The 142,261-nt window shown below is 48.3% G+C and overlaps 3 protein-coding genes and 1 long non-coding RNA gene across 6 annotated transcripts; 1 reads left to right on the top strand and 3 right to left on the bottom strand.

Moving 5' to 3' along the window:
• Positions 1 to 18,701: 18,701 nt before the first annotated feature.
• Positions 18,702 to 21,169, bottom strand: LOC135986516 (cystatin-like). Its single transcript, XM_065630517.1, has 3 exons — positions 20,866 to 21,169; positions 20,200 to 20,313; positions 18,702 to 19,079 (listed from the first exon to the last, which is right to left on the bottom strand). The coding sequence occupies exons 1-3, from the start codon at positions 21,136 to 21,138 to the stop codon at positions 19,002 to 19,004; spliced, it is 465 nt and encodes a 154-aa protein (XP_065486589.1). The 5' UTR covers positions 21,139 to 21,169; the 3' UTR covers positions 18,702 to 19,001.
• Positions 21,170 to 36,198: 15,029 nt separating this feature from the next.
• Positions 36,199 to 61,311, bottom strand: LOC135987465 (uncharacterized). Its single transcript, XR_010606015.1, has 3 exons — positions 61,249 to 61,311; positions 38,258 to 38,815; positions 36,199 to 37,971 (listed from the first exon to the last, which is right to left on the bottom strand). It is a non-coding gene; the product is annotated as an uncharacterized LOC135987465 (long non-coding RNA).
• A 172-nt stretch (positions 61,312 to 61,483) lies between these two features.
• On the top strand, positions 61,484 to 92,961 carry DSTN (destrin, actin depolymerizing factor). 2 transcript variants are annotated; one of them, XM_065631929.1, is made up of 4 exons: positions 61,484 to 61,666; positions 70,352 to 70,659; positions 70,900 to 70,976; positions 90,651 to 92,961. In XM_065631929.1, the coding sequence occupies exons 1-4, from the start codon at positions 61,664 to 61,666 to the stop codon at positions 90,719 to 90,721; spliced, it is 459 nt and encodes a 152-aa protein (XP_065488001.1). In that variant the 5' UTR covers positions 61,484 to 61,663; the 3' UTR covers positions 90,722 to 92,961. The 2 variants fall into 2 exon arrangements, with proteins under 2 accessions (XP_065488001.1, XP_065488000.1); XM_065631928.1 differs by lacking the exon at positions 90,651 to 92,961 and adding an exon at positions 72,266 to 72,556 and having other exon boundaries at positions 61,488 to 61,666.
• Positions 78,919 to 112,654, bottom strand: RRBP1 (ribosome binding protein 1). Of its 2 annotated transcripts, XM_065631926.1 has the most exons (23): positions 112,569 to 112,654; positions 105,053 to 105,754; positions 100,365 to 100,513; positions 99,243 to 99,365; positions 97,379 to 97,531; positions 96,936 to 97,054; positions 95,973 to 96,126; positions 93,496 to 93,634; positions 92,956 to 93,143; positions 92,742 to 92,779; positions 89,830 to 89,920; positions 89,019 to 89,111; positions 88,551 to 88,643; positions 88,365 to 88,445; positions 88,179 to 88,268; positions 87,645 to 87,737; positions 85,444 to 85,515; positions 85,153 to 85,248; positions 84,203 to 84,286; positions 80,984 to 81,067; positions 80,411 to 80,509; positions 79,753 to 79,896; positions 78,919 to 79,473 (listed from the first exon to the last, which is right to left on the bottom strand). In XM_065631926.1, exons 2-23 carry the CDS (start codon positions 105,732 to 105,734, stop codon positions 79,435 to 79,437), a joined length of 2,904 nt encoding a protein of 967 aa, XP_065487998.1. In that variant the 5' UTR covers positions 105,735 to 105,754; positions 112,569 to 112,654; the 3' UTR covers positions 78,919 to 79,434. The 2 variants fall into 2 exon arrangements, with proteins under 2 accessions (XP_065487998.1, XP_065487999.1); XM_065631927.1 differs by lacking the exons at positions 78,919 to 79,473; positions 79,753 to 79,896; positions 80,411 to 80,509; positions 80,984 to 81,067 and adding an exon at positions 81,955 to 82,032.
• Positions 112,655 to 142,261: the final 29,607 nt, after the last annotated feature.

Genomic DNA, 142,261 nt, shown 5'->3' with positions numbered 1-142,261 from the left:
ATTCCGCCTGCGTGAGGTGTGAGCAGGTGCAAGATCTGCTCGGCATGGTGGTGAAACTTCAGGAGGAGGTCGAGAGACTGAGGACCATCAGAGAGTGTGAGAAGGAGATGGACTGGTGGAGTGACTCCCTGGCATGCCAGTCAGAAAGGTTCCAGGGAGATACTCCCCAAAAGGTGATGGACCCCCTGCCCTGTTGGGCAGAGGGGGAGACCTGGGACAGCCCCTGCCCTGTCCCTGTTGGGCAGAGGTAGGGGACCAAAAAGAGGAGGAGGGGTAGAAGCAAGTTCCAGTTAGGCGGTGTGGGCAACCCCCCTCCATACCTGCTTTGCTTCCCCAGGTGCCCCTCTCTAATAGGCTTGAGGCCCTGGATCTTGAAGAAGAGGTAGGTGGGATGTGGTGCAAGGGCCACCTATGAGGTCACAGGAAGAGGCGATCAACTCCACACCTCAAGACTGCCTCCGATAGAAAAGAAAGAAGGGTAATTGTGGTAGGCAGTTCCCTTCTGAGAGGGACAGAGGGCCCGATATGCAGAGCTGACCCTCAGCATCGGGAAGTTTGTAGCCTACCTGGAGCTCGGATCAGGGACATCGCCAGGGCACTCCCCAAACTGGTGCGCCCAACGGACTGCTACCGCCTACTGATCTTCCAGACAGGTGGGGAGGAAGCGGCATCCCGTAGTCTGAGGGAAATGAAGAGAGATTTCAGGGCCTTGGGATGAATGGTGAAAAGAGTCTGGGGCTCAAGTTATCTTCTCTTCCCTCTTTCCATTTTTGGGTGATGATGTGGGATGGAATAGAAAAATTAGGTCCGTAAATGATTGGCTTTGGGACTGGTGCTACAGGCAGGGCTTTGGGTTCTTTGATAACGGCTGGTTTTATAAGACACCAGTCCAGTCAGTGATATGTGGGAAAGGTTTATCCCACAGGGGTAAAAGGATGCTGGGACAGGAATTAGCAGGGCTCATTTGGAGGGCTTTAAACTAGATTTGAAGGGGGATGGGGTTGTAGCTGGGCTTGCATCAGTGGGGCAGCATGCTGGAATACATAAAGACCGGGAGGCCCCTCAGGCCCCTAGGGTGAAATCGGTGTACTCGGCTCGCTCCCTGAAGTGCCTGTACACCAATGCGCGCAGCATGGGGAATAAGCAGGAGGAGTTAGAAACCTGCGTTCGGTCAGGAGATTATGATCTGGTGGCATTAACAGAGACATGGTGGGACAGCTCACATGACTGGAATGTGGTCATGGATGGCTATGTCCTTCTCAGGAAAGACAGGCCAGCCACGCGTGGTGGGGGAGTTGCTCTTTACGTGAGAGAGCAACTACAATGTATAGAGTACTGTCCAGGTGCGGTTGAGGAGCGAGTTGAGAGTCTGTGGGTGAGAATTAAGGGGCTGGCTGGCAGGGGTGATACTGTCATGGGAGTCTGTTACAGGCCACCAGAGCAGAGTGAGGATGTTGATGAGGCCTTCTACGGGCAGCTGAGAGTGGCCTCACAGTCACAGGCTCTCGTTGTCATGGGGGATTTTAACTACCCTGATGTTTGCTGGAAGGACTACTCAGCCAGCCAGCCTCAGTCTAGGAGGTTCCTCCAGTGCATTGACGATAACTTTCTGATGCAAATGGTGGAGGAGCCGACTAGGAGAGGTGCGCTGCTGGATCTCGTCCTCGCTAACAAGGAGGGTCTGGTTGAAGCAGTAAAGGTGGAGGGCTATCTTGGTTGCAGCGACCATGAAATGGTGGAGTTCAGGATCTCATATGGCAGGAGCAGAATACCGAGCAGAATTGCAACCCTGGACTTCAGCAGGGCCGACTTTGGCCTGTTCAAACTATTGCTGGGGGAAATCCCGTGGGCAAGGCTGCTGGTAGGTAAAGGGGCCCAAGATAGTTGTTTAGCATTCAGGGACTGCTTCTACCAAGCTCAAGATCAGTGCATCCTGACACGTAGGAAGTCAAGGAAGGGAGCCAGGAGACCTGCGTGGTTAAACAGGGAACTGCTGGGCAAACTCAAGTGGAAGAGGAGAGTTTACAAATCATGGAAGGAGGGGCTGGCCACTTGGGAAGAATATAAGGCTGTTTTCAGAGGATGTAGGGAGGCAACTAGGAAAGCTAAGGCCTCCTTAGAGTTAAACCTGGCGAGATGGGTCAAGGACAACAGAAAGAGCTTCTTCAAATACATGGCAGATAAAACTAACACCAGAGGCAATGTAGGCCCACTGATGAATGAAGTAGGTGCCCTGGTGACAGAAGGTACAGAGAAGGCAGAGTTACTGAATGCCTTCTTTGTCTCTGTCTACTCTGACAGAGGCTGTCCTGAGGAACCCTGTACCCCTGAGGCCCCAGAGGAAGGCAGGGCAATGGAGGAGTTTGCCTCAGTTGATGAGGACTGGGTTAGGGAGCATTTAAGCAATCTGGACATCCATAAATCCATGGGTCCAGATGGGATGCACCCACGGGTGCTGAGGGAGCTGGCTGAAGTCATTGCTGGACCGCTCTCCATCATCTTTGCCATGTCTTGGGAAACGGGAGAGGTGCCTGAGGACTGGAGGAAAGCAAATATCACTCCGGTCTTCAAAAAGGGCAAGAAGGAGGACCCGGGCAACTATAGACCGGTCAGCCTCACCTCCATCCCTGGGAAAGTGATGGAACACCTTATCCTTGGTGCCATCTCAAGGCATATTAAGGATAAGAGGGTCATTAGGGGCATTCAGCATGGCTTCACCAAGGGGAAGTCCTGCTTGACCAACCTCATAGCCTTTTATGAAGACATAACAAGGTGGATTGATGGTGGCAGAGCAGTGGATGTGGTCTACCTTGACTTCAGCAAAGCATTTGACACCGTCTCCCACAGCATCCTCACGGCTAAACTGAAGAAGTGTGGACTGGACGATCGGGTAGTGAGGTGGACCGCGAACTGGCTGAAGGAAAGAAGCCAGAGAGTCGTGGTCAATGGGGCGGAGTCTGGTTGGAGGCCTGTATCTAGTGGAGTCCCTCTAGGGTCGGTACTGGGACCAGTATTATTCAATATATTCATCAATGACATGGATGAGGGAATTGAGTGTACTATCAGCAAGTTTGCTGATGACACCAAGCTGGGAGGAGTGGCTGACACGCCAGAGGGCTGTGCTGCCATCCAGCAAGATCTGGACAGGCTGGAGAGTTGGGTGGGGAAAAATTTAATTAAATATAAGGGCAAATGTAGAGTCTCACATCTGGGCAGGAACAACCCCTGGTTCCAGTATAGGTTGGGGAATGACCTATTAGAGAGCAGTGTAGGGGAAAGGGAGCTGGGGGTCCTGGTGGACAGCAGGATGACCATGAGCCAGCACTGTGCCCTTGTGGCCAAGAAGGCCAATGGCATCCTGGGGTGTGTTAGAAGGGGGGTGGTTAGTGTCGGAGTGGAATCCTTTGGACGAGCCTTGTTGGATGGAAAGAGTTGGCCAGAGTAACAACAGCGTCCCAATATGGGTTAAATCGTTCTTCATTTTATTTTAATGTGCGCAACAGCAGAGTGTATATATATGAAACTTTATCTTAAGCACGCGCTAAACATACAATAATGATTGGTTACAATGCACTGATCACGCACCCCACCCCCAATTACTATTGGCGACCAGCTGCTGTCCACGTGCCGTGACATTCCATGCCCCCTTCTTGTGCCTCCATTTAACTTTGTCCTCTACCAGCAGAAAAGCCAACAAGCAGCAGGTCCAGGCCTGAACTGTGGTTATGTCAAGCCCTGGATTGTTTACCACATATACATTGTGCCCTCTCTCTTCTAAAAAGCCATCCACAATTCCCCCTTTTTCTTTTTGAACAATCCAGGCATGATGAGCTATGCGTTCTAAACCCCTCCTAATACAGGTTAGTACTATACAAAAGCAAATCACAATTAAAATCAAAATAATCAGAAAGTGCAAACCTTCAACTAACAAACCCTTTATCCATCCTGTAATTCCCCAACTATTCAACCATGTACTTAAACCCCAATCATCATAAACTAGCTTTTGAGTCAGATTATCTAGTCTCTTAATTGCCTTATGAATTGATTCCGAGTGATCAGATAGGTTCATGCAACACATTCCATCAAAATCTTCACACCCATGACCATGAGCTAGTAATAAAAAATCAACTGCGGCCCTATTTTGCAGTGTAGTATGCCTTATACTACCAACATCAGTGACTAATTCATCTAACATTTCAGATGTAAGATTAAATTGCTTTTCCCCCCAGAAGAGGTTTCAGGGAATATATATAAAAATAAATGCCATTTATGAATGCCTACTTGTTTATCTAATTTGTATTTCAAAGGTTCACAAAATATGCTTTCTCACTTTGGCCAGTGGCTCCCTTTACCTACTATGTAATTATTACTTATTGGCAATATTCCAAAAATTCCACTTGCTTTTGTTCTTTCTCTAGCTTCATTATGAATTCAGCTGAAGCCGCTTATAACTTGTTACAATACTCCTTAAGTATCTTTTTGCTCTGTCCACACGCTTTCAGGCTGTAATTGGTTAATAGCTACTGTTCATGCGCCGCAAACTAACGAGGGATTGGATCTTAACAGTTAGCACGAGCTCTAACATTCAGCATTACTTCAATACAAAATTGTTGATTTGCTGACTCTTGATTTCTTCACTGGACACACTTTATCTTGTTCTCGCTCAAGGCTGCGGAGGAGTCACATAAGGCACGTAGGCTGTTTTGCTCTTGTTCACATAGGCCTCACAGGCCTGTTCGGTTCAGTTCCATATAATGTCCATTCTTTTCAAGAAAATCCCTCAAATATCCCAGAATTCCCCCCTTTTCTTTTTGCGCGAACAAAGCACACAATTAACAATATAGCAACGATCACAGACATTATTAATCCATGTAAAAGTAGATTTCTCAGCCATCCTAATTCCCACAAAAACCCATATGTGCAGATTGAGGCCTGAAAACCAAGTTTTTGGGTCTAATCATTTTATGCTATTAGATAATGATAACCATTATATCTTACAGTGCTAATTCCTAAATTATGCACTTGTTTTTCAGGGCACTGGCTAAAACCTAAATCAAGCCTTGTACATTAACTGAGACTGTTCTTTGGAAGTGTTGTTTTACTTGATTTTGCTCATAAGCATTATAATTCAATTTCAATGGTATTACATATATTTAGTACTCTGATAACATAAAGTACAGGTTTAGATATCAGCTAAGGAGATTATTTGAATACAATAACATAAGAATAATGAGGATCCACAACGTACATGTAGTCACTCACAAGAAACAAAACTAGAGGCCTCTCACTTCAGGGTACTCACAATAAATAATCACTTGCCAACATTACGCAAGGGCTCATTCAAGGATATATCTAGTAAATAATCGCTCACCCAAATGAGGTGGTAAGGCGCTCTCAATCTCAGGAAGTCTCCTTAGACAGTGTTCCTGTCTAAGGAAAGGACTCTAGTTCACAGACCCGCAGCTCCGAGAAGATCACTCAAAGGGCGTCTTTGGCGGGAACCCCATTTTCTAGTCTAGTCAGATGTGGCTGTGGGCATTACAACATAGCTCTGGGCACGTCTTGTTGAGGACCCTGTCAATTGACCGAGGATCCCACCCCTTCTGTCCCATTAGCTGGTAGAGGTGAAGTCACCCTGCCCTGAGACCGGGGAGGATGTGACCTGGGGACAGGTAATAAAGAGCCATCAACGGCCCCATTGAAGGCTCTAAATCTTAGGGGAATGTGCAACTGCCACACCAGCCACCCTGCGACCACAGTCATGATCTGACAGGCTACTTTGGAGTGGTAGTGCAGTCACCTCTTGCCTCCAAAGTCAAAAGGGGGCATTCTGTTGGTGAGTTTGAATGTCCATTGTGGATCATCATACCCTATGTGCCATTTTCCTGTTATAAATTATCATTACAAACCAACTTACAATAAAATAGAATAATACAAATTACAACAATTAAGGAAAAAAATGCACTGAAAGTTTTTTCACCAGTTAATTCCTAATCCAAATAATTTAAATCTGTATCATTCTGATATGATAGTGCCTCTAATTTACAGGGGATCCAGTACAAATTCAAAACATCTTCTGTGGTTATTTCAGATACCTTGCATATTAAGACCCAGAATGGAAACAAAATCTAAATTACTCTGAACCACTCCTCCATTCCTCATCACTGATAAAACAGGTGAAACTTCCCTGACAAACAATTGTCAATTAATTTCTTATAAATACATACAGGGGGGATCTCAACAAAATACTGCTGCATTTGATTAAGTTTAATCCAATCCTTGTTTTCCAGCAATTGACCTTCTGGTGGTATCCATGCACCATCTACCCAATGCATGTCATTGCTACTGCACTGTTGCAAGAGATAATACCCGAATAGGCTAAGAAAATATTAATTGGAGTGAGGGGCCTGCTGCTGTCATCACAGTACTTGCATTTTGTTGTAACTTCTTTAGCTGCCCTGGGGTAACATCACTGGCCTCTTCCTTTGGTCTCTTCTGTTGCTTTCTGCTGCAGGGACAGACATTGGGTTCTTGCACTGTTTTTCCAGCTCATAGTGAGATTTAACATATTTCGCAGGAAGTCAATTTGGTCCTGTTGGAATAAGAACACACACATATCCCCTTCCCCAGGTGATTAATTCTGCAGGCCCTTGCTATCGACCAAAATTAGGCTCATTAAGACTTACATCAATTCCCTGCATTTTTTTTATTAGTAACAATCAGTATATCAGTCTGTTAGCATTCTCATCATACTGTTGTACAATAGCCACAGGTTGGTTTTGTGTTGTAACTATAAATAGACAAATATGCAAGTCCAATCGAATGCAGTTAGCTTGTAAGGTTGTCATAAATTTGTTCATCAAAATCTCTAACTCCATTTTGGCTTTCATATTTATTGGATATTGTTTTTCCTTACCAGATTGAAGTCCTATTTAAGTTTTATCAGTGTAGTGTTGGCTTTACCGATACTTCAGCTGCGGATACTAGTGGAAATACAGCATCTAGAATTTCCTTGGAGATTTCTCACTTGCAGCAAGCAGATCTGCACCATCCAAACATCTTCTTATGGGACATGCAACTGAACAGAATTCTCAGAAAACATTATTTGAGTTTACTTAACAAATCTTGACCCAAGAAAGGTATAGGACTTTCTGGCAAATACGAGAATTCATCTGTTAAACCTTTTTTCCAAATTTGGCATCCTATTGGTTTCAAAAAATGGCCTTTTTTCTTTCTCAAGATTTCAAAAACTATCACGGTGAATTTAATAAGAAGTCTCTTATAACTAGTTACCACAGAGAAAGTCTATTAAAAACGTTTTTGCTTTAATTTCCCAGCTTCATTAGAACTAGGGATCTGCTGGAGATGCTTTTAAATTTCACCCTCAGACTGCTTCATTCAGTATTACAGTTCTCAAACAGTAACATTGCTGTAGGGGGGTGGAATGCGAGGGGGAATAAAGCCCCACTTCCTCTGCCTAGCAGCGTAGTCAAGGCCATGCAGGTGGTGTAATCACTGGTGCTAAGGAGGAGTTGCCGGACTGCTGGGTTACAATGAGCTGAGCTTATCTTGCAGCTTGACACAGCACAGGCCTGGGATATTTTGCTCTATTTACTTATTTCTCAAAGTTATGCAGAACAACATTAACTGCCATATAGCACTAAAACCCAGAATTCCACATTCAAACTACATTTTCCTTTTATCAGAGCATTTCCCAAAAAGTTATTCTAATGTGTAAGGATGCATCCTAAAGGGGATCAAGGTTGTATTTTAGTAGCGGAACCAGTTCCCATTTTGTAATTATCTCCCCAAACAAAATTATTTTTGTACCAAATATATATATACAAACTAAAATACTGAGCTCAGATATGAAAACCAAACACTAAGTTCAAATATGCAGATGGATCACAGTTACACTTATTCACGACAATATCTCAATTTTAGCATTGCACCTTTGTACTGCTTGCAGCTCAGCAAGGAGGAGATTGTCGCTGGATCTCCCTGACAAAACAGATCAGTGCACGCTGGAGCCCAAGCGGCACCTGCCCCCCCGCTGCCCTAGCAAGCTGAACTGGGCAAGGCTTTTATATGCGTCTCATCTGAAGTGCTACAACTGTTATCCCAAAACAGGATTCTTTACTTGGTGTGCATACAAAAGAGCCAAATTTAGTACACCGAGATGAGACACAGCCTATCACAGAGTTGCGCAAGTCTGGATGTTGGAATAAAGCTAGCATGGTAGAAAGAAAACTAACAACTGTTACACACAAAATCTTATCATCACATTCACACAGTAAAAAACTGAATTACGTTCTTCTGTAAAATCACAAAATGCATATTTTGAGTCAACGGATTCTCATGATTCTGTGAACTTGCTATATTATACAACAGGCAAAGACTTATTAAACTGTAATATGCTTAAACAGATACCTACAAAGAAAACAGGTTAATAAAGCAAACATCTTGCAGACCTCAGTAAGTTTTCTATGACTTGTGTGTTATCAGTTAATTCTCAGCTTGTTGAAGTTCAAAGCATTCCACTTGTAAAACTGTCTGAAATGATTTAATGATCTCTTGTAGAGTTTTATTTTTGTCCTGCTCTTCTTGCTTTAAAACCAACATTAATTGCAACAAAGTGTTATACTTCAAGGTTCTATTCTCTGGCCACTTTTCCCATACATCTGACTTACACAGCAACCACCACTGATTATAATAATTCACAAGATCTTCCTTCCTCATATTTCCAAGTGCTTTCCTATGTTCTAAAACACCTCCCAGTACCGATTTCTTAGGAACACGACTAAAAACAGCCATTTCTGACCCCATCTCATAAGTAAAAAAAAACCATGACAAGAGGAAGGGAGGGCGGGAAGCACAGGGCTGCTTGCAGCACGAGTGGGAAAAGTGGGGAGAAGGTCAGTATCCAAATCAGGATGGTCATAGATAGCTTTATGTAAGCGATCAACAAATTCAGAAAATGGTTCATTAGGTTTCCAGACAGCACCAGAACCATTTTGTTGTAACGATACTGGAAATGCCTGCGGTAACATTGTCCCTTCAATTAAAGCTTCCTTAATAACTCCTTTCCACCGATTAGAAGACATATTTGATTCAGGAGCAGCCTTTGCTGGCTTCTCCAAAGTCTCAATTACAGGCACTGAGGACACCGCAGGGGAAGTTATAGACAGCTGCAGTCTTAATTGTGGTGGTTCAAATGAGTACAATTTAGCGATTTGTTTCCCAGTACCACCTAAAGCCCTCAAAGTCATATTTTGTAAAGTATACACTAATTGTCTCAGCAATTCATCTGATACTCCTTTCGAATTCTTTTCTGTCTCTGACACAAACTTTGCCTTTCGTGCAACTGCAACAGGCATGTCTTTACTTTTTACAGACTCAACATTCTCATTCTCCCCCCCCGCCGCCCCAGCCTCTATCTCCGGCGGCGCAGATGGTATCACTGTTTCAGGCAGCGGGCATTTCTCACCTCCTTGCGAATCACCCTCTTTTTTAACTTTCGATAGAGGGACTGGCCCGAGCGGAGGGAGATTTAAATCAGTCGCAAAAATGGATGTAGTAACAGGACATGCTAAAGGAGGTTTTTGCTCAGGATTAAGAGCAGCGCACATAGCTGAAGCAGCTTTCTGTTCCTCTTTCATAGTTTTTAAAGTCTCTAATATCGACCGCCACAACATTCTTAACGGCTTAATCTCTTTCTCCTCCTCTCCTTCAATTGTCTTTTCCCACATAGTATCCCCCACCGCTCTCCATTCCATGGGTGAGAAAAGCAAAGAAATATCCTTAAAATGTCCCCATTTTTGAGCCAAAGTAATCAATATGATTAACTGTTTCTGCGACGACTCAACTCCTCTCTTAGAGAGTATACTCGCCAGCAGTGCCGCTGCTGCTTCAACCTCCATTATAGCAAGCGCGGTCTTCCCCCTTATTATTTTTCTTTTCTTTTGTGTGGAAGGCAAGGCGCGACCTTGACTGGTGTCTGCCCTGGGCTATTTTCCGCTCTCCGGCAGCACACTCTTCCACCCCCCCGACTCAGTCCCAGCCTCTCGCTGCTTACCACAGTCACGGCTCACGATGCCCCCAGAGTTACTCAGTCCCGGGAAACCATCCTCTGCTGCCAGATGTCAGAGTGGAATCCTTTGGACGAGCCTCTTTGGACAGAAAGAGTCAGCCAGAGTAACGACAGCGTCCCAATATGGGTTAAATCATTCTCCATTTTATTTTAATGTGCGCAACAACAGAGTGTATATATATGAAACTTTATCTTAAGCACGCGCTAAACATACAATAATGATTGGTTACAATGCACTGATCACGCACCCCACCCCCAATTACTATTGGCGACCAGCTGCTGTCCACGCGCCGTGACATTCCATGCCCCCTTCTTGTGCCTCCGTTTAACTTCTGCTTTTCTGCTGGTAGAGGACAACAAGCAGCAGGTCCAGGCCTAAACTGTGGTTATGTCAAGCCCTGGATTGTTTACCGCATATACATTATGCCCTCTCTCTTCTAAAAAGCCATCCACAGGTTAGTAGGTCGAGAGAGGTTCTCCTTCCCCTCTACTCTGCCCTGGTGAGACCTCATCTGGAATATTGTGTCCAGTTCTGGGCCCCTCAGTTCAGGAAGGACAGGGGACTGCTGGAGAGAGTCCAGCGCAGGGCAACGAAGATGATTAAGGGAGTGGAGCATCTCCCTTATGAGGAGAGGCTGACGGAGCTGGGTCTCTTTAGCTTGGAGAAGAGGAGACGGAGGGGTGACCTCATTAATGTTTATAAATATATAAAGGGTGGGTGTCACGAGGATGGAGCCAGGCTCTTCTCGGTGACAACCAACAGTAAGACAAGGGGTAACGGGTTCAAGCTGGAACACAAGAGGTTCCACTTAAATGTGAGAAGAAACTTCTTCTCAGTGAGGGTGACGGAACACTGGAACAGGCTGCCCAGGGAGGCTGTGGAGTCTCCTTCTCTGGAAACATTCAAAACCCTCCTGGGCACCTTCCTGTGTAACCTCATCTGGGTGTTCCTGCTCTGGCAGGGGGATTGGACTAGATGATCTTTTGAGGTCCCTTCCAATCCCTAACTTTCTGTGATTCTGTGAATCAATCCCTCAAGTCCTGAGTCTATGTCATTTATGAAGATATTGAAGAGTGCTGGCGCTAAGATGGATCCCTGCGGAACCCTGCTAGTGATGGAAACTGCTCGGGGTGGCAGGTGAACACACCCTCAGCCTGCCCCACCTTCCCAGGTGCCTGTACACAACAGGTATGAGGCCCTGGAATTGGATGGGCAGGCAGATGATGCTGCTGATGAAGACCCTTCTGGGAAGGAGGGGTCCTCTAGGCAACCTATGCCACACATGAAACCAAACAAACCCATTAAAACCACACATGTAAAGAGAAAAAAAAGGGTAATTGTCATAGGCGACTCCCTTCTTAAGGGAACAGAGGGCCCAATATGCCGACCTGACCCAACCCAAAGGGAAGTCTGCTGCCTCCCTGGGGCCAGGGTAAGAGATGTGGCTCAACAACTCCCCAGGCTGGTAAGGTCCTCTGACTATTACCCGCTATTGGTCCTTCATGTTGGCAGATAGGAAAAAGTAACATTAAGCAAATCAAAAAGGATTTCAGAGCTTTGGAGCGGTTGGTCAATGGCTCAGGTGCTCAAGTGGTTTTCTCCATCCTTTCAGTAGCAGGCAGGAATACAAAATGGAACAGGCAGGCCCAACCAATCAACACGTGGCTACGTGACTGGTGTCATCGATGAAACTTCGGGTTTTTCAACCATGGGATGGTCAGTTCTCCACCAGGTCTCCTGACACCTGACAGAATGCACCTCTCACAGAAGGGGAAAAGGGTGTTTGCTCAGGGGCTTGCAAGGCTGATTGATGGGGCTTTAAACTAGATTGGAAGGGGGAAGGGGGCGGTAGCAGGTAGGTCAGTGATGAGCAGCGGGATGGGACACCAAAGCTTGAGGAGATGCTTGGCAGCGAGATTCCTCAGACTGTGCCATGAGGTGAAGCGCACAATCAGCCACACTTGAAGTGCTTCTACACTAATGCGCGCAGCATGAGGAAAAAGCAAGATGAACTAGAAGCCTTGGCCCGTCCCAGGGGTATGATACAATTGGCATTAGTGAAACCTGGTGGGATGAATCCTGTGACTGGTGCACCATGATGGACGGCTACAGGCCATTCAGAAGGGATAGACAGGATAGGAGAGGTGGGGGTGTGGCACTGAATGTAGCAGAGGGGCTGGATTGCATGGAGCTGGCAGTTGGTGATGGCAAAGGTGAGAGCCTCTGGGTAAGGATTAAGGGTCAGACAAATAAAGCAGATGTCGTCGTGGGTGTCTGCTATAGGCCACCCAGCCAGGATGATGGCACAGATGAGTTATTCTTTAAGGAACTAAGTGAAGCCTCCAAGTCATCTGCCCTTGTCCTTATGGGGGACTTCAACTTGCCAGATGTCAGCTGGGAATATCACACAGCTGGCACCAACAGGTCCAGAAGATTCCTGAAGCATTTGGACGATAACTTCTTGGTGCAGGTATTAAGAGAACCAACCAGGAAAGGTGCCTTCTTAGATTTGATTCCCACTAACAGAGAGGGTCTCGTTGGAGAGGTGGCGACTGGTGGCTTCCTTGGCCACAGCAACCACGAAACAGTCAGGTTCAAAATCTGTGCTAATGGGAGGAAAACTGCCAGCAAGACCTTAACACTAGACATAAGGAGAACAGACTTCAAGCTGCTCAGAGAACTAGTCAGTAAGATCCCTTGGGAAGAAGCTTTTGAAGGCATTGGGGTCCATCAGTGTTGGTCATCTCTTCTGGGACCAGTCCTGTTACCCTCGAGTTCACCAAACTGCACCTCTGCTCTGGCGTTCGGTACATCCAGCTTCACCTGGACAAGCTGCAAAATGACGTGTGAAGAGCATATTTTCGAATGGCTCTGGTGCCCCCTCTCCTCCAGAGAAGATGTGCTCAGAACTAGCGTGGCTGCATTTGCAAAATGAAGTCACCTAGAAAGCCCAGACAAACTTTTCTCCGGCCTCTTCTTCATCAGCATAGATGGCTTCATCCAGCTCAGCTGGCCATCAACAAGCTAACACCAGGTTCACTAACCACAAAAGTCTCCTGGGCAGTTGCTTAGGACAGCTCCTGGCACAGCTTATCTTGCACCTTGGTCAACTAAGGACTACAGCAGCGATGGAGCAAACAATGGGTGAAGAGAGATGCACACCAGCCCTGCAGCCATCAACAGCTGCCATATGATGAAGGGTGGTGTTTCATTTTCCTCTCTATCATGTATCAATCCACAGCCTGGCAGAACGTGTCATTGCAGCAATTCAATCAGAAGATAATAGAGAGTTGAAGATGTTGAGCAAGAAGTGGTCCATGCTTCCCTTACCACTAGTGAGGGCAGGATGTCTCTGCACAGGAAGCCTTTGAGGATGACAGCACTAACCTGACCTCCCACTCCACGGTCAAGGGTGGGCAGTGTTACTGCGAATGAGGAGAATTCAGGCTTCACTGATGTTAATGCCACAGGTTTTAAGCTGCTTTTAGCCACTTAGGGCACTTGGAGATGGTACTTTTCTCCAGGGATGTCAGGGGATAAAAAGCAGCTTTACCACAAAGAAGTAAAGAGCCCAAACAGTGCTGAGAAACAGGGTGCAGGTTGCCTTTAGCTTTTTTACCTTATTTGGGACCCCCACCCACACACCTTCCTTGGCCCCATAAGAAGGGGAGAAAACCACTGCTCACCTGTACAGATTGGAGGACTTAACCAGGGACAAGGGAGAGGGGGGATGCTTAGTGTAAACATCACTACTTCACCTGAAACCACTCTTTTCTTGCTAACTTTTATATTCAAGATATAAAGTCAATTCCCTGGCCAGGCCTGAGCCCCAGTTTCTTCTCCAGCTGGGGGTGTGCCCTTTGTGATACCTATACTCCATAGGAGGACAGAGAGGATCCTGCTGGGTTTGGCTTGTCTATGGGAGCATCTTGCAGCTGACTACATGCACGCATTGACTTCATAACAGTCCTTTAGGGAGAAAGTTTCACTTTTCAGCACTCAATATTGGTTCCTATCCGCTCACATGATTACTTTTTTAATTGACATAATGTTTACACACTTAGGTTTTATTGCAATCTTCTTTTATCTTTTTCCCCTGTCATTCTCCAGGTTAAGGCGGGGAGAGGGGTGTGGATGAAGTGATATTGCCACACTGTCCCCTACAGGCTGTTGCTGTGAACAGGCAGGACGCCTGTTTGCAAGGTAAGCGGCAAGAGCCACCGCCAGCACTAGCCACCTGTAGACACGGGCCAGAAGACAAGAACAGGGAGGAGATGCCTTCGCTTGCTGATGATGGCCTCACCCCAGCTAGAGCCAGATCGCCCCGGGGTGCTTAAAAGTAAAGGGGTGGAGATGGCACAACACGCGGTATGATGCTTCTCAGCTGGTGGGGAAGAGGGGACAGCACCTGCCCGCAAGGCACTGTACAAGGGCATTGTGAGTCACTGGTAGTTTTTCTCCAGCGGAAGCAGAGAAATGTTTCTCCATGGTCAGTCCTGTGCATGCACATACCCACACCCACCTCCAGCAAGGTCAGAAATAGCACCCGGCACACACCCCAACACTCATGCACCAGCTTATCATAGAGACAAGCAGCTGAGCTTCTCCTTTTCTGCCCTTTTGCAAAATCCTACAGTAGGAGCTTACCAGCTCACAGAGTTTGAGCAATGCCATCCCAATGACAAGGAAGAGAGGCTTTAGCAAGTGTGACCTCTCAAGCCCTGGGTCCTGCCCCAGGGCCCACCACCACACTGAGCCATACCCCATGTCAGAGGGGGACTCCAGGGAGAGGCTTGCAAGGGATTTGTACTGCAGGGCCTGCAGGTTGGCTCCTCTCTCAAGCCAGGTAGGCACCAAGGGTCTTCTTCACTCCTCCTTGCCAAGCCTGGGACCATGCTGCCTGGAGAGAACCAGGAATCTGCCCTTCTACCTTCTCACCAGTGTGTTACCACCAAAGCTGGCTGACAAGGCTTGTGAAGGGTCCCATCCTCGTCAGCAGTGACCAACTTACAACACTTTCCTGCTCAACCCAGTGGACGTGATCTCCAGATCACCACTGAGTCTGGCAAGGAAAGGGATCTGAATGTCATCATCAGGAGATAAAAGCACCAAGATTCAAAATGGGGTGTGGGTTTGTCAGCAAATTTGATCTCCCGAAGGATCCACACTACAGTGATTCTAAGGCTTTCCATGTTAACAATGAATGCAAACAACTTGGCATCTCCAGACACTCACTAAGAGGCCTCCATGCCTTAGGTTAAGCGACATTGTACAACCTGAGCACATGCACATTGACAACAGCACTGGGTGGCCCAGCCCTAGGGCTGCAGGGTGACCTGGATCCCCACATGATCATTTGCTTTCATAATTGCAGGAAATCGCAATTTTATGCTATGTGCAGAGGGAAATGTCCATACCTGACAGGAATGTTGATAGCTTCAAGGATCTCAGAAAGACCCTGCAGGGATACATCCCAGGGAGCAGCATTGGGAGGGGATGAGCCAGGAGCCAACAGGGCCCCAGAATTGGCATTGCCCTTACCAACAGGACACAGTCCCACGGGAACTCAGCATGGCTGGTAGAGTCAGGTGGAACTGGGTCCATCAACAGCCCCAGACACAGCGAGGGATGAACCAGGACAAGGGGCTGGAGACAAAACACAGCAATGCCAGCATAACAAGAGACAACATGAAATAAGCATTTCCCTGGTCACCCACTCACGCCTGCCACTGACATTTGAAAAATTCAGGCAGCGAATGCAGCTAAAAAAGAGGGCTCAGTGTTCAGCTGACCAAACTACTGCCTGCTAGTCAAGCAGAAAGATCTGCCAAGCAGAATGCTACTGGCAGGGGAACTTCCACTAATGCTCTTAGCCTGTTGCAAATGCAAAATAACACAGCTAACAGTGGAAAGTACTTAAATTAGGTCAGCCGTTTTTTGGCATTAGCTCTGAGCAGACAGCGTGTAGCAACAATCACCAAGTCTGACACTCAGCAGCTTGTGAGTATGGGGTAATTTGTGCCATTCATTTGTGCTCTTAATCATTGGCATTTCAACATGGAAATGCAATATCTTGGAAACAAGGAGCTCATAACACCCAAACTCTCATCTTCTCTAGCACAGCCACTCTTTTTCCCACATGCTATTCAGAGCTGCTAGGTAATAAATACAGCTAAAGAGGTGAAAATGCTGGTTGCATCCATCTGCATCATCATTTCTTGCCTATTCTCCTTACTAAGGAGACTAGTACTATTACCCATCCAGACCTCAAGCCAAGATGACAAAAGGGAAACATGGGCAAACCCACCATAAGCATGATGGAGCCCCTTCACCACCGCCTAGTGCTTATATATATAGGCTGGAAAGCAGACAACCACATATAAAGGAAGAGAGTAGTTAGAAAAATGACAAGTGAGGACACCTGAGCAGCTTGGCACCAGGATTTCCTTGGTCAGCAGGGCCATGTACCCAGCGGTGCAGCAGATGGACACCTGCACAGTCACTGACCTGGCTGGCAAGAGAAGTGCGCCACCTTTGTGCACAACACACAGCAAGAATGGGGGCAATGACAGTGGGGTAGCAGGCGGGATAATTCCTATTGGATCTGAGCACACCCTGGGTGTCTTTGCTGTCAAGCGACCAGCTCATGTCCCTGACAGTATGAATCAGGATCTGGCCTTGCACTCGTCGCAAGCTCATCAAACCCTGGCAATGATGGGAGGTGGCACTTCCCTTGGCAGAAAGAACAGCCAACAGAAGATGCACTCCTAAGCAGCTGTATTTCTCATTATAATCTTGTTTTCTGGTTACTCGCTCTTGTTTTGCCTTTCTTCATTAGATATGAGCCCGCTCCCTGCCCAAAGATATGGTTGTGTTAGCTCTCATCAATATATCTTAGAGGGTTCCTTCTGAAGAACATCCACAGAACAAAGTCAGGGTTTGTGGACAAGACCCATTTGCTAAAAAAAGAACACTAGCTGATAATGTTTGTCTCTTATCAGTTATCCACTTAACATCAATTACTAACTGTCCCATTGGTTTTGCACTAGGCTGTTCTTGGGCTAAGTAGGTTACAGGTATCAGTGTCATCTTTCCTTTCCATACAGATACAGCATCCCCAGTTTCCCTACAATACAACTTGATCACATAAAATCATAGAATCATTTCAGTTGGAAGAGACCCTCAGGATCCTTGAGTCCAACCCAACAATAACCTAACCTAACCCAACTCTAGCACTAAACCATATCCCCAAGAACCTCGTGTAAACACCTTTTAAATACCTCCAGGGATGGTGACTCCACTACTTCCCTGGGCAGCCTGTTCCAATGCTTCACAACCCTTTCCATTAAGAAATTTTTCCTAATGTCCAATCTAAAACTCCTCTGCTGCAAGTTGAGGCCATTTCCTCTTGTCCTGTCACTTGCTGCTTGGGAGAAGAGACCAACACTCTCCATGCTACAACTTCCTTTCAGGTAGTTGTAGACAGCGATAAGGTCTCCCCTCAACCTCCTTTTCTCCAGGCTAAACAGCTCCAGCTCCCTCAGCTGCTCCTCATCAGACTTGTGTTCCAGGCCCCTCACCAGCTTCATTGCCCTTCTCTGCACTTTCTCCAGCACCTCAATGTCTTTCTTATGATGAGAGGCCCAAAACTGAACACAAGATGCAGCCTCACCAGCACCAAATACAGTGGCACAATCACATCCCTAGTCCTGCTGGCCACACTTTTCCTGATACAAGCCAGGATGCTGTTGGCCTTTTTGGCCACCTGGGCACACTGCTGGCTCATGTTCAGCTGCTGTCAATCAACACCCCCAGATCCTTTTCCTCCCAGCAGCTTTCCAGCCACTCTTCTCCAAGCCTGTAGCATTGCATGGGGTTGTTGCGACCCAAGTGCAGGACTCAGCACTGGGCCTTGTTAAACCTCATACAGTTGGCCTCAGCCCAACAATCCAGATCTCTCTGTATGGCCTTCCAACCCTCCAGATCAACACTCCCACCCAATTTGGTGTCATCTGCAAACTTACTAAGAGTGCACTCAATCCCCTCATCCAGACCATTGATAAAGAGATTAAATAGAACTGGCCCCAATACTGAGTCCTAGGCAACACCACTCCTGACTAGTTTCCAACTTTTTGGGCCCAGCCCTCCAGCCAGTTCCTTATCCATTGCAGAGTACACACATCCAGGCCATGAGCTGCCAGCTTCTCTAGGAGAACGTTGTGGGATATGGTGTCAAAGGCTTTACTGAAGTCTAAATACACAATATGCACAGCCTTTCCCTCATGTATATCAGCCTTGTTCTCTTAAGAGTTCTCAGTCCCAGATGCTGATCCTCTCTGTTTGCTGATTTAAAGGTATTTGCCCAGATCAGACATCATTCAAACTCCCCACAATTGAACCACAGCCAGAGTAAAGTTTAGCCTCCCCCTCAGGCAGGGTTGTCACTGATCCACTGCAGGTACTTCTACACCCATCTCTGCTTGTAAAGGGAACCTGTAATGGGTCGGGCGCGTGTGCTCAAGAAACCTCTTCTTTGGGCATAATAGACTAGGTCACACATAAAAGCAAACCCTCCCTCCAAGACCGAAGAAGCTCAAAGAGAACGACGCATCACAGCAATTATTAATTTTTATGTTTACAATAGTCACTTAGCAGGGATGTCAAGAGTTTTTTTTAATCAGAATTCTGATGTTGGAGTTACTTTATTGGGAAAGCTGTAGGAAGACCAAAACAGCTGCTCTAAAATGTAATTACAAAGAAAGGAAAGTTACATAGTTTAACTTGCATAGCACAAGCATACGTAAGTAATTAACAGACATAGATAAAACTCATTTCAGTTTGTGTTATTGCTTTTCTTTTTTTTAGATCTGAGCAACTGGTTGCTGGCCTCTGTTGGAACCAAGGGTAGGCTTACTGGCAGCTACTGTGCAGAAGTTTGATTTGGTTTAGCCAAGGAACAGTGTAAACTACGAAGTCGCAAATGGTGTGCTGAGGAGAAAAGGAAAAAAAGCAGTTATCAGATTAAAAGCATAAAACAATGTTATTGACCATTGTTCTACACTGATTTATGACCCCATATGATCCACAATGAATGCCACTTTCATGGCTCTCTAGATTTGCACTCTCCTGACAAAGATTCTGGAACACCACTTGTTAGCACTTGTTCAGGATGAATCATTTCCACTGACAGAAAAGCTGAGCAGTCAGCACTTCTGAAGACCAGGTTACCTCCTTTACCCATTCACACACAGAAAAGCTTTCAGCATGGGTAATACTCCAACTTAAGCTCTCTGACACAGGTGAGCACACCTGCACAGCTAATCTGTATGTGCACATGTCAAATCATTTCAGTTGTCATAATGGTACACAGCAGCTAGGTGCTTAATGGACCACTTGTGTGCAATTACACTTCTCATACATGCAGGCAGAAACATCATGTACACAGAGAAGTTAAGCCTACCACTGTAATCAACAGAATTAAGTACTATGGAAGAATGATTCAGGCCAGATCAAAGCAGACATATTTGGTGCTCTCATCTGAAAAGCTGAAGTACTCCTTAAAGAGCATTGCTATTAGACAAAACTCCTTTAACAGCTTGGTAGGTACAGCAAACAGCAGTAATCTTGACTCTTGTGATCAGTGTTTAGCCCAAAGCACTATTCTCAGCCATATAAATCTCTCAGGAAAGCATGTCAAGTCAAGCATATTTTTACATCACCATGGGACAAGAGGAGCTGAGAATGCTATGGGGACTCAGGACACTAGACAGAGTCAGGAGACCTGTAGGTTTGGCAGAGTTTCCTCCATATATATTTGTGATCCAGACCATAAGGCACCTTTTAAGAGGACTGAGGCACACTGAGTCCTCAATGCACTACAGCCTCACATCCCCACTTACAAAACAGGGTAAAAGGCCCTGCCCTCTCTGTCACCATCATCTGGCAAGACAAGTTCTGCAAGGGCAGTATTTTGCAAGTGTAGACTTATGAGGTCTCTGCTCTTGGCTGGTGCAGTCAGGGAACACTGCCCACACCTCTCTGTGCTAAGCCAGCCAAAAGGGCAGGGACTGGAAGTCCAAGGGCCAGCACACCATGCTGTGGAGCCTACCTTAGCCATCTGCGGGCTGTCGTGGAAAGCACAGCTCTGGAGATCAGTTGCAGGCTTTGGACAAGTTGTCCGGCCAATCTCAACTTTCATTATGTACTTGATTCCAGACACAATCTGCAATGAGACAAGTGGGCAGAAGCAGCTTTATTTGTAGCACATACAGAATGGCTCTCTGATGAGAGAAGTCTAGCAGAAAGGCAGTTTTCTGGTTATATGATGGAAACCAGGCTCCAGAAGTACAGAGGGGATTGCGCACAGCAACCGCCACAGAAGAGGCACTTGGCACCCTTTCAAAATCAGGAAACAAACCCCAAGTAAACAAGTGTCACTGTGCAACTTCCTTAGTAAACAGGGACATGTTAACTCAGCAGCAGCATCAGAAGTCGCTGGCTTCTTCAATAACACATCACACTCAAACGCATTCAAACTGACAACACCCAAGCTATAAAAAAAGGCTTTTATTCACCTTCTGTGGAAAAAAAGGACAGCTTGAACAACTCGTCAAGCTTGAGGCCTGTTCTTTCTCCAAAGAAACCCCACAGGCCTCATTTCCAGCTGCTCCCCGCAGTGTGCCCGGGGCGATCCAACCCAGCCCAGCCGCGGCCCGCCCGGCACTCGCCGCCTACAAGCGCGTCCCGACGGGGCTCGGGCCGGCTCGGCACCCACCTGCCTCTTGGCGCTTATGATCCGCACCACCCTGCTGGAGTACATGTCGTTGCTGGCCTTGTTGTACTCCGCCATGGCGAAACGCAGAGCCCGCTGGAGGCCCTCGTCGTTGTCGGCGTTCTCGATATCCACCGGGGCCCCCAGGAGCCGCGGTCGGTTCTCGGCGCCCAGCACAGCGCCGGCGAGCAGCAGCGCCGCGGCCAGCAGCGCCAGGCTCCCCCGCACTACCGCCATGGCTGCGCTCTCTGCCGCGCCTCCTCCCGCCGCCGCCATTTTAAAGCCGGCGGGGCGAGGCGGGCCGCGGCCTCCGCCGAAACACACCGCCCCGTCCCGCCTCCTCCCGCCGGTACAGAGCCTTCCGCCAGCGGCCGGGCTCTGGGGTGTCCCCAACTCGGCAGGGCGGGGGGCCGTGGGGATGGGCGGAGGAGCCCAAGCGCCGGGCTCGGCTGCTTCATACAGGGCTTCGGTGTGAGGGGAATCGGGGTGTCCCGGGACAGGCCTCACAGCCGGCCAGGGTACCCTCCAGAGTCCCTCTTGGCGCTGCTCTCTTTTCAGAAAAGCAGGTGCTGAGAGGAGAGGGTTTCGGTAACCCTGAAAACTCTCTGTGCTGAGGAAGGGCGTGTGCCCAGAAACCATCTTTGCTCGTGGAAACACACCCGTGTGCCCTGTCCCTTGTGGAGGGGCCAGGAGGTCGGTGAGGATGAGGCACTGGCATTGCGCTGCCCCACACGGGGGGGTGCGGGGAGCAGGATGTTTTCCTGCACAGGTCTGGGAAGTTGGAGACTTTTCCCAGGCTCTGCCTCCTCATGGGTTATTTTAGTGCTTATTTCCCTCTGCTGCAGAGGGAAGATAAAAACCACAGAGCATTTTAAGCTACAGATGTGGCTCCCTGCAGAAAACACCATGTGTCATTTCCTAGATCTGCCTCCACAGCCCTGGCTGTACCTCATCCACGCTAATTGCTCTGCTTAAGGTCATAGTGGCATCTGTGGCAGGGGTGGCTTCCCAGACAGGTTGCTTAACTTCCAGTCACCTCTCGTAACCACAAGCCTATCTCTCCCATCCTGTCTGGAACTCTAAATTTGGAAAAACAGGACCACAAACAGCATGAGAGAGTTAGCTCAAGCGAGACTTAGGGCCTTGTGGAGTTGTTAGATTCAGAGAGGGTGATGTTTTGCACCTGAATATCTGCAGCACGTCTCATAATGAAAAGTAAAGGGCTTATTTGGAAAGGCTGCCTGCACGCTAGCAATATCCAGCATGAGAGTTATCGCTGGAAAAATCCACACGGTTGGAATCGAGCTGTGCGACTAATTCAACAGCAATGGGGCATTGTGGTAGTTTTTACAGCTAGAGAAAGGTATGAGCACCACTGAAAAAACCTGAGAGGGGACTGAGACGTCTGTACTGGGACATGAGCCAGAGCTGCTAGTGGCTGTGGGGGTCTGCCTATTTTTCTTTTCCCTAACTGGCCTTAGATCCAGACTGGATCAGTTCAAAACTCAAGGTTAGAGCTTGCCTAAGTGTCTTTAGAGGTGAAAGCTCTCTTTTGCGCTGTCAGTGACTGCTGTCCATGGGAACAGCTGGCTCTGGCCTAAATCAGTCACCGCACCTCCAATGTACCTGCCAGGTCTCTTCCTACCGCCTTGTGCTGACCCTGCCAGCTCAAGCCTCCGCCAAGCAGTGCGCTGGTTTCCAGCCGCTGGAGATGCTCCACCAGCCCCACGCAGCACATACAGGGTTCTGTGCCTCACGCAACTGCGCCAGGGAAGCACCATGAGAGGAAAAACAGTGCCTTTGGGATGCAAGGAGCTTTGTCCTTGCAGGCAAACAAGCAACCAAAGTCTTAGCCCTGCTTGGGTCATCTAGTTGGACTATCCAGTGTGGCTTAAACAAACAGCAGCAGGCAGTAAGTCAGCTCTCAGTGCAGTCCTGGTGATCTCATGGTTATTTCTGCAAATAGACATCATGTGAGGTACAAGACGACACAGCTGCATTCCCTCTTGCCTCTGCTTTGATGCCACGGCATGCCCATTCTGACTGCAGCCCTCACCCAGGGTTTCAGTTTCTTCTCATGTGCCAGGCTGTCACTGGCCCAATGAATAACTGATGCCACAAAGCCACTCCAGCGGGAGATCAGAGGAGACGTGCTTCAGTAACGTGAGGGGTGGTGACACCTTTTGCAAGGAAAAGTTCATTTCCTTCCTTAGGCTGATAATCATTCACACAGTATGGAAGAAGCTCAACACAGAGAGGGACCAACCTCCCCAAGGCAGGCAACATTTAGCCTCCAGAGAGGTGTCAGCCTGGGCACAGATGTGGAAAAGTTTCTGGCTTGAGTTTTATGAAGCAGAGTCTTCAGCCTTGGTTTCTTCTTTCCCTGGGTAGTGCCCTACGTACTGGCTCCTCACAGGTGGGGAACATCTTTAAGGAGTTTCAACCAAAACTTTCCTCCTCATCAGACCACTGCCCACAGCTTCCCCAAGCTGCAGCTGAGGCAAAGGAACATTTGCCAAGGAATAATTCCCAACTCTTTCCCGCACACTGCAGCCAGGCTTTCCAGAAACGCTCTCTGCCCTCCTGCCCACACCACCAACTTTTGAACCTAGCGACAAAGCTTGCTTTCAGTCTGAGAGAGGAGGAGAGGTCTCAAAGACCGCAGCTTGCTGGCCACAAGCACCACATGGCAGGGGAGAGCCATCCCATTGCCAGTAGAAGCAGCAGTGTCCAGTCTGCCACACCCTGCTTTTTTACCCCCAAAAAAGTGCACTGAGCGCTTTGATATTATATCACTGTGATACTTAAGGTCACTGATGATCTCCACTTAGAGTTTTCTCCCCAGGTACAAGTCAACCCAAGCAAAGGAGAATGCTGGGTTTGCATCTCAGAAGTCAGCTTGGCCCCTTTCTACCAAATGACTTAGCCAGGTGCTAGAAGTCCAGAGCACTGATGATCCTTGAGCAACAATATCAAAATTCCCTGTTCTCTCCCCTGGTTCTTCTGCATCCCCGCTCCCTCCCACAGAAAACAGACATATCTGGAGACCTGGTGGATGCCTGACAGCTTTTTAAAATGTCTGAAACAAGTTGCACTTTGATCAGTCATGCTGTCCTCTCCTTGGTCATCAGCACTTCACTCAGTTGAACACATATAATGACAGAAAGTGGAGCTGGTCTTTTGCTCAGCAGTGTCAGACTCTGGAGTTTCTTTGGTGTCAGGATTTCTCTTTGTATTTCCTAACAGATGCACCAACATTTATTCTGCAAAAGGGTAGAGTCCCTCTTTGACACGGTTCATGCCTCGCTCCGCTGTGCACAATGGCTGCAGAGGGAAACTTGCCCTTTGGAGTTTCTGGTTCTCCAGCTTGGGCAGTGCCAGGTGGACCCTGAAGACCCACTACAAAAACAGAGGCAAGCTGCATTTGTTGACTATTGCCAATGTAAACCTCACAAAATCAGGACTTCAATTAAAGCTTGGCAAAAAATTACACTCCACAATCAATGAATAAAGGGGACCTGGTTCATAAAATAAAATTGCATTTTGTCATTTTATTTCTGAAGGGCACTACCATTTTTCTCTATCAGAGGTGCTTTTTAAAAAATATAAATAAAACAGAATAACTGGTGACCAAAGGAACTGGTAATTTAAGGAATATACCAAGCAGCAGGAGACTCATGATAACATTGTAAAAGTTTGTAACACTGTGTTCTATCAGTATACCAGAAAAACAGAGTTGTAGTATATTCTTACACAGTTGGTTCAAGAGCATTTGTGCAATTTCAGTATATTTTCATCTACCTTTTTGTCAATGTTTCAATTTCATTCAGGACCGGTGGACTTTGTATGTAATTACCAGACATACTCATTTCTCCAGATAACTCTGCATTCCTTGCCTTTGCTGTTGACATCCCCTATCTCTCTTTTAACATCCAAAGGAACAATTATAGATGTCTCCACTCAGTAGCTACCTGAAAAAGCTCTGGAATACTATGACGTGTCTTTCAAAGTACAATTAGATATGGATGTTTGAAAAAGCGGTTGCTGGTCCTTTAATCAAGAATAACCGTTCCTCCACAGAGCTGAAATCTGAATGACCCTCAAGAGAGAGTAATTACTGTGATAGAGGCAGAAACAAAGGGAAAAGTATGATCCAACGCTAAACATGTGGTTTCAGTTTCTCTTAACAGAGGGGCAGCAGGCCAGGGCTATGCTGGGGTTGGTGCATTGCATCCCGCTATGTGAATCTGGAGCAGCAAAGGGTAGGGTGCTGACACAGTTCCCCTTTCACCTCCAACCACGCTGCATCACTAACACAAAGTGATGGAAGGGAGGCGTTTTGTAAAAGGATCGCTTTTGGGGGCTGAAATCCTCTTGAGCAAGACAGTCAGCAGTTTATGAGATAGGGCTGAGAGTGATTCAATACCAAAAGCACAGCTGTTTCACTGCTGTCGAAGAGTGCCCTCTGCTTACAGAAATAAAGCCATCCTATACCAGCTGATATTCAGGGATGGTGGGAGAAGTAGGGAGCCTCTGCCCCACTTAGAGAGCCATGGCCACCTCTGCCTTCCTTTGAGACCCATGGCTACCTCTGTCCACTCCCTGCTCTGGCATGCAGAGGCTTTTTTTTTCAGGAGAGGAATGGAGGCAATGCCATGACTTGTCCACACAGGGAAAATCCAGGCCCTGTCTTCACTCTCAGCTTCAAAAGGGGGGTCTCTGAAATCTAGGCAGCTGATTTGAAAGTCCCCAGGGAACCAGGACCAGAGCCACATCTCTCCTGCACGTAGACACACCTTCACATGCTGGCAAGCTCTCACTACAAGCAGCCAGGAGTGACTTTTCTGGATAGACTGCAAGGCAATTCAGCTGAAAAACACCATGTGCCAAGACAGCTTTCAAAAACACCAAAGGGCTGCTCTGAACATATTTCAGTCCTGGCAGTACAACTAGATTAGTAAACACTGTCCCTCCAGTCCCTCTAAGTCACAACCATGCTTCTTGCACTCTTCACAGTAGCCTGGAAGGAGCTAATGACCGTCTACTTTAAATATGCTTAACACTTGGCACTGAGTGCACTTCAGTGGCAATTCCATGGTATTGGAACAAATACAGAACAAAGCTATTGGGAAACATAGTCCCTCAGTCTAGGTGTTGAGCTTGCTCGAAAGCACAGCCCTAGATTTCATAGAATCATAGAACAGTTTGGGTTGTAAGGGACCTTCAAAGGTCATCTAGTCCAACCCCCCTGCCATGAGCAGGGACATCTTCAACTAGATCAGGTTGCTCAGAGCCCCGTCCAGCCTGGCCCTGAATGTCTCCACAGATGGGGCATCTACCACCATTCTGGCAACTTGTGCCAGTATTTTACCACCCTCATTGTAAAAAATTTCTTCCTCATATCTAGCCTGAATTTCTTGGGAAAATAAAATAAAATACAACAGGAAGCAAGTGCAAGTAGTACTTAGCCCTGTTCCGGCAGTCACTTTTAAGAATTAAATGCCAAACGACTCTCAGGACTGATCTCGATACGGTCAACGATTACCACCCTACAGAGAGCAATTCCTAGGAGTGAGGTGAGGGGAGCTACCCAGCTCTCTGCTGAGTCCCACACTGCTCACATTGCTTGTGAGATGACAGCATTGCCCACTTTGAATCCCTTTCCCTTATGCCAATGCAGAAGATAATCTGCCTCTAAGAAATGGGTATCCGCATACAAACATCTGCTTTAGTAATTACTGATGTTAATCTGCCTTTGTGCCCACAAGGGAAGGCATTGTTGTTATACAGGCAAGCAGTAAATAAAGTAATTGCCAGCAGAAAAGCTGCATTTCTAATAATAGCAAGCAATCAGTTATGGTCAGATTGTGCAACTCAAGTAATGAAGGCACAGCATTGATAGTGAGTGCTGATTTAAGTGAAATAGTGGTGCCCTTGGGATGTTAGCAAAAAAAAACCCTACACCAATATCCCTTTTTATTCTGAGAAACATAAATGCTGGCACAACAATAGCACATATTCAAAATTATCACCAGAGATTGTATGCAATCTGGTGCATTTGACTGCTGCATTTGCTTGTATTTACCAAGAATAATTCATCCATTCCCTTTTCTTCTTACATATTTGTTTGCCTCAGCCTGCAGGAGAAATAGCTTTACAGCTTAAGATTTGTATTCATTAGTTCTTACTAGATGTTTTTTTCCCCAGGAATTATCTGGTTCAGAGCTGACAAGAAAATGAGTTCTGTCCTCAGTCTCCAACCCCATCAGAAGCATAAAGCGCTTGTTTAAGCTTAGCTTCTGAAGAATACCAATGACTTCACAAAGCTAAAAATAAGCATAAAATTAAGTGTATGTCTGTGTGCTGTGCTGAAACTGGCCCTTCAGCAGCCTGCTGGGGTTACTGTCTGTTCCTGTCTCTTCCAGCAGCAAGCTCTAAAGTTGGAGTGAAATGGTCAGATGTTTCAACAGAAGTTTGCTTAGTGGAGAAGAAAAGCTAGGCCATAAAGAAGGAGTATTTCTTCAAGATTGGGCCACAGTATGCACACAGCAGAGAAACGAAGTATAGCAGAGAAGTCTCCAAAGACTGGCGCTCATGCTCTGAGGCTTCACAGGTCCCAGGAAGCCCAGAGGGAAAAGAGTTTCCTCTACAGTAGCATGATGTCTGTGCGGAGTTCCCCCAAGCTCCCCAGCAGAATGTGGTTCACTAGCCACACTTTGGTCCTCTCTACAAATCAAATCACTCCTGTCCTCCTTTGACAGCAGCTCATAGCCATAACTTCACTACTGCTAAATCCAAGGGCTTTAGGACATAGCACAAATTTGGGCGTTCACTAAGCTTGTTATCACCCCTTAACTATACATGTACATATTTATGATGAAGGCCCTTTGTGGGGAGCAAGACTACAAATCCCTAAGGTTTGCAAAAACCCACACTTAAAGGGCCATCCAGAACCTCAAGTTTTTGTCAGCTGACAGACTGCTTTGGGTTGCATGGCACTGCACAGACAAACAGCCACAAATGGCTTTGGTTTTTTGTTTGTTTGTTTGAAGAGACAACTGTTGTGCTGTTGTGAAGTAATTGCATTGATTTCTTGTTATAAGACAAACCAATGGTGCACAGCCTGGATGTATTGACAATCCTCATATATATACCACCTCCATGCTAGGTTTTGAAGTGGTTACAGTTCGTGTCTGCTCAGCATTTCAGAGCAGCAAATTCTGCCTGGTTAAGGCTTTTTTTGGTCTGGGGAAGCAAAACTCTGGTCTACGAAATATCTGAGTGCAGAGAACAGCCTGTTCTCAAGAGACTGACTTGCCAACATGATTCCTGGCTGCTTCTCATTAGAAAGGACTTAAGCTCTTCTCTGCATTGTACTTGTTGGATTTGAAGCATTGGGAAGCAGCAGAGATATTTATTAGGTTTAACAACTGCAAGAGAGAAATCCTTAGAAAGTCAAGGTAGCTTGCAAACAAGACCAGACAGTCACCCATACCAGACAAACTGGGACACTTGGCTGCTGAGATTTTTGCCTCAAGAGGGAACTGAAATTGTGAAAAACCCCAGAATTCACCTGCCAGCTGTTCACACACTGCTCAACACGTGTAAATTCAGCAAAAAAGAATAGCCCACTCCAAAACATCAAAGGGGCTTTCAGAAGAGTACGTATTGTTATACATAAATAAGAGCACCACATCTACTACCCTTAATTAAACTAATACACAGAATGTCCCCATGGTTAATCCTTAGGCCATGCTGCATCCCACATTTATAGCAAGCCATCCTTCAGGATTCTGTAAGCTCAAGTGCAGAAGCAAAGACTGAGAGTAGTATTTTCACTCAAACAAGAATATGGTTATTTGTGAGGGAGCAAGACTGCTTCATATCCCATGGCCGGCAGCTGGTTTGCTCCAGTTCAGAAGTTTCAGTCATCCAAGCAGGGATAAAGAAAGCCAGATCGCAACATGCAATGCAGCTGATAGCACAAAGCTGTGAAACACCACCAGCAAAAACCTTAAAGAGGAACCTTAGAAGGGTGCAGGAAATAGCAAAGAATTGGTCTCAGCACCCAGGAAGCCAACACCTCCCTGTGAAGCTCTTCACAAACAAAAACTTGCACAACCTTTTTCCAGTAATCTGTGTAGCGCATACTTAGTAAAAAAAGGGACCAAACACACTGGGTGGATTAATGAATCCTTGAGCAGGAAGAATTAAACTGTGTGACCATATCCCTTCTCAGATTGCCAGCTGGATAATTAGGCTTTTATCAACATGACAGCAGAGCAAGGACAAGGAAGCTTTAGTTTCATTGCAATTTATTGGGGGGTCAAGTGCCCAGCTCCTGTAGGAAGAGCTGCATGGATCAGGTGTTGGTAGAGCCCAGTTCCACTCTGGCTGGGCGTTTTGGCCTCCTCACAAAACTCAGTACACAGACTTGACACAGTCGCAGTTCTATGTTCAGCACATAGAATCATAGAATCATTTAACATTAATCATTAAACGGCCCCAGCTCCCTCAGCCACTCCTCATAAGGATTGTGCTCCAGGCCCCTCACCAGCTTTGTCACTTTCTTTGAACTCTCTCCAGCACCTCAATGTCTTTCTTACCATGAGAGGCCCAAAACTAAACACAGTATTCAAGGTGGGGCCTCACCAGCGTCGAATACAAGGTGACAATCACTTCCCTAGTCCTGCTGGCCACACTATTCCTGATACAAGCCAGGATGCTGTTGGCCTTTTTGGCCACCTGGGCACACTGCTCGCTCATGTTCAGCCGCTGTCAATCAACACCCCCAGATCCCTTTCCTCCAGGCAGCTTTCCAGCCACTCTTCCCCGAGCCTGTAATGCTGCCTGGGGTTGTTGTGACCCAAGTGCAGGACTCAGCACTTGGCCTTGTTAAACCTCATACAGTTGGCCTCAGCCCAACAATCCAGCCGGTCCAGATCCCTCTGTATGGCCTTCCTACCCTCCAGCAAATCAACATTCCCACTCAATTTGGTGTCGTCTGCAGACTTACTAAGGATGGACTCAATCTCCTCATCCAGATAATTGATAAAGATATTAAATATAACCGGCCCCCATACTGAACCCTGAGGAACACCACTCGTGACCTGCCAACTGGATTTGGCTCTGTTCACCACAATTCTATGGGCCCAGCATTTAGTACCTCAGCCTTTCCCTCATGCTCTGTCACTATGTTTCCCCCCACATCCACCAGATCATGGAGATTCTCCTTAGCCCTCCTTTTATTGCTGATGTATTTATAGAAGCATTTTTTGTTCCCTTTTACAGCAGTAGCCAGGCTCAGCTCTAGTTGGGCTTTGGACCTTCTAATTTTCTCCCTGCATAACCTCACAGCATCCTTGTAGTCCTCTTGAGTAGCCTGCCCCTTCTTCTAAAGGTTATAAATTCTGCTTTCGCTCCCGAGTTCCAGCCGCAGCTCTCTATTCAGATAGGCTGGTCTTCTTCCCCACGAACTCGTATTCCAGCACATGGGGACAGCCTGCTTCTGCATCTCTAAGATTTCCTTCTTGAAAGAGTGACCAGCCTTCTTGGACTCCTTTGCCCTTCAGGGCTGCCTCCCAAGGGACTCTGCCAACTTGCTTCCTAAACAGGTTGAAGTCTGCCCTTCGGAAATCCAAGGTAGCAGCTCTGCTAACCACCCTCCTTACTTCTCCAAGAATAAAAAAGTCTATGATTTCATGATTGCTATGCCCAAGGCAACCTCCAGCTGACACATTTCCCACGAGTCCTTCTCTGTTCACGGAAAACAAGTCCAGTTGGGTGCCTTCTCTAGTAGGTTTACCAACCAGCTCTGTCAGGCAGTTATCTTCTGTACACTCCCAGACCCTCCTCGACTGCTTTCTCTCTGCTGTGTTGTATTTCCAGCAGACATCTGGTAAGTTGAAGTCCCCTATGAGAACAAGGGCTAGTGATCGTGACACTTCTCCCAGTTGCCTGCAGCATATTTCATCTGGCTCTTCATCCTGGTTGGGTGGTCTGTAACAGACTCCCACCAGGATGTCCATGTTATTGCCCTTCCCCAAACACTCGACCCTATCATCACCTTCATCAAGCTCCAGACAATCAAAACACTCCCTAACATACATGGCTAACCCACCTCCTCTTCTTCCTCTCCTATCCCTTCTAAAGAGTTTATAGCCATCTAATGCAGCAGTCCAGTTGTGGGAGTCATCCCGCCATGTTTCTGTGATGGCAATTGCATCGCAGCTTTTCTGTTGCACAATGGCTTCCATCTCCTCCTGTTTGTTGCCCACGTTGTGTGCATTCGTACAGATGCACTTCAGCTGGGCCATCGATCCCACCACCTTTTCGCAGTGAGAAACCCTGATTCGTTTGTGACCATTCTCAGGTGCTTCTGTGGTTTCTAATAGATTTATAACATCTATAACCCTTGTGTCTTTTCTACTGCACAGCTCTCCATCCCCTACCTCCACTGTGGCAGCAGACCAAGGGGCCTCGCTAGCACCCCATCCCTCATTGGCATGTTGCCCTTCAGTTTGTCTTTGCTGTGCCTGGTTTTCTCCCCTTCCCTCTTCAAATCTAGTTTAAAGCTCTTTCAATGAGCCCTGCTAACTCCTGCCCCAGGATCCTTTTCCCCCTTTGAGACAGGCGCGTCCCATTTGTTGCTAGCACACCAGGTGTCATGTAATCTGACCTTTCCACTGAAATATAATAATAAAGATCAGGATTAAGGAGCTTTGGTGTAGCTTTGCAAAGAAATGTGCACAGATTTATAGAATGTGCACAGACCCGCTGTAGGATCCCCTCCATTGTCTCTGGCATGCTGCTGGTTTTATGAGTAGGAAGTCTTTCACAAGCATAAATTAGGTACCTGTTCTCTACCAATAAAAAATATATTTCTCAAACATGAAAGCTTTGCTTTTATAAGTCTAGCTATTAGAATACGTTCATATTTGCAGAAAATCCTTTGAAGAAACATTCTTTAGCCTCCAGTCAAAGCCTCTTGCCATCTGTATAGCCATGCAGAATCTTACAAAATACAGTCAGCCAGACCATATTCCAGTTAGACAGTTATACAGACAGCTCTGTCTCCATGGGACTGAAAGATAAAATCCCCAGTTTAATAGAAGGGTAAGATTCATAGGATCAAGCTCATAAAGACATGGACCACAGAAATGGCAGGTGAAAGTATGATGGCACACATCAATAGGTAGTGCTGCTATAGGCTGTGTTCCCAAGTTTGCTTTAAGTGTATGAAAATAAACACGGGGGCATGTATTCTTTTGGCAAATAATATATTTAAGTATGGGAAATTTTGTCATCTGCTCTTAGCTTTGGTGATTCCTAACATATACGTGGAGCTATTCTCTGGGCACAGATTTTCATAGTTTGGCTGCACTTCCCAGAAAAATTGCCATTATTTCAGTCCTTTGCATGTTATCTAAGTACCTCCACTCCAGGCCTGCTATCTGCATTTGTCTAAAGATAATTGCATTTAGCACAGCCCCACACTGCTTCCTGCAGGGTTGGAAAGCCAGCCTGCAAAGCTCTAATCTCTGCTTGGCACTCAGGATGGAAAACTGGGCCTGCAAGAGGGACAACAGTTTTTGCCGTCACTAGGCAACAAGATAGCAAACCTCAGATACTGAAAAATAAGTAAACATGCTTCTTAAAGCTAGATTACCTTTGAAATATCTCAAAACCAACACAATCTAAATGCTTTCTTAAAAATCTTCTTTTTGATTACTTTTTTAAATGTATCAATCATTAATCAGGGTTAGATTTCCCAGTTTTCCTCTGCCAAACTGGCAGCCAGAACTAAATGCACTATAATGAATAACAGGGTTTGCGTATGTTCACGTGAGTCCAGGGGCTGAAACTTGAAAAAATCCCTGCAAATTATTGTCAGATCTCTGAGAGGAAACCAAATCCACAAGGGTTAGGAAGGCTGTGATGATACATCAGTGCACCAGTCCAGCAGCAACATGTATTACTCAGAGATATTTATTAGGGAAAAGATGTTTCTCACTAAACTAAGAATAAACCAATAAAACCATGCATATATCAACACACACAGACACCTATCCAATAAACAAATAGCCGAATAACTGAGAGTAGCAAGGGGAATAAAAATGATGCATGAGCCTATATTCTTGAGAGATCACTATTTTTAAAAGCTGAATTGCCACTCAGATGTTTGAACAGTTACTTCCCGATCAGACAGGCAGTCTCATTTGGAGAATGCACTGATGTTATGCACTCAACCCTTCCTCTTTTCAAATGCCATGGACCTCTAAAATCAGCGGGGACCGAATAAAGAGAAGTTAGGCAACTGGATGTGGAATTAATTAACCACAATGACATTTGATATTTTCTTTCCAGTTATTCTGAACAATTTCATGTCAGGTCAAAGTATTCCACCAGGCACTTAGATACGGGCTGTTCAACTTTGGGACTGCAGCAGAACAGTTTTTTACCTAGTAGGAAATCAGTCAACAACAAAAAGGCCTTATTTACCATGGCTGCACTTCACTATGAAAATAGAGAGCAACTGAGCATGACTTGAGGCAGTCATTACAAGTATGCCATGGCCACTTGAGCATCAAGCAGCATTATCTACCTAGAAGTCCCACTGTGCTGAGCAAAGCAAGCAGAGTCCCACAGTGTTGAGTCTGTACAAAGCAAGAAGCCTGGAGGGTTTGCAGCCCAGCACTCCAATTCTGGGCTTGAAAACACACAGGCAACCAAATAATGTCACTCTGCCAGGTGGGGTAATGCTTTCTTGATGCAAACAACAGAAGCAGGACTAACACCTTAAGTATCTCTAACTCAAAGATGAGGACATGTCTCCTGAACCCTTTGTTGACTTCCCAAGGAAAAAAATTAATTCTCCTCCTAAACTATTCATCAAAACTACTTCCAAAGCCACCTTCTCTTTTTCCTTCAAATTCCAGAATAAAACTTTACTTTGATGAGAAAAGAAATTAAGCAGTGGACAGGAAGGTAGTGCAATAAAGCCCTGTCTGTGTGTTGTTTGCCACTGCATCTCTCTGCCTATATCTCGCTGTTCACGTTACATGATGATTTGAAGCTCTGAGTGGTAAGAGCTGCTTCTTTCTCCTGGGCTGGTACAGCATCTGCAGACACAAGCACCACAATACCATAAATCATCTGGAGTTCATTGGACTAAAGTCAGCTTGCACCAGGTGAAGACCTGTCCTGTATGATCTTTCTGCATCTTTCTTGAAGATCAGATCTCTCCTGGAGACGGAAACCGTGAATTTGGGGAGCTGTCAATATGGCTGTTAATTGAACTTCTAGTACAACTGATGGCTCGCAAAACCAGCACAAGCAAGGTTATTGCTCAAGAACACGTAACATAGCTGAGTACATTGAATGAGATTTGAGTCAAGGTCCAGAATCAGGAGAGGGAGATCAAAAACATGCCTTAATACCTCTCATTTAATTGCATTATTATTTCTTTCTTTCTTCCCTCAGCATACTTCCTTTCAAACACAGGGGAAAAGTCCCTCCAGGAGGTCATTGTTAATAAAGAAAAAGGCATATTCCTTGTACTTCTGATTGATTAACATTAATGACCTATTGCATGCCATGCAGTAATCCACCCTCACACATAATTAACAATGTCCACTTTAATAATGTCAGATATGCAGGCTCTCTTCCCCCCACCCCAAAGGATTTTGGCTGTAAAAGGGTCCAGCATTTCAAGGTGACCCCAGCAGTCTCAGTTTTGGACTTAATTCATCCCTTTGCTTACACAGACTTGCGCAAGGAAAATTGGTGATTCCAGCTTAGGTCAAAACCAGGGCATCCTCTCCCCACTGCCAGATGAACACATCAGCTAGTTTCCAGAATCACAAGAGAAACTAAATCAGTCTCACCTTCCCTATAATGAACGGTAGTTTGCAGGCTGCTTTAGGAGAGATAAAGAAGGTTGCAGATCTCTTACCATGATATAGATTATAGCAGAGAAGATGCAGAGAACATCTGCACAGTATCTCAGCTGCCTGAAACCCAGGGGCTCCCACATCTGCTTCTACAAGTCCTTTAAGAGACAATTTAGGCTGCTTAGAAACCCCATCTGCTGCATCATGAGAAACACTGAGGCCCTTCTAAGGGGGTTTCTGTAGACACCATGGATGAAGGAGCATCATGTCAAGGGCAGGTGGAACAATGTGGATGAACAGTGAATTAAGCCAAGAGGCTGTCCTTAAGACACAGTGTCTGTGTAACTGGACATCCCCTAGCAGAGGGTATGGGGAAGAAAGGGCACAGAGGGTTCTCGCTATGAGAGGAGTGGTACCAGGGGAAGCACAGCCCTTTGCACGAGCCAGAAGCTGGGGTTTGCATGGAATCCACAGAACAGAGGAGGCTGACACAGTGGCCATGGGAAAAAGGAAACATGAGGGACCTCCAAGCTGCCTCTGTTCTGCTCCCCTCCTGACTCCAGCCTGGGTATCAGGCAGGGTCTGGAGATGCCTCCAGCTCTGATCCCTTGTGTTCTTCCTTCTCTGCCTGGGCCTAACCAGCTCAGTCACAACATGTGACTCACTGCTGGGGTGAGACAAGGTTAATCCTGTGGCAAGCGGGGTCGATCCCACTGAAGATAGAGTAACTGCCCTGCAGTCTTCTCTGACCCTGACCCCACATGATAGCTGCTTTCTCCAAAACCCTCTCACCCATGCTCAAGAGAACAACAGCCCAGCCAGTCCCCACAAGAAGCCATCCTCTGTTCTCAAGCCTGTGCTGTGGGATTTAAATAGTGAAAGTGTCCTGGCACTCTAGGAGTCATTCAGTGGCCAAAGAGTTGAGAGAAAGAAGGAAATGGGAGAGCGGAGGAGAGCAGAGGAGAGAGGAGAGAGGAGAAAGAAAAGAAAAGAAAGAAAAGAAAAGAAAAGAAAAGAAAAGAAAGAAAAGAAAAGAAAAGAAAAGAAAAGAAAAGAAAAGAAAAGAAAAGAAAAGAAAAGAAAAGAAAAGAAAAGAAAAGAAAAGAAAAGAAAAGAAAAGAAGAGAAACGAAAAGAAGAGAAAAACGAAAAGAAGAGAAAAACGAAAAGAGAAACGGAAAGAAAACGGAAAGAAAACGGAAAGAAAACGGAAAGAAAAGAAAAACGGAAAGAAAAGAAAAACGGAAAGAAAAGAAAAACGGAAAGAAAAGAAAAACGGAAAGAAAAGAAAAACGGAAAGAAAAGAAAAACGGAAAGAAAAGAAAAACGGAAAGAAAAGAAAAACGGAAAGAAAAGAAAAGAAAAACAAACCCAAACAAAAACAAGCAGAAGTAAACCAACAGCTGGTCTCCAAATCTGAGAGGAGTCTCGGGCCATGTGGGCATTTGGGGACATGGCCGATAAGGTGAGGGTGGATGGCTAGCTCTCAACTTCATGAGACGATCCTTGGCTCGGAGCTCCCAGTATAAGTGAATGGAGAGAATGTGAACAAAGAATTGAGTTTATTTACCTAGGGCTCTCAGGCAACCATTAGCAGGGCTGAGGCCCGAGACTCAGCTACTGAATCGCAGCTTCATTCATTTTCTTCTTCTTTGTCATGCCATGATCTTGATAAACGCTTGTTTCTGCAGCTGCTCCTTCTAGTCTGGAAGCACTTTTCATGTCTCCCTCCCAATGTGTCTATTCCCATTAATATCAATTTTAAAAGAACATCACTGCTTTTTCATTGACATCCTAATTGCCAGCTAAATGCAATTAAACAGAAGAAATAAGAGGCTCTAGCTGTAATTACAGTTTTGCCTATTTTGTAGAGAAGTCATCCTGTGAAGACTGACACAGCTGAATACCTGCCCTGGTCATCAATCACACCAATTCTCTCAGTAGGAGTTTTAAGAGGGGAAAAAATAAACTGCATCTGTATAATATATTGAGCACTCACAGACAGGCAATGCCAGTGATTACCCAGCAAAATGACATCAAATAGCACAGGCACCAACAGTGATAACTTCCAAGGAGGCATGAAGTATTCTAAAGAGTTACCCTGCAAAAGACAACAAGGCCCTCCAAGAATATAATCCAAATCTAACCACTGCCCTTATAGCAGTCAGGAAAACCTGCCAAGCCACTGAAGCAAAGCAGAATATACCATAGGCTCTCTGCTTCATATGTAGAAGTACTGCACTTTCACTGGACAAAAAGAAGGGGCTGGATTGTGTACAGGACCACACATATATTTCATCATCTTTACTCTTTGGCTTGTCTTTGAGATCTATAGGACTAGACCAATCTTATAAAACTTTGCAGACACCTCACATTTGCTTGCAGGCACATATACTTGAATCAAGCTGACAAGTCCCTCCTTTTCCTCTCTTTCCCAAGCCATGAAAACACACTGGCCAACTTCCCAGTTCAATCCCTGCCTTAACTCTGTTCACCCCATTGCTCAGGCACCAATCCTTTCCTCCCTCTGGCTGCATGACAAGGGAGCACACCTTTGAACTCCCCTGCCCAAGTGTCTTATTGAATGGAAGCCTGTCATCCCTGCTTCCCAAAAACCCACAGGTGTATCTTTTCTCTAAAGCTCACAGCATGGGCAGGAAATTGCCTTCTTTCCCTTCCTGCCTACCTTGGCATTCAGGCAACCCTCTTAACTGCTGCAAGCGGCCAGGTATGGTATGATAGGTAAGCCCTGTGGCTCAGCCAAGCTCAGCTTACCTCCTCAGCTGGGATCAAGCTCAGCAAGCCCACCTGACAGGCAGTGCCAGGGAGGTTTGGTATTTATGTGAGGCTGCAAGCCCATGGTGAAGATTGTCACATGGAGCAATGCTAGAAAGCAGCTACGGATCTACAGCAACAAACACAAACCAGGAAACGTGGAGCTGGTCTGGTAACCAGCCACAACTTGACTTGGGGCATGCCTGTGAGGAAGTGCAGAAATGTTTTCCAGCAAGATATCTTTGCAACACAACATCTCTAACACCAAATACAGAGGAGTCAAGATGAACCAAGCACAGAAGGAGTGGTAGTTCAGGGAGATGACAGATTCTGTAAAGGCATCTGGAGTCACAGGTGGGATCACAACGCTCGCAAACCCCTGCAGCCACAGTCCTGTCCAGGGCTGTGCCAAGGCCAACATTTTCTCAGTCCTTCCTTGACACCTGTGGAAAAACAAGGAAACATAAGACCCACATGGTGACCCTATGACAGAAGTCCAGGCATGAGCATGCTTCAACAGCATGTCCCATGGCAAGTAATGCAGCCAATGTGGATGCCAGAGCACTACTCAACTAACCTCCATTGCAAGAACCCACTGCCTGTTTAATCAAAGGCCTTGGCTTATAAAAGAAGGGTCTTCTCCACCACCACCCCCACACACACACCCTTAAATAGTATGCTTTTATCATCCACATGCCATATACATTTTGCCAAAGGCAGAAGCCTCACCTGGAAGTTCCCCAGATGCCAACAGGTCATATCCAGCTGGTGTCTGAGACAGAGCTGAAGAAGGAAGCAGAGCCAATTCTCATTCATCTGAGGAGTATCTCCTGGATGCTTCTGGAGTATCCTCTGGATGCTTCAGGGATATACGTCCAAAAATACATGTGCACTGGGGGCTACCAGGAGATGTAAAAGCTAGGGAGCCATCTGCTTTCCAAGCTTCCTTCCCATCTGGCCTAACAAATCTCCTGGCCCAAAGTTCAGCCCTGTTCCTGTGTTCCTACTTGGCTCCATCCACTTCAGCTATCAAGTCCACAAGGGTCCCACGATGCATGCAAACATACAGTCCCTTCCTTCCAAACCTACACCTTTGCAAATTACCCTAAAGATTTTTATTGGAGGTGAGGGGTGGAAATAGATTTCTGATAGTTACGTTTTCCTCACTTTTTTCTTTCCTGCTACAACTGTAGCCATCTGGCTGTTTTTCTCAGGCTCCTCAGACTTCAGAAGATTCAGAGCAATCTTCATATCCACTGATACAAATTGAAAGAGAACAGAAATGCCCTAGAATGCAAAAATCATTGCATTACATCTCATTTAGCAGAGGACAAAAAGCCTCCCTCTCTTACTTTCTGCCTGTGCCCAGGGCCACTGGGCCTGCGCACCAGCTCTTCACACCAGGTGACATCAGTCTTCAGGTCTATATGAAAGATTGTTGGCCTTCTGATGTTGCAGTGTCAAAGTTAGCTCCACACCTGCTGTTCCTAGGACAAAGTCAGCACCCACCCACCTCCAAAAGCCTTGAACTTCCAATGCACATCAGTAAGTAAGCCTGCTGGTTACAACTCATTTCTTAGGCCCAGAGCACACTGCAAACAAAGTACATGTGCTACCTCTAAGCTTAACAAACTGAAGAGGGCCTTGCATAGATAGCAGAGGGGAGTGCAGGGGACAGGTGGTAGACACATTGTGAAGAACATGGCAATACCTTAGCCATGTGTGTATTTGGTAGGAGAGGAAGACATTTCCTAGCCTTAGGAAGGAGAGCACCTTCTCTCCTTTTGCACAGCACACAACTTGCAAAGACTATGGCTTACAAAAACAATCCAGATAAGGAATGGAGACATAAACGTAAGTTTTCCCAGTATTATTCAGTCTGTAGTGAACTTGGCAGCAGGTCACAGCAGGGCTATACACCTCAGTCTCATCATGACTTTGACCCAAATATCTTTGCAGTAAAAACACCCTGCCAAACCATTCAATAACTCTCAAAAAATATTCTGCAGCTCTTACTGCATTCCCAGGTCAGAAAAACTTTCCCCCAGCTCAGGACAGAGATGTAGTGCCCTAAAGAACAATTGCTTACAGACCCAAAAATTCTGGGAATGCAGAGAGAAAAATGCAGCACCATGAGGCAATCACTCAAGTGAGGGTTTGAAGCACAAACATGCAGACAAATAAATTAGATGCATTCTCAGTTTATTCTAGAATGAATTAATGCCTTTCAGCAGTCCCCAGAAGCCTAGATGCAATGAAACAACAGATCCAGATTCCTTACAAACACCGCAGGAATGGGCACACCTAGTTTATCCTGTTGAGTTGTGGAGCAGTTTGCCACAAGAGGTGATGGACTTCATGCCACTGGACAGACAAACATCCATCAGGAAGTTTTACTTAGGTTAACCCTGCATACAGATCAGGAAATGGACAAAATAGCCATCTCTGATTTCCAGGAGTTGTATTTTATCTTTTCTGTCCTACACATATTCTAACAAGAAACTAGACATTTTAGTAGATCCCTTAAGCCTCAATACTGAGTAAGTTTCTTACAATACCATATGACAGATCTTTGCTCTCTCTGTTGATACTCCCAAGTTTATTGGCAAGAATATTTAAAGGACCAGCCAATTTCAAGCAAATTTTACAGAACATAGCCAAAATGCAGGTATTCTGCATGCTCTTACACGGCAAATCTGGTTTTAAAATCAAAGGAAAAGCCAAACTCCTCACAGACAACAAATATCCCACAGGCAACATTTCTCAGATATGAGTATTCCAGCAAGCTACTCCCAAACAAACCCATCAACGAGGCACAGGGCATTACTGGCAAATACTGCTGAGAAACATCACAGACACCTTGCAACAACACCGCTGCTGGGCAAGGAGAAGGAAGGAGAAATAAGTACTGAAAGCATTTGATCTGTCAGAAACCATTTCTCTCTGATCTACCACATTCAGATCTGTCACAGCTCACGGATTTGGGCTCTGATGGTCAAAACTCTTACATGCTTTGGAGTTTGAGGATAAGCTGAGAAAGCCTATAAAGAAAAATACAAATTGGGGTTTTTCACTTGTTCTGCTACTGAGTTTTCCTCCACCAAGTATACCAAGCCCCACTAGCCCCATTCTAAGGTCATGCTTTCCCCAAAGTCCTCACTTAGGAATTTTAAGTAGCAGTTCAGAAATTATGTTTTGAGAAGTGAGTAATCGATTGCTCTGGAGACCAGCAGTGCCACAGTATCTTCATAGATCTGGCCCTGCCACCTGTAACTTTCTATATCTCTCCCTGACTGCTCAAATGCTTCTCTGAATGTGTGTACACACCACTTATTAGAGGCTGGCATACACAGATAAGTCAGTCTGTGCAATGAGGCATGACTTGATGTGTGGCTCAAAGGAATCCCTCTCCTCACTCTTCTCTCTCCCCAGCTATGCCACTCTTGCTTTTATTTATTTGAGCTGGGATAGCTCAGCCCACCTTAGGGCCTGTGGCCGCCTCACTTGGCAATGGGATACAGGGTCTGTTACCAGAAGCACTCATTCTGTTACAGGTTTCCTACGTGGTCTCTAGCAAGTCCCCTGCAACATAACAATGCTGAATTTATCACAGAGTACTATAGGTTCAAAGAGATTTGTGAAGGTCATCAAGTTCAGCTCCCTGCTCAAAGCAGATCCAGCTTGATCAAGTTATTCAGGGTCTTGTCCAGCCTATGGCAGTTAAACCTTGGAGGCACCTCTTTTTGTTGGTTTAAAATGGGAGTGAAGCTACCCCTGCCCCCACCTTCGGGCAGCTTGTTGTATACATTGCTTAATGCATGGATTGACCTTGCACCTAGCACATATGGGGCCATTGGAGGATAATAACACTGGGAAATCCCTGAATTAGATGGAATAGAAAAGCTTGACTGGTAATCATCCATATGGCCTTGCAGTCCTGGACAGCTGCTACACGATGACAGATACAAACACTTAAGCCCTGAAGACAAGGACTCTGACAAATAATCTCTAGCAAGCCTGTTTATGGTTAAGACTTTTCTATCTCACATACATGATGCTCAGAGCCGCAGATCTGTGGATTTCTAGCCTTAACAAAATAACAAAAGACATCTGGAAAAGAAAAATCACACTAGAGAGAGTACTTTGTCTCTTCCTAACCACTGGACGGTCCAGATCTAAAACCATCGTTTCACCTAGGTGAAATTTGCCCAGGAAATGGTCCTCAATGCTGGGAGCCTGACTGCGGGAGAAGTTGAGCGATGGCAGTCAGCACGGGTTGTTGCAGAGTTCTATACTGTGTGGAAGCACTAATGTCTGCCCATGGTTTCTCCCCTAAATGCAGACACATGGGAATCACTCTGCCTCTCACAATCTAGGAAAGAAACCATACCCTTTCCAAAACAGTCCAGGACAGTTTTAGAGCAGGATGACAGGGTCTAGACAAGAACAAGTAGGTGTTCTGCTTCAAAGAAACTATTAATATTTTATATGTAGCTGGGTGATACTAACTTCACACCATCATGCCTTTCATTCGTGCACCCACAGCTATCACATGTGCCTCGAGATCCTCTTCAGATGGGCTGTCAGCCTTGGACTGTGCCATATTCTGGTGCCTCACCTTCCCTGGACCAGGACTTCCCCAACACATATTCCTGCCATGAGCTTCTCATGTAGGTCATACTCATCTTGCTCCTGTTCCTTGGAACTCCAACAACCAAGGCTTTGCAAATCCTTTATCTTCATTCTGTAAATAGGGAATACAGTTCACGACAGAAAACCTGGAGACAGTCAGATAAGAAGAGGGACCTCTTCTGCGAGACAAAGGGCAGGATTAAGGCCTGGGATACAACAGGATTTCTGTTCTCATTGCTGGCTGCTAGGATGACTGTAGCTTGAGGTCTAAATATTCATGCTGGAAGGACTCAGTTCAGGCTAGCTGCTGTGGATGGGGCTATGCCAAATCCAGCCAGACCTCAAGCCCACAGCAAGTGTGTTTAGACCTCCATCTTCCAGCTTTCAGAAAGCACCACAGTTTGGGCCAAGGCAGCATCTGACCTTGAATGTGCCTGTTAGCTCCAGAAGTAGCATGCAAGAACAACAATATCTGTGTGGATACCGGTAACAAGTGGTGTCCCTCAGGGGTGCAGAGCACAGATCAAGGAGGCCAGAGAGGCAGTCCCAGAGTCAGGCAAATCCATGGACAGGCAGAGAGACTGCCCAGAAACTGGCTGATCTCATGAGAGAGGCTGATGCAGCAGGAACATTGCCAGGAGATTTAAACATACCCTAGGGAGCGCAGCGAACAAGGCCAGCAAGCAGGCTGAGGCAGTTACCGTGGCAGTTCATGCGGAAGGGCAAGTGGGAAGAGCGAGCGAGGAGGACCCTGCCACTTCAAACAGAGGCTACAACCTGCTAGCAAGGAACTAAGTACAGCAGGATGCATGGTATCCACCCGGTGAAGAGCTGTGCCTTCAGCGTCCTTCACGGTCTCTCCGGCTGCAAGAAATTATGCAGCCACCCAAACTGACCTTGTGAGGGAAGATGCAGCTGTCCAGGTCCTGGGCTGAAGAGTGTGCCCAAGTTTCTGCTCAGGGACTGATGGCAGCAGCGAGATCCCCTGTGGGTGATATACCCAAGTGAAGGAGCTGCTCAGGCTGCTGACAGAGCTTCAAGAGGAGGTGTCCAGGCTGAGGAGCATCAGGGAGTCAGAAAAGGAGATTGACTGGTGGACTCACACTCTACTGTCCCTGAGGCAGGAGTAGAATCCAACCATGGGAACAGATACAAAGGTCCCCCTACCCTCTCACCACCAGGCTAGAAGGGGAGACCCAGAAGATGAGGGAGAATGGATGCTCAGGGCAGCAGGTGAACACACCCTCAGCCTGCCCCACCTTCCCAGGTGCCTGTACACAACAGGTATGAGGCCCTGGAATTGGATGGGCAGGCAGATGATGCTGCTGATGAAGACCCTTCTGGGAAGGAGGGGTCCTCTAGGCAACCTATGCTACACATGAAACCAAACAAACCCATTAAAACCACACATGTAAAGAGAAAAAAAAGGGTAATTGTCATAGGCGACTCCCTTCTTAAGGGAACAGAGGGCCCAATATGCCGACCTGACCCAACCCAAAGGGAAGTCTGCTGCCTCCCTGGGGCCAGGGTAAGAGATGTGGCTCAACAACTCCCCAGGCTGGTAAGGTCCTCTGACTATTACCCGCTATTGGTCCTTCATGTTGGCAGATAGGAAAAAGTAACATTAAGCAAATCAAAAAGGATTTCAGAGCTTTGGAGCGGTTGGTCAATGGCTCAGGTGCTCAAGTGGTTTTCTCCATCCTTTCAGTAGCAGGCAGGAATACAAAATGGAACAGGCAGGCCCAACCAATCAACACGTGGCTACGTGACTGGTGTCATCGATGGAACTTCGGGTTTTTCAACCATGGGATGGTCAGTTCTCCACCAGGTCTCCTGACACCTGACAGAATGCACCTCTCACAGAAGGGGAAAAGGGTGTTTGCTCAGGGGCTTGCAAGGCTGATTGATGGGGCTTTAAACTAGATTGGAAGGGGGAAGGGGGCGGTAGCAGGTAGGTCAGTGATGAGCAGCGGGATGGGACACCAAAGCTTGAGGAGATGCTTGGCAGCGAGATTCCTCAGACTGTGCCATGAGGTGAAGCGCACAATCAGCCACACTTGAAGTGCTTCTACACTAATGCGTGCAGCATGAGGAAAAAGCAAGATGAACTAGAAGCCTTGGCCCGGTCCCAGGGGTATGATACAATTGGCATTAGTGAAACCTGGTGGGATGAATCCTGTGACTGGTGCACCATGATGGACGGCTACAGGCCATTCAGAAGGGATAGGCAGGATAGGAGAGGTGGGGGTGTGGCACTGAATGTAGCAGAGGGGCTGGATTGCATGGAGCTGGCAGTTGGTGATGGCAAAGGTGAGAGCCTCTGGGTAAGGATTAAGGGTCAGACAAATAAAGCAGATGTCGTCATGGGTGTCTGCTATAGGCCACCCAGCCAGGATGATGGCACAGATGAGTTATTCTTTAAGGAACTAAGTGAAGCCTCCAAGTCATCTGCCCTTGTCCTGGACAATCTGGATGATAACTTCTTGGTGCAGGTACTAAGGGAACCAACCAGGAAAGGTGCCTTCCTAGATTTGATACTCAGTAACAGAGAGGGTCTCCTGGGAGAAGTGGTGACTGGTGGCTGCCTGGCCACAGCGACCACAAAGCAGTCAGGTTCTAGATATGAGGAGAGCAGACTTCAGGCTGCTCAGAGAACTACTTAATAAGATTCCCTGGGAAGAAGCTTTTGAGGGTGCTGGGGTCCATCAGTGTTGGTTGCTTTTTAAGTACCACCTACTAAAAGCACAGGACCAGGCAATTCCAAAATGCAAAAAATCTAGCAGGAGAGGCAAAAAGCGAGCTTGGTTGAGCAGGGATCTTCTTGAAATACGGCAAAAAAAGGAATTGTATGGTCAGTGGAAGCAACGTCAGGCGTCATGGGAGGCCTACAGAGATGCTGCTCGCCACTGTAGGGAGAAAATTAGTGCGGCCAAAGCTCAATCAGAATTGAAGCTGGCCAGTACTGTGAAGGACAATAAAAAAGGTTTTCTAAAATATGCTAATAGCAAAAGGCAAACTAGAAATAACATTGGCCCATTACTTGATGAGCATGGTCACCTTATTAACAAGGACGTAGACAAAGCCAAGACGTTTAATGCTTTCTTCACCTCAGTCTACAACACCGAACATGGACTCAGGGGCCTCATGACCCTGGGTTAGAGAACCATGGCCGCAAGAACAATAAACTCCTAATCAATCCAGGACTTGTATGGGACTTGCTACTCCAGCTAGATCCCCGCAAGCCAATGGGGCCTGATGAGATTCATCCAAGGGTGCTTAAAGAGCTGGCTGACGTCATAGCAAGATCTCTCTCTGTGATTTTTCAATGCTCTTGGGAATCTGGAGAGGTCCCAGTTGACTGGAAGCTGGCAAACGTTGTCCCAATCTACAAGAAGGGCAACAGGGGATGACCCTGGCAACTACAGGCCTGTCACCCTCAGGCCTGTCAACCTCACTTCTGTGCCTGGCAAAATCATGGAGAAGATTATTCTGGGAGTTACTAAAGAACATCTGAAAGACAACAAAGTCATTGGTCCAAGCCAGCATGGGTTCGTGAGGGGAAAGTCCTGCTTAACCAATCTAATTTCTTTCTACGACAAGGTTACCCGCCTAGTTGACCAAGGGAAGCCTGTCGACGTGATCTTTTTGGATTTCAGTAAAGCCTTTGATACAGTCTCTCACAACATCCTCCTGGATAAGATGTCCAGCACACAGCTGGGTAAACACACAGTGCAGTGGGTGAGCAATTGGCTGACGGGCCAGGCTCAAAGGGTTCTAGTAAATGGGGTTGTGTTGGGCTGGTGACCAGTCACTAGCGGGGTTCTGCAGGGATCCATCTTAGGGCCAGCACTCTTCAGTGTCTTCATAAATGACTTGGACACAGGACTTGAGGGAATACTTAGTAAGTTCACTGATGACACAAAACTGGGAGGAGCTGTTGACACTCTCAAGGGTAGAGAGGCCCTGCAGAGGGATCTGGACAAAGTGGAGAACTGGGCAATCACCAACCGCATGAAGTTCAACACGGGCAAGTGCTGGATTTTGCACCTGGGACACGGCAACCCTGGCTGTACATACAGACTGGGGGACGAGATGTTGGAAAGCAGCTCTGCGGAGAGGGATCTGGGGGTTCTGGTCAACACCAAGTTGAACGTGAGCCAACAGTGTCCCTGGCAGCCAAGAGGGCCAATCGTGTCCTGGGTGCATCAAGCACAGCATCGCCAGCCGGGCAGGGAGGTGACTGTCCCGCTCTGCTCTGCACTGGTGCGGCCTCACCTGGAGCACTGTGTGCAGTTCTGGGCGCCACAGGATAAAAAGGATATAAAGCTACTGGAGAGTGTCCAGAAGAGGGCTACGAAGTTGGTGAGGGGTTTGGAGAGGAAGACAAGTGGCTAAAGTAACTTGGTTTGTTCAGCCTGGAGGAGACTAAGAGGAGACCTCATGGCAGCTACAGCTTCCTCACAAGGGGAGAAGGAGGGGCAGGCGCTGATCTCTTATCTTTAGTGACCAATGACAGAACCCAAGGGAATGGCAGGAAGATGTGCCAGGGAAGGGTCAGTTGGACATGAGGAAAAGGTTCTTCACCTAGAGGTGCTGGAGCACTGGAACAGGCTCCCCAGGGAGGTGTCACGGCCCCAAGCCTGACAGTGTTCAAGAAGAGACTGGACAACACCCTCAGACACATGGTGTGAACTGTGGGGTTGTCCTGTACAGGGACAGGAGTTGGACTCGATGATCCTTGTGGGTCCCTTCCAACTCAGGACATTCTATGATTCTACCCAATGGCTTCACCAGCAGCATGGCCACAAACTTTGATACCCCAGAACCTCAGGGCCAGTTCTGCTTGAAAAATTGAAATTCTGTCTCCATGAATTCCTGCATTGTTTGTGTCACCAAAAAAAAAAAAAACCACACCACCAAAAAAACCCCCCAGTCATTTCCTCTGGAAAAACAAATCAAGCCAACAACTTCCCCAGTCACGAGCAGATGAGCTCAAATGTGACTTTGAGTGGCTGCACTGAGCCACTTGGAAACATCACACGCTCCGCTGATAAAAGGCAATATCCAGGTACAACATCACCCACCACCCAAGGTGGGATTTTCCAGCATCAGCTCAAAACAAAGCTGGAAAGCAAAGAAGAGGATGAAGAAGCCAAAATAAGGAAAGGAAGAAAACACCAAATCTGAAGTCAACATCAAAACCAAACCAAGTGGAAATCTCCAGACAGAAACATTAAAGTCAAGAGGGAAAGAATGAACCAAAGAGATTCAGGATGAAATTCTTAACTCAGAACAAAACAAAATTATTTGGGAAACAAAACAAGAGACTAAATGAGACTCAAGAAATGCTAAAGAAATTTTTGAAAAGACGTGTTCTTATGAGAGAAATGTTTAAAAAAATATTGTATTTTACAAAAATATTTACTTTTGTAAAAATCAGTATTGCCTAACCAAAAAGAGACTAAACTCTGATTCCAAAATCACATGTGCCCTCATGCCAGCAGTCAGGTCTCAAAAATCAAATATTGATACATTTCCAAGCTGCAGAATTTCCAAGCCAATCTAAAGCTGTTTATTCGCTGACTGGATCTTAAAGCTATGAACCAACTTTTCCATTGTGTTTGGTTTTGATTTCAACATCCTATCTGGAACACTGAGCTCATGTTTTCATGTTTTTCCAAGTAACCACAAGGGTTAGAAACTTACTTTTTAAAAATGAGAAAATGGAGATTCTTATGCAATATCTTCCTTCCAGCAGCTGGGATAGAAGAAAAAAAAAGTATAAAATAAAATATAAAAGTATAAAATATCCTGAGACTGCCGACAAAACCGTAAGGCTTGGTAACCACTGCAATATGCCATTAAAAAAAATGCTGTCCATTTCCCCTCCACACATAACCGTCTTCCAAAGAGTTTACTGAGCCACTGTACTAAAATGAACTATGTGTAACTTCTTTAAATAAGTTCCATTAAAGCATGACTTGGCTAGCTCAACAAGCAAATATCATTGATACTATACCTGGCACAGACAAACAAACAGCTGTGCTTGGATGTGATCAAGACATTTTTTTATGGAGAAGCAATGCTCCCAAGACCATCACAAATCCACATGGTACCTGTGAGTGCCAGATTTTATGTTCAGATCTTGAAGTAAACTCGAAGAAGTGGAAAATCACAAGTAGACACTGAGCCCCTTAATGATTTCATCAACAGCTTAGAAGAGTCCCATGCTGTGTTTGTTCTGGCAAATACGTGAAATATCTAAGCCTCATGAAAATGCAAGTGTTGAGGCATGTAAATAAATGATGAAGCAAGTTCTCCCACACTAGAAGAGCCCTGGCTCTTTTTTGCCTGTGGATATTCACACATAGACGCATGCTAGCATATGCTGATCTTCGAATACATATGCCCCCAAACTCACCCTAACTTTTGAAACATTTCCCCTGATCTGCACCAGGTTTACAACTACAGGAGTCTTGCTGCTTTGAAGCACCCTTACGGATCAGACAGCCTTCCAGGATGTGTATCTCCGTCCAGGATTTTGGTGCTGTGATGCAGTTGCATTGCAGCTCTGTTGCAAAAGAAGTATTCCTCCAGGCTAAGAAGCCATTCTGATGATCACTGAAGATATACATTCTTTAGATGTAAGTTTCTAGTGAAAATCTGGATAGCAAAAATTCTTCAGTCAAAATGCAACCCATTTCAGCTAAAAGTGGAACTCATTTCATGGCTGCTGCAGCATTGGAGCCAATTCTCTTTCATGCCAAAGATCCTTTATGCTGCTCAGGAGAAAGACAGGACACTTCATATGGCACAAGCATTAATTTACACCCCATTCAAAATCCCTGCATGCTGGAGTGAGAATTAGGCTCTGCGTCCAGAACAGGGAATTCACCAGGAGGGAGAGCATTTTGCAGATGCAATCTCTGTCTCTGAGCTGGCTGTTCAGTTCTGCTGGTTTGCTTCTCAATGAAATGGAGTTCACTACATTTGTCAGAGAGCCACGAGCAGAGCTTCTGGCTTGCCTTGGCAATTCTGCCTCACCCAGCACTCCCAAGAACTAAACCAACGCCCTAGGGGCCTCTTGCAAACTACCTAGAGCTGCTGCAGTCTCTTGTTGTGAACAGGGACATACATGGCCAATTTGTACATTGGATTGCTACAAGTGTCTGTTTCTAGCTTGAGGCCATCTTGTTTGATGTGACGCTACTGCCCAGTGCACCCCAAGCTGGTCATGACCAAAGAAGGGATAATGTTGCAGAACACACTTGTCTCCCCAGGTTAGAATAGTGTTTCTGGACCGCTAATTCCAGCCAGGGTCAGAAGGAAGCTACGTCAGACTGAAAAGTGCCAGAACTGCGTCCTTGGTTTCCTGAGGTAAAATTATTCTCCTGGTAACCACTTGGATTTTGAAGGACTTACTTCTCTTCCCTGGCACTATGTGACTCAGTTTCCAACAGACACTGCACACAACCTTTGTGGATCCATCACAGTAAAGATCCTCAGCCAAGATAAGGGGATTTGCCAGGCAGGTCTCTGAAGGTGTGCTTCCACTTCCCTTTCTCTCTACCACAGAAACTTTTGCTGAGGACATCCTTTGCTCTGACAGACCAGCTGAAGACATGGATGGAAGTTACGCTGTTCTTGGTGCTGCTTTTTAAGAACCTTGAAGAAAGGATATTAATTTATTTCCCAAGTAACCTAAGTCCACTAGTTTGCTTGTCCTTACCCTTGGAAACATTTTTCTGATCCCAAATGCTGATGTCCCTTGCCATGATCTAAGGCTAATACAGCTTGTCTTCAGCTAGCAGGAACACAAAGAACACATTACTCTTCCACCATTGACTTCACATATGTTTGGAGATTTCTATAAGCTCTTAAGTCCTCTCTTCCTTAGACTAAGCAACCTTCCAGTTCCCTCTGTCTTCTCTTGAAGGTCATGCTTTCTAGACTAGGACCCAAGCGAATGGCAGGAAGATGTGCCAGGGGAGGTTTAGGTTGGATTTTAGCATATGATTCTTCATCCAGAGAGTGGTGGAGCACTGGAACATGGCACCAATCCTGAAAGTATTCAAGAAGTATTTGGAAAACGCCCTCAGACACATGGTGTGAATTTTGGGGTTGTCCTATGCAGGGACAGGAGTTGGACTCAATGATCCTTATGGGTCTCTTCCAACTCAGGACATTCTAGGATTCTATTAGCTTTCACCTTTACCTATGGTCCCCATTTCCCATATCTTGTGACTGCATGTCAGTGCTCAGCATAACGAAACCTGCAGGGAACCTACCTCCCAAGCAAACCTACATGACTCCAAGCAAGAAGCAAGATGAGCAGTGAAAAACAAGCACAATGCACTGCCCCAGGAAGCCTGATGATTCTGCACCATCTTCCCCAAGAGAGCACCCTGGCTTTGAACAGGATTGCCTCTTGTCACAGTTACTGCCAAGTGTGGCCCTCACTCATCATCTCTAGAGAACAAGATGAGGAGTGGAAGGAGCCAGTTTTGGGGTACAGTCACACAGCTAGCACCCACTGGTCTGAGGCTTTAGAGGTGGGGGCTTCTTTAAATACCAGCCTAATGCTGCCTTTTTGAGGTATGGACTTCAGGTGCTATTGGCAGATAGGTCCTTTGTTGAAGTGGCTGTAAAGCAGGACAAGAGAGACTAGATGTGATAAGATGTGACTGTTTTGACCTCTATTGCCTTATGCTCCTCAACCGTCAGTTCCTTTGGGTTTTCTGTCAGGTATAAGGCACTGCAGAAAAGGCGTGTCTAAACAAAAACGGAGGAGACTGAGCAAATTGACAGCAATTGCAAGGATGGGCCCTTCAATCTCTGCTGAAGCAGGGAGCCGAGACTATTAGTTTGCAGATTCATCTCCACCAAGATGCCACTGGGGTGGCCACAAAGGGAAGAATAGCTCCTTGGCTGATGTCTCACAGGCTCCATGTGAGCCAGGGCTTCCTCAGGTTCTCAGTATGGATAAGGGGCAGGGAGGAGAGGCACCAAATGAAGGCAAGACATCACGTTGGCCCCCAAAGAAAGGAGCACAGTCATTTTTCCAAACTCACTGTGGCATTCAGACTGCTCATCCAGGACTAATCTTCCAGTTATCAGTTTAATATATTCAATGAACTAAATCAATTGTCCATCGTTTCCTCCAAGTGTGAAGCCTCATCTCCTCAGCAAAGCAGTGGGAGGATGAAATATGTGTTTGTGAAGTGCCAGGTAAGAGCAGGGAAAGGAGACAGGCATTGGAAGGGAGGAGGGTGGATGGAGAAAGCCAGAATTGCATTGTCTGGGGAAGTTAATGTTTCAATGCTGTAATTAAACAGGAAAAGGGATATCACTGGTTATTACAAACTCAGACTAGTACAAAACTAAACCTACTGCATGTGGCAACAGTTTTGAGAAGCAAATGTCACACATACAAGCAGGAAGGCCACATACTTCTGTAGGACTACTAGCAACGAGGCTAGTGCTTCAGGCAGACACTCTCAAGCCCTGCTGTTCCATCAACGAGACTGTCCAAAGCCACCAGAGAGAAGAAAACTGCATTGCTGCCACCAGACTTCCACCCATTCACTGTGGTTTCTCTCACTAGCCAGCCTCAATATTCCTAGCCTCAGTATTCCCCCTTTCATAAGAAGCCTGCAATGAAGGGGCAAAACTCATCCAAGCACTGAAAGAATAATATTTTTTTTTAAGGCAGAGCAAGCACCACAGAATCCAGCCCTTACTACGAGAGCTGGGATGTGGTGGAGACTGAGGGACTGTTTTGCCGTGTTGGCCACTCTTTCCTCACCATTGGACTGGCGTGAAGGATGGGAGCTCTCTGGTGGCAAAATGTGAATTTGCAATGATGGACTTTCAGTGGCCCCATTGCTTTTCCCTGCTCACATGGAAGGCACAAGAGCACAACAGAAAACCGGTCCTGAGCTGCTCTCTCCTAGAGGAGATCCAACCAAAGCACTGCTCTCCAGAGAGCAGTCAGTCCTAAACACTGACAAGATGCTTCTTTGTGCAGGAGTGCCTGTTTCAGAGCCTGGCGCAACTCCGAGCTCACAGGCTGCTCCTCACCACCCTGCAGCCCTTTATTCAGCCCACGCGCACGAGCTGTGCTGGGACACATATTCACAGGCCAGGAGGTACCTGCATTTTGTTACATGACAAAAGCAAAAGTGCACCAGCCAGATGAGTGTTTTTAAGGGCTGCTGTGGCTCCAGTCCAAAGAAAAAAGGGGACAGCACTGGTCTGAGAACTTGAGACACCAGTGAGAGAACAGGAAAGCTGATGGGAAGCCAACAGCAAAATGAAAGGGAAGTGCATGAAATTGGTCTGCTTGGAGAAACACTAGGAGCAGTGTAACCTGCCAACCGAGGGGAGAAACACCTCAATCCTCACCATCTAGGTTTCACAAGACCCCAAAACAGAAGCAAGACCCAGCCAAAAACCAGGAGAATTTGGTGAGAAGGAGCTTGGACTGCCATGATTTTCACAAAACAACAGGCCGTCACTTTTATGTACCTGATTTTTGGCACTGCCTTCTTAGCGAACAGTCAAGCTCAAGCATCCAGTAGCCCTCAAACAGTTGGGATCTCAGGGGATCTGGAAGAGACAAACCACCCCATCTCATACAGACAGCTCACATACCCAGCTTACTCCTTAAGGCCCACCTTTGACACCTGGTTCTCAGCTGTGTGCCACTGCTCCTCACTGCCTGGAGATTGGCATACTTGCAATCTGGACACATCTGGCATATCTGTCTGGTCCCTTCAAGGGACCTGGAAAAGAGACAGCAGTGACATGCCACCAGTCGTTGCTGGCATGTGCTCTGAGCAACAAGCCCCAGTACACAGATGAACGATGCCCATGTAACCTCGTACAGTTGTTCCCACCTCCTGGCCCAGGGCAAAAGCCTTCTGTCAGCCCGTCCCTCCACAGGGTATAGTGAACACTAGAACTCTTCATGGGTTCAAATAGTGATGAGTCAAAATCAGGAAGGATGAAATCCACAGAAAGTTATTCAAAACAGAGGCATGACATCAAACTCAAGTTGTTCCTGACTGCACATTAGAGGCTGGCAGACTACCTAGCTGATCTCCTGCTGCCAGCTCACTGCTTTCATCCATCCTTCCCCAGGCATCTGCTGTCAGGAAGAGGACACTAGGCTAGACAGACCTCTGACCTGACCTAGGACAGCTCTAAGGGGAGCAGAGCCTGTCCTTGGCCAGTTCTCCCTGCAACTCTGTTACGCTCCTTCCCAGATTGAGAGACTGCACTGTGCTCCAGGAACCACCCAGAGCTGGCCAAGTTTGTCAGCTTAAGCCTCTACAAGACGTGGCTGCAGCTGCTGGGCAGAAACAAGAACATCAGGCAGAGAGGGAAAGCCACAGAGGGGCTTAATGCTGCGGAGAAGGAAAAAAAAAAAAAAAAAGTGGGAAACCACTACCTTGTACCTAGCTGAGAAAGTCCAGACTGCTCTCCTACGGATGTGCGGACAAACTCCTTCCATGCCACCAGATGGTGCCCTGCCTTCAGTCACCAGCAAGCAGCTGGCCTGGCAGGGGACAGCAGCTCTCACTCTCCCACTCCGCCTGCATTTGATGGGCACTGTCCTCAAAACTGCAGGCAGAGGGAAGCACCAGCCCTGCTTTGCCCCCGGGCCCGGTCTCCCCAGCAGGACATCTCACGGCTGCCCAGCCACCTGCCCCCTGAACCAGGGTGAGGCTGAGCTTGAATTTGGGACCCAGAGATTCGGGAACCAGGAGAGAAGGGTAAATCAACTGCCTGCCCAGAGGTGAGGCCCCTGGAGCTGGAGCCAAGGTCAGAAGTACCCTTCTGGCATTGTGAGAGCAAAGCATCATAGGTTGGGAGAAAGATTACCGTGAAGGGGGAAGCACTGTCCAGGAGTTATGTTTTGGTTACATTCAAGTCTTTTTGATCTAGTGGAAGCAGCAGAGACCTGGAGAAGGATTGCAGGGTACCTGCACGAGGGAAAAGTTGCTCTGGCAACCTGGCCAGATTCAGCCCATATACCATCACCTCGCAACCCGTGCTTCCTGGCCTCCTTCAGAAACACAGCTGCAGTCATGCTCCTTGCCAGCACCCACGTAGGGCTTGTTGGGTGACTAGCTATGAGGAGATCTGAGCTATGCTACTCAGGCAATGCAGTGGCTCAGAAAGACACCATTGGTTGCTGAAGGCTAGAAACACACAGGCTTGCCAAGCTGGTTCATCTCCCCAGACCAGCTAGCCTTCCACCAGCTAGTGTGCCAGAGGAGAGCCAGCACACCAAGGACAGGCCACCATCATAGATCCAGGTGCAGAACAGATAGATCTAAAGAGGGTGGCGGGAAACGGCTGCTCCACTCACACTACTCTGTTTGTCAGTGGAGACCTTCCCACAGCCACTTCCTTGAACAAAACCAACCACAACAGGAATATATAGCTCACCATGGCCCAGCTATCAGCCCAGCTGGCTAGCAGAGCTACAGCTATGAAGCCACTCTTGACCCACACATGAATACCACATCCTGAAGGCCAAAGCCACCCACGACATAGAAAGAAGAGAGATGAGGGGTACTGCCAGAGGTTCCCATCTATGGCTGTGTGCTGTCTGCCTGCACACTTGCAGAAAATGCAGCTAGACCCCCTTCTTTTCCAGTTTGCATCTCTGCAATATCCTCCTACTTGTCTGACAAACACCACCTCACCTCACAGAGTCCACATGGCAGAAGTGGTAGGAGTGTTGTCTAAATACACGTGAGGCAGGTTCATCAGGAAAGCAAGACCCTTTTTCAGACTATCTGATATATTGACAAGCAAAATAATAAGCGACCACATCCTGGCATGGTTGCTCTCCCTAGGACCCACCCAGGCTATGGGCAGATTTGTCCTGCTGCTCACCCCAGTTGTGTTCCACAGGCACTGGCAGTGCTGTGGCTTCTCACCACTATCATAGTAGCTAGGGCTGTGCTTTGGAAAAAAGTGTTTACTTCTCCATACCTGCATCTGCAACTCAGGCCTCCAGTAACCTCCCTAAATTCTCAGAGCACCCCCATCGTACAACACCACATTTCCAGAAATCACATTTAATGCCACTTTATTATTTTTGGACAGTTTTAAAGGTGCTTTCACTACCCTATAGCAAATCCTTCCCAGCTATCAGGCTGCTGTTGATGAACACGTATCATGCTGACTAATATGGTCTCACTGCTTCCTTTTTCATTATCCCATGCATTTCTTATCTTATGGTTAGACAGTATGCAGATTAGGGTGGGGATTTTCCAGTCTATGCCTGTATAGCACCTTGCATGATTGGTAATACATGCGTTAAGGCTAATTCACATGTCATCTAATCTTACCATCAGAAGCCTTCCTTACAATGAATTCCCAATTTTTAGCACCCGAGTAACAAGAGGCAAGCTCCCTCCATTTCTTAGAGCTAAACTTAGACATGTTTAACAAGTGGTCACAGCCCCAACAAACACAAACAGGCCTGGACTTTGCAAGCTAGAAAAAACAGCTGTCCTGCATAAGCAACTCACCACCAAAAGGTTTCTTCATTATTCTGATGCAGCTAGGTGCAAATCCTATACTGAAAAAAACAACCTGCTACTCTAACATTCTGTCTGGGTTGCAGTGTGAGAGGAGTGTGGTTTAATTTAGCCAGGAAATACAAAATTATTAATGGCATTGCAGATGGATCTCAGCAGCAACCACCTCCACACCTGGAACAAAGCCCACTTAAGCCACAAATGCTTATTCTCTAAGAAATTCATGCAGCCATGCCACATTTGATGTAGCAGCATTATCATCTTCCATGCGCAGAGAAGAGATGGCCTGAAGGTTAGGGTGTTACCCTGTAAAGACAGCGAAGACTTACCACAGATTTCCTGCCTGAGGCTGGGAGAGTCATGCAGCCTCTCTCAGCCCAGCCCCTTCCCCTCTATAAAACAGGTTGCACACACAGCCCTGTCTCACAGCAAAAGCTCAGGAGTGTAACCACGCTTAACACTGCAAAGCATTTGGGTAACACAGCCAGAGATGCTGCTTAAAGCTTTACCCACTGGTTAAGAGAAGTTAAAGGCCTCAACATGAGCCTCCCTTCTCAGACCAAGGGGGATTTCAGATCCAATTCACATCTATGCAGGGAAACCAGCACATCATTGTTAAGTTTTGCTTGTTGCCTATTTTGAGGATTTAAGTGAGAATTGAGTGGCTAGTCCTTACGCTGATTCTGGGGCAGGTGAGGCTGGATGCGTTTCATTCTCATCATACAAAGTACTTCAGACAGACGCTTTACTGACAACAAAAGCGAAGGAAAAAAAAAGAAAAAATTAAACAAGGCAGGTAGGAGAGTTGCTTGATGACATTCTTGCATATTTAAATTATCATGGGGCTGTTCCATTCCTAAGCTACCTTGTGTTATTCGCTCCTTCCTCCTTCTAGTGGTGAAAATGCCCCAGGGCATCAGGCTACCTTCCCAGTCATACTCAATCCAGAATGGTTCTGATGAGGCTGATAAAATTAGCCAGATTTTACAGCAGTAAGCAGAGTCGGATTTTGGTCCAGTTGGTCTTAGCCTGCAGAATTTTTACCGTACAAAAATTAAAGGACTGCAACCTGCAGCAATTGTGGGAGTTGAGAGCAAATTAAAAATGAGTTCTGGCATTCATCCTTAGCAATTTAGGACAGACTTTTCAGTACTGTAAAAATAGCACGTGTTTATAAGCAACATCCAGCTCTGATCTCCACTAAATCTCAAATTGCATTATAGAAAAGACAGTAACAATGTCAGCACTTCACAAATTGAAAACTAAGGCAAAGGGGGAAAACAGCTTTCCCAGCCTCACCCCACAGGTTAGGGCAGGGGTCTGGGCCCAACTCCGGGCTCTTGGTTCCTGCATGCTGCCTGCTGGCCATACTGCCTCCTCAGAAAAGGAATGGAGCATCATGGCAGTTTCTGGGAATCACCTTTAGGTTCTCCTCCTCCTCCAAAATTTCCCTTTAAATTTTTACTCCAGTGCATCTATTAAGCAGAATGTTTCAGCAATGCACAGCAATGGGCTTCTCATGGCTTTGTTTCTGACGGTGAAATAGCTATGACTGTAAGGTTTACAGAGACTTTCTGTTCCTGTCTAAAATTATCTTTGCTGAGCCTTGCGATGCCAAGAGCACAGAGCCAATATTGCATAAGCCCTGAGAAAAACAGACTACATTTCAGGCACATTCAGATAGCGAGGTTACAGGAACATCCATCAGCCACAACCAAAGCTCAGGACCACCATCACATCAGGCTGTGCACAAGGGAACGCAGCCTGTTTCTTTGCTACATGAGAGAGCACAAAGTCAGGGCCTGATCCTTCCATCTGGGTGTTCTGCAGTCATGTAGTGTTTGTCCAGCCAAAGAGGAGTCTCTACAATCCCTGCTCAAACTGCAAGATCAGGGCAAAAGGATGTGAAAAGACAGCAGGTGGATGCAGACAGATGGGGGAAGTGGAAGCTAACAGGGAGACAACAGCAACTAGAATAAGAAGCGGCAGGCTAAGCTCACCAGCTGCTTTGCCAATTGTCTGCCTCCGTGATTCCCAACAGCAAAGCAGCAATTTGCCTAAGAGCACAGTCAGTAGCTAAAACTGCCCCTCAGAACTGAAAGTATTGGAAAAAAAAATATAGATTTCCATGGTACAAAGCAAGGCTTGCTGTGCTGTCATGTAGGAGTTTGCCTAAGTAAGGCATGGAGCAGACGGCTCAAAACAGCCACCAAATACTTCAGAGCGAAAGGCTAAAAAAGGAAGGTTTTAGAGGAGGAAATGAGTCAGTAGCTTGGAGGACGGGAGGGGGAGTTGAAATAGCTGAGGCATATAAAGTAAGCAAGTGGTCATCATCTCAAACGCTAGAAAGTCAGTGAGTTACATGTATTGATCTTTGGTTTCTGTTGATGCAGGGTCTCATTCACAAACAAGAACCTATGGGTGACTTTTTCTATCGACCCTGCTGGGGTTTGAAGTGGTCCTTCACTGGGAAGAAGCTTGTTGGCTGCAATTCACAACGGTGTTTCAGACTGGAGCCAAAGAGGTCACCAGCACCTACAGGATTGCTGAAATTTCTTGGGCTTCCCCATGGCTGGTGGATGGATTTTTTGGGGGGGAAGTCTCAAGTTAATTGTAAATGCCATTTGCCTTAAGAGAAGGAGGGGAATTCACCTTTCGAGGTGGTTCATCCAGACATCCAGCTTGAGCTTTCAGTGTAGCTTATTTATAGCACTAATGCTAGGAAAAAAGGACAAGGCTTATTCAGCACTGACAAGCAGCAAAGCTAGTAGAAAAATCTTCCATCTCCACAATGCTGTAGCAATCTAGAGTTTTAATTTCTTTCTTTACAACAACCTTGTACTGGGGGCAAAGGGGAGAGAGAGTCTCAGCTCCTAGAAGCCTTAACCTTGCTCATTCGTACCCCACCACAGCAGCTGGTATAACAGGGGTACATTGGTGGAGCAGTAAGCCACGAGGGGGTTAGTGTCAGTGTGGTGACATGCCACAAGGCACAATGTCCTCACCTCTGCCCAAGGTCCCTGTCCTGTCAAAATGGCAGGACTGATGGAAAGGGAGCTTGTAAAAAGAAGCACCAGAATTCCCTCCCACCCTCCCCAAAACAGGGAGCGTCCCCTTGGTTCAGGCACCAAGATGACAGCTATGTAGCTGCCTCACGAGGGCCCTGGTGCGAGCCCTCTCTGAGGGAAACCACAGCACTGCAAACTGTTGGGGCGATGTTTAAGGTCACAGGCACGTGAGGAACAGGCTGCCAAGTCAGGGAGCAGCATAGGACTTGAAAAACAGCCTCCTTTTCCCCTACACAAAAAGCAGCATGGGACTTCCATACAGTAGGGGTTCCCAGACCATCCCATACATATTGCTAATAACTGGCATGCAGCTCCTGGTGCAGAGCTGGAGCTCCCAGTGCCTGTGCAGGTACAGCACAAGCCCATGGAGCCCTAGGCTCAGGCAGGCTGGTACCACCATAAGCCACGCACGTGTCAGCACATCTTGGGGCACAGCTCCTGCCTCCAGCTTCCTCAAAGCACCACAGCCACTGTGCTTATGCCTCACTGGGCTATGTTGTTTTGTCTTTTGGGGGATAAAACATTTCAAAAAGCCATCATGGTTCTTGGTAAGTGCCCTTCCCCGAGCAAGCACATCTTTCCCATGAGACAGGAAGAAGTCAGAGAGATCTCCCTTACTCTGCTGCTGAAGAAGTTCCTGTCCTTGCTGAGGTTCCTTTAACTAGTTAGATACCTTCTCAACCCACTGCAGCATTTCCAAAAACACAAGACCTCTTGAAACAGACTGAGCCAACAGGCCAGTTCTAACTCATTTTCCATTGTAAGTATAAGACACGAAACAGCCACAGCCCTGTTCTCATGGCCTTACATCATCCCTTCTCCTCCTCCCCAGGATGTCTTGTTTGTGTACCCCTCTTTCATAGCGAAACTCATCTATGAGAAGCAAGCTTGGAACAGTAACAGATAAATTACCAACATCAATTAACACTAAAAAGCACAGCTGTCTCAGGTCTCTGTTAGGTGCCACCAGGGATGGAGGTCTGTTACATCACTGTCCCCCACAGCCAAACAGCACCTGCCTTGATTTCTCTCCCAGCCACACAGCACACGCTGCCACCAGGCAGCAGTCCCAGCAGAAAGACAGGACCAGAACAAGTTGTCCAGAGAAACTTACTTGTAAACAAAAACCAAACATGTCCCTACTCAATTCTTGTTATTACTTCCAAAGTAAGTTAAGACTTGGGTCCAAATTTCAGCATTCCTTAATTAAATATATCAGGAAAGAGCCTAGGGAGGAACTACTCACCCACCCCAGTTCAAGTCTAAGTCATACTGCTAGGTCTTTTGCTAGTTTCACCACAAATCTGAGGCAAATGCTCTTTCAAAAGGGACCTCTGGCCAGCATAAGCCACCCGACACAAGAGCCTAACACAATAGGACTGCTTTTTCAATACATGCATTGTCAATATGGAGTCTTTCAGTAACTTCTAATGTGAATGGGCGTAACAGTATCTAGAAAGTGCGTATACTCAGGTGTGCTGCAAGGAGGGGGGGGGAAAATCAAAATGCAATACCACTAATTAGAACAGCAATACAGGAATAGGGATGCAAACTGTAAGGTATGGCTAGCTCACAGCTTTAGTATTGAAGCTTCATAATAGCTGTAACCTAGTATGAAGTATTGCTGCCTCATATCCCAGCCTTGAAAACATGCAATTGAGTCTTGATTTTCTTTTCTGCTTACAAGCAAGCACAGAGACTCAATAAATAAGCGTGATGCCAGAGGCTTTTTGCTCATCAGTTCAAGCCAGGAACATCACTGCAGTAAGGATCCAGTAATAAAACCTATTTGTCTAAACATTTTTTAACATTAGCAGGTGCTTCTGTAATCTGATGACAAAAAGCCCAAGCTTCACCGCCCAGAAACATTAAGGAAATATTTTCAGAACATTTGAGAGTGAGCAGCACTGCAACAGACACAGAACAGCAGCTCCTCGAGGGCCCGGCCTCAGCAGCAGCGTTTGCCCAGCGGCCAGCTTTGTCGGAGCACAGGCCGCCCATTGTTCAGCCACCTGAACCAGCCGCCGCTCTGACTCAGGCGGGGACGCGGCCGCCGGCGCCGCTCAGAAATGCACAGGGTTTCCCGCAGCGCGGCGGGCCCGGGCCAATCAGGAGTGCCTGACTGAGATCGCACCAAAGTAGGTATTAAAAAAACCCTCAAAAAAAAAAAAAAAAAAAAAGAGAAAAGCCTCACACTTCCTCCTCGGCAGTTCGTCTGACCCCCCGCCCCCATCTGCTCTCTGCTGGGCCGCCTCCCCCCGGGGCCGGGGCCGACCCACAGCCGCCCCCGCCGCCCCCCAAACGGGTCCCCCTGCCCGTCCTGGATTGCCGCCCCCCAACCGCTCCCCTGCCCCCTCTCGACTGGCTCAGTCCCCCTCACGCCCCCCCTAGCAACCCGAACCCTTTTGGCCGCCCCTTCCCTCACGGCTCCCCCAGCGCCTCCCTGCCCCCCGCGGCGCACCTCGGGGCAGGTAATCCCGCCCCGCCTCGCAGAGAGGCCGTCGCCATTGGCCGGCCAGCTGGTGGCCGCCGTCAATCACCCGGCTGCTCCCCCTGTGATTGGTCAGCCCACCCCCTCGGCGAGGCGGGAGGGGGGCTGTGGGTGCGTGGGTTGCCCTCCCCCCACGGGTGCGGGCGGACACGCGCGTGCGCGCGGAGCCGGGTGGGGTGGGAGGAGGGGTCCGGGGCGTTGCCACGCAGGGCTCCCACCATAGCAACCGCTTCCTCCTCCGGGCACGGCGGCCGTGACGTCGGCAGCGTTTCCGCCCGGCTCGCGCCTTCGCCGCTTCCCTTCCTGCTGCCGGAGCCCGCGCCGCGCCCAGCATCCGAGGGAGCAGCCGCCGCCGCACCGCGCTCCGCCGCCCGCCGCCGACACCATGGTAGGGAGCCGGGCGCCGCCGGGGGAGCGGGATGTTACGCTTCTCGCCCTCCTCCGTCTTCATGCCCGAGGAATGGGGGGTGGGGGGTGGTTGGTACTGCCCGCCACATCCTGGCCTGCGCTCTGGCTGGCGCCGCCGCTGCGCCCGGCGGCACGATGGTATCGCGCCCCCCTTTCCTTTTCCTTCCCTCCGCTGTGTCCTCTCCGTTCGCCTTTGAACTTGAGGCGGTGTGTCCGTTTTCCTCCCTTCCCCCCACTCCATCTCGCCATGAGGCGGCGGAAGGCTACTTCCCCCCGCAATTTGGTGCGATGGAACTGTCCTATCCCCTTCGTCCTCCTCCCTTAAAGCGGTGGTACGTTCCGCGCCGCACACAGGCGCTAGGGGCGGGCGCGTCCATTTCGCCCAGGAGAGGGGGAGCGGTGAGCGGGAAGAATCGGAGTGGGGGGGACGGCGGCGGCTGCCGCGCGGGGCGATGCGTGGCCCCTCCCTGTGCCGCAGGGCGCGACCGTGGGGGTGGGAGGGGCGGCGGCTCCCCCACGCGTGGGGCTGCGCGGGGAGGAGGTCGCAGCCTGGCAGAAAGGCCACAGGGAGGGCTGGGAGTTCCCCCCGAGGGGCCGGGGTCTGCCGGGTTCGGGAGGAAACGCGGTCTCAGCCGCATCCGCCCTGACGGCCGGGCCCGGGCGGAAGCCATCTTACCAAAGGCTGGGGCTTGGGGCCTGGCCTAGAAAACGGCGGCGGCTCCTCGGCGGAGCGGGGACCCGGCCAGCGGGACGACGAGTGCTCGTGTCGGCTGCCCCGCTCCGCCGTGCCCGGTGCGCAGCCTCTCGGGGCTGGGCCGCCCTCAATCAGGCCCGGCTGGAGTCAGCAGTCCTGCTCGCAGACAAAAGGAGGGTAGTAAACCCGGCAGAAGGAGAACGCTGGTTATAACAAACACGTTTTTGCCACGACTGCTCAAAGAAGCTTAAATTTTAAGGTACTTGCTGTAAGCCCTTGAGAGGTTGTCTTGATTCTCTGCGCAGAGAAGATACAATGCTGGAAACATAGCTAAGATATAATGCTGGAAACAGGAAATATAGAAATGTATTAAACATAAACAGTGACGTGCCTGTTTTCTCTGGCTTCCTTAAAGTAACAGGGGACCCCTTCATAAATGAGGCAGAATAGACCAAATGACCATTATGCTCCATGGTGGTTCATTTTCTGTTGGTTTGCCAACACTGCAAGTTTGCATCCCCGTTTAGCTTAGGCTACTGAGTCTGACAAATTCACTTGAATTATTTGCTCATACAGTTTTTAACTACTGTCCTGTATGTACGTGAGTCATACACAAACATTTGTCCAGCAACAAACATTTGTGTGTTCTGACACACTTGCATAGGTTATTTGCCTTTAGTAGAGGGGTTACATATTTAGCCCTTCCCATGGTGTTTACTGTTAGTTTCTTGAACATGTGGTATAGCCAGTAAATAAACTTTTATTCTGTGTAGACTCAGCAGACAGGATGTGCTACTAATCTCCCTGCTTCCTATAACACCTAAGTTGGAGCATCTATGGCTGGCCTGCAGTATGGAACAGGGCTAATGGGAGCTGCAGATGAAGGTGCTGAAAGTCTGACAAGACTTGCAGCTTTTGTGTAAAATAGACTTGTCTGAACAAGCTAGCTCTTCCACCTCTGCAGTACGCAAACCTAGTTTAGAATGACTGCTCAGTGTGTCAGGCTTCATCTTGCTTCAGAACTGGAGAATTCCCCTGTCAGACAAAACTAGTATTTCTCATAGTGATCTCCTTTTTGGAACAGGGTCTGGGTTGGCTTTCTTAACACGCTTTCCACTTGCTGCAGATGAACTTGCTTTTGGGCAAAGAGTGTAGGCATTCTGGCAAAGTACAGTAATGCCAGCGGGAGGGCATCATTTGGTATCAAAAGAGCATTGGATTTTCTGCTTTTGTGTCTTGCCACAAGGTTCAGTTTCTTTGCTCTTGGTTTAAATGAGTCCATGGTCTTTGGAGGACCATGCAAATTGTTTTTCTTGGTTGTTAGTCAATACTATTCCCAAATCTGTGTAATTACAAGTTACATATGCCTCATATACAAGATGACAGTCTCATGACAATTGGTAGTGGGGGTGTCTGGCGTGCTTCTACTTGCTTTGTCAGAATATCACTATCAAGAGGCTCCTGCTGGGAGCAAGGGCTGACCTAAGCAATCTTGTGCGGGAGAGCATGCAGACAGCCAGAACTTGCATATAAAGCTGTTCAGAGCCTTTCGCTTGCCTGACTGTTCAGTATTCACAGCAGTCTTCAGGAAGAATACCTCAGTAACAAGTATCTGGGATGCCCAGAACAGGCATTCAGAGCCTGTTTTTAAGGGTGAGGTTTAAGCGTTAGGTTGCTGTGGGTGCCTGGAGGGCCACAAGAAAATTCTTAAAGACACTTGGTCTCATAATAGCCAATTTCTGTGCTGAATGTGTTTCTAAGAAGCTTTGCTTTCCTGCAAGAGTCTTGTTGCGTACCAGCTTACACCCGCATTACCTTAAAACCACGCATTTCAGCATAGGAATGGGTTCTACTCAAAACTCTGCCCTGCTACTGGCTACCACAGTTCTTGTTTTTCAGCACTGTTGCTGTGATTGCCTTTAGGTGGTATTGCTTGTTCTGCCTGCCTTGATAATTATGTTGGGAGCAAACTTCGTGGTAGCTTGGAGAAGGTGATGATTTCCTGTTTGACTGAAAGCTGAGGAGATGACCTCCAGGAATTCAGGAGAGACTTTTTCCTGCTTTTTTTAATAATTGCTTTCTTCCTCATCTCTCCTTGTCTGGTCGATTACCTTTCTTATTGGCAGGGTTTGGAAAAAAAAAAAAAAAGCTGAATAGAGTTTTAATTCCTTCTCCACAAAAACAAACAAACAAAAAACCAACCAACAAACAAAACCAAACCCAAATAATGCAAAATAAAAAACTTGAGTCTAACTGGCAAAATCTGCCTACAAGCGATATGCAAATACCTCTGTGCTTCCTGCCTGTTTATGGTGTGCAAATAATGGCCTCTTACACAGCAGCAGTAAAAAGGCAGTTAGTTATCTTTGCTATCATGCTTCAGATCTGAACTGAAGCTTTGGACTTTCAGATGCACAGGCTGCCTGGCATAAAGGAAGGTGTCTGTCAGCCTGTAGGTAGCAGAGGACCTACTGAGACTTGAGAAGTCACTGATATTTCCACACTGGTGCTGGTCTTTGGGTTGAAGTTAAAGTAGCCACTCCATGCATTGCCTCCTTTCCTACTCAATAAAGTGGGGGTGGTAATATCGGATGGGTTTTCTTGAGTGCTCAAATAACAGATTAAAAGCAAAGCAGTATTTCAGATCCTCATATTTTTAACTACTTACATTTTCAGTTGGCTTGTTGGCCATAGTTGGCACCTTTTCAGAGGTCTGATTTTGCAGTCCGTTAGCTGCAGTCAGGCTGTGTGACCCTCCCTTTCTGCCAGATGCTCTCACAACTAACTTGGCTTAGCTTTCCCTTCAAGGTCTCCGTGCTGATCATGTCCCAGGGTATTGTGTGGTAATGTAAGGGATGGCTTTTATGAAGGCTTCTCCCAGAACAATCGGGTGGTAATAGGTTTAATTGAAAAAATATTTGTCATAGAGATGTGCTATGACACATAACTGAGTCAGATGGAAATTCCACATGGTTACACAGGCAGTTCTGGCAGTGGCAGGGGATTTTGAAGGTAGATGGGACGAATAGTATGCCAAGCATAGGGGACAGAAGGTGTCCGCTGAAGAAACTGAGACATAAATATATGGCACTAATGTGACTAGTAAACATGGGAGCACAGTGTTCTTGAATCTGCCTTTGCAATTAAACAAGGCATACTTCAATAAGTTCTTGGTGTCAAATTCTGGAAAAATTGATGCTTTTCCAAGAAGCAAAAGTTTCCACTTGAGTAGCTGTGGATAGTCCACGCTGGTGTATACGTGTGTGCATGGTTCCTAAATAAGTAAAGAACTGGTTCTTTAAATGTCTGTAGATAACACATGCACCACTATGGAGGGCTCTTAGGTTCTGATCACAGGAGAGAAAACACCTACTGTAAAATTTTCAATACTTAAATATAGTCCCTCAAACTCGTCTTGAGGCAAACTAAGTCATTAACTTAAAGTCTTCTTGGCTGTCTTACAGTTGAGAAGGGAAAAAATACTTTTCTTAGGTAAAATATTTTAAATATTCAAGGCAAATTTCTTTGTGTCAAAGTTGCGTTTTGATGCAGGCTTGCTACAAATCCAGTTTATCAGGCGTCTGGCATGTTTCTTACTCATGAAATGGCTTTCTGTATATTGGGATTTTCTTGAGAAAGCTTTGGATTATTCTTCTGTCTTCCCCCATTTAGATTTAATTTCTGTTGTAGAGTATTTGGTGACGGAGGCAAAATGTTGGAAGCTATTAGCGGAGGCAGCTGGGGATGGCTCTTGCAGTTGGAAGCTTGCTAGACAGAAGGCTCTCTCTTTGTGTTGCCCTGTGTAGGACCAGCATTCTGCTCTCTCAAGTCTTCTGCAGTGCTTTGCACTTAAGGCGGGAACGATGGCTTTGTGTAGGGAAATAAGAGCCACTGTGTTACTGCAGTGCATGCTGACAAGGCATTTAATGCAACCATTACCTCATGTGCCTACAGCAGTCTGAAAATAAAATGGCGATACTGGTGTAAGTGTTCCAGCATAATGAACAAGGCAGTGCTGCCTGCAAGACACACTGCCTTTGCCATAGTTGCATGGAGTTATTGGGAGAGAACTCATTTTCACTGATTCCCTCAGAGAAACTTTGTCCATTCTTGCTTGAATGTCTCCTTGAATAAGCTGTACTGGCTTTGTTTTCCCATCTGAGAATTAGGTGGCTTGCCTCCTTGCTGCTGCCTTGTTCTAGTGAGGTTAACAGGCCCTGCAGTTAGGGTCCTCAACGTCTATAGAAACAACCCAGCTACTTAACTGCAGAGAAAAGACTACATTCGTCTTCTGAAATGGTTTTAAGTTGGTGTTGCCTATGTTACAGAGTTGATCTGTTCCCTACAACACAACATCACCAGCTGATGGTCATGTATCCCACAAGTACTTGCAACATGTGCTGCTCAATGAACAGCCATCCATGTACCAGTCCAGAGCTGGATAACTGCTTTCATACTGAAAAAGGAGCAGAACAAGGCAAGCGGTTGCAGCTCTACAGCATTCAAGCCAGAATGCACAAAATAATAATGAATGTGCTGTATTGAACCCTCTGAGCAGAGCGATATTGGGCCAAAGAGAGAAAATCCAGACTAACAAATAAACATTTATTCTGTCATTACTGGTGGGATGGAGGCCTCTCACCAGCTATTCTTCTGGATAAATCATCAGAGACATGGTTAAAATGTCGATTGAGCACATGTATTTACAAGTGTGGCATTTCTCCTTGTTCCAGTGCTCTTGACAGTCATCCTGTTGCTGCCCTACACAGAGTGGTTGCAACCAGCTTACAACAAAAGCTGTCTAGGATTTGGTTTTTTTTCCTTTTTAAGTATGTTTGTGAAGGCAGTCCTGCCTAGTACAAGCACAGGCTCGAAGAGGGAGTCCTACAGTTACAAAAGTAGATCCTCTTTTTGGAAGCAGTTAGATGCACCAGGAGTTTATGGGTTCATTTCAACCCATACTGTGGTACAGGTATAGGATTTTATCAAATTGAACAAATCTGCTTTGTCTCTAGCAATATGATGGCTGCTGATGTCAGCCTGCATGATGAATCCAGGGGTTGTACAGCTATGAAAAGGAGTAGCACCAGCTACTAGCAGCTTTTTGCTTTGGAAAGCTAAAAAAATGCAGTTCTTAGTGTTGTCTGTTCAGCTTCTGGTCAGTCCCAGTTATCAGCTGCAGTTTGTGAATTTGCAGTTTCCAGACTAAATACTCTCAACATTTTTGGAATCTGAACTGACTTGCCAGCATTGCTCAGTTTCTTTTTAAGGAAACAACTTGTCTCCTGACTTGAAGACATGTTTCTGACTGCGCAGAAGCACAAGTATATGCTCTTGACTGCACAGTTTGATCAACCTGCAGCTCTCTTGCTGCTGCTTGCTTCTGGTTTGCTCTTGAGCATTAACCTCTTCTTTCAAAGTTAACTTACTGGCAACAGGAATTGGTACAGGAGAATTAGTTGTTGTGGTCTTGGAACAAAGATCAAGGATTGACAAAGGTAGAGCTAGGTGACGTGAACCACTTTAATGCAATTACTAGACTTATTCCCATGCTAGCTCAGGCTTTCTAAGCATTTTCTACTGAGAATCTTGAGTTTCTTATAACTAAAAACTGCGTCTAAACACCTATTGTCAGCTACTGAGGTGCCATTAGTTATCAGACAAACCTCGAGGGGGGAAAAAACAATTGTCTTTAGTTCACTGGACTTGACCTTAGTGAATGATGCAATAGTTCTAGTCGCTGCACTGTTTGCTTTATTAGGGCAACTTTGTATTATCTAGAGTCTTCCCAGAGAGCTCTTGCCCACACAAACCACAGAGACAGGAGGAGAAAGGCCTTTATTTCTCATTAGTTCTCAGTTACTCTGACGAAGTGTGGTCTCTGTATGGAGGAGGTGACATAGGAGTGAGTCACTTGGAGTTGATGTTTGCACTTTTGCTCAAATTTATCATGGAATAGGCTTTCTCTGCTTACTTCCCATGCCATATTGGAGATATGCAGAAGGGTGTCTGCCTGCCAGACAGCTGAGGCACAGTGACTTACTCCTTGTTCTCCTGTCCCAAAGTAAGTAGAATGGATTCTGGATAGATTACCCCTAATAGACAAGCCATGCATTATAAGTCTCAAAGGAGGTCCCCTTGTATTTAAATAAACCCCTAAAAAGCACTGTTCTCCATGCTAGAGAAGAGCTTCTGTCTCAGATTCACTGCTTTATGAGGTTGCCCTGGTTTTGCATGACCAGCACTTGGATGATTTAGATCCCAAGCTCCAATGGTGATAGATTCTGCCAGCTGTGCTTCCACTCTTCACTGGGTTAAGCAAAGCAATGCCAGCCTCTAGAAGTTACAGGAGAGATGTTGGTAGAAAAAGGAGAATCCAGGCTCATCTGAGGTCCTACGTGGTAGGCACTGGTCAAGGCTTTAAAACAAATAAATGTTAAGCAATTCTCCAGTCAATAACCATCTCTCAAGGACAGCCTGTTTGAAAGCTAGCACTAAACAGTTCCTCTTCACCACTCATCTCCCAAGTTTTGCAGCTGAACTCTGCTGTTTCTTTAGAACACTTCCAGTCTGACAAGGTACAGTGTTCCCCACAAAATGGATCCATCAAGCACACGTTTTGGGGCTGAGCTTAAGGAAAAGCAAAATGAAGAACAATCTTTAGTCTTTTTCAACCTTTAGCCCTTTTCAGTTGCTATATCTCACATGATGCTTTACCTGACTGTTTAGTACTGCTGACTGTGCTTGTAACAGTGACGTTTGGCAGTTTACACAGAGGGAGGAGGGCAATTTTTCCTTCTGAGATATGAATTCTCATATCCGAGGATAATGTCATTTGAATTTGGAAGACTGAAAGCCAGCAGGGGAAGAAACAGTATTAGAAAGGAATCTGGCTGTTTACATTGCGTGCAGCATTTTGAACGGATAGATGAGTGTTGGACAGGCTTCAATTTGGTCTTTACTGCTCTGGCCATGATGTCCTTCCAACAGTGTCCACTGGCTAGTATGGGTTCTCATATTTGCACTATTGCACAGCTGCTTTTAAGCTCTCCAACATTGCTGCACTCTCAGAACAAAAACTCAGATACAAATGGTTCTGCCCTGCCTTTTTTTTAAGTTATTTGTCTCATTCCCAAAACATAAAGCAGCAGACTGAAAATGCAGTTCAGCTTCTTGTAGTTCTTGCTAGGTCTTGTCCCCTTTATTCTGCGCAGCTGCCTTTAACATTAGATTGGTAATGCTCCATCTGCTAGTGCAGGGGGATACTACATAACTAAAATTTCTCATCAAACTTCAGAGGGGAGGGGAAGTTGAAAAGGTAGGCAGGTTGCTTTAAAAACTGGTGGAGGAACTGGTGGTGGAAGTAGACACTTTAACTGTTAGACTTGCAAGTTCTCCCTTTAAAACACTGAATTCAGAGCAACTTCTGGAAGTTGACTTGTTCAGCTAAAAACTGTACCACCACAGTCCTAGTACCCTACTACATCTCTCTTGATCACTAAACGAAATTTCATGTGACAAGTTTTATCTCTGTTCCTGAATCTGCTAGCAAGCATGCTAGAAATGGCAAGGAAGCTTTGAACAGAAGATGCTTGTGGACTTACTTGTCTAGGCAGCCTGAAGTGGGTAACAAAATTAAGCTGCTGTAATGCCAAAGGATCTGCCACAACTGAGTCTTGGAGGACAAGGGGTGGACATGCATGTGAAACTACCTCAAAACAGTGTTATAATGTAAGTAGGATTGTGCCTTCTTTGGAATAGTTTTGGTTTGGCAGCTGGCTGTGGGCAGCATCAAGACTCCTGATTCTTTACTTGGTCTGGAAAAAGAGGGCGGGCAGCCTTCTCTGATGAGACTCTCAGGCCACTGGTAGCTATTGCCAGTATTGATTGTCTTCTAGCCTTGGATTTAAGGCAGTGCAGTAATGTAGTTGCGAAAATTTGTGGTGGTAGCCTTTGCTCTTGTCTTTGCAGGCATCTGGAGTACAAGTTGCCGATGAGGTATGCCGTATCTTCTATGACATGAAAGTGCGGAAGTGCTCTACACCTGAGGAAATTAAGAAGAGGAAGAAGGCTGTCATCTTCTGCCTCAGCCCAGACAAAAAGTGCATTATTGTGGAAGAAGGCAAAGAGATTCTTGTGGGAGATGTCGGTGTGACAGTTACCGACCCTTTCAAGCACTTTGTGCAGATGCTTCCTGAGAAGGATTGCCGTTATGCCTTGTATGATGCAAGCTTTGAGACCAAGGAATCCAAAAAAGAAGAGCTGATGTTTTTCTTGTGGTAAGCCGTCTTCCCAGCTTGCTCATTCCTAACATGTACTCCAAGCACTGTGGGTGAGGTTTCTGAGCATTTGTATTGCCCAGGCTGGCAAGATGGCAGGCTTAAAGTGAGCAGGACAGCCAGATGCCTGTATTCTGAGCTGTATGATATTTCACTTGTTCATAATCAGTAGGACAGTGCTTCTGTCTATGTTGGATAATATGTCACTAATTGCACTCTTTTTTTGGTGTATCCCACTAGGGCACCAGAACAGGCGCCTCTCAAAAGTAAGATGATCTACGCAAGCTCCAAGGATGCAATCAAAAAGAAGTTTCAAGGTACGTAATACAGCTCATGCTTCTAGCTGTGCCATGCCCCTAGAATGCTTACACAGCAAGGCTTAACTGTTGCTGAATTGGGTTTTTGTTTTGGTTTGGTTTTTTGAGGTACTGCTGAAAGATGAGAACTTCACAGGTGAAATGCCCTGTGACAGAGTTAAAACGAGCTCTGGCTAAATGTTATACTGTCTGACTCTGAATTTTAGAGGTGCTAGAACTGTGCTCAGGACAACAGCAGGTTTTGCAGTGTGTGGCACTATAGCTATAATGTACACAGCAGCACATCTGCACTGTACAGGCTAGAAACATTAGATTCATAACACACAGCTGGATTTTGTGTAGAGCTGCCTCTGTGGCAGAGGACTTTCAGCCCTGTGTCTGTCGAAGTACATAATTTCAAACTTACTGTGGTGTAGTAATTACCAGTTCACTTGATTTAGAGATGCAGTTCTGATTACTCATTTCAAAAGGCATTGCATCTCCAAGTGGAGAAGCAAAGTTCTTTTCATCCTGTCAGGCACCATTAACCAAGGAGTTAACCTTGCTGCAGCATTCAGAAATTTCATGTAAAGTCAGTCATTACAATGGCTCATAGCCAGATATCACTGCTCCTCCCTTCAGTTCCTCATGCTGTGCTGGACCAAAATCTTGCAGTGTGCAGGACTGACAGGATCATTGTGCAGCAGTGCCAGCCGTCACTGAACAACTTGCCAGTGGACTGGAGCTACCCAGAGAGACTGTGTGCTGCACGTGTGGAAGCAGGAAAAAAGAAAAAAAGAAATTCTGCCTTTTAGCACATAAGGACAGGCTTGGGTTGGGCTCCCCATCCTCCAAAAAAAAGAAAACACTTGATTTCTCAGACCAGCAAAGTCTTCCTGGTCTTTGCATCTTGGGTTCTTGTTCTGATTCTTTCACCCACCTCTCCAGTGCCAACAGGAGCTGAGTCAGCCATCTTAGTGTGCTTGCGTGTAGCTTCCTCACCTGCCACATCCAGGGTAGCACTAGAAATAAGGGATTTGTTCATAAGATAGCCTACAATGAAAAGGACAACAGTCTGAGCGCTGACCTAGTGAAAACTTTCTTCCTGGTATTTCTGCTTTGGTATTTGGTGTGTAGCCAGATGTTTCCTGTGCCATATCAGGGGAAAACTGTCCAAATTCCTAAGCTAAGGCAGGACTTGCCTGCTTGAGTGACCAGTTTGCCTCTTCTAATATTACTACCAAGTATGTGTCTTTGATTGCTAGCATGTTGAAATACTGCATTATTGAGTGTTTTGCCTCTTTTTTTAGGCATAAAGCATGAATGCCAAGCAAATGGGCCAGAGGACCTCAACCGAGCTTGCATTGCTGAGAAGCTAGGAGGCTCCCTAGTTGTAGCTTTTGAAGGAAGTCCTGTGTAGACGTCATACAGTGCCACAACTCTACAAGCATTCCATGTTTTAATATATCAATTATGTAAAGCAACCATTCTAGGCAAGGGTTTCACTAACTGTAGGGAAGCTGTCTTGTAGAATAAAGTAGATTTTGGAGATGTAGCTCGTATGTACAAATGACCCTAAATAAATCAAATCTAAGGATTTATCTTGGTGTATCAATATTTGCATTGGTTGTCCAGCCCAATACTGTCCCCAATGGATTAACACTAAAGGTCTCAAAAAATTTCGGTCCAATGCAGCAGTGTATCATGGGTTGAAAGGGGGTGGAGGTGAGAACAATCTGGTTCCTGTTCTTTTCTAAATTCTAACAAGCAAAATTCAGTCAGTCTCTTTGAGGCTGCTGGCCAAATTGCCAAACTCAAACTTTTCCCCTGTAACAAAACTTAAAACCTGTAGTTAAAGTTAGGCTAAAGCAACTGGTTGGCACCAAAACTCATTTAAATTCGTAGTGCTTGCAGTTGCAGAGCATTGCTAATAAAGGCTAATTCTGAAGTTAAATGAGAGAAAGTAGACACACTTTTCTGGAGAAATAGTCCTAATCTGCTCTCTTGTAAACTCACGGTGCAGTAATAATATTTAAAGGTTCACTCGTTCTGTAGGTTCAATTTTCTTGTTTTAAAGTGTCTTGAGGTCTCTTCCAGCCTGATTCTATAAAAATTGCTTTTCTGTTGACATAGTTTAACTTAGAACTACCTTAGTTTCTCTAACACAAACTTACTAGTGGATCAGATGCTTCTGAGGCTTTTACAAATGAAGATTCTTGTATTGGAGCTCTCTAATTATGGGTAGTACAATGAGAAGGAACCACATCTTAAAAAGTGATATTCTCAGCCCCAGTCTTTGGTCACTTGGTCCATTTGTCCATAGTTACTATTGATTTAACTTAGTAGAACCACTCAGCCTGACTAATACAGCTTGATCTGGGCTTTTTGTCTGTTAGCTTCTTTAATTCTGTAGAAATGCATGGAAATATCACCTACTAGAAAGTTTGACCTGAAATGCCTTTTGTATGGGGGTTAGAGAACATTCCTGTGCCAGCTACAGAGATCTTAAAAGCTTCCATGTTTCACCAGTGGTTGATTAAAGCTGTTTCCTTTGTGTAATGTGTACATGGGAGTTGCATAGAGTTTTCCTGTATGTCTGTAGAGAAAAAAGAAAAAAAAAAAAAAAAAAAAAAAGAACAAAACCCGTAGCCTCCAGTGCGTTACTGTGATATGTTCTGTGCGTGCCAAATTTGAATAGCCTAAATAAATGGGGTTTCCCTCCCCTGGGTCAGTGACTGATTCCTCTCCAGCCTCTGGATCAGCTGTCCTGCAGCAGGGCTGGTGCTGCTGGCTGAGCATGCCAGTGTCCTGCATAAGTTGGGTGCTCAGGGAGCTGATATGTCTTCCACAGCTGCTCTTCCCCCTGTGCTGCTCATGGGGGAGAAGGAGAGGGGGGAAACAGGCTGGAAGTGCTGGTAGAGGGAGTTGGGCAGAAAGCAGGTTCCTCTGCCTGCCAGGTGTGCTGCCCTCCTCAGCCCTGCACCCCTCTCACAGGTAGGTGATGCCAGCCCCCTGCACCTGGGCTCTGCCTTTGAAGATTCAGGCCCAAATTTCCATAGACTGGAGAGCTTCCTGGAAAAAAAACATCTCATATTTGCAGTCTGAGCAGGAGCAACCCAGCATGTGTTAGTTATTTTCCCTGTAAGAACTGAGGGAGCTTTCTCTGGCCAGCCCCATGAAAGCGAGGCAGTCCCAGCCTGCTCCTTCCTCTGTGAGCTGTTGCCAGATGTGCAGGGACAGAGTGCTGCACTGTCCCCGCAGTTCCTTGGCAGAGCAGCATGCTGTGCTGGTTTATCTGTGGGGCCAGGGAAATAATGGTCCATAACCTAACTCAGCATGTGCTTTCTCTGGCCATGCTGCCTGGCTAAAACCTTTAATTCAAGGCAGGGATTGACTGCATGCTCGAACTTGGCACCAATGTGTGTTTCAGGGTTTGGAGCACAAGGTTTTCAGATTGAAAGAGATCCATGAGAGTGAAGCTTTCTGATTTTTGAGAAAGGCAAACCAGTCTCGTTTCTCGCTGGTGCTTTTAGCCTTTGTTTCAGTCAGCTCTGAGCTCACCCAAGTGGGTAATCATCCTCATAAAGAGCTCCTTGCCTTGGTGCCTGCAGTACTGGTCTCTGTCCAAAGTCCAGGTGGAGATAAGGAAACCAGAGTGACAGAGCGGGAGTGGTGCTGTTTGACAAAGGGAACTCCCAGCCAAGATCCAGCTGATAACTAGTGCCTCAGGGCTGCAGGCATCTTTGAAGACATCCAGCCTGGATGACACCAGAGTGGACTTCTGCCTCAGGTTTCCTTCCTTGGTTAGAACATGGAGCAGGAGACCCTGCAAAGGTGGAAAGATGTCTGACCTGGAAGGTAGGAGGGTACTTTCCACAATGGATCATATAATCCTAGAATCACAGGATAGTTTGGGTTGGAAGGGACCTTCAAAGGTCATCTAGTCCAACCCCCCTGCAATGAGCAGGGACATCTTCAACAGATCAGGTGGCTCAGACCCCTGTCCAGCCTGGCCTGGAATGTCTCCAGCGATGGGGCGTCTACGACCTCTCTGGGCAACCTGTGCCAGTGTTTCACCACTCTCATTGTAAAAAATTTCTTCCTCGTGTCTAGCTTGAACCTCCTCTCCTTTAATTTAAAACTGTTACTCCTTGTCCTATTGTAACAGGCACTGCTAAAAAGTCTGTCTTCATCTTTTTTATAGGCTCCTTTTAAGTACTGAAAGGCAACCATAATGTTTCCCTGGAGCCTTCTCCAGGCTAAACAACCCCAACTCTCTCAGCCTGTCCTCACAGCAGAGCTGTTCCAGCCTCTGATCATTTTTGTGGCCTCCTCTGGCCTCTCTCCAACAGGTCCATGTCTTTCCTGTACTGAGGGCTCCGGAGCTGGACACAGGACTCCAGGTGGGGTCTCACCAGAGCAGAGCAGAGGGGCAGAATCACCTCCCTTGACCTGCCGGCCACGCTCCTTTTGATGCAGCCCAAGATACAATTGGCCTTCTGGGCTGCAAGCGCACATTGCTGGCTCATGTCCAGTCTTGGACATGAGCCAATCAGGGACTTGGGTACCGAAGTGTGTTAGTCCCCCCACTTTGATGGATGAGAGGTCTGAGGTGGCACTTTGGGCCTTGGCTAGGTGTGGTCCCACAGTTTAAGCTGATCCAAGAGGCTTTGGCTGCTTTTAGGACCCTCACAGCAAGTCCCGAGGTACTATACTGGCATCTCTGGAAGAGTACTGCTCTCCAGCACTGGCAGTAACTCTTAACCTTCAGAACTATAATGCTTCAGGCTTGTCCATGTCATGGTTAGTGGGCCAAACTTCACCATCTCTCAAGGTTGTTTGATCTGTGGTTGGAGGGGATAAAAATCATGTGAAGATGTTTCCTCTTGTGACTGTTTCAAATCCTTTCAGTTAAGGTTTCTCCCAAATCACTCAGACCTTCTGAAAAGGCAAGGCGAGCAGGAAGGACAACATGAAGAATGCTTCCTATAGCTTGGCCGGTTGATGAGGAGAGAAATTACTTTCTAACAGAACTACAGGAAGAAGAAAAAGTTGAAGGGGTTCAGGTGATGAGCACAAGCTCAGCAGGACTGCAGCCCAGATAGCGCAGCTTGGCTGCAGCAAGAGCAGAACTGCTAGAAACCTTTTCAAGTCTACCTGCAGGCAAGGGTTTCCCAAAAGCCGTTTCTGTCCATTAGACTTGGGAGAAGATGAGGATGGGAGGAGGAGACTGGTAATTCAGGCCTGACCTTGAACAGCAGATGGTGTAAATGTAACTGAGCTGCTCCAGCAAAGGTGAACTTGAGTTTCTAAGCTATGGCTTGATAAGCCAAACACCCAGCCTGAAAGGTAACTCCAGCCATGGCTGAAATCAGCAGAAGGATCCAGTATTCCCATCCAAAATCACCTGAGCTGGGTGATAGCATGACATTTATCAATAAAGTACCCACCTGCAGCAGCCTGGTGCCAGCTGCTGATTGCATCTGCCCTGCATCACAGACTGACGGGTAACAAGCCGGCAGCATGGCTTGTCTGGAGGAAAGGAGATAACGCTTGGCAAACCTATGCAACCCAATAGGCGGGCATGTTGTGAAATCCCACCAGCTTCTGGGAAAGCAGGGGCTGGCCAGTCCCCAGCCCTGTGTGCTGGTGGACAAGGCTTGGGTTTCTCCGAGCCCCTCGGGATGTCTGTCACCTTCTACCAAAGAGATGTTCCCCAAAGAGATTTTTTTTCAGCTTTGCTTAACAGATCAGCTCTTCTCTTTCTTTCTAAAACAAGAAAGCTTTGTGATGTGTCCTGGAAGGGCACCTTGTTCCCCCATGATGGAGTCATCAAAAGTGTTCTTATGTGGCTTTTGGAGCCTCATCAGAGCCCACCTGCCCTGTAGCATACTCAGGACACCAGCTGCCTACTTTGTGTTGGTTTTTTTGGGGTCTTCGTTACTTCTCATGTGTGAATGCCTGGGTATCTGCTCAATTTTGCACAAGTGCTTACAGTAAAGGAAATCCTTGTTGCAAAAGCAAAAAAACTGAAAACCCAAAGGATTGCATCACTTCAGTACGCCTGCTGCTCTGAGGCCCTTCCGACCCATGGCTCTCTAGAGGTGACAGCCACCCCGATACACTCAACGGCTCACTCCAGCCTATGGGTTGGGTTTTATTGCAATCCTGGTGAACTTCAGGCATTCCATTGCTTTTGGGGAACTTTTAAAAGCCAAAAGGTAACAGGCAAGGCATACTGCTCTGCAGTGAGAGGCGATGCTGGCAGCATTGAGGTCACCAACAGTCCTTGGTTCATGAGGTCCTCCCCATGTGCTGGAAGAACAACCGAAGACTACTCATGGCTGCAGGCAAAGGTCTGTTGACCAAGTTTGTCCTTCCCTTGTGGGGAGATGGACCTGCCAGAACCTGGGGCACTTGCAGGGTGTGCTGCCTATATGCATGCAACAGCCCTCATAGAACACGGCTGCAGGGGGTTTGGGGGGGCAGCGGCAGAGTTCGTAATGAGCGTGTGTGGTCTCAGCTGCCATGCAAGGGGCTGGGGCCATCATGCCACAGGGAAACAGCCCCCACCTGGCATGTGAGCTCCATCACTTCCCATCCTGCAAGGAACTGCAGGCCAGTGCAGGCACTGAGCAATGGAAGGGTATCACTGAACCACTCACCAAACCAAGGGAGGATGGTGGCCCTCCTTTTGGCTCAGCACAGCCTCGCCAAGGTGCTCAGCCCATTTCTGCAAGGAGAGTTGGTGGGCTCAGCACTGATGTGTACCCCCCGACTTCTGCGTGTAGCAGCCTCTTGTTCAGCTTCAGCCAGCAAAGCCCCAGCAAGCACCAGATAAAAGGGTGTCTTTGGACAGGGGTGAGAGGTAGGTTTTTGGGGGAGTGGTGATCTGGGGCGGGGGTGGGGGGCAGTGGCTCTCAGCTTACCACTGCCTCAGCCAGAAGTCAGTAGGAACCCCTTTTTCTTGCCTGGTCAAAGATGGGTCACATCCCTCCTCCCCTCACGCGCCCCCCCCGAGGTGTGATTTGCGCATCCCTTCTCCATCATAGCCCCAAAGCCACATTGCTGGGGCGGGGGGCGGGGAGCGCATCGAGGGGGCAGAGGAGACAACACACATCCAACCTGCCTACATGGATTTTCTGGTGTCTAATATAAAGGTTGAGCGCACACTGCCTTCCTTGGGGACAAAATGGAGGCAGGTCTGCCCCTCATCCCCTTTCCTGGCCTTGAGACCGAGCACTTCAGGGACCTTTTTCCTTCCCCTGTCTCAAATCCTGCTGATGTCAGTGCCGGGCTCAGCAGCTTTATTGTGGGGAGACAGGCACCAAGGTGTCATGTGGCCTTTGACATTTCCTGAAAAAACAGCTTAAAAAAAAAAGAGAGAAAAAGGAAAAAAAAAGAGAAAAAAGATGTAAAGGAAAGCCACAAGAAGGGGAGAGCAGAGGAGCAGAGAGCTGGAGAACCCAGCAGCAACTGAAGACCACCAACTTGCTGCACCTGTGGGGTCAAAATTATAGTGCAGCACAGAGACTTATGCAAGCGGGCGGATGGCCCCCCAGGGCTCAGGTTACTGGGTGGCTCACCCCACCATGCACCATCCCCACATGCAGCATGACCCCACGGTAGGGGAGGAGCTGGTCCTGCTGCAACACCCTGCCTGGGCTGCCACTGTGTCCCCTGGTGCCACAGCACGGGTGACATTCCTGGTGCCAGGCCCATGAGGGCAGCTCAGCGTGCAACCCAGCATGATCACCCCAGCAGCTGGAGGAAAAAGTTTCTTTCCTTTGCTTATATTGGAAAAACAACAGAGGGGAATCATTTGCAGCACAGCAAGGAGCTGGGAGAATAAAGGATCTGCTCCTGGCCAAAGCAGGGTCCTTCTTCAGTCACCCCCACAGCCCCACCTGGCCTGCAGACATAAAAAAAAAAAAGTATACAGAAAAATAAAGCAAGGGTGAGCTCTTTTCACTACATCATTTTAATTGCATTGACACCCAGAAATACACAAAATGATACGTGCCAAGAGCCAACCATCAAAGAGAGGTTTCCTTCCATAGTGGGTCTCTTTCACTCAAAAAAAATATATATAAAGATATATATATATAATTATAATTGCACTGTTTGGTGTACAAACACAGCCTTCCCTTTTCACACATTCATGGGTTCTGTCATGACAGGATGGTGAAGCCCTGGTGCCCGCCCTGATGCGAACGGAGTGCCTCCCCGGGGAACGAACAGTTGTACAAAACAGTATGAAGATTTTCTTAGAAACGTACACCTGCAGTGTTTACTGGCTGGGGTTTTTTGGTTTTTGTTTGTTTGTTTGTTTTTTGGGGTTTTTTAAAGTTTCAAAACAGTTTTGGGTCACTAATGGCTTGTATCTTTTATCTACAGTAAATTCAGCATATATTTTTATTTTTAGGAATGTGTAAGGCATTTTGGTAAGTTGAATGGTAAGGTCTAGGTCACAGACTTGTCAAACTGAAGTCCCTTCCTTCAAACTGTCCTCTTCCCCCTGAAGAAGGAAAACCAAGAGGTGGGTTAATCAGCGAAGTCTCAAATCTTATTCTCATGTTGGCTAAAGCAGCAAAGCATTTTAGAGATGGGCCAGGTCTTCCCTTCTAGGCAGGGAGAATGGTGACCACCATCCTGCGTGGTCCCAGGGCTTACCAAAAACCACTGAGGTGGTTTCTGGCAGCAGGTGCCACCTCCCGTTTTAAACCACCACCTGATGCGCTTCCCCACAGCCTCCAACAGCATCAAGGGGAGGGATGGCCGTGGCCACCACAAGTACCGTTTCCTGAAGCTGTTCTTTCAACTTCTTCACCGTTTCTTTCTCTTTGGCCAGTTGGTCCTGGGTAACCTTCAGTAGCTCTTGTAGTTTGGTTGCTGCCTGGCCCAGGTCCCTTGTTAATTTTTTTTCTTTTTCAAGTCTTTCCTACATGAGAGTCAAAAGAAGGCACCTGCCTGAGCCTCCCTTTGCCATCTGATAACCTCCCACCCTCCAAAACACCTCTGGTCGCCTTGGGTCTGCATCAAGCCACCTTGATGGCCACAAGCCAGAAGAGCACCCAGCTCCCTCCTCACTGGAGGGGCCACCCCACCAGCTACAGCTCACTCTGGTTCCACAGAGATGCCACAGGCAAAGACAACCTTACAGAAGCCAGAACAATTTGCCAATACATGAAGTGCCCAGCCTGCGAGAGCATTTGCTCAGTGCATCACCCATATCTTGGCCAACACAGATGAAGGGGCTGCAACTTGCACCCTGCTGTCCTTCAGCCACGTCAGAGCTCACAGGCAGCCCGAGGCAGGGAGCTACCTGCAGGGGAACCATCTACCTTGGACGACCATCCCTAAGAATGATCAAACCATGCCCCTAGTCTTGCTTGGACACGGCTTTTGTTGTCTTGCTCAACACCAAGCATGAGAGAGCAGGGCAGCCCAATCACCTTGAGATGCTGGGCCTCCTCCACATCTGAAGCTGCTGCATTCTCAGCCAGTCTCAGCTTTTCCAGCTCTGCTTGCAAACTGCATGCTGAGCTCTGGGCCTGGAAGGGCGATACATACTCAGTTAGCACACGAGCTAATGACGGCAGGCACCTCCTGCATCCTGCCCCATACAGCCCCTTGTCCCCAGTGGGTCTGCCCCTGGTGAAGATTCAGGTTATACGGCCAGCATCAGACAGCTGGACGCTAAAAGCAATGCATTGCTTTTGCTGATCCAGCTTCTACCAGGAAGACGGCACTTCTAGCCAGGGAAGAGGGAAAGGGAAAGAGTGGCCAAAAACCACAGAGGGACTGGGAGAGCTGCAATTTGAGGGGCCAGCGATGCCATGTGGCTTCAGCACAGCTGCTGCAAGAGGTTCTTCAGATGTGTGAGGGAAGGTGGCAATGTCTGAGGTGTGGATGGGGATGGGGAAAAACCTTCAAATTAATCCTTCAAATTAATTATTGGGCTTCATTAGCAACTGAGAACCCATAAAGGCTTTGCAAACCCTTGTGCCTTCCTTGCCCATGCCTACCTCCTCCAGCTCCAGTGCCAGCTTTTGCCGCAGCACTTGCTCCTTCTCCACCAGTGTTTCATTTTGCTCCAGCTGGGTTTTCAACTGCGTTGAGAAAAGGACACAACACCAAAAAATAAAATCTAAAAAAATACCCAAGAGATGAGCTAATGGGGACATGGCAAAGAAAGCTAGGCTAGACAAAAAAAATTAAAACTGAAGCTTTCCCCAGAACACCAATGGACAATAGGTACCGGCATGCCCTCTCTGCACTAAAGCTGGGAAGATGCCCATGGCCAGCTTGGGGCTTGGCTTTGTGTTGCCAAATTTTGCCTGCTCCTCAGGCAGGTCCAGCTGGGACCTGGGACGAGAGTCACCTCATAGTGGAGGACATGCCAGGCAGGTCCCTGTGCCCGAGAGAAAGCTCCACACTTAATGGGATTAATGGAGAGAGACAGAGCCTGGCTCGTGGCAGCACGGTCACCGGTGAGATGTGTTGGCCTGGAATGGAACAGCCACTGCTAATGCCTTAGCCCAGCACCAGCAAGACTTACAGAGCCTCTGTAATCCTAATCACTGCCAGCTGGGAAGGGATCCCAGTACAGCTCTTTCAGGGTGCCCTCTTCCTACCAGGAGACCCAAGCCCGGAACTCAACAGGGCATTATTGCATGGCAATGTTGGCCCAAGGGCTTGCAGCATCCCCCGTGTGCCTCTCTCAAAATCCTGCCAGCCTGATACTGTGACGGAGGGATCCCAAGGGGAACAGCCTGGCAAGAGCCGGCTGGTGACGCATTCCCAGCAGGAACAGAATGAATGGTTGACAGGACAGGGGGCTGGCCTCCCCCAGCACACAGGACAGGAGACAACACAGCTGCAACAGCCCTGAGCAAAGCCACGTGGTTAGAGATGGTGAGGCAGGACAAGGGACACAGTTAAGGGTCAGCACCTCCACAGACAGCCGTCTCACCACCCTAACCTTGAGGGGCACAGGCTTGCTTCGGTCAGCTTGTAACCCCACCACTTCTCCATCCTGTACACAGCTCTTCATCTCACTTGACTACTGCCTGACCTGGAACGAGGACCAGCAAGCCTGGCTCAGTTACACATTCTTGCACCCCAGCCATTACAAGGCCCACAAGGACCTACGGATAACATTTGCTGGCTTTTCCACTTGCACATGAGCTGAAATGTTTGGAAAACCACCTCAGGTTCTGCTAGAGGCAGGGTGGTAGTATCTGATCTGGGCAGCTCCTGGGGGTGCAGAGCACACACTCACACCTTCTCTGCTCTTGTTTGATCACTCACCTGGGTTAAAAGCCACTGCTGAAGGCTGGTACTAATACAGAATCAGAATCATCCTAAGAACCTTGTCTAAACGCCTTTTAAACACCTCCAGGGGCAGTGAATTCCACCAGTTCCCTGAGGTGCCTGTTGCACTGCTTCACAACCCTCTCTGTGAAGAATTTTTTCCTAATATCCAATCTAAACCTCCTCTGCTGCAACTGGAGGCCATTTCCTCTTGTCCTGTCACTTGCTACTTGGGAGAAGAGACCAACACCCTCCACGCTACAGCCCCCTTTCAGGTAGTTGCAGACAGCGATCAGGTCTCCCCTCAGCTTCCTTTTCTCCAGGCTAAACAGCCCCAGTTCCCTCAGCTGCTCCTCATCAGACTTGTGCTCCAGGGCCCTCACCAGCTTTGTTGCCCTTCTCTGAACTCTCTCCAGCACCTCAATGTCTTTGTTATGTTGAGAGGCCCAAAACTGAACACAGGATTCAAGGTGCGGCCTCACCAGTGCCAAGTACAGGGGAACAATCACTCCTCTAGTCCTGCTGGCCACACTATTCCTGATACAAGCCAGGATGATTCTATGATTCTGTGCTGTTGGATTTTTTGGCCACCTGGGCACACTGCTGGCTCATGTTCAGCCATCTGTCAATCATCACCTCCAGGTCCTTTTCTGCCAGGCAGCTTTCCAGCCACTCTTCCCCGAGCATGTAGTGTTGCCTGGGGTGTTAAATAAAGCAACCAAGGCAGGGTGGCAGGTCCTATTTTGATCACAACAGTCAGCTGAACTCCCTCAATTAAATCTCCCCCCGACTCCATCTACCAGAGCTCCATCCTGCATCGCAGCAGCATCTGCAGTCAAGCTGCAAGGTAACAGCGTGCCTTGGCCAGAGGAAAGGGAATGTCGCTGGATGAACACAAATGTGTTCGACACTTAAAACCACCTGCCCATCTAGAGATTAAGGCTAATGATGGCTCATTGGATGGCTAAGGGAGCCGGACAGTAGTGGCTACAAGGCTGGGTAGTGTCATGGCACCACAGGGAAACCATATTCCTGGCTCGCTCTGCTCTGAGTAGCTCTACAAACCAGTGATGCCACCCAAGATTAAAAAAAAAAATCTTCTGAGCCTCTCACAGTTGAAGTATGGATTTAAAAAACAAAAGCCCTCATGGTTTTGGCAGGTCTCTTAGCTCTCCTGCCCCATTTCCCAGTCCTCTCCCTCAATTACTTGCAGAAACCCAGCCCCATCCTGCAGCCCCCTGAGCGACCTCCACACACACAGGCTGCACAGCCTCAGTCTTCCCATTCAGAGGTGGATGGACAGATGTTCTAAGACACCCAAACCCCTGTCCAAGGGTAGTGCTGGGGTAACCAGTCACAGAATCATAGAATGTCCTGAGTTGGGAGGGACCTATAGGGATCGAGTCCAACTCCTGTCCCTGCATAAGACAATCCCCAAATTCACACCATGTATCTGAAGGCATTGTCCAATTGCTTCTTGAATACTGTCAGGCTTGGCGCTGTGATTACCTCCCTGAGGAGCTTGTTCTAGAGCTCCACCCTCCTCTGGATGAAGAACCTTTTACTAATATCAAACCTAAATCTCCCTTGGCACATCTTCCTGCCATTCCCTAGAGACCAGCATTGGGGTGGCTGGAGTCCTCTGCTACATACCAGCAGGCGCAAGCCTTGCTGCTCTCCCTTCCTTCCCACCCCCATCATGGGAGGAAAGGCGGGCAAATAAAAACCACCTTCTGAGTCTCAAACATCCACTCTGAAAGCTGGATCAGTTAGTGCCCAGCAGAACCAGGTGGGTTTCCACATGCACTGGCTGTGCCTTCCTCCCTATCCAGAGCCCACAGGGAGGATGCTGGTCCTGCAGCTGGATGTGCAAATTGGATCAGGCAGAGCAGCGAGGTCCCAGCAGGACAGCTCCGGAGATCCCCCCTTACCAGGGCCAGCTCTTTGCTCTGCTTCTGTGTTTCCATCTTTGCTGCCTCCAGCTGCTCCTGGGACTGTGATAAGAGCTGCCTCAACTGTTGAGGAGAAACAGAAAGAAAAAAAAAAAAAAGTTCATTTATGCAACTTGGTTTTGGAGATCTTTGGCCCAAGAAAGCATTTTGATGATCACAAAATCACAGAATCATAGAATAGTTTGGGTTAGAAGGGACCTTCAAAGGTCATCTAGTCCAACCTCCTGCAATGAGCAGGGACAGCTTCAACAGATCAGGTCGCTCAGAGCCCCGTCCAGCCTGGCCTTGAATGTCTCCAGGGATGGGGCATCTACGACCTCTCTGGGCAACCTGTGCCAGTGTTTCACTACCCTCATTATAAAAAGTTTCTTCCTCATGTCTGGCCTGAATCTCCCCTCCTTTAGTTTAAAACCATTACCCCTTGTCCAATCACAACAGGCCCTGCTAAAAAGTCTGTCCCCATCTTTCTTATAGGCCCCTTTTAAGTGCTGAAAGGCCACAATGAGGTCTCCCCAGAGCCTTCTCTTCTCCAGGCTGAACAACTCCAACTCTCTCAGCCTGTCCTCATAGGAGAGGTGCAACATCTTCTCATGGAGTCCATGATGGCATCACTTGCTAACCTGCCTGCTGATGCACGCTCAGAGATGGCTGAGAGACAGCTCCATCTCACCTGAGCCACAGAAATCCCACAGGCCACCAAGGAGCAGTGGATAGCATCTCCATACAGATCTCCCCATCCCATCACCCTGCCAATGGACCTCCTGACATTAGACATTTACAACCCAGGCTGGAGCAAACAGCTCCATCTATTTTATCCTGCTCTGCAAAGCTGCAGATCCCTGGGCACTCCCCAAATGCCCGAAATGTGGATGGGTGGCAAGTCGGGCTTAGAAGAAGAAAACATTTAAGAAGATAGCTGCCACACTTACAACTTCAACTTCTTTTGTGTAGTTTTGGCGTTCGGAGCTGGCTGTCTCCAAGTGATTTTCCAGCTGACTTTCCAGAAGAGAGGTGTATTCCTTTAGCTGGATTAAAAAGGGGGGAAAGCAGGCGGGGGTTGATGGTTTGAGGTCCAACACATCCCAAACATCCCATGGTCCAAGCCTGCCTTCCCCAGGGCAAGTCAGCAGATGGGCCCTGACTCAGCCCAAGCACAGGATGTGTCCACCTGGCCAGGAGGCCTAGTGGTGCCCACACCTTCTGCACCCAAAAAACCTTACCTGATCTGTGCTCTGCAGATCTGCTTTCAACTTCTCCACCATCTCTTCAAGGGATTTCAGCTGAAGTTGTGACTAATCCAGAAAAAATCAGAGAAGGCCAGTGATCAGCATCTCACATGGACACCAACCATTTTTCGTTCAATGAAAAACTGGACGGTGTTTTGCTCCCACTTCTCTCACTCCATAGAATCACAGAATCACAGAACAGTTTGGATGGGAAGAGACTTTCAAAGGTCATCTAGTCCAACCCCCCTACTATGAGCAGGAACATCTTCAACAGATCAGGTTGCTCAGAACCCCATCCAGCCTGGCCTTGAATGTTTCCAGGGATGGGGCATCTACCACCTCTCTGGGCAACCTGTGCCAGTGTTTCACCACCCTCACTGTAAAAAATTTCTTCCTCACGTGTAGCCTGAATGTCCTCTCCTTTAGTTTAAAACCATTACCCCTTGTCCTATCACAACAAGCCCTGCTATAATAAGAAGTCTGTCTCCATCTTTCTTATAGGCCTTTTTTAAGTACTGAAAGGCCACAATAAGGTCTCCTCGGAGTCTTCTCCAGGCTGAACAACCCCAACTCTCTCAGCTTGTCCTCACAGGAGAGCTGTTCCAGCCCTCTGATCATTTTTGTGGCCTCCTCTGGACCCCCTCCAACAGGTCCATGTCTTTCCTGTACTGAGGCCTCCAGAGCTGGACACAGGACTCCAGGTGGGGTCTTACCAGAGTAGTAGGGGTAGAGGGGCAGAATCACCTCCCTCAACCTGCTAGCCATGTTCCTTTTGATGCAGCCAAAGATATGATTTGCCTTCTGGGCTGCCATCATCCTGTGCCCAAGCACAGAAGAGACCCAACACCAAACCAGAGCTCCACGACCTGTAGGGCAGGAGCTCCTCTTCCCAGGGAGGACAAGTCCAACAAGCCCAGGCCATAAATCGTGGAGCACAGTAACAGCTTTTGCCTGCAGGACTTCAGCTGGCTGCAGTCAGCTTTCAACACTTGAGAAAGTGGCACTAACCTTGGTGCAAAGTTTCCTACTGAAAGTGCCTTTGGTTTGGAAGCAGCAAGGTAGATTTTTCCAATGAGGTGTCATAGGCTTTGCTATTAAGAGAAGCCAAGCTATCCAAAAAAGCATGGGGTTTGCATTTAAACCCGGACTGATTTTTCAAGAGGACTTCACAGTTGCTGAATGTTTTTGGAAAGGAGGAATTCAACTCTTCTCCACAGAGAGGCAGGACTGCTCTTGGACCTGTCCTAGCCACCAGACGCTCATCCCATCACGCATACCCTGCTGCCAGCACTCACCAGCAGCCACGTCACCACCCTGTAATCCTACACCAGCCCTCAGCAGCACCAGCGACAGGCTGAGAAGTCAGAAGATCTCTTGTACAAGAGCTCCCACACCTCTCTGCAGCCCCAGTTAACTCCAAAACCCCATGTGATGGATGGGGAGCAGCCAGACCACCTCAGTTCTGTGTTCAAGAGGGAGGAGAGAAGTCAGCTTTGCAGAAAAGGCACAGACAGCCAAGTTGTCCTACACTCCAGCTAAGTCGTGAGAGCTCACAAAACACGCTCCCTCCCAAACTCCTGGGCAACAACAGCTCTCTGGCAGCTGCCAGCTGGCTTTTTAACCAGGAAGAATGGTACCCAGAGCCAGACAGACAGCTGGACCCAAAACTATGTGCAGTACGTGGCTTGGACCTCAGCTCCTTTCTGAAGGCTCAACAAATGCTAAGGTCAACCCAGGTTTTGAGGGCAAGCCAAGTTCTTCTGAAAATAGGAGTCTATGAGCTCTGCATGTGCTCTCTTCCCATCAAGTCAGTGGCTGCCAGGAGGGCTCAGCCCAATTTGCAAGCATTGGAGCTTGGATTACCAACGTGGTGACACAGTTTCCCAGCCACCAGGCCTGAACCAGACAGCTGCGACAACTCCTCCAGCTCCACTGGCAGAGTCTGGATATACACCAGGCAGCGAGGTGGGATCCAGGAGGAAGAAAGGCTTAGCTCCTATGTGAAGTGGGCTTCTTGTCTGCTGGTTTGGTGACAGGAGGGGTGGATTTGGGGAGAAGAGAAAGCCCTCATGTTTCAGAGTTCAAGGTTGGCAGAGACAGTTAAGGTCACCATCCAATTTATAGACAACAGCCCCTCTGCTCCTTAAAGTCCAGCTCCACAAGTGACAAACCCGGGTTTGCCCCAAAGCACGCACCTTTTGGAGTTCCTCTTCAGACACCATGAGCTTTGCTTTCCACACCTGCTCCTCCTCCTCCACGCTCTTCTGTAGGTCTCGCAGCATCCCCTCCTGTTGGCAAAGCCTCAGCTGAGCCCAAACCTCCTCCAGCCCTCTCAAGCCAAGTAGTGTCAGGGCTGGAAGCCCTGGCATACCCAATATCCACTTCAAGGATTTGGGCCAAAGTATGGGTGATAGAATTAGGTGCCCCAGGTACAGCTAGAGGCTCCCTGTTCCTAGGCTGGCTTAACCACCCTGCTCATCAGAGCCCTTGCTGTGCCACATCCCACCACCACCAGGAAGGTTTCCAACACAATTAGGCTGAAGAAGAACTCTAGAAATTCAGGTTTCTCCTGTTCCTCTGTCTCACTGGCAAATCCGTCATCCACACAGCAGCCCCCTATCATACTGAGGGATGCCGATCATGAGCCTGCAGGCAAGCTGGGCTGTCAGAAGACCTCTCAAGATGTACTTTAGTGGAAGACCAACATACGGCAAAGGGCCACAACTTACTGTCTCTGCAAGGATAGCTCGATACTGTTCACATTCTGCTTGTAAAGTGCTTTGCGCTTCCTCTGCCTCTTTTAACTTAAGTGCTGAATCCTGAAAAGAGAGGGAAGGGGTGGAGAGAGAGGTGAGGAAAAGAAACGAGTCCCTCTCAGGCACTACCCCACCCCACTTTCCAGCCCCTCCACTAACCAGGGGCTTTGTTGTAACTGTCTGCTGCTTTAGCATGTCCACAGTCTTCTCCTTAAACTCTTGTAGCCACATGTTGTAATCCTGAGTTTGAAAAAAAAACAGGAGAAGGAGGAAAAAGGACACTTAGATGTCTGTCCTTCCCATGTCGTGGAGGCTCTGTAAGGATCTGAGAAAGCCCGTGCCCACCTGGTGCGAGGACACGGTGATGCCGGGGAAGGCAGAGAGCAGCACCTGCTTGGTTTGTGTCTGCAGCGCATCCAGTTGTTGGGCCAGTTCTTCCTGTGAGAGGGACAAACTGGCATAGGATGGAGGTCTTGGGTGCCTGCTTGCCAGGCTACCAATGCTGGTCCTGCTTTTCTGTGCCTACAGGGGTGAGCTGGCACAGCGAAAGCAGCCAACAGAGAAAACTGCTGCTGTTGAGAACCACCAAAATGTTCCTCCTGGTTCCCTCATTCTCACAGTTCCCCAACCATGACCTGTACTGTGGTACATGGCCCTCAAGACAAACTTTGGAGAAGCTGGCAGGAGGCTTGGGTCAGCACTGCTCCTACAAGGAGGCAGGCAACCCAGGGCAAGCATCTCTGGTGACTTGGTAAGGTTGAATGTTTCCCCTACAACAGCGGCATCACTGCTACAGAGAAATACTGAGCTCACCTTTGCTTTTGTGATAGCAAGCAGTTTTTCATCACATGTCTTCTCCACCGTGGTCAAGGCTTCCATTGTTTTCCAGTTCTTCTCACAAAGGTCCTGCCGAGACCACACACAGAGGGCAATAAGCCACATATGCCGAAGGCCACCAAGTTGCTTGTTGACACTGCAGAGGATTTCAAAGCCTCTGCTCAGGAAAACAGGCAGCAGCCCATCACTTTCGTCAAAGGTCTTTCATCCCATCACCAACATGTGCCCTTTCTCCTCCATCCTCTCAGTGGCTCAACACACCACATCGCTCAGGTGGTGGCCTTGGGGGAGCAAAGCAGAGCTGGATGGAGCCAGGAGCTCCAGAAGCAGCCCTCATGATGCCTAGAGCTGCCTGGAGAGGACACAGGCCAAGTGGAGGGCTGCAAGGTCAGCTTCAGACAACTGAAACCACATTGTAGTAGAGGGATAAGGAGAAGAGAAGCAATAAGGTATGAGGAATCTCTGCTCAAGGATTGCCTTGACCCTGACAGGATAGGCTTACCAAGTCCTAAACCTCACAGGAGGACAGGGGACAGATCTCCACTCACACAGCCCACCGCCTGCTGCAGCCCATTGGCTTGAGCTGCACAGCCTGCACAGAGGAAATCCTGCCCCCTGGCAGACTAGGCAATGCCTCCAGTACTCTGGGGGGGCTGGAAGAGCCTCTTGTCACACCACAGAGCCATCAGCAGCCAGCGATGATGGGTTGTCATTCAAATCCCAGAGATGTGGGGTTTGGAGGAAAAAAATGTGAGCAGCAAAAGGTGAGCCTGGTTCACTAACATACATTGTTTTTCATCTTCTGTTGCTCCACCACCTCTCGTAGCTCTGTGGCTTCCCTTTCCAAGGATGAGAGCTGGTCCGTCTTCTCCTGGAGCCTGGAAGGGCAGGATGCAGGAGTGAGTCTGGGTATCCACCTCCCTCCGGGGTAGTGAGCTCCCAAGATGGGGACTGCAGCCCTTCCTATCTCAGTCTGCTCCAGGATCTAAACACAGCAGGAGGAACAGGGAGCAGGACTAAAAACCACAGTCATGGCAATACTGGAGTGGAATCTAGCTTTCTACCAGCTTATCAGCAACAACAAGCAAGTGAGTAGCTGGCTGGCTGTACACTCAGGACAAGAATCACAGAATGGTTGGGGTTGGAAGGAACCTCTGGAGATCATCCAGTCCAACCCACCTGCTAAAGCAGGTTCACCTAGACCAGATCACACAGGAATGTGTCCAGGTGGGTTTTGAATGTCTCCAGAGGAGACTCCACAACCTCTCTGGGCAGCCTGTTCCAGTGCTCTGTCACCCTCAAAGTAAAGAAGTTTCTCCTCATATTCAGATGGAACCTCCTATGTTTCCATCTGTGCCAGTTGCCCCTCATCCTATTGTTGGGCATCACTGAGAAGAGTCTGGTCCCATCCTCTTGACACTCACCCTTGAGATAATTGCAGTTTTTGCATTGTTGAAATTTGCCATTTGATATTGGAATACCTTCTTTAATAAATGTGGTTATGTTATACATCATTTGAATGTGCTTTTCCTGCTTTGGTTTGTTTGGGTTGGTTGTTTTGTTTTTCTACCAGCTTATTACTTGCTGCTTATTTTATATTTATTTTAGACTATGGAAATGATGTTCGACAAAAAGCAAATTCAAGCCATTTTCTTATTCAAGTTCAAAGTCCGTCGTAAAGCAGTGGAGACAACTTGCAACAACAATGCATTTGGCCCAGGAACTGCTAATGAACATACAGTGCAGTGGTGGTTCAAGTTTCGCAAAGGAGACGAGAGCCTTGAAGATAAGGAGCACAGTGGCCGGCCATCGGAAGCTGACAACGACCAATTGAGAGCAATCATTGAAGCTGATCCTGTTACAGCTACATGAGAAGTTGCCAAAGAACTCAATGTCGACCCCTTTATGGTTGTTCAGCATTTGAAGCAAATTGGAAAGGTGAAAAAGCTCGAAAAAAGGATGCCTCATGAGCTGACCAAAAATGAAAAAAATAGTTGTTTTTATGTGTCGCCTTCTCTTATTCTACGCAACAACAATGAACCATTTCTTGGTTAGATTGTGCCATGCGAGGAAAAGTGGATTTTATACAATGATCAATGATGATTGGCTCAGCGGCTGGACTGAGAAGAACCTCCATAGCACTTCCCAAAGCCAAACTTGCACCAAATAAAGGTCATGGTCACTGTTCGGTGCTCGGCTGCTGGTCTGATCCGCTACAGCTTTCTGAATCCCAGCAAAGCCGTTACATCTGAGAAGTATGCTCAGCAAATCAATGAGGTGCACCAAAAACTGCAACACCTGCAGCTGGCATTGGTCAACAGAAAGGGCTCTGTTCTTCTCCACGACAATGCCTGGCCACAGATAGCACAACCAACGCTTCAAAAATTGAACAAATTGGGCCACGAAGTTTTGCCTCCTCCACCATATTCACCGGACCTCCTGACAACTTTTTGCAGGGAAAACACTTCCACAGCTAGCAGGATGCAGAAAATGCTTTCCACGAGTTCACTGAATCCTGAAGTACGGATTTTTATGCTACTTATTTCTCCTTGGCAAAAATGTGTTGATTGTAATGGTTGCCACTTTGATTAATAAAGATGTGTTTGAGCCTAGTTATAATGATTTAAAATTCACTGTCCAAAACTGCAATTACTTTTGCACCAACCTAATATTTATAAGCATAAATAAGATCCCTTCTTGGCTTTCTCACAGACCCAGCTCTCTCAGTCTTACCTCATAAGAAAGATGCTCCAGACCGCTAATCATCTTTGTAGCTCTCCACTGGACTCTCTCCAGAAGAAGTAACCTGATCCAAAGGCCACAAATTCTGGCTTACATAATGGGAATTGCTCCCAATGCACTCCTGTCCATGGCTTGATATGTCCACGGCTGAGATAGCCCACAACTCTGCATTTTGAAAGCACCATCCTACTATCTCGAGGAATCGTAAATCAGGGCTGCCAACCAGACACCTGCAGGTTCCCTCCACACCCTCAGATCCACCATCCGCCCTGAAGGGAACCTCGGTTTGAGCAGATCAAGGAAGGTTCAGGTCCTTGACAAGAACGACCCAAGTCTCCTGGGGTCCCAGGACAACTGAACAGCTGCCCATCCAGGAATGCTGGATGCTTGCTGGCAGTGGGGACATCTGAGAAATCCTCCCACTGTGCAGAGCCTAGCCTTCTTGGAGGTGTCCAGCACATGATTGGCACAAGTCGTGACACGGGAAACCCCAGTTAGATGACAGGAAACCTTTCTGCACCAGGGGGAGATTTTGTCAAACACTGGAATGGGGACCAAGAGAGGTGGTGAATCTCCATCCTTGGAGATACCTGGAAACGGGTCCGAAAAGCTTGTTCTGGCTGGCCCAGCTTTGAGCAGGGACTTGGATCAGAGACATCCCAGCACCAGCACCACCAGAATGTCCTGTTCTGCAGAAGCAGTTAGGCTCTGTGTGCCTGCCAGCAATTCAAGTCTTACTTCAGAATGGATTGGCTGTTATTTGGGGCCAGCACTGGAACCAATTAATGTTTTAAACAGCTGTGTTGGCCAGGATTGACCTTGTCTTCCCAGCCTCGTAGTCCCCAAGCCTGCCTAACAGAGAAAGTGGGGAGCCCTCACTCACAGGGCTCAGCACCTGGGACACATGGACACCAAGCTGGAGGTGCCACAGCAGCCTCTATATGCAGCTAGACCCACCTTGACCGCAGCTGCTTCATTTCTGCTTCATTGGCTGCCTGGAAGAGAGAAAGCACTTTTGTTACCTGTCCTAGTCACATGATGCAGGTCAGACCTTTCTGTGGCATCCCAGAGCAAAGACAGCACAAGTACTGTGTTAACACAGTGCACAAACACCTGCTTGAGTGGTGCAACCCTCTCCTCCACTCCCACCCCAATTAAATGAGCACAAGACCTGAGAGTGTCTGTCTTTTTCTGCCTCCCTCATCTGGCCTGCCTCCACCAGAGCTTCAATGGATTTGATCCTCTCCAGCAGTTTCATATTCTCTGAGCTGGCATCCTGCAGCTTCCCTTTCACATTGTTCAGCTCCAGCAACTTGTTTTTAACCTCCGCTTCGGAGCTCAGCAGCTTGGCCTGCAGTTCTGTTGGAGGAAGGGATGAAAAACACAGTAAGGTAAGTGCAAACAAATTTGGAGACTCCCAACCCTGCCCTGTCCAAGCAGGACTCTTGGCCAAAGAAGCCTTGGCTATGGATACTTTCAGGAGGCACAGAAAGGGCAGGCAGGGATGCAGGACAGCACAAGAGGGAGGCATCGGAGTGGCATCCTAGGAAAGGACCATGGACCAGTGCCACATCTTGCTCACATCAACACAAGGCAGCCCAATTTGTTCCTGGGTCTACTTGTCCTACCCCGACCATCCCCACCAAGCACCTGGCCCTGAAAGCTCCAAGTCCACCGCACAGCTGTCCCTGTGCCAAACCAAAGTCCTCACCAGCAATGCTCTGCTGCTGTCCTTTCGCCTTTTCTGCATCTGCTAACAGGCTTTTGTAGCTGCTCTGGGTTTTGCGGAGCTCGTCACTCACTTCATCCAGCCTCTTCTGCAGTGTTGCCTCCACCTCTCTTTGGGAAGCCTGCACGGCAGGAAGAGAAGGCTTTCTGTAGCATGCCAGGCACCCCGGCCAGTTTGAAGCAAAGCTCCGTGTGTCACGTGTTATTTTTAATCTGTGCTTTGGGGGGTTTAAGTCATCCTTCCCCATGTTCTCCCCCTGTGCATAAAGCATCTTGCCTTGTGCTGGCATTTTATCATTTGCCAGCCCTCAAGTGGGAAGCAGACAACATCCAAACGTCTCAGTTCTGAGCCAAGACCACGACCATACTCCCCTCCAGAAAGCGAAGCTCTGAAAAACCTCTTAAAAGCCCTGGTCCTAAAGCACAGCCTCAGCCCAGCAGGGAGAGGTACTGCTATGGGACGGAGACACGTGTTTCCACCCACCGAGGAATTTTCTGCGCAGTTTGGGCCAGGGAAGACTTTTTTTTTTCCATCTTAGAAAGTGTTGAGGAAGAGGCCTGACCAAGGCAGGCACTTGGAGGGGGAAGATGAGTGTGCTGCAGATCAGCAGCAGTGCTATGGGTTCGAGTCGCACCCTTGCAGGTGGAGAAATACTGGTTTGCATGGAGGGGACAGAAGAAGGTAAACCAGCAGCCCCATCTCTGTCTGAAAAGAAAGCAGGACTTCTCAATTTTTTGAGGATTTGAACCCCGTATTCTCAGCTCAGAGATCCAGGTGTTACTGTGGAGTGCAATTCTCCCAACACCTTCAATACATCACTGGCTTTAAAGTCTTCCAACTAGTATGATTTATCTAATTGGTATTAAGGTGTGCAACAGGCTGAGAGCCCTGGAGAAGTTCTCCTAAAAGCATGCCTAGAAGCTGGTGTTTTGAGCCAGGAAGGTGGCTTCTGCCCTCACGCCAGCAGTGCACCCGTCACCCCCAAGGCTCCTCACCTGCATAAGCAACAGAGGCCAAAACCAGCCCCGCAAAAAGAGATCTGCATCCTCAGGCACCCGAAAAATTAAGAGCGAGGATATCAAATGCCCCTTGCTCTAGGAGCATCTCTTTGACGTGCATAAAGATCCCCACCACCACAGCCCCTTCGTAAAGAGGCCAGAGCAATTTGGAGACCACAGCACATGCAGGAGGGACATATCACATCCCTCACCTGGTCTGCCAGCCCTGGGGGAAAGAAGTGCAAGTTCCTAGCACTGCCAGGATCAACACTCCCAGCCTCTGGCTTAGCCGAATCCCAGCAGCAGCTGCCACCCCCCAAGAAGATGCTTCTTCCTGCGTGGGTACAGCCCACCTGCTGGCAACACACCACTGCTCCTCCACCAGCAGCGTGCTCAGAAGCTCTGCTTGGGAGGTGTCCTTTAAACACCTCTAAAAACCCCAAACCCAGCCACACCCTGGTGGCAAGAAGAGCGACAAGCTCTACTCTTCTGCAGCAAGGAGGGAGAACAAAGGGCTTAAAACCAGCAGAGTCAAGAGAGAGCACCCACACCTGCAGGAGCACAGGCTGAGGGGGGCCAGCAGGTTTCCTCTCTTGCTTTGGGGTGTGATCCAGCAGCGTGCACATCTAGGCTTCCCCCCCAACACCTTCACACCAGGCTCAGGAGCTTTGTGAGTTTATGAGCCAGAGTCCTCCATCCAGCTCTGGAGCCCTCAGTACAGGAAAGACATGGACCTGTTGGAGAGGGGCCAGAGGAGGCCACAAAAATGATCAGAGGAATGGCACAGCTCTGCTATAAGGACAGGCTGAGCGAGTTGGGGTTGTTCAGCCTGGAGAAGAGAAGGCTCTGGGGAGACTTTATTGTGGCCTTTCAGTACTTAAAAGGGGCCTATAAGAAAGATGAGGACAGACTTTTTAGCAGGGCCTGTTGTGATTGGACAAGGGGTAATGGTTTTAAACTAAAGGAGGGGAGATTCAGGCCAGACATGAGGAAGAAACTTTTTATAATGAGGGTAGTGAAACACTGGCACAGGTTGCCCAGAGAAGTGGTAGATGCCCCATCCCTGGAGACATTCAGGGCCAGGCTGGACGGGGCTCTGAGCCACCTGATCTAGTTGAAGCTGTCCCTGCTTATTGTAGGGGGGTTGGACTAGATGACCTTTGAAGGTCTCTTCCAACCCAAACTATTCTATGATTCTGTGATTCACATGTGAGTAAGAATGGCTTTAACCAGGGCATTGTGCTCCCTGGGCTTTGATCGTGATGCTGGACAAAGAATGCATTGCATGTGACAAACTAACTGGAGGAAGGCAACGAAGAGGTCTGCAAGGCAGTCTGCTTTTCAGCTGTGGACACTCATCTGTCTCCAAGTTCCTCCCATGGCCAAGTCCATGGATCCCATGCAATTTAGCCACTTGCCTCATCTCTCCAAAGGGACCAGGTTTGTGAGTGCCTGCCTTACCTGCAGCTGCTCGATCTGCTTCTCCAAGGCCATTGCTTTTATCTCCCAGCTCTTCTTCTGCTGCTCCTCTTGCTGCAGCACCTCTGATTTCTCAGACAGCTCTTTCATCAGCTTGTTGCACTCTTGCCGTAACTTGGCCAGCTCAGCGTTTTGCCTGCACCAACAGAAGCAGGGTTATTTTAGCCCACGGGCCAGTCAAGCATCTCTGGTGTTACCTAAGGGGGAACACATCCTCTTGTGGGCCCGATACAGGACTTGAAACATCTTAATGTTTGCGTTCGCCTGTTTCTAGGACGCGCCTGGTCCTTCAGGAAGGAGGTGGAAAGAGCTGACAAATCACTTTTCAAAAGCCGTGTTTCAATCACAGGAGGCATTCCTTTCTCATGAAGCAGAGGACATGAGATTCTGTGTTCCCAGACACAAGAGAAAGTGCTCTAAGCAGCTGGAATCCAGTCTGTAATTATTTTACGGCTGTTAATCACCAGCCATTTCAGACTTTCTATAAAAAGGAGTGTGAAATTCTTCTACCTAGCTCCTCTATGTTCTGCATGCACTGCACAGGTCTCAGATCTCTGCAGCATCACTTGTGTCAAATAGCCAGCTGCATTTCTTCAGAAGTTTGAGCATATGAGCTCCCCTAAGGTGGGAATTGCCATGACACCTTCTGGTCCGCTCTCCCCACCTCCACTGCCTGTTGGCTCTAGCATCAGCATAGATGACCCCAAAGCAGAGGGAGTTTCCCCTGCCCTTCCCCTTGGCATGGGGAAGAACATCCTCATTTCCCCCTCCAGCCCCTCAAAAGCCCTTTGGCAAGCTTTTCCTTGCTCCTTCCTCTACCTCCAGCTAGTTGGGGTCTCTGTAGAGGCCCCTTGAGGAAAGGGGGTGACCAAAGCTCATGGACAGCCAACCCCCAGGGTTTGGCTGAGGGCAGCCCCAGCTTCTGCCCCTCCGCCCCTGCCTTACTTGCTCTCCATCTGGCTGGTGGCCTGGTTGAGGGCGTCCCTCAGGATGGAGTTCTCCTGCTGCAGGCGAGCCAGCTGCATATTGGGGCCGTTCTCCAGCTGCTCCTGCAGAGTCCGGATCTAAAGAAGCCCAACAGGGGTTAAAGCCACCATCAGCCCTTTTGCTCTCCCTGTGAAGCCCACACGATGAGCAAGAGTGACGGGCAACACGGGGAATGTCTAACGGTGCTGACAGCCCCCGGAGATACAACATCCCCTGAGGATGCTCCCACGTGCCTCTTCTCCTTCAGGCACCACAATCCAGGAGCATCACAGGGTCTACCCCATCCCTGAGGCTCTGGTCCCCTCACACGTCTCACATCTTCTTCAAATGATGACACATCTGCCACCAAAAGCCACCTGGCAGACAGAGGAAGAAGCTGTGGAGCACAACGTGGGTCTCACCTTGCCCTGGAGCTGCTGTGTTTCACTGATGTGGTCCTGGTAGCTGGCTTGCATGCGTGCCTGCACTGCTGCAATCTCCCGCTCGCGGGCCAGCAGCTGCTCCTTCAGCTTGCCCTCCACAGCCATAGCCTTGGCCCGCTCAGCTGCCAGTTCCTTCAAGGAGAGAAGTCACCCGCTTAGTCCTCAATGTGCCAGCTTCCCTGCTTTAGATGGACACGAAACCAGTGGCCTCCTAGCTCCAAAGACTTAAAAGTTCAGCCCTTTCAAAGTTGCCCCCATGCCCAGCTATGCTATTTTGCACTTACATTTCCTCCAGCATTTTGTTTTGGGCTCTGTGGCCACTGGATGCCACTGTTGTTCCACACTGGGCCAGCTAAGAGAAAGGAGTAAGACAGCCTGGAATTTTATTCACCCCCTATCCAGGATCAATAACATCACATAAAGTTTGGATCAAACCAGTAAAATTAAAATAACATAAAATAACATAATGTAACATAAAAAACCCCATAATGCAACATAAAGTAACATAATGTAAGATTAAAATAAAATAAAATAATAAAAAATAAAATAAAATAAAATAAAATAAAATAAAATAAAATAAAATAAAGCCAAGGAGGCCAATGGTATCCTGGGGTGCATTAGGAAGAGTGTGACCAGCAGGTCAAGGGAGGTTCTCCTCCCTCTCTACTCTGCCCTGATGAGGCCGCATCTGGAGTATTGTGTCCAGTTCTGGGCTCCCCAGTTTAAGGAGGACAAGAAATTACTGGAAAGAGTCCAGCAGAGAGATACAAAGATGATTAGGGGTATGGAGCATCTTTCTTATGAGGAAAGACTGAGAGAGTTGGGTTTGTTCAATCTCGAGAGGCTGAAAGGGGATCTTATTGACGCTTATAAATATCTCAAGGGTGGATGTTCAAGAGGATGGGACCAGACTCTTTTCAACCGTGCCCAACAATAGGATGAGGGGCAACGGGCACAGACTGAAACACAGGAGGCTCCATCTAAACATAAGGAAAAACTTCTTTGAGGGTGCCAGAGCACTGGAACAGGCTGTTCAGAGAGGTTGTGGAGTCTCCTTTGGAGACATTCAAAACTCACCTAGATGCATACTGTACAATCTACTCTAGGTGAACCTGCTTTAGCAGGTGGGTTGGACTAGATGATCTCCAGAGGTCCCTTCCAACCCCAGCCATTCTGTGACTCTGTAAGCACCCCCCGCCCCCACGCCAAGGCAGGGATGCTCTGTTGGCTGGCTGGGCGATGCCGTGCCGCTGCCCGATGTGGTCTGCACAGGCACAGCGCCCAAGTGCATAGGATGGCTTTGCCCTCTCCTCTCCTGCAGATAGAGAGACAGGATCGCCACTATCAGGTCCTGCCAGCTGCAAGGCAAGAGGCATTCAGCGCAGTGTGGTGGGTGTCTCTTCCAACTTCAGCACCCAAAAAAAGGTGGAGGCGAGGGGCTGAGTCAGGGAAGGCGGGGTGTAAATTGGATCCAGCTTCTTAAAAAGGCACTGATCAGCTCCTTCTCAGCTCAGGGGATCTGGGCAGAGATACGAATGGATTTATTTTCCTCCCTAAAACAGCAGAAAGCTGCAATCTCTTACAGGAAGAGCTTTTCCCCGCTTCTCCCGTGGCTGCCGACAGGCACTACCCTGTGGCCCTTTGGGCTGGTGCCTCCCAGGGCTGGACCAGGTGAGGATCTACTGCTCTTTTCAGGGGGAAACCGCAAACAGGTGAAGGACCCAGAGAGCACCTGGACTTCATCTCCAAGGAGGATGAGATGGAGGGAGCGGAATGCACTCTGGCATGACCACGATGAGCAGAGCTCACATCAGAGATGCCAGGAGGGCTGTGCAGGGCTTACCTTGCTCAGCTCCCGCAGCTTGTTTCTGGCAGCAGCTGCATCCTCCTGCTCGGCAGCAAGCTGCTTCTCCTTCTCTTCCAGCTGGCGTTTCAGGATGGCGACCGGGTCACCCTTCTGCGTGGCCTGCCAGCACAGGGCAGCACATCAGTGGGGACCACCACCTCCAGACTCATCCCCATCACCCCACAAGGTTCAACAAGGCCAAGTGCCAGGTCTTGCACCTGGGTCACAACAACCCCCTGCAACACTACAGGCTTGGGGAAGATTTGCTGGAAATCTGCCAGGAGGAAAAGGATCTGGGGGTGTCAATTGACAGTGGCTGAACATGAGCCAGCAGTGTGCCCAGGTGGCCAAAAAGGCCAACAGCATTCTGGCTTGTATCAGGAATAGTGTGGCCAGCAGGACTAGGGAAGTAATTGTCCCCTTGTACACTAGTGAGGCCGCACTTCGAATCCTATGTTCAGTTTTGGCCCCAGAATGTCCCAGAAGGGCACTGAGGTGCTGGAGAGAGTGCGGAGAAGGGCAATGAAGCTGGTGAGGGGCTTGGAGCACAAGTCTGATGAGGAACAGCTGAGGGAACTGGGGCTGTTCAGCCTGGAGAAAAGGAGGCTGAGGGGAGACCTGATCGCTGTCTGCAACTACCTGCAAGGAGGTTGTAGCATGGAGGGTGTTGGTCTCTTCTCCCAAGTAACAAGTGATATGACGACAAGAAATGGCCTCAAGTTGTGCCAAGGGAGGTTTAGATTGGATATTAGGAAATGTTTATCCACAGAAAGGGTTGTCGGGCATTGGAACAGGCTGCCCAGGGCAGTGGTGGAGTCACCATCCCTAAAGGTGTTTAAAAAGATGATGGTTCTTAGGGACATGGTTTAGTGCCAGAGTTAGGTTATGGTTGGACTCTATGATCTTGAGGGTCTCTTCCAACAAAAATGATTCTATGATTCTGTGATTCTAAGCATGGGATCTAGCTCTCTGCTCCAGGGGAAAACTCAGCTCCATTATTCAGGACTGACCCACAGGGCTAGCCTGCCCAAAAACATGCCACTTTCCCTCCCCTCCACACCTCCCAAGGCTTGGCAGAGCCCTGGCAGTGGACAGCCACAACGGCGCTGCCAGCCCTACCATGTGCCAGGTGTCCTGGACAATGCCAGCTTTCTCTGACAGGATCTCGATGAGCTGCTGGGCCTCCCCTTCGCTGAACACCATGCTGCTGACAGTGGACACAAGCGTCTTGTAGGGCAGGTAGAGGGGCCCGTCTGAGTCTGCGGGTGCTAGGGAGGAGAAAGGAGAGATTGGGACCACTCGAGTTGATGGCAGAGCTGAGTAGCATCATCTCAGTTGGTTTTATTATACTGTTACTATTTTTAATACAAATGTTTATTAAAAAAAATCAGCATTACAATGGAACAAAGACAGTAGCTTGTTCTCTGTCTTTCTGAGGCAAACAAATAATTCTATCTTGGGCTTTTCTTGCCAATTCCTGTATGATCCCAGCAAATTAAAGCTATTAGCAAAAAATTTTCCCAATCCTGTCCATTTTAATCTAGTTTTTCTCTGATCTTAATGAATTCTCATAAATTCCTCTAGGTCAGGGATGAGGAACCTCATTGAGGGCTAAGCAGACCTTTCTGAGTCTTCTAAATGACTCCATATTAGCATACACGAGAAGAAATCGAATTACCATAGGTTGTATGGAATTAAAGTCCTCGGGTCTCAGAGTGCCTGTTCTGTTTTTGCTTATAGCTTATTGCCATGTTTGGACTAGGTTTCACAAGAGAAAGGACTTTTCTTTCTGAACATCATAAAGATTTGCCTTATTATTGTCCAGATTCTCATCCTTTCATGGCATGTTTGTTGGACGGGGCTCTGAGCAACCTGATCTAGTTGAAGATGTCCCAGGTCATTGCAGGGGGGTTGGATAATCTTTGGAGGTCCCTTCCAACCCAAACTGTTTTATGATCCAACTCCACAAGTGCTATTTCAAACCAGCATCCAGCCAGATTTCCTCAGTCAAGTTTGATACCTCTCTAATTGAAGGCAATAAGAGAACTGCTGAAGACAACACTCAACCACATGCATGTGCTTCTCGAGCCAGCTGTCACCTCTGCCTGGCTGTACTATGGGTCCCAACACCCCCGCACTGTCCTCCATCAAACTGAGTGATTCCCAGCAGAGGTTGGGCATACTTTGCCAATGCCAGAGAGCAGAGACATGTTGGACATCAGCAGCTGGACCTAACCATGATACAACCTTGCTGAGAGACATCACGCCACGCAGTGGTGCCAGCAATGCAGAGTGGACTAAGGCTCTGCCTTTCACCAGGCAGGTTTGTTCCCACTCTTTGCTAATGGAACAGCATGACTCCAACACTCTTCCCACCCCTCTGCTAACCTGAGAAAATCAAGTAGTATCAGGGACCACAATGCTGTAGCAGGACCACAGTGTATATAGTCATGATGGATACAGGACAGCAGGCAAGGGGTTTAGGAGTTCCTGCACAGTATCTATGGCCCAGTGTGCTCATTTTCCCTGAAAATCTCAGAAGAAAAAGCAGTTTGGATGCCAGTAGCTCCAGAGCCTCTAAAGCCATTGTTAACACAAGGGTATGCTGAACACAGAGCTTGGATACTCCAAGCAGCAAGGTCAGAGAAGAAGGATGAGGTGCCGCAGGCATTGGAGCAGAGATTCCCCTGCAGCCTCTGGAGAGGAGACCACACTGGAGCAGGGGAAGGTGTGAGGAGGAAGGAGTGGCAGAGAGGAGCCATCATGGACTGACCATGGCCCCCAGCAGTTGCGAGGGAAGGAGTGGAGTTGAGCCTGGGGAGAGGGGCAGGGGGGAAAGTTGCTGTTTTCATTTCATCTTTCTCATCTATTTTAATTGGCAATAAATTAAATTCATTTCACCAAGCTGAGTCTGTTTTGCCTGTGATAGTAATTGCCAGGTGATTACCCTGTCTCTATCTTGACCCATGAGCTTTCCTATCTTATTCTCTGTCTCATCCTATTGAGGAGGGGAACTAAGAGTGGCTGGGTTGGCATCTGGCAGCCAGTCACAGTCAGCCCACCACAGCAACAGAGCTCTGGAGCCCTCAGTACAGGAAAGACATGGACCTGTTGGAGAGAGGCCAGAGGAGGCCACAGAAATGATCAGAGGGATGGAACAGCTCTGCTGTGAGGACAAGCTGAGAGAGTTGGGGTTGTTCGGCCTGGAGAAGAGAAGGCTCTGGGGAGACATTATTGCAGCCTTTCAGTATTTAAAAGGTGCCTATAAGAAAAATAGGGACAGACTTTTTAGCAGTGCCTGTTACAACAGGACAAGAGGTAATGGTTTTAAACTAAAGGAGGGGAGATTCAGGCTAGACATCAGCAAGAAATTTTTTACAATGAGGGTAGTAAAATACTGGCCCAGGTTACCCAGAGAGGTGGTCGATGCCCCATCCCTGGAAACATTCAAGGCCAGGCTGGACGGGGCTCTGAGCAACCTGATCTAGTTGAAGCTGTCCTTGCTCATTGCAGGGGGTTGGACTAGATGACCACTGAAGGTCCCTTCCAACCCAAACTGTCCTATGATTCTAATGCATCAGATCCCCTGGCCTGGTCCCACTAGGCAGAGGGTCCCACCAAGCAAAATTTTTCCCATCTCCCAGCAGCATTGCACAAGCAAGCCTTGCACAAGGCAGACACGATGCAAAGCCCACCTTGCAGCTGGCAAATGGAGCCGGGATAGCCTGCCAAGCTTCAGCAAGAGGAAGCCTATACCTATGCTGAGCCTACTTGCAGGGTTGGAAACCTTGCACTTTGCTGAAGAATGCAGCAAAACAAGAAGCAGCTGCATGGCAAAGCTGCCATGGAAAAGCACAGCAGGGATGAAGGATCTGAGGAGCCACTTCTCAAACCCAAGGGGACACAGGAGACACAGATGGCCCATGTGGAGCCCCAAACCCCGGAGCTTACAGCCCAAATTGGATACCCACGCATATTTCATTGGGAGACTGTGGCTCCTGCTATCACAGGTAACAACCTGGGATTCGAGTACACACTAAGCAGTTGCAAGTAAGTCTTTGTGCAATGCAGGAGGCTAAAAAGAAACCACACAAGAGAAAAATACCCCAAGCCACTCTTTTCAGGTTTGTCATTTGTTTCAGTGCTGAACACATGTCTTTGAACATTTTGAACACCCATTTTTATCTGCCATGGGATAATTTGTTGCTTCTGCCTTTGAGGAGGAGAGACCACAGCTGCTGAAAGGCTGCCCACAATACCTTGGTCAAACTGCAGCCAGCTTTGTGGCACAAGCAAGACCAACATTGAAAAATTCCAGCAATTATGACATCACTCATGACTTTTAAGACAAGCAGGATCGGCACTTCATACCCAAAGGAGTAGATATTTGGAGCAGCCAAAAAAACTCGCAACTTAACAAGCGTTAACAGTTCACCTCCCATCCACATTCTCTTCATTGTTACAGCTTGGATTTAGGGCCGTTTTTCAGTGTTAGAGAAGCGCATCCCTGTGTGCACATGCCAAAGCAGTCACCTCCAGTTTCCCCAACATCTTCACTGCAATATTCTCCAGCAGTGGCTGCTCAAACCGTTTCAAATCTCATCACTATGTGGAGATGGCCTTTAGTAAAATCCTTTCCTCAGACGAGCAGACACAAGGGTTTAAACTCAACTAGACCAGCCGCTGGCAAAATGTCCAGCTGAGCAGCAGGCCCTCTTCTAAAACAGAGTGTTGAAACTCCCAGGTCACACAGCCGTCTACCTAGGTTTGGATGTGCTGGAGAAGGTTAGCAAGTAGGGGTTGTCTTTTTGTTTGGGTGGGGGTTTTTTTTGTAAATAAAGAAATTAAACCTAGCACACTAAATCACATTGTTGAGAACACCTGAGAGATTTCTCCCACACGTCTATGTGAGGACACTTCTACAGGTCTGAAAGCATGCACATTTTTAGTGCCTATAATTATCACTTAACCAAAAATAAAACCAAAACTGCTCACATTGGTGCAATAAAAGGCAAGAATCTAGCTACAGAGCTGTTTCTCCCCACCCTACCACCTTCTTTAATCTCTTCCATCTCCAAGTCAATCAAGTGAGGTACAAATGATGACAGGCAAGTCTTCCCTGCCCTGTGACATATCCAAAGTCACTTCCCTCTAACTATCCTTTGATCAACTCCCCACAGTATGAAATCCTTTCTAATCCGCTCTCCTCCAACAGGCTGTTTTTCACCTTCATTGAAGAAGGAAGAAACTGTAGCAGTGACCCAACTCCCCATAGAAGAAGAGTAGTAGAGGTCTTGTGTGCTTCTAATAGTAAGGAGTGGAAGGGGAAAACACCTCGTCTTGGCTTTCCACCTAGATGTCTGGCACCCTGGCAGCTGCGCCCTCTCCCAGGACAGGTACGCGCACCTCCCATCCATTCTCACTATGTGAAGCTGCTCAGAGACCCGCAATGCAACAGCAAATCCATGAGGAATCTGTAACTCTCCAACATCTGTATGCTGGACCAAGTATCTAAGCAACAAGCAGGGGTACTCAATGCAGGAGGCAACACATTACAGAGTGAACACAAGTCAATAAACCTTGAGTTCAACTCTACTCCCCACTAGAGAGTACTACAGTCTAGTGTACGCTGTACTACAGTCTAGTGTATTCCCCTTGGCATACATGGTCCATCTCACCAGAGACAGTCTTTCTACAACACTGAAGAAGACAAAGAGATCTCAGAATGGGACAGCTCCATTTTACCAGCTGCAAGGTGCCCTGCTGGCTTATTCGATGGGGATACTTGCAGAGGAATTTGGCCTTACCTGACTCACTCTTCTTCTTGGATGCAGCCTTCTTCTTGACAGGTACATCATGCTTCTGTTCCTCATGGGTCAGAAGAGCATCAATTTTCTTGATGGCGGTGGAGCTGACAACTGGAGCACTTTGCTGCGTGCCAACCGGTAGAATGGCCACAACAGGCACCTCCTTAGGGGTTGCCTCCAAGACAGGAGAACTTTTGGGGACACTGACAGGAGATGAAGCCAATACCGGGCTAGGAGCAGGCTCTACCTTTGCCACCTTCTTTTCCTTCTTCCTCTTCTCCTTAGGTGATGGAGCGGGTTTCTCCTTTTCCTGGGAGGCCACTGACACTGCTGTGACTGGAGACTCAACAGTTACAGGCTCAGGCACCACAGCAGGCTCAAGAACCACATCCTTGGGAGAGTCTGTCACTTCCTGAGTCAGCTGCTGCTCCGGGATCTTTCCATTAGGTTTCTCTTCCTTTTTCTTTGCTTTTCCTTTTTTCTCAACAGGTTTCTCTTTCTTCTTTTTCTCTATTTTCTGCTGCTGGGTCTTCTCAAGCTCTTTGCGTTGCTTGGCCAAGGCTTCCTCATAAGATGTCTCCTTCATGGAGAAGGTCGACACCAGGAAGATCCCGATGGCTGATATCACCATAAAACCTCCAAAGACCATAACACCCAGCGTCTGAGGGTCGTACACGTCCATCCTGCCTTATTTTTCTGTGCCTGCAAGACATCAGAACAACAGTTAGTAGAGGGGAAAAAAACCCTGATGCAACGGCCCCTCTAAGCAGGGAGTTCTGTATGGACATCTATGTCTCTAAATGGCACCATGCATTGAAAAGACAAACACTCAAGATTCATAAAGCTCTGGTGCAGGCAGCTTGCCTACACACCCCCAAGTTTGTGCTCCTCCACTTCCACTACATTGCTTATGCACAGGGGTCCCATTGTACTGCAGCAACTAATTGCATTGGCTGCAGCAATCTCCAGAAGAACCAAAGAAGGGGAAGAAAAAAAACAGGGATGCAATCAGTGCAATCAGAGACAGACATGAGCAACTACCCATTACATGTCCAGTGGGATGGTTTTGCATGACCCTAGACAGTAAATGCAGCCCTGTAGCAGTAAGAGAACCCATTTTCAGACTGTTTGGTGCAGGCTGGCCAAGAGTTGGGCTCTCCCTGGACCATCTAGCCTTTTCATTGCACCCAGATGCACATCCAGGTCTAAACTCTGGAGTAAAACATCCCCCTGGAAAGAGAGAATATGCACAGAAGAGCTTTTCCCACCTTTGCTGCAGCCCTGGACTTTTCCCTCTGTCACCTGCAACCTGCCCAGCCTGGTGGAAAGGACACATGGTGACTGTGTCCCACTGGGCAGCTGCTCCCAGTTCACAGCAAAGAGCAGTAACCCAGCAATGATGCTGCACGCGCAGACACCATAGAATCATAGAATAGTTTGGGTTGGAAGGGACCTTCAAAGCTCATCTAGTCCAACCCCCCTGCAATGAGCAGGGACAGCTTCAACAGATTAGGTTGCTCAGAGCCCCGTCCAGCCTGACCTTGAATGTTTCCAGGGATGGGGCATCTACCACTTCTCTGGGCAACTTGCGCCAGTGTTTCACCACCCTCATTGTAAAAAATTTCTTCCTCATGTCTAGCCTGAATCTCCCCTCCTTTAGTTTAAAACCATTACCCCTTGTCCTATCTCCGCCCATGCAGAGAATCAAGTTATGGCCATTTCCTTGAGATGTAAATACCAATAAAAGTCAGAAATTCAAGCTAAAAACCAATACCAACAATAACAACAAAAAAGCATGGTCATTAATTATCTCATCTCCTCAACAGATGCCCGCAGGAAGAATTTAGACTTGCAAACAGAGTGCTGGATGTGGCACTTCTCTTTTCACCTCTGCTATGAGCTGATGGGCAAACTGGGCACAGGGTCCTTCCTACTGTCCTCTCCAGCCTCAGTTTCTCCACCCATAAGACAAGGAGCAGCAACACAGACCATACTGTCAGGTCTGAGCTCTGCCAGGCAGGGCACAGCCACACACACAGAAAGATGCTGCTATCTCCATTCTTCTTAATTGCTAATTGACTCTCTCCCATGTTTCAAAGTCAATCTCTTCTCTGCTGTCCCACTCATGTGTTTCTCCCATTAGGTCATCATCACCATGTGGCCCCAAGGTGGCTCATGAACCTCAAATGCTGCAACTGGGTGGTTAGTCTGCAATAGGGCACTTCACAGGAGGTGCCGAGCTGCAGTTTCTCATCATTGTGCCTCAAAACATAATCAGGAAAATACAGAGAGTCCTCAGCTACCAGAACTTCCCATCCCCACGCTTAACTGTAAACATTATCAAATTTCCTCTTTAAGAGGTTGTGGGTTGAGGAGGGAGGAAGGGGCTGAAGGGGAGGAGGCAAAAATAAGAATAAAACTAAGGAGATCAGCATCTTTTCAAAACCTCAGTCCTCACAGGGAGAGAACTCAAAGCCTTTTCCTTTCTAACAACCGCAGCAGTGAACTTGCAGATGAATCTGAAGCCCAAAGCCACTCGTGCAGTCAGAAGGTGACAGCGCAATTAAAAACTCTCCTCCAACACCCAAGCAGGGTGTGCAGAGCTGGAAGGAGCTGCTAAGTGTCCGCCTCTCACCAGAGATATCCACCTGCCTGGGGAGGGGTGTTTCAGCCAGCAGCCCAGCTCTCGCCCCTTCCCTCTCCAAGCACCCCCGGTGAAGTGGCAGAGCTGGCAGACAGGCAGGGGTGCTGCCCATGCCAGCCAGAACCAGCCTCCCCAGAAGGGCCAACCTTCTATCCCAGGGCACGGCTCGAGATCCCAGCTGATACTACAGGCATCGCTATTTCACGTCTGCCCCAGCCGTTTTGGGTTAAAGAAGTCTCAGCCTGCTCTATCCCAGCACATCGGGTGCTACCTCCAACTAGGTAGCAAAGCCAGCACTTTGGGGTCATCCCCACCAGGACAGACAGATTGTTTCTAACCTGCAGGGTAAAAAGGGCTGGGTTTCCTCTCCCTGGCAGTAAATAAAAAGTAGGGCTGGAGAACCAATACCCATGACCTTGTGCTGCTTTTAGGGCTACACTGAAGCACCCAGGAGCTGTTTTAGGGGCAGAACAAAGTGACCCGTGTTCCTCACCCAGCAACCCTGACACATTGGTTAAAAAAACCTCCCTTCCTGACCTCACACTGCCACAGATTCATATTTAGATAAAAATCTGCCACTTCAGCTTCAGGCAAGGGCATCACCAAGTGCTGGCAAATGCACTCCAACTCCACCAGCTGCTACTGCCACCTCCAAAGGCAGCTGGATGGAGCCCATGAAGGATGGGAATGGAGGAAAAAAATGAAACCTCTACAGAGGCATCCAGCATGCACGGGATGGATGAGAAAGGGTGGCATTATTACACAGAGACAAGGGTGGTGCAATGGGTGAGACAGCGGTGCTGGATGCAGTACCACGGTGCTGGAGCCATTCACCTGCCCCGCATCCCAGCCCACGTTGCTGTCCCTACATCCCACCTCACATTGCTGTCCCCACCAAAGCCCTTACAGGCAGAAGGTGTTTGAACCCCACGCTCCTTCTCACCTGCAGGCAGCCTCACCCAGCCTCACTGCAGTAAAAGCTGCCTGTACCTTGCCTCCTCTCAGGCTTTACAGCCAGGGTGAGATGATGCAGATTAGCATTAAAGTCCTTCCTAGCTAAACAAACAAAAAACCACCACACAATAAGCCCCCCTCACAAAACGAACAAACAAAACAATACACGAAAAAAGCTGCCCAGAGCACTAACCTAATGAAGCTGTGGACATCTCATACTTGCTGGAAGAGCAGGAGCAGCAGCAGGAGCTTGTGAAAGCAGCTGAGATGCCCTCACAGGCCACTCGCAAGCTCCCACCACTGCACCAGAGAAACCCCACACTGTTCCCAAGGGCAGGCCCACCAGGACAAAATCCAAAATGAAGACTGAGAGATACCAATTAGGCAGCAATTACTTCGAGCAGTGCTATCATGGCAAAGGGAAACTTTGGTCCTGTCTCAGCACTTGTGCCCTGCAGCCCACAGTGTAGGGCCAGTCCTGGCAGACCTGGCACTGACTCCAAGGAGCAAGTTCTACCAGTAGAGTTCCTCCTGTGGTTGAGACTTGGCATGGATAAGCCCAACAACTCGCTCAGGGAAGGGCCTATCACTCCAACGGTGCAAAGACAGCAGCAGGCTGTGCACTGCCACACACGCTTAAATCAAACCAGGCTGGCTTTGGCATTTGGGGGATAAGAAAAAGTCTTCCTCTGGGAACTTCCTGATGCATAAATGCAAGAAGCAATGCATTGCAGCATTAGCATCAGGAGCAAAGCTCTGCTTTGGCATTTCCTGACCTTCTTCACCCTTTTGAGGGCTGAAAGTTTGCTCCTGGATTTGCACAGCAAGACTCAGTTCCCCTCACAAGCGTAGCAGCAGGAGCATGCATGCCTTTGCCTCCAGCAGGAAAGCCCTACACATTTCCACCTGCGCAAGGCCTTAGCCAAGACACAGAAAAAACAGGGCAACAAAGGTACCACTGCTTATCTGCTTGTGGATAGTTTTGCAAGTATAGGTTCAGCATGACAACCAAGCTTTGAAGAGGCTTGAAGACTTCAGCATCCTCCCTTCCGTACCTTCTGGTCCCCCACACTACTTTGAACCTACAATGGCATTTTTCAATCTGATGCCCAGGCTGCCTTTGGAGAGGGTTTTGTGCCTAAGGGGTGAAGGGACACCACCAGCTATCAGAGTCCACGTTCAAAAAATCAAGTTCATGTCTGACACTGAGCACGTTTACCTGCACAAAGTTTCTTGAGCAGGATCATCCTCTACTCCTCACCCAGCCAAAACAGCAGAAATCATCACATATCTCCATATGCGAACTTCTTCCACAAAACAGCTTGTTCAAATAAAGCTGTTCACCACCACCAGAACAGGAGTAAGACAGACAACTGGTATTTCACTTAGCCTTCTCACATAAAGGAGCCAGCTGAAACACTGTGTTCAGACTCTTCTGTTCCTGTGGCTTTCTCTTGTTATTCATCAAACTTCCCAACGTCCCAGATAACAGTCCAGGAGACCTGACCTCCCTCACTACCCTGCATGGGCAGTCACCTCTGACCTGAGCAAAAGTCCAACTTGCCCTAAGGAAGCAAAACCGGTAAAGCACTCAGCCTTGCTGGTTTTTCAGCACCAAACAATTTCCAGGACAAACCAACCCACAGACACGTGGCATGACAGCACTGGGGCCGCTCTCAGTGCCTTGTGGTGGCATCTTCCAGGGACAGCTAAGTGTCAAAAACCAGGCTAGAGCATTCCCACCTGTTCAGTCTTTCCTCCCCTCTGTGACCACTTTCACGAAATCCACTACAAAAACCTTATTTATTTACACGGCCAAATGAAAACATATCTGTCATCTCCTGGTCTGGATGGGTGCTGCAGATGGGAAAGGTGCTCTTTGCAAGCAGGAGACTGTTCCTCCTGCAATCCAAGGCTTGCACTTTGCCATAGCATCAAAGTGGCATCTCAGAGCAATGTAGAAGAGGCGATGGGGTGTCAGTGGGCAGAGAACGAGAGAACTGGGTTCGTGCAGCCGGGCTGTGCATGGCTCGCAGCAACACCTGCCTGCAAAGCATTTGCAGCTATCTTTCGTCTACAGCACCTCCCAACAGGTTAAAAAAACAAAACAAATAAAAAGCTCTCCCCACCCTAAATACATACACACGAGTCAGTCGAAGCAGGCTGACACAAGTTTCCAGGCTGACATTTCAGCTTTTTCCAAAATGCAAAATTATCTCCCGGGCCATCATGGTGAGAAATGGGCAGCACCTAAGGGACTGGCCACTGTTTGGGGCGAGCACTGCCTGGTTTCCAGCTCAAAGAAATGAGGTCTTGTCTCCTTCCCCTGCCCCTGGTCTGCAGCTTCCCTCACCCAAAGGCAGCACGAAGGCAGAGACGTGGCCAGAGACAGTGTTCCTCCAACATAAAGGAGGGAGATGGCGATGGAAAGGGACCTGGGAGGCCCAATCCTGCTGACGGCAGGGCAGCCTGGCAGCAGGAGAAGGCAGCAGCACTGCCAGCAGATAAAAGACAATCACCAGATACCTCTCCTGGAGCTTCTCTCTCCATCCTGTTGCAATTGGGACAAAAATTAAAAACAAATGAGAAAAGCCCGTACACCGCGAGCAGATCCTGCCTGTGTCCCCTGCAGTCTCTGCTTAAAAACATTTTCTGCGTAAGTGACTGTGCATTTCCAGCCTTCTGGCAGCATGTGTTACTCTTCACAGCAACTCCAGCTCAGCCGTCGCACCAACTGTCAACAGTTACAGCTTGACTTAACTGAACGTGTCTTAGCACTCCATTAGCTCTTGCAGTGTGGCAGCAGCAGCCAGGGCCCTTGGCAGTGTTGCTAGCTCCCTTCCTAAGCCTCGGAGTGGAAGTAAAAAAAAAAGGGGGGGCAGAAAAAACCATATATATACACAAAAAGAGCATAATAGCACCGTAACAGAGCTACAGCTTGACTAATTTCTGCAGCAGCTATTACGAATTTTCTCTCCCGTCCCCAGCCCCAGGCACCGTTTCACCACTGGCCCTTATCAGCTTCTGCTCGGGGTTCACATCCCAGGTAGCACCTGCCTTGCTCAACTCCTTCCAGCCATTTCCCGGCGATGCGGGCAAGGGGAGGCCACTGCCATGGCTTCTGTGAAGAGGAACTCTGACATTTCAGGTGGGGAGGTTCCACGTGCCCTTCCCCAGCGGGAGGAGAAGTGGGGTGTCCGCCAGCAAACCCGCGGGAATGCTGGCAACATCCAGTTTGGAAAGACTCCGGGGCGGGGGGGGTCTCCGCTTATGGGGTCGCAACCTCTCTCCAAATGCTTTGTGCACCGCTGGACCCCGCACTACTGGGGGTGTCCCCCAGGCTGGGAGGGATTTTTAGGGTACTTAATTAAGGGGAAAAAACAAAAAACAAAAAAACCCAAAACGAACAACGGCCTGAGAGCTGCGACCTTTTGTAACCGCGCTTAATCAGATTAATGAATTTCATCAGGTCGGCGCTCGAGCAAGGCAGTCGGGCCGAGCGCTGCGGGGCGAGCGGCGATGCCCGCGGGGGGGGCGGTGCGGCCCCGCCCCGGCCCGGCCGGCCGCACGCGCCGCCATGCCGCACCGCCCTCGCCGCGGGCCATTCATCCGCCAGCCCCCCCCGCAAACGTGGCCAGACCCCAAACCCAGGATCCCATCCGCCCCCCGTCCTTCCCCGGTTCCGCGCGGGACACCCTCCCGTGCGTGGGAGCGGCGGGGCGAGGCGGCGGGGACGCGTGTAGGTGTCCCCACCCCGCTCCACGTCTGCTGACAGCCGGGGGGGGGGCGCCGGGCGGGGGGGGCGCCCCTCGCAGCGGGGAGCAGGCGGTGGGGGGAGCGGGTCCCACAGGGCGACGCTCCGGCGTGGAAGGGGCAGGGAAACGGGAGAAGGGAGAGTGACCGCCGCCTCCTACCCACCCGAGTCGGGTCACGGTCTCTCCTCGCCGCCGCGGCCGTGTGGAGTCGTGGCACTTTCCGCCGCTGTCTCGCCGGGGCTCGGCCGGCCCGCCCCGGCCCGCCCCGCCGCTCCGCGCTGCGCCGCGGGGCCCACTCAGAGCGGCGGGGCGGGCCGGGCCGGGCCGGGGCGGGAGGGCGCCGCCCCGGCACCGTGGGGCATGTAGTCCCCGGGTCACCCCGCGGGCGGAGGGCTCCCTTCCTCCGCCGTGGAGCGTTGCCCGGGGCTGGGCCGGGCGCTGGCGCAGCGGGAGAGCGCGGAGTTGCCAGCCGGGGAGGCGGACTGGAGGGTCGGTACCGAGCGCCCCGGGCTGGGGAAGCCTGTCAGACCTTTGCCCCAGCGGTGCTGGCGGGTTGAATTGGTCTGTGCCGGCTGTGGCTGAGAGTGTCAGCTCAAGCCCTAAAGCACGGATAGGAGAGGATGGATGGGAAACCTGGCTTGGTCCCTGCAAAGTGGGGGATGCTGGTTCATGCTCCAAACCCTCCTCACGTGCTGGGTGCGGGTGCCACGAAGCAGGTCACACCCTAAAGATACCTGCCCCCAGCGGGAGCCTTTCTCCAGGGCTTGCAGGTGTTGCGTGGTTAAACTGTGCTTGATCTGGTCCGTCATCCACCATCTCGTGGGTCCCAGGGCCGGGGCAAATCCATGCCCAGAGCTGCCCATGATGGCCAGTGGCACCCAGCATGGTGGCTGTCCCCTGGGCACACACCCTCTGTGTGCCTCCTGGATTGGCCATGACCTGTGGTGGGACAGAAGACATTGGAAGTGTATTACTCAAGCACCTGTTTGCACCAGAGGGAGTTAGCTGTCTAGAAGTGATTGGGATACCTTAGTACCTTGGAGATGAAAAGGGAAGGGTTCAAAGGGACTCCCTTCACATAGGAAGGGACTCACTGTTAGGCTGAACTGTTGGAGAAGAGCCAGGGCTCTCTGGGAGATGCTGTACGCTTCTGGTCTGTGCCATGAGAACAGGAGAGCCCTCTCTGACCAAAGGCCCATCTCCCCAGGAATGTGCTTCCAAAACCAACCCAGCACCTAGACACCCAACCAAGCAGGAGCCATAAACTGATAGAACAGAGGTTTGCTGCCTACCTGGTAGTTCAGAGATTGTGCTGGCTACACTTTTCACACAAAGTCGCACAAAAGGTCTAGGTTTGGGTAGGAGTATATCTCCTATGCCTCCACATCTGCAGCCTAGCTCAAAGCCATCTCTCTCTCTTTCCCGCTCCACCCTGGCCATGGTGTGGTGCACACTTCAGCTTCTGCACTTGCTACGCACTGACTGTGGAGTAAGAAATTAATTCGCTATAAAAGTGGTGGAGAAGGAGTGGTAATTTGACATCACAGGGCAGGCTGTCTGGGTCTTCCAGCCTCCTGCCATCTCTCTCCTTGCAGCCTGTTGTAGATGCTTGGGGCACCCATGTTATTGCATTTCAGTGACCAGACCTTTTCACCAGGTGGCAATCAGGGCTGCTCTCAGCAGCCTCTCTGGGGTTTACGTGAGTTGCTGCTGCATTGTTGCCCCTTGCACAGAGAACAGGCCATGCTATTGAGGCCAGGCTGGGGACAGGCAGCAAGCAGGTCCTGCCCACAGCCTGGTACATCTCGACACAACAGCAGGGAGAATAAGTGACTGTTTCATGCAGGCTGATGTCACGGAAGAAGAGAAAAAATATGCTAATGGAGAAACATTTTGACTAGTTATGATAATATGGTTTCTGCAGAGGGACCTGAAATAAGCACAAACATTTCTATTCTCAGCAGTCATGAGAACTTTGAGAGTTTTTTGGGGTTTCTACACGGTGCAGGCAAACCAGTCAGAGCAAGGCTCTCCACCACAGGCAAGACCTGGACTGGCAAAACCCACAAATGCGAAGGATGGATGTACGCAGGGAATGACCCCATGTTCAGCCCTTCAGGCAAAAGCACGATGGTTGGTGTCCAGTCCACAGTTCTCCCATGAGCATCAGCTGGTTAAACACACCAAGGACCTTCTCACAGTGAAACGCTCAGAAGCAGAGATGGGTCTGAACAGCACTGGTGTCCCAAGCCCCACAGATCCCCATTTCCCCAGCTGCAGCCACGGTGGAGCAGGTCACCCTGCCCAGCCACTCACCTTGCTGCGAGCATCCCGGGGGGGTGGGGGAGTTACCGCATGCCTGAGAGATGTGGGACTGGGGTCTCTTGAGTGCTCTTAGTGAAGCTTTTGCCATTTGCCCTGAGCACTTCATTATTCACCGGGGCAGGGACTAGCATGCACTGCCCCAGCCAGGCACCCAAGGCATGGGGATGTGGGCTCTCTCTTACTGTCTCTAGCCAAATGAGTAATTGATTGTCTGCTTCAGTGTGGAAAAACAATGAGGGCAGAGTGATGCACACATGTGAGGGGAAATGCATGTCAAGGAGTGAAACCTGGAGCAGACAGAGCTGGGATGTGAATATGGGTGTCCTCTGCCACCATGGCGTGGATGTGCTCAGAGAACAGCTCCCTCCCCAGCTGTGTTTCGGGTCTGCAGGCAGGTGTCCAAAACCCTTGCTTGCTTTCTGCTCACTGATACCTATGTGGTTCACAGCTGGTTCACCCCGCAGCACTCCTCCCAGCATCCACAGCCACCAGCTGGTCTGTTCTTGGTTCTTTCCCCCCATGTTTTTAGGACATTCAGCCTATACCTCCCACCACAGTGTTTTCCTCTGATTCTTGCACTGTACTGCTGATCCAGGCCATTGGGTCACAGAATCACAGAATGGTTGGGGTTGGAAGGGACCTCTGGAGATCATCTAGTCCAACCCACCTGCTAAAGCAGGTTCACCCAGAGCAGATTGCACAGGAATGTGTCCAGGCGGATTTTGAATGTCTCCAGAGGAAACTCCACAACCTCTCTGGGCAGCCTGTTCCAGTGCTCTGTCACCCTCAGAGTGAAGAAGTTTCTCCTCATGTTTAGATGGAACCTCCTATGCATGAGTCTGTGCCCATTGCCCGTCATCCTATCGTTGGGCACCACTGAGAAGAGTCAGGTCCCATCCTCTTGACACCCACCCTTGAAATATTTATAAACAGAAATAAGGTGCCCTCTCAGCCTTCTCTTCTCCACGTTGAACAGACACAGCTCCTATGTTATCAGTATAATTTGCTTTCACCCCATATTGAAGGAGTTCTCCCTAACTACTAATTCTTCCAACTCCTGCCCAGAGGCAGCATCCAGCCCAAATCCAGAGGTCTGTGTACCCTGTTATTAAAACAACCAAAGTGGTGGTGATTATCCACGGTCGTCTTCACTGCTATGAAGTTTTTCTTGGGTTCAATTTGAAAATCCCTTGCTCCAGGTAAAGTTTTTCAGTTCCTAGTTATTTTTGCATCTGCAAGTCTTTGGCCGTTGGTGAAGAAGCTGTTGTTTAGCCCTGGAACGGCTCCAAATCTTTCCACTGGATGTATTAGTTATCCTAAATTCATGACCATCACTGAGGTATTTTTAGCTCTGCACAGCAGTTGTGAAACAAACCCTGCCACAAGGCAGGGGGACAGTCTGCAGGACTCCCTGAGGTCCCTCGCAGCCCTGCTCCTTCCTTCTGAAGGTCCAGGCACAATGATGCAGATGGCCATGAAAGCCCACCTAGGGAGCCAGCCAGGACTGTGACCAAGTGGGGGACCCCACCCCCATGCAATCCATGTCCAGGCTGCAGCTGAACACGCAGACAGGCATGGCTTGTGTTTTCTTACAGGACAAGGGCCAGCTCTGCCTAGGCTCAGTGGTTATTTCAATCCTGAGCCCTTGGGGAGGTGGGGAGCTCCCTGCCACCCTTGTTCCCACTGTGGAACTGCTACAGAAACATGCCACAAAAGCTGGTAGGAGTGAGAGCAGAGGAGTCCTTTGCTCCAGGCTTGCCTGCTTGCCTGCACCATGGACATGATGCTGTGTTGTCCACTAGCTGGGCTGATCCTCCAAGCGGCCCCACATCCACACTCGATCCCTTCAGAGTCTGGAAGCAGGCTCTCCTTTTTTATAAAAGCAGGGATCAGTACATCTGGCCTCCTCTCAGCTCCCTGGCTGTCCCTCCTACGTGTCTTGCCAAGCTCTCCCTGGTCTGGGTTTAATAAACAGCAGCTCTGCTCCAGTGATGGAAACTGGATGCTGCAGTGGAGCATGGTGCAGGGCCATGATGTGACCACTGGGATGTTGCAGCAAGAGCTTCTGGGATGTTCCTCTCCCTCCTCAACTATGATTCTGTGGTGGCACAGGTGAGGTTTGTATTAGAAAATGTACCACTTAATTGCACAGATGCTGAAGATGGGCATCGAGTTTTTCAAGGACGGAGCCACCGCAGAGTCAAGGATGGGTTTTGGTGGAAGCCAGGTTCCTCAGGTGGCTCCTACTTTGAGGATCTCTCATGGGCTGGGGAAAAGTGCTGATGTGGCACACATGAATTTTGGAGATGAGGCCACAGTAGTTGGCAGTAATGTCATGTGACTTGCAAACTAAGTTTGGGGGAAGCTCCCTCTAAGATAGGAGTCACAGTTATATGGGAGAAGAATTGCTCTTGGTCAGTTGGGGTTTCATGCAGGACCTGAGAATGGCCATCTTTCTCCAAAGTCAAAGAAGGAGTGGATATCTCATGAGCGGAGCAGTTATAACTTGAGGGCAGGATGAAATTCAGTAGTGCCAAGGGCAAGACCGTGTACCTGGAGACACAGTGAAGCCCAGGGGAATCCCTGCACAGGAAAGAGAGGGCTGCAGGAGAGAAGGACCTGAGTGTGCTCAGGTGAGGGTGTTCAGGGCACAAGAGGGAAACCTGCCATACCAGAAATCACTCCAGACTCCTGGTGGCATTGTCCTTGGACCTCTCCTGGATGGTGGCTGCAGTTCTAGTTGCTCATTTTCAGAAGAGGAAGCTAATCGCTCCAGGAGCAGCTGACGAATAGGGCCCGGGGCCATTAGGAAATAAAGACTAGGAGTTATGAAGGAAACCAAGAGTTTAGCTATTCACCTTACCAAAATGAAGGTCAAGAGGGAAGATGATGGGAAGCGTGCTAGGGAACAGCAAAGGGTTGAGTCTGTGCTGATAGGGAAACACGTGGGTACCAAACCACAGGTTTTCAACGTGCAAAACAAGGCTGCTGGTGGGGCCTTGTGCTCCTTGTGCACATGGGAAGTGTGAGCACAGAGCCCCTAAACACAGCCGCCACAGAGCGAACATGTTTATGGAAAGAATATCACAGCACAACTGTCCTCAGTGGAGGAGTCCTCAGCTGCATGAGCCAGTAGCTGCTGGTCAGCCCCTGCTCTTGTACTAACACCTCCACCTAGTCACGAGGAGCATGTCTGTACTTTATCTTATTCTTTCCCTCCCCTTTCTAGCCACTTCAGTCTGCAGAAATGGCAACCAGAAGCCAAAATTCAATGACTTCGTCTTTGGGTCCACTGACAATCAAACTATGACAGAAGTAGATGGCATTGATGAGGAGCTTAGAGTTAAATTAGCCAATGAAGGGTTTGAGAAGGTAAATTCTTTCCTCCCCAGCTACTTTCCCACTGGTCTCATCAAGAACATCACATTCTTGTGATATACTTTCTTCTCCCCTCCTGGCCATAACTGGGCTCCCACTGTCTCAGTCCATGTGAAATCTGCTGGAAGATTGCTCCAAGCCATTTCAAGGCATTATGACATGCAGTTTGCAATGGGCAAGGTCAAATATCTGTGTGGTTCATCAGTTCCTCCACCCTTCTTTGGAGAGGTTTTAAGTAGAACTTAAACCTGTTCTATTGGAGAATTTACTTAAACAGACTTATCTCCACAGAGGGATGGTTGTGAAGCTATATCACCTCCTGTGGCTCAGCCAGCAGTGACTGAGTGTTAACCAGCTGATTTCGGACCTCCAGACTCATCTTCTAGGGATAAGGCTTGACACCAAAGAGATGTGCCAACCAGTAAGTTCAGCTTGTCAGTTGCATGCCTGACCAGACCCACTCTGCAAGAAGTTCCTGCTCTTCATGGCACTCAGGAGCCCCTGATTAATCACTCTATATATGTGTGTGTGTGTATGTCTGTCTTGTTGGCACTTCGAAAATATTTCATGTTCTACTCTTAATTTTCTCTCACAACTTTGCATTGTTTCGGTTCAGAAAAATCCTTGGTGGGAGGAAAGAAGAAACAGGTGGGCAACTGGCATAAGGATATGCTAGACGGGCTTGGATGGCTTGAGATACCAGAGCTGTGCACCTTAGCCTGTGCCAGAAGTTAACGTTCCCTTTGCTGTGATGGCAGGGATGCAATGGCATCTCTTGATGCACCATGTTCCTGGCTGCTCCTGATCTTGGTCCAGCACATGCCATGGTCCCTCAAGCCTCACATCAAAGCTTGGGCTTTTTGAAAGTTTCCGCACAGCTAAGCCAGACACCGGAGAACTGCAGGGCTGTAAGACGAGCTCTCTATAGTCTCAGCAGCAGCCTGAGGTCCCTCAGGAAGGGCAGCATGCAGACTGACCATAGCTGGATCCATCCCGATGTAAGCTGCGCTCTGTGATGCTGCAGTGAGTGGAAAGCTGTATTACTGTGCCAGAGCAGGCTTGTAACGTGAAAAACCAGCCTAAGGGCAAAGCCAGGAACACAAGTTAATTTGGGAACACAATGGTTATGCTAATCAAAACACCTTCCAGAGAAGAAGGCAAGGAAATTACCTAATCTCTCTGACCAGTGCCCAGTCAGCAGGAGCAGGGCTATATACAGCTCGGAAGAAAGGGCATTCCCATCTGAGCAAGGAGAAAAGCATGAGGAGCTCTTTTCTCCAGACTCTCTTCATCCACATTGGATGCAGGAGAGACCCTCTCTTCCCATCCCCAAACTGGCTTCAGGTCCAGATAATTTTATGTCTCTCTTGAAAGTTTGGCTGGACACAAACTGGCATAACTCCAGGAGCTGGAACTTAACAAGAAACTTCTTCAGAACTTACAAAATAATACTAGATGCATTGCAGTAATTCAGGGGCATGCAGTTTGTCTTGCTCCACTGCCAACAGATTGCAATGGGGCAATTGCTGGCAATATCAAGGGAACTCTTCTTGCTTTCCGTGCATAACCTTAGCAGGGTTCATTCTCCGTCACCTCAATCAACATATGGAAATTGTAATCCAACTGAAAGCAGCCCAGGAAGGAACTCCTAACATGCCAGGAACAAATAAAGCTCCCAGGTTTGAGAAATCCCAGGGCATGGCCCCAGATGGAGAATTTCAGGTATTTTAGGGATGCTACCACTACAGAGCACAAGAAGATATAAATGCACTTGCAGGATTAAATAAAAAGCCACAAAGTACTTCTGGCTTAAAATAAACATGCCTCTTCTGAGGACAAGCTTCTCTGGTTGAAGCTCTCCCATATTCACAAACCTCTGCTTGTTGCAACCACATCTCAGATGTGAAACTGGTGCAACACCTCTGCTCCCCCGGTTGAAGCAGCCTTTGGGGAGAACAGAGGCATTTGCTGCCTGCAAGTACCTTTTGCCTGGTGCAACGGGAATAAAGCACAGGAAAGAAGTCCATGTCTTCAGCTGTACACATGAGAGAGAGTGTGTCCACACTGGTATCGCGTGTGGATGGCAACACCAGTTGGGGACTGAGTCAGAAGGGTGACTCTCTGGCTTGTGACACCAAGAAATTGCAGGCATAGACACTCTGCAGGAGTACACACACTGCAGTAAAGACAAAACTAGGCTTACGTGATCCATACGTCTACTTCCCATCAACAGCTAACCTCCAACCAATCTAGCAAGTGGCCGTAAGCTTCAAAGATATCAACGCAAACAGGAGAGGTACCCAGAGAGGCCACGAGTGCTTTGGTTATGTGAAAGCCAGGACAAGCAGTCAGGGACGGGGCTGAACACTGCATGGGAAGAGCAGCAGGGGTGGCCTGGTTTCCCACCCAGCAAGAGCTGCACAGCAAAGCCTGAAGGCCATGTACCCCAGAAGGTCAAAGGGAAGAGGGAACTCAAAGCACAGCAGCCATCACTCTGCCACACCAACTCCTCTTATTTCTGTGCTGGTTTTGCCAGGAACCAATGGGGGCAAAGTGTGTATGGTGTCCACAGCTGGAGGTTTGGATGCACCTGAAGGGACTGCAAAATCTTGGCACAAGAGCCAGGAAGGGAAAACTAAGTCCTGAAGGGGTTTTTTGTGCTTCATGGTTCAATCAAATCTGCAGTCGTGATAATGCCTTTCATCCAGACACTCGCCTCCAGACAGATAATTTGGTTTTATGTATGCATTTATATTGGTTGCATCACCCTAACACACAGCAATTATCATGAATGAATCTCACTCACCTTGGGTCTGCCTGGTGATAAGAAGCAGGAAAAGGGAACGGCCCCTGTCTAAAGTCATCCTCTTGGGCTGCTCGGTGGCACTGGAGCACAACCCCACAGGGAAAAACATCTACCTGTGGCTTTGTGACATGTCTTTATGGACATGCTACCAATGGCAGTTTCCAGTAGGTCACAGCAAGTCACTGCGACACACTTCGAGTACAAAGGCAGTACCATCAACCCCAGTTTTCAGGAGGAGAAATGCAGGCAGAGGGAGGATGCAACTTGTACTAGGTCTGTCCTGGGTGGAGATATCTCCCAGGTCCTAGCTGAATGTGCTGACTCCCCAGCGAGCATGGCATCGTCCCACCATTCATGTCTTTCAATACAATACACAGTGGTTCCTCCCAAAAAATCACATTCCACACTCATGTAAGAAAAATACACCCTGTAAGTGGTGTATTTTTCTGGAGGAGAAAAATTCCTGGTTTGGATATGGAATTCCCTTTTCCCTCCATCCTCACAAATTTTAAGGGGCTTTCTACAGGGAAAAAAATACCTTTTTTTCTGTTGATTTTCTCCTGTTTCAATGTTTCTCCAGCCCACAGACACCAAAGAGACAGCCATGGAGTGTGGAACTGATCTATGAGCCAGCAGTGGGGGGGAGATGGGAAGTTAGTGGATGCCTGTGTTGGAGGAAAGACCAGGGAGGCAGGTGGCCCAGGAGCCTCTCCTCCAGCACAGGACACGAGTGCTCCATCAGCTCCTACGATGCAGAAGGGGCCGTAGCTGGACCCCTCATACTCCAGGGCAGCCTGGGCAGGACAGGCAGGTGTGCAGGCACACTGTGGATGCAGAAATTGGAGAGTACCTGAGGCTGGGTGTGCCTGGGAGAGGTCCTCCATGGGACCCAGCCAGCCTTTCTGCCCCTGTCAGCCCTCTAGTCTGCTTGAGTGGATAGAAACCTTCACCCTCTCAGCTCAACACCACCTGAGCTTACAATGCTTCCACACTATTGCTTATTCCTCTGCTTCTGTGCACTAGCAAAAAGTAGACAATCCCTCTGTCTGCATTTTGTTAAATCTCTTTATTTCAGTGTCACATGAAGCTCCTTCCCCTCCACACGCTCCTTAGGATAAATTTCTCTTGATGGGCACAAGCATCCAACATGCACTCACTATTGTGAGGGAGGGTTTGCAAAGAGCCGGCAGTACCTCTTTGTCTCTGCTGGAAAAACCTAGCTTTGAACATCCTGGGAGCTGCCACATCAGCACTGAAATGTATCAGAAGGTCTTGAAACCAGACACACCTAGGGATGGTTATTTACCCAGCAAAGCTGAACCAGTGTAAAGGGAGTGCTCTGAACGTACTGACTCTGTAACAGGACCAGTGAACCAGATCCTGAGTAGAAGAAGAACAAGAAGAGAAAAAGGAAAAAGAGAAAAAAAATTAAGCAGCTTTCATTCAAAGAAATATAGCAGGAAACCTCAGGCTTGGAGAAAAGTTAAAACTGTGCGTGACGTGGCACTGAATAATGCCAAGGTAAATCCTAACTCTGAATTACTCTTCTTAGCGCAGAGCTGTGTACCTGCACTCCACTGTCCGAGAACACGCTGTGCTTGCTGCCTGCAAAAAACACTTTGTACTCAGGAGTCTCTTAGCAGAACAGGGACTTTTCTATTAGAAAAAAAAAAAAAAGACCTCTCTGAGTAAGTGTATGGTTATGCCCAGGTGCCAAGCCCCCCAGGTGAGGGGTTTCAACCAACACAAGTCCAGACCTTGCTGCAGCAGCACAGTATGATGGCTGATTTTGCGGTTTGGGGAAGTTTTCAGGGCTGGGAGGCAGGGAGGAGCTAGGAGTTGTGCAAGAAATGTTCCTGTTCCAGGTTTGCCAGAGGTATCTCACTTGTCCCCAGATGCCAGAACAACAGAGCGGTATTGAATTAACACATGAGTGGCTGCTTGTGCCAGCCCTGTGGTAGCAGCGGGGAGGCACCCCAAAATCCTAAAAATATAGAATCATAGAATAGTTTGGGTTGGAAGGGACCTACAAATGTCATTTAGTCCAACCCCCTGCAATGAGCAGGGACATCTTCAACTAGATCAGGTTGCTCAGAGCCCCATCCAGCCTGGCCTGGAATGTCTCCAGGGATGGGGCATCTACCGCCTCTCTGGGCAACCTGTTCCAGTATTTTACCTCCCTCAAACTGCCTCACTAGGCTTTGCCTTGTGTCTCCAAGAGGAGCTTTAAGGGCTGCTTACAAAACATCTCTTCCCTTAGATGCACCATCACTCATCCCCTGCCTGTTTTCCTGGCTCACCTGCTCACATTTTAAGATATTCATGCACCACCTAACACACCAGTGACTTCAGCCTGGCCTGACACCTCGGTGCTATCACCTCACCCTTCTGGTGTGCTGACACGGAAACTGTTCTGGAGAGGGAGGCACATCCCCAGCTACGCACACTTCAGGTCTGCTCTCCTGGCAGAGGCCCGTTGCCTGCAGTTCGCATTAAAAGAGGACTTTTGGCTGGTGATCGCCTTGGCAAGCGGCAGCGTTATTTGGTACTTGACAAGGGCCTTAAAAAATAAAACCAGAGTGAAAGGAGATTGAATAAGAGAAAGCTGGAGAATGAGGTCATGGTAACACTGGTCAGTTTGAAGTGCTCTGATGCAGCAGAGCCGTCTCATGGGCAAATGGCCTTTGACGTGTTCCCACCTCCCACCCAGCACACAGATGCAACACGGATCCGTCCCAGCTGGCAGAAGTAGTTCCCATTTCCACTGCCGGGGCAGTGACTGTCATAAAGTTAATTACTCTCTTCATACAGCATAATTAAAGTGTGGGAACCACTTATAAAGAACAACATGTTGTAAAGCCCAAGCATTAAGATGTGACATAAACGCCAAGATTATCTTAAAAAAAACCCTGCACTGAACCTCTTCAAATAATACATTTTGGGGTCTTTCTTACTCAGCACCATGTGCTTAAAACTTAACAATGGGCAGGGGATTCATGCTGGGATCTTTTCCCAGCCATTCTGGTTAGAAATGAGCATGAAGACACATGCTTTCTGATAGCAGCTGTAATTTCACATATACGTGTGCTGCTGAAAGAGCAGACTTCAAGCAGAGCTTCGCAACAGCAGCTGCCTGTGCTAGAACTGCAAGAGGTCCCAGCAGCATGGCAGAAGAAGATGAGGCTAGCAGTCACGTGGAATAAAACCAGCACATTTGCTGCCAGAGAGCTGCAGCTTGTCCCCGGCTTTATATATATTGCAAGCTGTACTTTGATTCTGTGTACTCAAGGGAAATATTTACCTTGAGAGAGACAATGTAAAGCTTGTCTGCATAGCTACCTCTGCTCTTCATTGTATACTACTTCATCACACACAAACACCTTCTCCAGGAAATAAACGTATGCAAAAGGGTTATCCCTCACATGGGAGTGCAGGTCTACTTGGAGGGCTCACAAATGCTCAAGGGGGGAGGGGTCTGCTTTAGAAGCTGGGATTTTTCTATCTGATTCTCAAAATTAAAGGACCGTCTTGACTCGTGGAAGAGAGACAAACAGGCATTTTCCTATAAGTGTTAGATTTCCACTAATACCTTATAAAATGATAACAGATACCTGTCAACCTGCCCCAGTTCAAGTGGAAAAGCAAGTTACACACTTGTTTGCAAGTCTGTAGATATTACTGAGACCACTTTGTTCCAAAGAGCAAACCAAAGGCTTTAGAATTAAATGCACTTTGGTAGCGATTCAGGCAAGATCATCAAAGCCTTGCTGAGCCATCAGCACCTGCTCTCCTTCCTGGCTGAGAGCTTGGAGGTGACACAGCCACCTGCCTTCTGGGAGCTGGACTGGAATGGACTATCTCCACTGATGGATCTCCATTATCTGCTGGGACTCCAAGAAGATGGACCCAGAGGCAATGCAGCACCTCAGCCCTGCTCCTCCCCAGCATCTGCTCTCCGAACCACACCTTCACTTTGGGTTCCTCAGGCCACGTTGTTCTTCCGAAGATGCTAAACACTTACAGCCAGGGCTTTTTCTGCATTTATTAGTATAATGTTAGTACAAGAAAAAAGAAGGTAGGGCTTATAGGGTGGACTGTGCAAACTCAGATCCTTGTTGCTCATAAAATGGCGCTTCACACTTATCTGATCAAAAAGCTGTCACTCAAAGCAGACAACACACAGGTCTCTGTGCCTGCACTGCTGCTGAAAACCAGAGTACCAAGCTGAACACATAAAGTGACAGGAGGGACCAACATCAGGCTCCTATCTCCCAGCCCAATGGGCAGGTTTGTGACCATAAGGCTACGCTTCCTCTCCAGTCACCTAGAAAAAATTCACTGTCATCCCAAAATTTATCTGCATCACCTGCAGTAATTCAAATAAATCCTAGCTGAGCCAATCAGAACATTCGATTTATCCATGCCCATTTATTAATTGAGTGGATTGATGAAGCCACATTCATTAATCCAGCCAGTTAAACATTCTGCCTTACCCATGCCACTGCTCAGGAACAAGGAGTTTTGTGCTCTGGCATTCCTGTCTCCCCAGGAGAAATGCTGCCCGTTATGTAGGAAGAAGCAAGGCTCATGCCGAGATCAATGGTCAATTACAGGCACAGGCAGGGATCAGGCTCAGGCAGCGCTGGGGCAGCTCTGGCTGGTGCTGTGCCTGACTGTGACCGAGTGAATAGACAGGTAATAAACTCAGAGCAAACATGTCTTCTGGGGAGTTTGTGCATTTGCACAGAAGTGTCTGAGGCTCAAAAATAGAAGAAAAATATTAATAATGCTGCCTGACACTCCCAATCTTCTTTACCTGCTCCGAATCACGATGTTTTAAGGGTTACATGGGGCCAGCTAGAGAAGGGGACACCCAGGGACGTGCATGGCCAATTTTGAGAGAGCAACACTACTCATGCAACCACCAGCTGCCGGGAACTTTTTGCAATCAAATGGTGGGAGTTAAAGAAAAAAGCAGCCTGGTAGTAAATATACTTAGCAAATTCAAACAGCGAACGAGTTCCAGGAAATTGAGATAACCCTGTAGGCACACATATCCTGATCCAAAGCCCATGGAGGTCAGTGGAAAAGAAAATCATGTTAGCTTTTAGCAGGTTTTGGATGAAGCCCAAGGAAAGTCAAATAAGTGATCCAGTCACAACGACTCTCTAATTCCTCCCAATTAAATAGCCACCCAACACTCACACACCTTTTCTGGCAGTTCCTCACTTGCAGCTTGGCCCCCACACTGGGAGTTTCCTATATATACATTTTTTTTTTACTCATTAACTGGGTCCTACTCTCCCAGCAGGTCTCTGGTGTCAGTGGCTTGGTCACGAGACTGAGCATTTGGTGTTTCTCCTTGAGCCTCCTGTAATTACAAGGATATTTGAAGATTTCAAAAGGCAGCAAACTAAAACTGAGCAGCCCCAAAAGTGGTGAATTTCCACATAACTTCACAAAGTTCAAACCCAGGGTGTGGAATCCATGGGTCACCCAGTGAGGAGCAGCATCTCATGGCATGGAGAGGACACGTGCCCTTCCTTCACCCTGCACCCATCAGAGAGTGGGAGCCCCCAGCCTCCCACAGGCACCCGGTTCTCAAGCGAAGATGGGCCCAGCGGCATCTGTGAGAAGCAGCAAAAGACAGCTATTCATAGACTCAGCTGACCTCTGGTTGCACACGCTGCCTGCAGGCTTTGCCTTGTGCTTGCTGGGAAGAGCATCGCATGCAAGCTGACCACCAGAGGTCCGCAATCCAGCAGGCAAAGGAGAAGACCAAACATCTCTTCCAACAACATTTAACCAATCTGGCAGTTTTTAAGCCCACCAGCCCTGATTCAACTACGTCAAATGCCAACGGTTGACAACGGTGACTCACTTCATGTCATCCACCCTCCAGGATAATGACATGGTCATTGAGTCAGATTCTGAGCTGAGGTGGGAGCCTCGTGCCCCATCCACATCTGCAGAGCTGCAGCCTTCACTGCACTAGATCTGGACCTCTCTGCCTGGGGAGTCACCCCAGCTTCAGCCATCCCAAAATGCTGCACCTCTCATCTAATCTCTCCTGTTGCTAGCAGGCAGATATCAGCTCCTCCAGATAATAGCTGATTATCATTAGGGGGATCTTACTGTCTGATTTTCCACAGCCATATGGAAAATAAGGTTCAGCCGATGGCTTAATCACCCCTTCCAATCCACCTGCAAAGCAGGAATTTGGGTCTGTTGATAGAAACTCCCCTTTTGAGAGTTTTGCTGATGCAACCTATATTGTCCACGATTTTCCCCGTTGAACCCAGTCTCTGATGGCGTGCACCAGCCTACATGCACTGTGCATGGTGCAGAAACATCTCTACTGGACAACTGCCTCTATGAACATTGAAATTATTTGAAAAAGTAGGAATAATATACAACCCTTCCTCCTCCCAGGAATACTCCCATTTGATAAACATGGCAATTTCTGTAATCCCTGCCCCCTCTTGGAGGTATGATCTGTGCTCTCCTTCCACAGGCTCAGGCAATGCTGGTATGGCCAGACCATACAGAGCTCCATGACTGGCTGGAAGTATTGCAGATTCCTGAGATGCTCACCTTAAGTTCATTGAGGTTTTCTTTTTCTTTCCATCTCTTCACAAAGTTCTTCATTTGTTTCAAACACAAAATCCAAAGAGAGCAAGTGAAATATCTCTTTTAAAGAGGACAGCCTCAGTTTTCCCAAGAAGTGAGCAATATGGTGTCTCTCACTGCTTTGGGTGCTCCAGGTTTAAGCAGGATCCTTGTTTCAGCTGCTCAGCAGGCAGTGGACTTGGCCTGAGCACTTTACTTTTAAAATAAAATGTGGTGTTTTTTTTCTTCACACTCTTTAACTGTGATTGTCTGATAAAAAAAAAAAAAAAGAAAAAAAAAAGCACTTACACAGTGCCTGCTCCAGAGACCACTGACATCATCAGCAAATTGCTCCTGCCTTCAGTGGGCTTTGAATCAGATCCTAAAAATGCAGCCCAGCCCATCCACATCAGCAATACCACAGTCAGAAATGAGTTCAAGCATCCTAGAAATCCAGAGAGGCAGGGGGACGGGGAGGGAAGCAAACAAGGTGACATCTAGGAAAAGAAAAGTGCTGCAAGTCAGCAGCTGCCTTAGAGCTGGAGGACAAGGAGCAGGGGAAATTGCTTGGCACCACCACCGTGGAGTTAAAGGGACAATTGCCCTGTTAATACGAGCGTTATCCCACTCCAGATGGGAGTTATCCCACTCCAGTTTCTCACTCATGCTGACAAGTTTTACTGTTCCTGGGCTGTCAGGGCAAAGCTCAGCAACAGTTTTCCAACAGAAAGACCCTTGTCAAAGAAGAAAGTGTCTTCCTAAGAACAATATGTTTATATGAGAAAACACAAACTTTTATTTCTAAGCGCTCTCTTCCCCCACTGAATTTATAACATTAAAATGAATTGGAGAAAAAATAAGACCATTGGGTTTTTTGATTACAGTATTTATCAAAGAGCAGCTTTCATGATGCTGGAAAGGAAATCAAGTTGAGCCTTTGGAAAACTTTTCCTGGAAACAACTCCTTTTTTTTAAACGTGGTTTTAGTATAGTTTCTTAAGGCCATAAAACTTAAGCAAGAGTTGCATCTGTGCATCATTTCCCCCTCTTTCAACATTTTAACCAACTGAGCTTTTTCAAACAGATTTCACAGAGGGTGTTAGGTGGCTTATTCGCTGGAAGCAACTGGGAGGCAGCTTGGCTGCAACGGTACCCGGTGCTGTCTGTGCAGCTTTGCCACCCACAAGACCCATGGCCAGTGTCTGCCTGTGGGCAAGGAAAAAAGTTAAGGCTGGATGACACAGCCTGCTTCAAGGCAGAGTTGTTTGAGGATTTTCGTGCCTGTCATCTGCACCCTGGAGTCCTCACGTGAATGAGACAGGTGGTGGGTTGTGACCCACATGCTTCCTGCCCACGATGCCGGTGACAGCGCAGGTCCAGAGCTGACACCAAAAATCGGCCCTGTTCAGGGTTGCTGCCAGTAGTGTAATGCACCTCACCAGTGTGGCAGTGACCTCTGCGGACACCTGTCAAGTGACGGGCCATGCCCTGTTCTCTCTCCCTCCTGAGAGGGTTTGGGCTTAGGCCACGTCTTTGTGCAACAGCATGAAGGTCAAGACTGGGTTCTGCTAATGACGTAGACTTAGCCCTTGACTCCAGAGGAACATCCCTTTATTATGGTTCTCCTCAGGTGCCACGCAGGAAAGCCACACGGCAAGTCAGACACACACGCTTTCACGTCACAGCAGAGCCACTCTCTTCCTGCTTGCCCACATTTGCCCATTGTGGAAACCATCACCTGGCTGGTGGCAGGAAAAGCCCTGGATGCATTGCCCTGGGTAGGGGTAGCTACTCTTGACCGCTAATGTGGGGAGGATGTGGGTTACAGCAGTTTCAAGAGGGCATCCCCTGCTGCAAACTCACATGCCTCTTTCCCCGTTTTTTTTTCCCACCACAGTTTACATCTCACCAAATCAAAGGCAGCAGATCAGATCTTCTTTCATCTGGCTAGGTCTGCTTTGCAGAAGATGGTGGTTACATGCATAAAGTGAAACTCCTCCTGTCTGTGCCATCCTTTGCCCCAGCACCTCCCAGCGCCAAACCTCTTCTGACAATCAGTCTGAAGGGCACAGTGTTCAGACCTTCTTTCAAGCAAAGTGATTCTGGGATGGTTTCTTTCTTCTTCCTTTACTGAGGCACAGTATGATCTTCTGGCATTTGTGAGTATTACACCCAAAAATTCTATTGACTTCTTAGTTCATAAGTGGAGTTTGTGACTCTGCCAGGGAGGGCTGGGACACACATGCCTGAGGGCCATCAGCACTACAGGGTTATTTCCCATCTTGCCCATTCCCAGAGCTACAGATCCCCAACTTTTGCTATGGGAAGCACTAGAAGGATTCATTTCTTAGGCTTTCTCTTGGGGTTTTTGTCCAAGGACTAGAGGCAACCTGGTCAAAGCACAAAGCTAGCCTAATACTCTGACCAAAGCAAAGCAACTTCTTCTGATGTATGACAGAGAAAAATTAAGTCTCAACTACACTGGTGCAGACAGAACCAGGCATAGAAATGCAAGATGCCCACCTAGAACTAAAGAAAGTGACACAGAAGGAATAGAGAGCCATCTTTCCATCAGAGGTCATAGCAGTCACCTCGCAGGCTTGTTTGAGTATTCCCTAATCAAAGACAGCTCTCCATTGATACGAACAGGTGTCTGTAGGGCTGCTGTGAGTCTCCCATCTCAGCAGTGGCTCAGATCAGGTGCATGCCAGAACTTAACTTCTCTGAAGGCCAACACCAAAGGACCTAAAGGAGGTTATGACAACAGCTTGCCAGAAGAGCTGAGAAGGGCATGTCCTGCAGCTTTTCAGGCTACAACACAAATACGAGCCTGAAAAGCTGCTGGTTACACAGCTTTAGATGCAGCTTAGATTTACAGGTTTTCAGCTTTGACTGTCCCCATATCTGCATGGAAGAGTCTTGGGTTCCCTCTGTGCTGAGGACCTGTGCAGAGCACTTCTCATTGAATGAAACGCTTAGTACTCTGCAGCACATGATCCCAGTGAGTGCAAAAGTCCTGCAGAGACAGGAAGGGACTGCTGTGACCCGCTGTCTTAAACGTGTTTAAAGGGAAAACGAAAAGAAATCAAAGCAACCTGACCCCAGAGGGTGAAAGCAACCCATACCTTGGGAAGCAGGTGGCAAGTATTGAAGGCTCAAGGCTGGCTTCACCAGGCCAGGCTTTTGAGCTCTTGCATTTATAAACAAAAGCTGTAATCACCACGTTCTCAGCTCTGTAGTGGGCATGCACTCACCCTTGTTAGTCAGAAATCCCATCCTTCGTTAAACTGCATTCCCATGAAAAGTTTGGCTGCCAGTTAATGCATCTACACACAGAGAAAGGTTTTCCTGCAAAGCCTCTGCATGCCTCCCCTTCCAGCAAGGGCTGGATGGCAGGTCTAATGGGAGAGGGAGGGAACAACACTGTGCAGCTTCCAAGGCTTGCTTTTTTGAGCACATTCCTGCTTGAAGACAAAGGTTTCCAGCTCCTTGAAGTGTTTTAGGGAGCCACACCAGGAGCTGCTGAAAGGCCTTGGGCCAGACTACCTGCAGCTTCATCTCTGCCACTCTGTAAACTGATGTGCTTCTGCTCATCCACCACATCGCCAGCAGAAGACCCAGTCTGCTCTATTTTCTTGTAGTTATTTCCTCTTTCCCAGAGCATTTTTAAGTGTCAGGTTTCCCCTGTATACAAAATAATGCTTTTTCCCCCATCCTTGGGCAGCTCAACACCTAAGAGTAATCATTTTACAGAAGCCTGTTGGTTTAAATTATGTCATGTCTGTTCTGATTGTCATTCTTAATATTGGATTAGCTGCACTGCAGCCAGACCTGTAACAAGGAGGAGGTCCCATCCTGCCCAGTGGTGTCCAGATGTGTGGGCAGACACAGACCGCTTCACATTTTGCTCCCTGGAAAGCTAATCCACACCAAGAACCTGTCCCACAGCAGCTGTTAATAACATCTGAAGCAGTGGAGGCTGTGTCCCCTCCAGCCCCGGCCAGGGGGATTTGCTTCTTCTGGCAGCTGAGTTATTATGGCTGAAGCTGCCGATCTGCAGACACAGCACCAACTCCATTCACACCTCTGCTCCTTCCAGCAATGCTGGGAGAGAGGTGAGTAAATAACACAAGATATGTCTCAGCATTAACATCCTGGGCAGAAGCCACAGGGGAGAAGTGCCGTGTAGGAGTGCACTGGAGCCTGAATTGTGACAGGAAGACACACTCATTTATTTTTCCAGGTAACAGTTCTCGTGATCTTGACATCTCCTGGGGCTTTTCTGGCCAGCTTTGAAGGTCACCATGCTGATGTGCGTTAGCCAGGACACAGTCTTGAGTTCGATACAAGGCAGCATGTCATTGGGGCGTATTAGCAAGGGCCTGACCCTCTGATGCTGCAGCTTCCACAGATGTCCAAGGGTACGCAACAGCAGCCACGCCAGCTCCGCTGCCTGGGCAGCATCAGTTGGTATCTTTGGTGCTGATTTTCCCAAGAGATTTTAGGGGCTCATGCCAGGGGAGAAAGACACCAGCTCCTTCCTGCGTGGATGGCTTAGACCAGCTCCTGCTGCTTGAGCCATGACAGCCAGAGCAGGGCAGCTGTAACTGTGATGCCCTCAGGATGCAGGAGAGAGTGCGAGTACTCATGGGGTTAGTGAACTTACAGCATGGTCCTGTGCTGCCATGGGCAGCACACCCCTTCCCTGCAGCTGGTTACACGCTATGGTTCACCCTGTCCCTGACAAGGACGATCTCATCAGGGAGTGGATCCAGCTTAAAAAAATAGTCAATATCGGGGAGAGAGAAGGAGCAGGGATTACTTTCAGAGGCGGGACCTGCCCCAGGTCATGCTGCTGTGGCGGCATTTCTCCCAACCTGCCTGCAGTGATGAGAGCTGAGGAAAGACAGTCTGGGTTGAGGGGAGGGGAAGGAATTTGGTAAAGCAGCCAAACAATGTCGAATGAGCGCATGGTGAGTATGTGCATGTCCTAGCCCAGCTGCCAGCTTCACACACTGCCAGCCACACAAGATTCCCATTCCCTAGGGCTCTGCTTAACACATGCACTCACAATTTCCTATTGGAAAAAAAAAAAAAAAAGAGAGAGAATGAGATTTAAAGTAGGTCTGAGGGAAACATCCTCTCCTCTTCTCCGACTAGCCAAGAAGAACTGGCAATAAAAGGCCAGTTCTGGCTGCTCCCCGGTGCTCCGTTTTATTTGCCTTTCCAACACGTGGAGGATTTTGGCTGGCACAGCAGTATTTTAAAAAGCTGAACTTCCTAGCTTTCCTGGGGAGGGGGACACACTCGACCCATCCCTGGCATCACTGCCTGTGTGGACCCCCATCTGTGTGGGGTCAGATTTGCCCATTGTCCTTCTTTGCAGCTAGAAGTACTTACACAAACTTCTCTCTAAACACCACCAAGTTCATTTGTAGCTTGACTTTCGGCTCACAAGCTGACACAACACCAGAAACTGCAATACTGGTGTGAAAGTGAAGCCCCACACGGTATGTCCTGAATGAAAACAGCTTTGGGGCTGAATGAGAGCAGCGCTTACCTGCAGATGTGGCAGGAAACAACAGCACAAGGCTCAGCATGAACCCAACCATGCTGGAGGACACGTTCATGCTCCTGCCACAGCCTGGCCATGTCACTCAGCACATAGCATAAACCTCCAGGCAAGAGACCTGAGGGGAATGGCAACACGGCCATGACGGTACAAGATTTTGGGATGTCACAGGGACAAATCCATCCAACTGCTACCTCTGCGGCCAATCTGCCTTACACCAGTAGCACTTCCCAGTGGTTTTGGGGGCACAAGGCAGAAAACAACACCCTACTTGATGGAGAATGGGAAGATGAAGCAAGAGCTGATGGTAGATCACCGAGACGGTGAGTGGCCCTGCTCCTCACAAATGCCACTTTCCAGCAGCTCTGAGTAATCAGTATATTGACATGGATATCTTTAAAAGCACACATTACACATCCATCGAGCAGATACAGTTCAGAGTTTAAAACCAAAAAAGATCAAGGGCCACACAGAGTACCAAAAAAGTGAGTGTAACCCCCTAACAGGTGTTTCTGCCCAGCTCTGTCTCCAAAGGGATGCAAGTACAGGTTAGAAGACTGTAGCTCTTCTTAGGGATTTTTACCTACTTCAACAAAAGAGTGTGGCATTTGAATTAGCATGTTGCAACCAGAACCAGCACCAATAACCTGTTTTGCTGGACACTACAAACACACATAGCAGAGACAGTGACCAAGCTGAAAGTAGAGCAGAAGAAGAGGTGGCCCCAAGGCTGCCTCTTTTGAAACACAAAGTTTTCCAGGTGAGCAGGCTGCTGAAGGAAGGGAAGCAGAGGGGGAAGACTGTGTTTCTTCACCCCATCTCCACATCCCACAGGTAAAGGGACCCAGCTCTCCCCATCCAGGCAGTCGCTCTAATGGGCATCCTCACTCCAAGCTGGGCCTCGGGTCTCTACAGACATTGACTGTGAATTCACCCTTGGGCTCCTTTTTTCCAGGCCTTGAAACTGAAGCTGGGCTTCCCAATGGTGAGTCACCGAGAACTAGGCAAGATTCCTATTTGACCTGCTTGATTCATGCCACCACACTGTCCACTCTGGTTTACCACCATAAAGCAAGGAGATGCAGAATTGATGTTGTTTTAGCAGGTGCAGGTGTGTCTCCAGAAGCTGGTGCCATTTGACCTCCTTGCAGTGACCGTGCATTGGATGGCCGGGCATGGGTCTGCCAAATGCCTGGTCTTTCACGGCAGTCACTGGCAAGGCTGAGATTTCTGGAGTCATTTTTGGATATAGTTGTTTCTCTGCTTGCCCTCCTCCTCTTGTCTTTCAGAGGCACTCCTGTGAAACACGGAGGGGTGTAGGGGGACAACCAGAGATCAGCTGATCCCTTAGCTCAACATGGTCCAAAAGATATGAAGCTCACATTGTCCTTTATCAGATAAAGCTTGCCCAGAGTGACTCCTAACAGGATACAGTCTGTAACCCACAGGAACCACGCAGATCTGCTAGCAAGACTAGGAAAGGTGGTTTGTTTTGTTTGTTTTTAATCCAGCTCACTTTTTGCATACGTTTTCATTAAAATTATCACTTAGCGGAGAATTTCAGCTGGTTTTTGATGGCAAACAGGAAATTCACCAAACTCATTTTGGTAGTGCTCCAGGTGGATTCAAAATGTATCACAACAGTGACTTACAGGATATATAGTCTGATGCTCACTTATCCCTTTTCTCCACAGAGAGACTTCATCTCCCAGGACGGATTTCATGGCAGTGTTCTACCTTCTCTGGAGATAGAAGCAAAGCACATCATGGAAGATGTGGCCATCCAGGGGAAGTCAGCCACCTGGAAAGATGAGGAGAAAAAGATACCTACCATGCAACTCTTGAGAGGCAGGAAAAGTTTGAATCAAAAACATTTTTGTAAATCTTCTGGTAAGATTCTTGCACTAGCCAGGGAGCTACCTTCATTTGCTGGCAGCAACTTCCCTTAGGGCAAGGGCCATATTTCTCCTCCCTGCCCAGGAAGGATTGACTGACATCAAGTCACAGCATGCAGCTTAAGAAGGAGAGTGGGACAGCAAGAAGAGCTGCATTTTCAAACACAGGGAAATATTTGTCTGTGGAGTGTACGTTGCTGTGTCCAATTGTGTCATTTAAGCTATTATCCAAAACAAATCACATCCAGTGTTCCTGTCACAAGTTCTCCAGATTCAGGTCCAGCCTATGCCCAGCACAGATGCTTGTTCATGTGGGTATGCCAGAAAAGGCTGCAGCACATAGCTGCACATTTCTGTGTCTGGTTGCTATATTAAACATAAGTCCTGGAGAAAAGAAGCACCCCCCAGGATTGGAAGGGTATTTACGCGAAAGCGGCACCTCAACAGCAGAGCATAAACCCAAGTGAATTCTGGTCAGTACTGCCAAAAGTCTTGACCACCAGATATTTGTAGCACTATTACGGGTATTCCTATGAGGGATTGGCACATAGAGCAAGAGCCTTCATATAATCACACAGCCAAGGCAAATCCTTGCCTCCGCCCATAGTCACCGACAGCCCAGTTCATAGAATTCTAGAATAGTTTGGGTCGGAAGGGACTTTCAGATCTCATCTAGTCCAACCCAGCTGCCATGAGCAGGGACATCTTCAACTAGATCAGGTTGCTCAGAGCCCCATCTGGCCTGGCCTTGAATGTTTCCAGCGATGGGGCATCTACCACCTCTCTGGGCAACCTGTTCCAATATTTTACCACCCTTGTTGTAAAAAATTTCTTCCTCATGTAAAAAATTCCTTTAGTTATAGCAGTTTATGTTTCTGGAAAGAGGAAATGGGACTTGAAACAAGAACTGCATCACTGCTGGTAGCTGCAGCCATCACCAGCTGTTGAGCTCATTCCCTGTCTGCGCTTCAAAGGAACAGGCAAACCCAGAGTTGCTCAGAAAGCAAGCAGGTTACCAAATCAGCAAGGCCACTGTGCAAGAGAGCTGGGGCACCCTGCCCATGGGGCAAAGGCAAGCCAGGTAGGGGAAGGGAGTCCTGAGCTGGGAAGAAGGGAGGTCTAGTATAAGGAGAAAGCTTCCTCAGAAACATAGAAAAAATATTCATGGGAAATAGTCTAGTTAGCAATGAAGCATTTAGCTAATGAAAAGCACAGAAATGGTTCTGCCTAAATATCTATGAGCAGCAGACAATATTTCCATAATTAGTAAGAATTGCAAGTTGCACTTGGCAAACACAAAAGGAAGCAGGCACACTCACACCAAGAATCTGTTGGCACCTAAGAGAAGCCGCTGCTGAGAAAAGCCTGTCCTGTACCTGTGCATAGCAGGGCCATATGCCTGTGGTGTTAAAATCTGAAGCTTGGTTTCAAAAGCACAAAAATCTGTGTGAAGACACCTTTCAGGAGAGTGGATGCCCTTTTCCTAGGACACAATGGGAGGACCTTTACCGTAACGGCTCCTTCCCACTTACACCAAATTCTCGCTTAGGGGCAAACAAGGCATCCAAAGGGAGTAGAGGTGTTCACCTGCCCATAAAGCATCATGACAGGCTTTGTGCTTTTGTTGCACCGAACTGACAATGAGGACTTTGGCCATCACATTGCATCAGTAAGGAGAGTCTGCCCTCTGCTTGCTTGGAGAAAGAGGAGGTCCCCCACAGGGATAAATCAGTGCTCTCCACTGATGTTAACAGCAGCAGTGATTTCCACCAGCTGGCAATAAGGATGGCCAAGCCTGGACCACATAGGTGCAGAGGCTCTCCTGGCACCTCAGTAAAAATGTTCTGAAAAAAAGAATGCTGGTGAGAGCCTTGTCCCCAGGGCAGGGGTGTGTTTTACCAGGGCCTGGCACTGGTACAGCTGGAATTAAACCCTCTGAGAGGAACACTGCCCACAAAGGAGCTTGTCCGTCCTGTCCTGCGCACATGCCCATGCATCAAAGTGGCTGCCAGCACACCTGCAGCCGAAATCACCCCAATGATGGGAAAGTCTGAAGGTCACAGATGCAAACAAATATTTGATGAATCGATACAAGGCAGCCTTGAACTCTGCACCCTCAGCGTCACAGAGGACCTCTCTCAGCCATGGCTATGTGTGAGTGCCCTTCAGCATAGGACCCATGCTGTGTTTGAGCTGCTCTGCTGTGTGCACACCGCTGGCTTTGTTAATGTTTAGGCTTTCCCTGAAAGGCCTATCTGGCCTCAGAGAGTGAGAATCAGTGACATGGCCATGTTCTTTCCAACCTTCCTTCAAAGCCCAGCTGGGCTCAGTCCAGCTCCTTAAAGCATCAGAATCATAGAGTCATACAATCATCTCAGTTGGAAGAGACCCACAGGATGATCAAGTCCAACCTTAACCTAACCTAACTCTAGAACTAAACCATGTCCCTAAGAACCTCAGCCTTTTAAACACCTCCAGGGATGGTGACTCAACCACTTCCCTGGGCAGCCTGTTCCAATGCCTGACAACCCTTTCCAGGAAGAAATTTTTCCTAATATCCAATCTAAACCTCCCCTGGCACAACTTGAGGCCATTTCCTCTTGTCCTATTACTTGCTACTCGGGAGAAGAGACCAACACCCTCCATGCTACAACCTCCTTTCAGGTAGTTGTAGACAGCGATAAGGTCTCCCCTCAGCCTCCTCTTCTCCAGGCTAAACAGCCCCAGTTCCCTCAGCTGCTCCTCATCAGACTTGTGCTCCAGGCCCCCCACCAGCTTTGTTGACCTCCTCTGCACTAAAGGGCATTGAGGGGCAGATGAATCTTCTGACTAGCCCTCTTGCAGCACACCAGAGGACCAGCTGAGTGAGAGACTCAGGAACAAGCCTCTGGGTGAAATTCCTGGTCCATACAGAAGCAGGACATGAGGTTGCTCATGGGATGACAGCCCTGCTTTGATCAACCTGCTCCGCTGATGCCCATGTGACTGTGTGACTTTGTTCTCAGGATGCATGAGACTGTGCTTACCGGAGCACAAGGGACCAGAACAGTCTCAGGGTTGTACATAAACTGCTGTTGCTGATAAACTGAGGATATTGTCCCTGTGAAATCATGGGAGGTTTGTATAGGATGCCAGGAAATATGATTTTGACATGCTCGACAGCCCATTCAATGTCTCAGCCTCTCCTGGTACCCAGCTCTCTCTCTCTCCATCTTCTTTTGGCCTCTTCCCTCCCTGTATCCTTCCAAGTTCTGTGGGATTTCTTCCAGCCCAGCTCCAAGAAAAAACAGCAGCTTGGGATTCTAGTGCAGGAATATCATCACTTTGGGTATAGATTTTTCGGTCCATCAGGACCTGTGAAATGGGGTGGGGTTTTTCCTCCCCTCTAAATTTTGTCAAAAGAGGCCTGCAAACTGCACAGCACAGTGCTCTCACCCGAGGGAAATGTCCTTCATTACATGAAGAAGAAAGAATTTTACTCACACCTGAGAGCTGGTGGGATGTAGTTTGTGTCTTTGTCTTCTGACTCAGCAAACCTGGGTAGATCACCTGCATATGCCCCAAGTGACTGCTTGCTCTGCTGGGAGTTTTTGGGGAAGCTGGGAGAGAGAAAAACTTTCAAAGTTGCTTTCCCCCCACTCCCCTGTAAATGTTCGTAAAGAAAAATATGCCTGGCCATCCCACAGACCCTCCAACCAAATTTACTGTCCCATCACAGCATGGCAGGAGATCATGAGACCCACCAGCCCGTCCATCTCTCAGTGCAGCTCATCCAGGTGGCACAGATTCAGGGTTCTGCTGCAGCTATCCTGAGGAAAGTCAGGTTTAAAAGGCATTAAGAGGATATTGCAGCATTTTTACAGGATTAGTTTAACTGAGGTCTGTGCCACAGACAGTGATGAGCCCCAAAGCCGCTCCTCAGAAAGAGGAACCTATCAGACAGACCTGCTCACAAATCCGTCTCTGATTTAAAAGTCAGTTATTTCCCCCAAATAGCTTAGCAAAGGCAGGCCATTCCATGGTGCCAGATTAAAATTCCCCTCCTTTCTCAAGAGCTCAGCTTTCATCACCCAGATTCCATGCACCACCTAAATTGAGAGCCACAGGACAGTATTTTCCCTGGTGAGCTGCGAACCCCCTTGCTGCAGGAGCTGGGCATTTATTTGCACTAAATCCCTTAAAGCCTTCTCCAACACAGAGACACAAGAGCAGCAAAATGCCCTATTAATCATTTTTTCCCCAACCTTGCTTCATCTTCTCAGCAAATGAGGTTTGCAACAGGTTTTGTTTGAATTCTCCAGATATGTGGCTTTTTCTTTTTTAATGCCTGGCTGCACAAGCGCAGCCACAAGGCTCAGAAAAGCAGGCTTGACTTTCAGCCTTTGAGGTAGTTTCAGGCCTAAAACGCCTAGAATCCTGGTGCTAAAAATATACCCTGCCACTTTCAAGAACTAAAAAAGTGGCTAGTAGTTGCATTAATTTACCTATTGGCCTGACTTTAGCATTCCCCTATGTCTGCTAGTGAGCTATTTCCTGCTTTAAAGAGGTATGTTATCTCATATGTTTTTTTCACTTTAAGTCTTAGGTTCTCATGTACAATTCAGGGGCCATTTATAAAATAGCTCTGTGCCATTCTGCAGCAGTTTCAGGTGCTCCGGTTCCTCCCAACACTACAGCAGTGTGCATTTCTGGGCAGAAGCCGGTGTATTATACCTATTTCTCTCAAAAATGCCAAGGCATGGCCAAGCACCAGGATTTCCATGCCTGCAAATGGATGTGGTCCCATCCTGATAGCCTTGAGTATTTTGGGGCTGGTGTCTCCCCACTGGGCTTGGGGCAACTTTTTGGTTACAGACCGCATCCAGTCCAGAAACATCAGGACTAACCCAAGACAGAAGGAAGCCCCAGGATTTCCTCTGTACATTATAGCCTCTATATACTTTGGTGGTACAACCAAAAAAGTACAAGCTTTATGCTCCTGGTGCAGCTCCAGGGCAGGTTACCCAAGTAAGCCTTAAAGAAGGGGAGAGCTCTGTACGGTTTTGTTCCTGTACAGTGAGCATCACTCTGGCCATCCAGGCTTGCTCCTGGCAAGGCTTGAGAAGTGGACCCATGAGAACCGCATGAGGTTCAACAAGGGCAAGAGCAAGGTCCTGCACCTGGGTAGGGGCAACCCCCAATACCAGCACAGGCTGGGGGATGAAGGGATTGAGAGCAGCCCTGTGGAGAAGGACTTGGGGGTACTGGTGCATGGAAGTTTGGACATGAGCCGGCAATGTGCACTTCCAGCCCAGAAGGCCAATTGTATCTTGGGCTGCATCAAAAGGAGCGTGGCCAGCAGGTCGAGGGAGGTGATTCTGCCCCTCTGCTCTGCTCTGGTGAGACCCCACCTGGAGTTCTGTGTCCAGCTCTGGAGGCCTCAGCACAGGAAAGACATGGACCTGTTGGAGAGAGGTCAGAGGCGGCCACAGAAATGATCAGAGGGCTGGAACAGCTCTGCTGTGAGGACAGGCTGAGAGAGTTGGGGTTTTTTAGCCTGGAGAAGGGAGACCTTATTGTGGCCTTTCAGTACTTAAAAGGGGCCTATAAGAAAGATGGGGAATTCTTAGCAGGACCTGTTACGATAGGATAAGGGGTAATGGTTTTAAACTAAAGGAAGGGAGATTCAGGCTGGACATGAGGAAGAAATTTTTCACAGTGAGGGTGGTGGAAAACAGTAACAGGTTGCCCAGAGAGGTGGTAGGTGCCCCATCTGTGGAAACATTCAAGGCCAGGCTGGATGGGGCTCTGAGCAACCTGATCTAGGTGAAGATGTCCCTGCTCATTGCAAGGGGATTAGATTAGATGACCTTTGAAGGTCCCTTCCAACCCCAACTATTCTATGATTCTAAGGCTCAGGACACATAAATTTGGTAACACAGCAGATGGGGACCAGTATGGGTGCTACGTCCAGCCATGCAATTGCAAGCGTGTTTGCACATCACCTCCTGGATGGGCATCAGCTCCCAGGCTGCCGTGAGTCTGGCAGTGTGATGAGATCTGTGCCCACTTCTCCTGGTGCAAGAGCTGGCTCTCAGTCAGATGCTGCGATTTGGGGCCTGACAATGCTCCCAAAGCTGCTAGTATACATACAGAGCCACCACCAGGGTAATCAAGCCACTGTACCAAGATCTGAGCAGCCACCTCTGCTGCCACTGTCTGCCTGTCCTGATCCTCCTCTGCTGCTGGATTCCCCAACCCTCCTAATGCACCCACAAATGGCTCTTATCTGGGATGCCGTGGCAACTGAAGGACAGGGAGATCTGACTGTTCACACAGCAACTTCTCCATGAGTCACACATACAGCTTTCTCTCTTAAATAATATCAGGATTATCTTTATTGCTCCCTCCGAGCAAAACGCTTGGTTTTAAGGAAGGGATTCATGTACCAGGACACCGCCTGCATGGTTGAGAGCTGGAGGCGTATATGAGCACCCGAGCCAGCCCATGTGTGCAGACATAAGCTTTGATCCCAGCATGCCAGTGAGGATGGTAGAGCAGCTCACACTTGAAATTGAGGGCCTGGGATACCAGGTAGCCACTGGCTCAGGTTGTTGTTGCAGATCCATCCGTGGGTCTATGGGGTCTATCCCATCACTGCTGCGCTCTGTTGCAGGGCACAGGGAGGACGTGAAACCTTGGCTCAAGCTCGGGATTTGCAAACAGGAATATTTCACAGAATCACAGAATGGTTGGGGTTGGAAGGGACCTCTGGAGATCATCTAGTCCAACTCACCTGCTGTCAAGGTTTGATTGCAGGGTGACAATAAACCGTGGCAGATGTACTGTTAACCCCCTCTCCTCTCCCTCTCCCCCCTTAACCCCCTGCTTCCTCTCCTTCCCACTAAGGACAGGTGATTGGGAGGGAAAGAAGGACTGAGAGCAGAGAGTTGGAAAAATTAAAAATGTTTTACTAATGCTACTAATAAAATAGAGAAAATAATACAAAATATACCAAACCAATCTTGAAAGTCCCGGGAGCTGCTCCGGCAGATGTAGGGCCAGCACCCGAAGTCCTGGACTGGACTCTCCAGCCAACCGGAGCTGGATTCAGTCTGTCACTAGGCCTCAGATCGCAGGGACAACTCGCAAGGTCCTCTCCCAGTGTCGGCCATAAGGAAAAAAGGGATGAGATCCTTGTGATCTCCCACTTCTATATGAAGTAGCAAGTGAATGGGATGGAATACTTAGATGGTCAGCTTTTTGGTCACCTGTTTCGGTTCACTGTTCTC

The sequence above is a fragment of the Caloenas nicobarica genome, chromosome 3 (genome assembly GCF_036013445.1).
Source record: "Caloenas nicobarica isolate bCalNic1 chromosome 3, bCalNic1.hap1, whole genome shotgun sequence".
NCBI lineage: Eukaryota > Metazoa > Chordata > Aves > Columbiformes > Columbidae > Caloenas > Caloenas nicobarica.
The sequence above is the reverse complement of the archived record's forward strand: the minus strand, read 5'-3'. Positions and strand labels throughout refer to the sequence as shown.

What these genes read in the sequence shown, in the direction of transcription:
- LOC135986516 (XM_065630517.1), bottom strand. Translation starts at nt 21,138, where the DNA reads ATGGCGGCGGCGGGAGGAGGCGCGGCAGAGAGCGCAGCCATGGCGGTA. An exon ending in TCATAAGCGCCAAGAGGCAG is followed by an intron (nt 20,314 to 20,865) that starts GTGGGTGCCGAG and finishes GTCTCATTGCAG; the next exon opens with ATTGTGTCTGGAATCAAGTA. An exon ending in ACAGCCCGCAGATGGCTAAG is followed by an intron (nt 19,080 to 20,199) that starts GTAGGCTCCACA and finishes TTTTCTCCTCAG; the next exon opens with CACACCATTTGCGACTTCGT.
- DSTN (XM_065631928.1), top strand. An exon ending in GAGCTGATGTTTTTCTTGTG is followed by an intron (nt 70,660 to 70,899) that starts GTAAGCCGTCTT and finishes GTATCCCACTAG; the next exon opens with GGCACCAGAACAGGCGCCTC. An exon ending in AATCAAAAAGAAGTTTCAAG is followed by an intron (nt 70,977 to 72,265) that starts GTACGTAATACA and finishes CTCTTTTTTTAG; the next exon opens with GCATAAAGCATGAATGCCAA.
- RRBP1 (XM_065631926.1), bottom strand. Translation starts at nt 105,734, where the DNA reads ATGGACGTGTACGACCCTCAGACGCTGGGTGTTATGGTCTTTGGAGGT. An exon ending in AAAAAGACAGACACTCTCAG is followed by an intron (nt 92,780 to 92,955) that starts GTCTTGTGCTCA and finishes TCTCTCTTCCAG; the next exon opens with GCAGCCAATGAAGCAGAAAT. An exon ending in AGAGCAAAGAGCTGGCCCTG is followed by an intron (nt 81,068 to 84,202) that starts GTAAGGGGGGAT and finishes TTCTCAACGCAG; the next exon opens with TTGAAAACCCAGCTGGAGCA.